Genomic DNA, 144,179 nt, shown 5'->3' on the forward strand with positions numbered 1-144,179 from the left:
CTAGTTTGAAGACAAACTGGAAACAGAATTTCCATTTCACCAGGGACCTCTGCCTTATTTTTCTTAAAGTTTTAACTGATTGGATAAAGTTCACCCACAGTATGCAGGGTGATCCACTTTACTCAAATTCTACTCATTTAAATGTTAATTTCATCTAAAAAAATACCTTCACAGTAACATTTAGAATAGTATTTGACCAAATATCTAGGTACCATGACTGTTAGGTTGGCATATAAAATTAGCCATTACGCTTTACTAACTACAACACAAGAGAAGGATGAAGCTACTTGTTTTTTATAAAACAGAATTGCATTCTCTTACTAGCAAATTCAACTTCTTGGTTACTTATGTATTCTAACTGGTCAAAGTAAAGAACTTAAAAAGAAAAAAAAAAAAAAAAAACAAGGTTTCCTTTATTTATAGACCAATGCCTCTTTCTTTATATTTTGCTTCCTTTAGGAGATGTTGTATTAAGAGAATCCTCTCAATCCAAGGTATCTGTTATTAAAGAACTTACTTTTTTTCTTTTCCTCTTCATTTTTTCATTTACTAAATTAACATTCACCTTAAAATGATGAACTTACTTTCTCAAAGGGGCTCAGAAATTCAAAACAACTTAAAGAACTATAGTACTAGAAGGTATAAGATTTGGAAGTTTGTTTATACAAATGTGACAGTTTTAAAAAAATAGTTACAATTTTTTTGAAACTCTTCCTATCCAAAGGTAAAATCTATGTCCTCTTTCCTTGAATCTGGGAAACCTTGTGACTGCTTGAGAAAACAGAGTAATGCTATGTAACTTCTAAGACTAGGTCATAAAAGGCCTTGCAATTTTTGCCAGGATTTCTTGGGATGATCACCCTGGGAGAGGCCAGCCTTCATGCAAGAGATCTACTGTGCTCTTCTGAAATTGTCATGCTAGAGACAAAGGCATTAATCCAGACAGTCCCAACTGAGGCCAACAGTTCCAGCTATCACTGCCATGGTGCCAAATAAGTGAATGAAGTCATCTTACACTCTATGGACCATTCTATTGGCTGGACATTATTAAGTGACTTTATTTGATACCATACGGAGCTAAAGAGTTGAGTTCTGCCTGAATTCCTCACTCACAGAATCCACATGATAAAACAGCAATTGTTTTAAGCTACTTAGTTTTGTGACAGTTACACAAATATATTGGGACAGCTAGTAATTGAGATAAAGGACTATAATTAAGAGTTGAGACATTTATCTTTTCTCTTAAGTTAAATGTAAGAGCAAACTTAAATGGAGCTGTTTAATACACACTATAGGTTTTCAAAAAGCTAAATATTATTTGGATAAGTCAGCACCGGGGTGAGGATAACACCAATGTGTTCTGCTGGCTACTTGCATCTGTTTTGCTAAAAGAGAGGCACTTCAGAAATACATGTTAAAGGCCATTTGATCTTCTGTCCATCTAACTTACTTCCAATCATCCCATATCCACCCAGTTATGCAAGAAATTCAGAGTAACCCTAGGCCTCCCCCCTCTCTTCTATCAGCACAGTAAAACCTGTTGTATCTGCCTCTAAAATATTCTTTCAACCCATTAACGTCTCTGCATCTCTGCCATCATCCCCCAGGCCACCATCATTTCTTGTTTGGTTTATGGCCATAGCCTTCTAACTGGTAACTTCACTTACTCTCAGTTCTTTTTCACTGCTATGTTTAAAACTCTCATTTTATTTTCATTATCTTTAGAATGAAATTCAACATCCTAAACTTACAATGAATAAATAAGCCATCGATACCTAATGTACAGCATAACTAATAGAGATAATATTGTATTATAATCATCAAACTAGCTAAGAGACTAGAACTTATTATTCCCCAAACTAAAAAGGTTAATTATGTAACGTCATAGAGGCACTAATTATCACTTCAGTGGCAATCATATTATAATATGGAAATATATCAAATTAACATGTCGTATTCCTTGAATTTACACAATGTTATATGTCAGATATATTCAATAACCCACACGTACACTCAAGAAATAAAAAAATCTCAATATCTTCATTATGACCCATAAGGTGTGGTTTGATTTGCTCCTATCGACATTGGGAACCTTATATCAAGCAGCACCACCGTTTATATACCACGTTCCAGCCATGCCAGCCTTTTCCAAGCTCCTTGAACTTCCCAAACTTTTTCCTGCCAATGTTTTTGTGCTTGTTCTTCCCTTTGACTACAACACTCTTACCATGTATGATTTCTCACTTTTACATTCCTTGATCTTCTCTATTAAAAGGCCCTTTTTATTTCTCTCATAATACTAATTTCAACATTTATGATCTCACTTATTAATTTTTATGCTATTTTCCCTACTAGCAAATAAGCACCAGGCAAAGCCAGAGATCTTATTTGTGTTAATCATCCATGTTATCACCTGTGCCTAGTACTGTGCCATAGGCAGAAAAGATGCTCAGTGAATATTTCTGAATACCTGGGTGATTGAATGAGTACTTCAAGCACTTGACACTTCACTCCAACTATAAGTAATAGAGTAACTTGAATGCCTAGAATTAATTACAAGTATAGATTCTATTACAGAGTGCTGATCTACTTAACTAGAGCATTTTCAATAAATGTTTTCAGTTATCAACACAGCTCTCATACATCTTTTGATTCACACATTTGCTGAATGTCTGTTTTGTGCCCATTGTATTATGCTATTCTATAGGATATATCCTATAGGATATATATACCTCGCCAATCTGTGGCACATCTTAGATCACATTAATATTACTACTCAAATATTGTTATTTCCAGCTTTCCATCCGCTCATTCAGGGACTCAAATGCCTTGACCCTTTTCCCCACTTCAGCAAAGAGGGTTTTCTATGCACTGGAACATCAGCTAAACCGTGGATCCCTACTCTGCTACTCTAAGCTCTACCTTTAACAATCACTGCTGGTCTGGTTATCTCATACCAGCTTCTGAATCCATTAAAGTGCTTATACTTACCTTTTCATCTGCAACATTAATGCTCTCAGCCCTAGTAGTACTGCAATATGTCAGTAACGTTTGCAATGTTTCATCCCACTATATTAGAAGAGGAGAGGGTTCCATAGATGGATGAGTTGGGCATCTGTACCAATAAGAGTAGTTTCACAATTATACCAAGTAGATTCAAAACTATAAAAACTCAAAACAATAAAGGTGCATTTCTTGATCATGTGATTGTACTAGGTGGAAGAACAGGTTGATGGGGCAGTTCATCAAGGTTCTATCATCTTTTGCAAGTGGCTTCCAAGGTTCCTTGGGGGAGGTTTCTGTTATAGGTAGAAAGAAGAGGAAAGGAGCATGGAGGAACACCATATAAGATTTTTATAAGCCAGTCCTGAAAGTAGCACTATCACTTCCTATCATACTCCATGGGATAGAACTCAATCATGGTAATAATACATAATGACAAGAATAGCTGGGAAATGTGGTATCAACATGGGAAATCACTTTCCAATAATAATTCAGAAACTTTTCAAGGGCACTAGGCTATGCCTGCCGCAGCCTAGTGTTTTAGAATATAGTAGACAGCTTTTCATTCTTCACAAAGAACACTTCATGTCCCCAGGATCTGCATATGCTTCTGGATAGATTTGAATTGGTTTCAGGATTGGGCACCACATCATCCTCAGACCTACCATTTCACTAGGATCTTTAACCTTTAATTCATGTGGCTAAACCTAAGAACGCCTGCAATGGCTCAAGGTCCTCCTTGTACCTTGGCTTTTGGAGCCCTCTATTAAGCCATAAGTTATATTTGTGGGATTAATATTTTGGGCAAAATATAGTTTTCCACTTCCAAGAAACTCATCAATGCTCAAAAGAAAATCACTAGGAGCAAATATACACTTTCTGATAATCATGTTCTTTAAAACTATCTACAGGTCATATCTCATACCTCAAACCCAACCCTTCCAGGATCTTTGTCAGGAATTTGAGATAAGCCTAAATATTGGTAGGAATTTATATAGGAATAGGGACTAAAGAAAGAATTCTAAATGAAATGTAAAATTTGAGCAAAGACTGGTAAGAATTTATTCATTCACTCATTCATTCAGAGACCTAGACATATGAAGTTTCTGCCATCTTGCACAAGTAGATTCCAAAGTTCCCGTTTATAAGGCAGAAATAATATTCTTTACATGGACTATAAACTACCTTATGGTAGGTGCTATTTTTTAGTCTTTTCATAATTTTCATAGAATTTACTACAAAACCTATCTCACTAAAAATTTAAAAGTATAGCTCAGAGTTAAAAAATAATACCTGGAGGCTTTACACTATGATTTCATTGATGATCCTCTCTTAAGATTAGAAAATTTGGACAAATGCAAATAGATTATAGACATTTTCAAGACAATTTTAGGGAACAAACAACCAAAACTAAGGCTGAAAATAAGGATAATATATTTTAGAATTATAACCAGAGGCAAGAATCCACGTTCATGAAGCTCAGTCTTCAGAACACTGGTTAAACAAAGACATTTGGGAAAATCAGTAAGTGGCAGCTCTCCAATCCTCCTCTCTAAAGGAAATCCTGCACAGGCCTGGCCTAGCTGGCTGGAATTTGAGGGGCCACCTCAGAAGGTAGCAAAACTCTTGCCTGCATCTGTGGTACATGGCGCCAGAATCCAAATACCACTTGTGTTCCAAGAAGAGATGCCAAGGGTCAATTTGTAGAAATGTGTCCAAATGTGTTGTCAAACCAAAGAAGCCTGAGAGTCAAAGTTAAGACAGCCAAGAATCCAGGCAAAGCTATACCCAGAAACAATGGGTCAGAATTGGAAACTGAGAGATAATGACCAGGATCTACTAATTTGGGCCATCCTTCTTCTAGGTAGGGTATAAATTGGGACACATCAGTATATTTAAATAGGACAGAGCAAACAGTAAGCTGGCTTTTAAAATTTTTAAAAATTAAAAATTAAAATTTAAAATTAAAATTTTTAAAAATTAAAATTAAAATTTAAAATTTTAAACTGGCTTTTAAAAATTAGGATAAAAACTAATTCTACCAGAGAAGACTTCCAGGAATGTGAAATAAATGGTAAGAAATGGGCAGCCCCAGTGGCCCAGGAGTTTAGTGCCACCTTTGGCTCAGGGCATGATCCTGGAGATCCCGGATCGAGTCCCACGGCAGGCTCCCTGCGTGGAGCCTGCTTCTCCCTCTCCCTCTGCCTGTGTCTCTATGTTTCTCATGAGTAAATAAATAAAACCTTAAAAAAAAGTGGTAACAAATGTAACTTGATTTGAAAAAAGTCCATAGATCTTGGCTTTTCCTAAACATATTCTTTATTGACCCAATTTTCAAAGAGACTTTTGAAATTTAACCACTAAAGTCATTGGTGGAGAATAATCAATTACTAAGAGTAGACTTACATAAAATCTGGGAATCCTAGCAAAGCACTAAGTCACATATCCTCTTTTGAAACTGTTTAATTAGTTGTCACTTAACAAAGCAGAGACCTAAAGAGTAAAGTTTTGATTATGACAGGGAGAGAATTTAAGAGCAGTATTTTTTTGAGTGTAACTTTCCTAGATTGGATTTCCCTGAAATAGACCCAGCTACAAGAATTCATGTACAAGTGATTTATGAAGAAAGCGCTCTCAGGAAAAGCCAGTAAGGAGTGGGAAAAGGAGGGCACCAGGGAGGGGGAAAGCCAAACAAGAATGCAGTTTCAGTAAAGTCCCCTGCCCCTGCAGGATAGGGGCAATTGATCCCACCAGAGATCTCTGAAGTGTAGACTGTACCTCAGAGTTATCTTGTTCCAGAGCAACTGCCTTTCACATCCCTATGTTGTGCCAGACCAGAATTTGGAAGGAGTCACCGTGAGCAGACATCAACATGAGGTACTTCTAGCTCTCTTCACAGGCAAGCAAAGGCAGTCTTCTTTTGGACAGTCACAGGTATAGTCTGTTGGAAGCCAAAGTGCTAGGGTTGGAAATCCGTGAAGGAGTAAAAGGTATTTGGGGGGAATCCGAGCAGAAGATTGATAATTGTGGTGGTGTTACAGATGATTTTAATTTATATATGTCAACTTTATTCCATTAGCAATATTTTTAGCACGATAACATGATTAAATACCCATTTCTAAGAAAAAGTAGTGTTTCTTATAATATCTGGAACAACACAATGATTTAAAAAGGGGAGAAAAATTGTATTCCTTCAAGTAACCAATGTTAAAATTGTTATTTGTTTATTCTTAACATTTTTTCCATGTTTATGTAAACATATGGACATATAAGGTTTTTATTAAAAATGATAACAGCATATACAACACTTTCTCCTTGCCTATTTAAAAATATTACACAACCATCCTTTCAGATAAATACACAAACATGCACAATTCATTTTCAAAGAAGAGAAAACAATCGATATGGATAACCCAAAATGTATTAAATTATTTCCCTCTGAATGATGAACATTAAAGATGATTCTTTTTCTATGACATTGTAAATAATACTAAACTAAAAACTTGTATATTTATGTCCTTATATGCCAGTGTTTTATTTCTATAGGATAGATACTAAATACTAAAATTTCTGGGTCAAAGAGTATGTAGGGGTCTGGTATTAAAAGGTAAAGAAAAATTTAGTTGAGGACCTTGCTTCCTATTTCACTGAGAAAGTAGAAGCAATCAGAGGAGAATCTTCACAAACTGCCTCAAACACATTCCCTATTGGTCAGGATCTGCATCATATCCCATGTCTTCCTTCCCATCATAAACGATCCATCCATTCCCCTTTCTAAATCCAATGTCTCTACCCATATACTACCTCATTCCCTCCTTGCCTACTCAAGGACATTGTTATTCTAGCAATGTTCCCCTCTTTCTTTCTCCCACACTAACTCAATTTGTCCATTTACTTTTATTATATATTTAGGATAGAACCACTTAATCACCACCTTTAATGTCACAACCTTTGGTCCAAGCTATCATTCTTTCCTGGATCATGGCCCTACATGCCAAAATGGCCTGTTTCGTTTTTTTTTTTTTTTCTTTCAAGATTTTATTATTTATTTATTTATTTATTTATTATTTATTTATTTATTCATTTATGAGACACAGAAAGAGAGAGAGGCAAAGACATAGGCATAGGGAGAAGCAGGCCCCATGGGGATCCTGATGCAGGACTTGATCCCAGGATCCTGGATCATGACCTGAGCTGAAGGCAGATGCTCAACTACTGAGCCACCCAGGAGCCCGGCCTCTCTATTTCTACTTTTGTTCCTTACAATCTATTCTCAAAACAGTAGTCAGAATCATTCTTAAGACAGATCAGATATCCAGAGTGAAGGTTTTTCTAGCAACCCTATTAGAAATTTGGGGTTTCAACCAAAATGTCCTCTAATCACCTCTAATGGCCCAATTCTATATTGTTCCCTGCTTTCTTTTATAGCATTTACCACATATAAATAAAATCTATAATTTACATACTCTAGATTACTTTAATACCTTATAAGTTAATGCAAATCATGTTCAATTCTCCTCATTTAATTTTTCTCTTTATATTTTTCAAGATTATGAAAAATGTGTAAAAAGTAGAAGAGATTTTTGCAACATCTACTCTCATCACCTACATTTGACCAGTAATTTTTTACTGTACTTATGGTATCATGTTTCCTTTTCTTTCTTCATTCCGTCTAGCCACACAGCCATCTTATTTTTGATACATTTCATAGAAAATTGCAGAAATCAGGTTTAATTTTTATCTCACTGATGCCTGATGATGCTGAACACTTTTTCATGTGCTTATTGTCCTTTCATATATCTTGTTTTATAAAATGTCTATTTAAATACTTTACCCACTTTTAACTGAGTTGTTATTTGCTTATTCAATTACAGGATTTCCTTCTATATCCTAGATACCACTTCTTTGTCAGATGTATGCTTTGTGTATATTTTCTCCCCATCTGTGGTTTGCCTATTCATTTCCTTAATTGTATATTTTGACAAACATAAGTTTTAACTTTTGATAAAGTGTAATTTATCAATTTGTATAGTTACTGCTTTCTGTAACCTTAGAAACTTTTGCTTATACACACACGATGAGAAAATTCTCCTATGCTTTGCTTCTTTTCCCTGAAAGTTTGAAGATTTAAGCTTTTGCATTTTGGTTAATAATTCATCTTGAATTAATTTTTGTGTGTAATGAGGTAATGAGGTAGGAGTTAAGCTACTTATTTTTATTAATTGGTACACTTTATTTTTAGAGCGATTTGACATTCACGACAAAACTGAGCATAAAGTATAGAGAGCTCCTGTCAGTCAGAATATTGTTCATTACCAGTTACCAATCTCAGGGGAAGACTACACATATTTCTGTCCACTGAATCTTAGTGTCAGAGTCACCAAGGAAAACACAACACAGTCAAGCACTGGGATGGAATAAACTTTACTTACATAGAGAAGAGACAGAATAAGATCAACTCCAATATTGGGTGTGGCACATGGCCAACAAGTCTCTCCCCACAGCCAACGCAGGACAATTTGCATATTTACATCCTTCTCTAGCTATGGTAAAATGACTCTCTTGAGGAGTTTGAAATACTTGTAGCTGGAGGAATGCCTGAGAGCCAGTGACTTCCATGCTGAAGCAGAACAAAGGAACCCTCACTGCTCCTGAAACAGGAGAAGATATTCCAGACAAGGTGGTAAATCCTGTACAGGCTGTGTGGTTCTTTATCTGTTGGTAAGTTAATGTTGCTAGCCCAAGGCTCATTGTTTTACAGAAGCGTAGGGATCAAAAGATTGAATGCGTGAGACTGCATTGCTCAATAGTTCCCATATACTGCCTGTCTCCACACATGCTTAAACTACCCCCACTATCAACATCCTGCACCAGAGAAGTATTTTGGTCATAATTGACTCATTATTATCAGCCATAGTTCATTGTTTACATTAGGATTCACTCTCAGGGCTGTACATTCTACAGGGTCTAACAAATGTATGACGACATGTTTCTGTTACAGTATTGCACAGTAGTTTCACTATCACAAAAATCCTCTGTGCTCTATTCAACACTCCCTCCCACTCAAGACTGGTGACCACTATTTATTTTTACTGCTGCCATAGGATTGCCTTTTCTAGCATGTCATATAGTTGGAATCCTACATTACATATGAATCCATTTTGAATTGGCATCATTCAATTGGTAAAATACATTTAAGTTTTCTCCATGTCTTTTATGGGTTGATATAGCTCATTTCTTTTTAATACTGAGTAATATTCCATTTTCTGGATGTACTACAGTTTATTCACCCTCTCACTAGTGAAGTGTGTCTTGGTTGCCCCACAGTATTGGCAGTTATGAATAAAGCTGCTATAAACGTCTGTGTGCAGGTTTTTGTGTGAACATAGTTTTTAAATTCATTTGAGTAAATACCAGAAATATGATTGCTGGATCATATGGTAAGCATGTGTTTAGTTTCATAAGAAACTGCCTGTCTTCTGAAGTGGCTATACTATTTTGCACTTCCACCAGCAATGAATGAGAGTTCCTGTTGTTCCACATCCTAGACAGTATTTGGTGCTATCAGTATCTTGGATTTTGGCCATTCTAATAGGTGTGTAGAGGAATCTTTTTCATGGTTTTAATTTGGATTTCTCTAGTAACGTGATGTTGACCAACTCTTCATATACTTACTTGCCCTCTGTATATCTTCTTTAGTGAGGTGTCAAAGTCACTTGCCCATTTTTAAATTCGATTATTCATTTTCCTATTGTTGAGTTTTAAAAATTCTTTGTATATTTCGGATAACAGTTCTTAATCAGACGTGACTTTTGAAAATATTTTCTCACAGTTTGTACTTCCCACCTTTTCTCTTAAGACTGTCTTTGCAGAGCTCAAGTATGTAACTTTCATGAAACTCAGCTTATCTTTCTTTCTTACATGGATCATGCCTTTGGTGTTGTTTCTAAAAAGTCATTACCATATACAAAGTCATCTAAGTATTCTCCAGTGTTGTCTTCTAGGAGTTTTACAGTTTCATGTGTTGTATTTAGGTCTATGATACATTTTTTTTTGTTTTTTTTATTTTTTTTCTATGATTCATTTTGAGTAAATTTTTGTGACAGTGTACATTCTGTGTCAGGATTAATATTTTGCATGTAGATGTCCAGTTGCTCCAGGGCCATTTGTTGAAAAGACTATCTCCATGTATTTTCTTTGCTCCTTTGTCGAAGATCAGTTGACAGTGTTTATGTGGGTCTAGCTTTGGGCTCTCTACTCAGTTCCATTGATCTATTTGTGTATCTTTTATCAATACCACATGTCTTCATTACTGGTAGCTTTGTTTGTAAATCTTGAAATCAGGTAGTGTCAATACTCCAACTGTTCTTCTCTTTCATTACTGTATTGGCTATTCTGGGACTTTTGCCTCTTTATATAAACTTTAGAACAAGCTTAATATCCACAAAATAATTGAGATTTTAATTGGCATTGCAGGGAATCTACAGATCGGCTAATATCATAGCAATATTTAGCCTTCTTATCCATGAACATGGATTATTTCTCCATTTATTAAGTTCTTTGATTTTATTTATCAGAATTTTGTAGATTACCTCATACAGATCTTGTGCTTAGTTTATTAGTTTTATAGCTAAATATTTCATTTGGGGCATGCTAATGTAAATGTGGTTTTTTGTTGTTTATTCTTTTAAAGATTTTATTTATTTATTTATTTATTTATTTATTTATTTATTTATGAAAGAGAGAGATAGAAAGTAGGACTGGGGGGCAGAGGCAGAGGGAGAGGGAGAAGCAGACTCCTTCCTTAGCATGGGCTTGATCCCAGGACACTGAGATCATGACCTGAGCCGAAGGCAGACACTTAACTGACTGAGCCACCCAGGTGCTTCTGTAAATGTGTTTTTAATTTCAAATTCCTCTTGTTTATTACTGGCATATTGAATAGTTAACTTGTGTATGTTAATTTTGTATCCTGCAATCTTATTTGAAATGCTTATGCTCTATGAGGTATTTTTTGTTGTTTTTAAATTTTTTTTCTACCTAGACCATCATGTTATCTGCTAAGAGGTTTAATTCTTTCTTCTTATTCTGTATACATTTTCTTTTCCTATATTATTGTATTACTGAGGACTGATAGTACGATGTTGAAAAGCAGTGGGTAAGAGACATCATTGCCTTGTTCCTGGTCCTAATGGGAACGTTTTGAGTTTCTCACAAGTATGATGTTAACTAAAGGTGTTTTTGTAGATGTTCTTTGTCAAGTTTTAGAAGTTTCCTTTCTGTTCCTAGTTTGCTAAGACTTTTTACCATGAAAGGATGTTGAAGTTAGTAAAATGCTTTTTCTACATCTATCTTTATGACCATATGATTTTTCTTTTATAGCCTGTTGATGTGATGGATTATATGAATTGATTTCTGAATGTTCAACTAGCCTCGCATATTGGAGATAAATTTCACTTGCTCGTGGTATATAATTGTTTTTATATATTGCTGGATTTGATTTGCTAATATTTTGTTAAATGCATTTGTACAAATGTTCATGGCAAATATTCTTTTCTTGTGATGTCTTTGTCTAGTTTGGTATTAAGGTATGCTGGCCTCATAATATGTCTTAAGGAATATCCCCTCTGCTTCTAGCCTCTGAAACAGATTGTAGAATATGTATAATTTATTGTTTTGATGTTTGGTAGAATTCACCAGTGAATCCATTTGGGCCTGTTGCCTTTTGTTTTGGGAGGTTATTAATTATTGACTCAACTTATTTAATAGATATAGGCCTATTCAAATTGTCTGTTTATTCCAGTGTGGGTTCTGGAAGATTATGTCTTTCAAGAAATTGATCCATTTCATCTAGGTTACCAAATTTAGGGGCAGAGAGTTATAAATAGTATTCTTTTATTATTTCTTTATCATACATCAGATCTGTAGTAATGACTCCTCTTTTTTTTTCCTCTTTTATTTCTGATAAAATAATTCAGTACTTCGTGTTTGCTCTCATTTTTTTGTTAGTGTGGCTAGTGGCTTATCACTTTCATGGATCTTATCAAAGAACTAGCTCTGGTTTTATTCATTTTCTCCATTGATTTCCCATTTTCAATTTCATTGATTTTTGCAGTATATTTATTATTTTCCTTCTTTAAATTTAGTCTGATTTTTTTTTGGCTTCCTAGAGTGGAAACTTAGATTAATTTAAAGTTTTTCTTCTTTTCTAATATATGCATTCATGCTATAAATTTCCCTCTAAGCACTGCTTCCACTATATCCCACGAATTTTGATAAGTTGTATTTTCAATCAATTCAAAATATTTTTAAATTTCTCTTGATATTTCTTTTTTGAACCATGTTTTATGTAGAAGTGTGTTGCTTAATCTCCAAGTATTTGGGGATTTTTACACATATTTTTTACAACTATCTTATTTGTTAATATTTTCTAGTTTAATTTCACTTTAGCCTAAAAGCAGACATTTCATGATTTCTACTCTTTTAAATTTGTTAAAATGTGTTTTATTACCCAGAATGTAATTTATTTTGGTGAATGTTCCATATGAGCTTGAGATGAGTATTTAGTCTGCAAGTGTTGCATGAAATAGCTATAAAAAAAATAGATGTCGATTATATCTAGTCAAATGATAGTGCTGTTGAGTTCACCTATGTCCTTACTGATTTGTCTAATGGATCTGCCATTTCTGATAGAGTGTTTTTAAAATCTTCCAAATATAATAGTGGATTCATCTATTTCTCCTTATAGTTCTTTCAGTTTTTCCCTCAAGTAGTTTGATGTTCTATTATTAGGTGCATATACATTCAGGATTATTACACCTTCTTGGAGTACTGACCCTTTTATCATTATGTAATGCCTCTCTTTATCCCTGATAACTTTCCTTGCTCTGAAGTCTGCTCTGTCAAAAATTAATATAGCTATTCCAGCTTTCTTTTGGTTAGTGTTACCATGGTAGAATTTCCTCCATTAATTTACTTTTAGTCTATATGTATTTTTATGTTTAAAGTGGGTGTCTTGGGATCCCTGGGGGCTCAGCAGTTTAGTGCCTGCCTTTGGCCCAGGGCGTGATCCTGGAGACCCAGGATGGAGTTCCACGTCAGGCTCCCTGCATGGAGCCTGCTTCTCCCTCTGCCTGTGTCTCTGCCTCTCTCTCTCTGTCTCTCTCTCTCTGTGTGTGTGTGTGTCTCATGAATAAATAAATAAAATCTTTAAAAAAAATTAAAAACAAATAAAGTGGGTGTCTTCTAGACAACATATTGTTCGGGTGATAGTTCTTAGGCAGCCAATAGTGTCTGCTACATAAACCTCTGCATTGCAAAATACCAGAGACATTTTACACATAGACTAACACAGGAACGATAGGCCCCAGAATAGTGCAATGTGGTACTGTCAAAATTAATTACTGGTAATTTTGTGAAAATAGTATTGGGGAATTTATAAAGTAAAAATTGATTTATTTTCATCCAATTGCATAGCCACTTAAATGAGAGTGAGATTAGTGTTGGTAAAGAATTCAAGGAATGAGCACTCTAAGCACAGACACACAATGAAAAGGGAGAACATTCTAGCTGGGGAAGTATATGGAGTGATATCTAATTATATTGAGAAAATATATGGATAAAGTGACATCATTAGATTAAGATTTTCTAAAAAGTCTCTGGTAAGTTTTCACATGCACACAAAAGTAGAGAAAGCATACTAAAAATAAGAAATGCTTGATAATAATAAAAGCAATCTTCTCTGTTTAAAGAAGTACCCTAGAGGAGACATGACCAAAATAGTTAGAGATGAAGTCTAGTTAGTTCAAGAGTAAGGATCCCTGGGTGGCGCAGCGGTTTGGCGCCTGCCTTTGGCCCAGGGCGCGATCCTGGAGACCCGGGATCGAATCCCACATCGGGCTCCCGGTGCTTGGAGCCTGCTTCTCCCTCTGCCTGTGTCTCTCTGCCTCTCTCTCTCTCTCCGTGTGACTATCATAAATAAATTTAAAAAAAAAAAATAAAAATAAAAAAAAAATAAAAATTAAGCCATCTTTCCACACAGATGAAAGGGAAGGCCAAGGATTATTTCCTTGGGATAAATTCCTAGAAATTACCTGATGAAAGATTATATCATTGTTTGCTCATTCATGCAGTTTTTGACAATTTCTTTTCAAAATTTCCAACTGAACCAGAACTTTCAACTGCTGATCATTCCAGTGTCTTTGGGGACTCTAAAATATTAAAAATATAAATAATCAAACACAGCAGTCTCATCATGGATGCCTATGGTTACTCTTGACTTTTTTTTTTTTTATTGATTTATTTGAGACAGAGAGCACAAGCAGGGGGATGGGGTGGAAGGGGCAGAAGGAGAAGCAGACTCCCCACTGAGCAGAGAGCCCAACATGGGGCTCGATCCCAGGACCCTGATGATCATGATCAGAGCCAAGGTCAGATGCCTAACCAACTGAACCACCCAGGCACCCCTATTCTTGATTTCTTATCTTTAATCAAGTAACAGGGACTTGACTTCTAACCCCTTCCCATCCGAAGGGGAAAGACTGGAATTTTGCTAGTATTTTTACATAATTTACGTAAAAGCACCTGGATTTTTGCCAGTCTTTTTACATAATTTACATAAAAATCTAAATAGATTTAAAAAAAAAAAACTAAAGTTCCCTTTAATCCATGTTTGTATTTACTCACTAGATCTCTCACTCTATTACTCTTTCTTAAAAAAATATTTTATATTGTTTTTGCTGCCAAAGATGGATACAATGAGTATAATGGGAAGTAGGGGTGCACAGCTTCTAAACGTTCTGTCACTAATTAGCTGGATAGTGTTGGGCAAGTAATTTTTCCTTCATGGACCATAGCTGCCTCATGTGCAACTATAGGACAAAATGAAAAGACAGCTTGGTATTAGATGGGCATTTCTGTTCCATTATTCCATGATTCTAGAAAATAACTTGAGTGACAAGATCCTACTTTCAATGTTAAGTATCATCCATTTTTCTACTGCCCTAGTGTAGTACTGGTAAAATAACAATTTTCATTATACTGGGTCTCATATGTTAGAGAATTTTAAAGCCAAAGTTATTCATCCCTTTGCCTAAATATTAGTTGTAGGCCTCACAATTCTTTGTATTAGATTCAGAAATATAATCTAGACATCCTAACTTCCAGGTCTCATGCACTTCCCTCTTTTTTCACCTGAAAATGTAATAATTACACACTATGTGAGCCTGACAATTATGCTGAATTGTCCTTTCCTCCCCATATGAACACTGTGGATGATATTATCAGTGGACATAATTAAAACATTTGTCATTCCACATCTTAATTGTATCTGGACAGACTCAGCATCCAACAGTATGGAAGTCTCAAAAGTAAAAGCTGAGAAATTGTATATTTTCCTATAAGAAATAGCTCCAGGAAATACACCTTTGTCAGAAAATTAACCCAGAATAACATTCAGCAACACATAGCATACACACCTGCTGAGGAAAACATTGATTTGAGGTTCTAAATATTGCTCAATTTAAAACATATTACCTTCCCTTTCTATAAACTTTAAGGCCTTTTTAAATGAAAAAATATTAAAAATCTACTGGTTAAAGATTACCTCCCTCTCAAATAAAAACATGTTACTTTTTATTAGCTTTAATAGTATTCACACAGTAGTGCTGAAAAAAAATCATAAGAAAATAGTGATGATTTATGTAAGGGGCCTTAAAATGGTGTCTCTTTTACAAAATGTGCAGCAGGGGGGGCAAACGCTCGCATAAGTCATGCTCCTATCTAATCTTCCAGCCCTTCCACAGGAACCTCACACTCTTAGAATTGAGGACAGTGCCTCAGCCACTTCACTGCACCAAAGTCAAAAGTTTCCAAGCCCTTGCTGTCAGTCATACAGCTGCTTTGATGAAAGACAGGGATCCAGATGAAGCTCCTCCATATCTGCATGCCACCCTCCCTTCACTGGGCCCCTCTAAGGAACAGACTCTATGACAAAATATCTCACCTTAACCCTTCTCAACTGTAATTTATGTTCAGTTTCTGCTCTTTCCTGGTGGGAGTTAAGGGATACATAGCTTTCTCTTTATCCTCTACATAAGGAGACATATAATGCCAACCACAAATTTCCAATTTTCCCTAATAGTCACTTAGTAGGATGTCTTTGAAGAATTTACTTGGTAATAAAGACAAGTGATGTAGGAAGAAAAAATAAAAGATTCCCTCCAAATGACAGAAGCAAATATTTTTAAGACAAAAAAAAATATGTAAATGCAACTGGCTCCCAAAACTTTACACAATTAATTTCTTCCTAAAACATTTGTCTGCTGTCATGTGGATACAGCCTTGTGTATTTTTCAGTAGGCCTAAAAGGGTAATGTTTATCAATAAAATGTTCCTAAGTACCAAAACTAATTATACTTTATATTGCTAAATCTGGAAGTTGCTTTATTTAAAAAAAAAATCTGAGGTTTCTATCTTTACCAAATATGTGGCTTCCTTGCTGTCTGTATTTCATTTCCCTTGCTTATTTACCAAGAGATAAACTAGTCACATTTTCCCCCTGGCTTTGCTTAGTTATAATTTTTTTAACCTCACGGACAATTTTATTTTGGACTTTGAGAATGGGCTATCCTGTTCTTAGGTTTACTCTGTTTGTTCTAATTTAAATTTTATTCAATTTAAAAATGCATTAGCAGAAATTCAATTCACAAATTCAAAATACAAAAACAGAGTTGAAAACAGCAGCAGAGTTTGTTACCCGAATTCTAACTCTTAAACCAATAGGGATTTTTTTTTTTTTCCGTCACAATGCCCTTTGTTCTCTAAAAACTGATTTGGCATCATCCCCCAGGTCTTTAGTGCTCAGATTGGGATCTGCCATTAAGAATCCTCACCTAGGGATCCCTGGGTGGCGCAGCGGTTTAGCGCCTGCCTTTGGCCCAGGGCGCGATCCTGGAGACCCGGGATCGAATCCCACGTCGGGCTCCCGGTGCATGGAGCCTGCTTCTCCCTCTGCCTGTGTCTCTGCCTCTCTCTCTCTCTCTCTGTGTGTGACTATCATAAATAAATAAAAATAAAAAAAAAATGAAATCTTTAAAAAAAAAAAAAAAAGAATCCTCACCTAAGGAAGTTCCAAATGCTCACTGAGAATGTCCTCAAGTAGCTCAAAAGGGTTTGTTCTCCACTCATTATGTAGGACCTATGTGCAGCCATCCAGCCTTAGGTTTCTATGCAAAATAACCAAATCATGTTTTATCTTTGCACAAAGCTAGCTCAGGAGTCAAGTCTCTGGCCCAAGTGAAATAAGAGGAAGAGTAACTTGACACATAGAGCGCAGGCCCCAAGTTAGGGGAAACAGCTCTCTTTACTGTTACTGTGGTCGTATCAATAGGAAAAGGCAGTTGTGCAGAAAAAGTGTCTGCAGTTAGGAAAGGAATAAAGAAGCAGAGGACATGCTTTTGAGCATGTATTCAGAACCCAGAACTTTCTGGAAGAATAAAATCAGGGACCTGAAAGAGAAAAAAACAACAAAAACATCTACGTAAAGAACCATTGTCTTTATACCTTAGATCCTTCTAACACAGATATTCCCAAACTGTGACACTGACATTTCTGAAGTGCAAAGTACTCCACTGGGTACCCAGCACTTTTGTATTCACAGGATAGTGTCTGAAGATGAGTCCTGGCTCTGCCATTTGAGCAGGTTACTTCCCCTTCCTGAACTTCAACATATATGTCTAAGGTCAATACTCCTCTCTGCTTCCCTTGCTTATTTGTCACTGACAACTCACATGTCTACTATTACGGCACTGAAGTTTCTTTGACAAATCAAATAGTAAAAGTTGCCTTTAATTACAATGGCCTACTTTCCCTATATTACTAAGCAATTATTTTTCTGGGGTTATTTCTGTCAATCTAGAAGCTGGCCTCTAAAACAGATAGAATCCAGCACCAATTCATATAAATAACGTTAATCTGTTATAAGTAAATTCTGAACTAGAGCAAACGCTGTTTATATATTTGGAGAAAGCTAGTCAAAAGGTACAAATTTCCTGTTATAAATAGGCACTAGGGATATAATGAACAACATGATGACTAAAGTTAATGCTGCTATATGATAATATAGGAAAGTTGTTATGAGAACAGATTCTAAGAGTTCTCTCACAAGGAGAAATTTATTTTTTCTTTTCTCTTTTTGTATCTATATGAGATGATGGATGTTAACTAAATTAATTGTGGTGAGCATTCCACTGTATATGTAAGTCAAACCATCATACTACATACTTTAAACTTACACAGTGATGCATGTTAATTATTTTTCAATAAAACTGGAAAAAAGAAAAGAATGAAAATGGGCCACTTTAGCTCTTGATCATCTTCCTAATTCATGCTTTGGAATTAAAAATATTTTTCAGTCAATCCCAAATAATCTGACAGGCCTTGTTTTTCCAAATTCAGGTGTCTAACAAGAGGTATTAGAAGATGTGTGTGTGTGTGTGTGTGTGTGTGTGTGTGTGTGTGTTTAATAAATGGGAAAGATCACTTTCACAGTTACATTTCTAACTGCAGAAAATACAAAATTAAACCACTTCTCATAAACACCTCCCTATATTTAACCACAGCAAATATAGGTAAAATCATAAAAACACTGGCTACATAAATAAATCCAGAAAACATTGCTATCTAGTGCTATTAAGTAGAAAGAATATACCCTCATCCACCCAGAAATGAGCATGACTTTGGTTAAAGGCAAAATTGTATTTCTTTCTCACAAGTTAGCCAAAAAAAATTTTCCAAGTCCTATCTCCTTCTGTCCATAAAACATAAATATATCAAACCAAAATATCCAAACTCACACTGACAACTGAAAGAAGAATGTGAAAGCCAGAATGGTATAGACAAGGAGGAGCCATTATAGATGCTGGAGCAGAAAATGAATTTTAAAATCACATATTTTTAGGGCTATTATTCTGAGGGCAGTCTCTTCGTCCCTTAGCTAGGATTCAAGCAACTTATCCAAATGCTCCCCTAATTTAGGGATAGTCTCATATGTTCTCAACCACAAGGACATGCTCTTTTGAAGGCACAAGTTCGAATAAACTGATAATTTTCCAAACAACATGTTAAGTGCCCTAGAGACTATGAAATGTTCTCCCTCCCTGTCCCACAGCTTCAGCAGGGGCCACTGTTGTTCTTGCAAGTGTATTACATCTTCTAAGTATGTGAAGCTTTCCTGCAATTTGCTAGTTTAGTGAAGGCACAGTAACTCATCACTACTAGCCCTGTTATCCTGGGCAGCTTGCTTCCTCTTCCCAGGCCACCGCCTCTGCTTCTCCTCCTGCTCCTCTTGTTCCTATTGCTCCTCTTGTCCTCCTGCTCCTCCTCCTGTTCCTCCTATTCCTCTGGCTCTTGTTCCTGCTCTTCATCCTCTTCTTTCCCCCCACTACCCCTAGCCTGTGAAGTAAGGGCAGCAGGACTAAGGAAGTTAAAGTCTTTTCCAAGCATAAAGGTTCACTATTTTATCACCGTTCAGGCTGATAAGGGGACAGGATAAAAGACAAAGGTTTGATCTGCACTCCATAAATTCTGGGTAATATTGATTTCTGTAAGGAGTTATTTGTCTGTGAAATTCATGGAATTGTCTGGACAGTGACCAATCCACAAATTATCTGCATATATAGTTTGTCCTGGGAATCTTTGTACTGTACCCAGATTTTATGCCTAACTAACAATTCATGGTTAGTTCATCTCCAGTTTTAGAGAATTATCTTTAGATCAAAGTTAAGCAGGCTAAAAAATAATACTATTTATCTCCCTCCTTCCTAACTAAAGAATAAGTAAAGCTCAATGTAACAAATTCATTCACAAAAAATTAATGATTTTAAAGATTAGGAAACATTTAAATTTTTCATAGTAATTTAAAAAGAAGGTAATTTTAATATAGAGTTTTTACTACAGCTTTCTACAAGTGCATGTTATTTATAAACAAATTTCTACTTTACTGAATTCATTTTCGAAAGCTATTTGTGTGAAAATATTTTATTGAACACTTAGCAATCAAAATGTCTTATTTATTCTTTGGTTAGGGACCTCAAAGTCATTCCCTATAATCAATCAATAATAATCAAAATAATCAATAATCAATCAAAACTTAATATTAAATTATGTATTTCTTGAGGACAAATGCCATGTGTCATTGTCTTTTGTATAGTTCAAAGAATATAGCATATCAAGCAAGCACTAGATATTCTACAATGCACTTTGTATTAAATTACACTCCTCTGCTTCCTTGTACACATACAAAACATATTATTAAACACTGGTTACTCACTGCAGATATGTGTTCTAGTTACTGTCCTGACGATGACATAGAATTTGTCTCAATTGATTTAGATGAAGAAACCTGAACAAAGTTACCAGTTATAGGGGTATGGGTCTGGTAAATAAACAAACAAGAAATGATGATGATAAACCAGCAATAGAGAAGAACTGTTAGCACTCCTTGAGCTTAAAGGGCAAGGGGAGGAATTCATATTGCAGGGATTCCAGTGAAAGTTGGAACCCTGGAGGAAAGGTTATCCAGTAGGAAATGGAATCTGGAAGGACATGGCCACTGCCAGAAAAGTTACAGTCAATCAAATAGAAAAAGAGGAAGAAATACCCAGAGCTCTCTCTCCTGGGCTCTGAACTTCCGCAGATTCCATTCTCCCACCAACAAAACTGATGGTAAGTCATTGTCCAAGGGGCACTGGTGATATACAGGTATCAGCACAGAGCTGAGGACAGAACGGCAGGAAATGGATCTGGGGACCAATCCAAGAAAAATCCAGCAGCATGAATATTGCATTCTCCCAACACAATAATATTTCTAATAGTAATTACTGGATAATTTATCTTCTTTGTTGAAGTCTAACAGAGGCAAAATTTGTCAAATAGGGAGAATGGGTTTCAGGTCAAATTATATTTGATAATATGTATGTTTTAATAGGAGGCGCAAAGGACAGCATATAGATTAGGAGACTCTTACTGGGAAGTAATTTAAATAATAAGCTGGAAAGCATAAAACATACATCCAGAAAGCCTGAGAACAGAAGGTAAGGAAAGCAAGTCAGGTGGAGTTCGCAGAAAGGATGCAGCTCAAATGCCTAGCCGGCAGGAGAAACTGTAAGGGATTATGTCAGGGACATGTAACAGGAAAATATCGAACCCTGATCCTTGTGAAACTAGAAGATAGAAGTCACAGTTCCTTCAGCTCTTTTTGTAGACAGTAGGACAAACAGAAAAAAATTTCAGGGCCTCTTTTTTCTCCTCCTAAATCTCTCCATTTACTTTCTGAGTCCTAAGATTATTTTGTTCGTCATTAGTAATAAGGTACCTAAAATCATTCAGTCATTCATGCTTTTTACAAGGGATGTAGTTCTGTCTTATTCATTTATAAAATCCTGCACCATGCACAATGCTACACTGGCACTTAACAGGTATCAATAAATATTAGTTAAATAAAAACTAGTTAAGTGAATAGACGAAGGAAGAAATTTACTATAAATGTCTGTTGTTGTAAGACATTGCTACTTTAAAGAAAACACGATGACCTGCCAATTGAATCACAAAGATGACATCACAAAAACGACTGATATTGGAGTGTTTAAACTTCTGATCAAGGATACAAGACTAGGAAACCTAGAGGGCTTGAAGTGGAAGGAGGCACAGCTCTACAAAGGGACAGCTGGAAACATAGAAAACAAACAGAACTCTTCATACTTCACAGCTTTGTCAAGGGAAGGTTCTGTTTACCATCAGCTGGGAGGAGACAAATAGCAGCTTTGTGGAAATATGTTTGGTGTGTTTGGTGCCAATAGGCAGAGTTGAGTTTCCAAGAATTTTTGTGATTTATTGTATAATTTAAACATTCTAATATAGTTTTTTTTTTTTTCCTTCAAAACATCCGTGTCACTACCTTGGCCAATTTTCATTCTCAACAGTAGATCGTTACGTCTGTTTGAAAGCTTGGGAACAGAAACTTTAATTCCGTTTCAAGCTTTGAAAAAAAATTATTGAAGCCAATACCTATGCTTTGAAATATCACACTGCTTTATGGAAATTTAATCTTGATATGGAGAAAGCAGAATCAAACTATAAATCTACTCTTCTAAAAGATGCCATGAATTTCCTGAAGAAGAACTTAAAATTTTCAATTATATAGAAAAAAATGCTTGATTATTCTGACAATACGTGGCATGCATGGCTTTCTAATTGTGTTCATTTCACAAGTTTTGATAACATAGCCCCCTTTGCCAAATATAGACATCAATATTTAGTTGGCTAATCAACTGGTACCCAATAATTCAACACCAAGCTATTCTATTACTTTTCTTTGGCTATTGCAGCAAAGATATATTGGTTTTGCATAAGGAAAGCCTCCTAACCGCTTATCATTTCCACCCTGGCACCTGAGACATTAGAGTGATGAGTGGTCAGTGATAAGGAGAAGAGGAGCTGGCTGGGGGAAAAGAGAAAACAGACAAGGCAGGTGTTACCAAAAATATTAGGACAGCGGCCTATGGTTGTTAAAATTAGGACTCAGCACCTGAGTTCTAAACTCTGTTCTCCCACTGAGTGACTTGGGCATCAGTTCATTCAGCTACAAAGTGAATGAGTTGAGTTCAACTATTGCTAAGTTGGCTGTCAAGAACTGCACTGCTCTCTGTGGCTTAAGACCTTTTCCTTTTGAAACCCCCTCTTAGAAAAATAAGATACCACTATTTAATTTGTCCCAAATGTCGCAGACCATAAGCATCATCTCTAGCTACATCCTGCAAAGACCAGAAGCCCCAACAATGCCTTAAAACTGGCATCTTCCATATCCGAAAGGGAACAAGGGCTGGAACACACAGTCATGAGGACTACCACTGCAGACTTCAAAAAATGAGGCCTGCACATGTCTACTTTGTAGAACAGCCTGGCTGACTTTTGACCTGACTTCTTATTATTTGAAGCAGCTTACTGACACTGCCAATTACATCACACATAATAGAACACACATCTTGTAATTGAACCACAGATAGTGCCAAGCAACATAAAGAATCCAGGAAATACATACTTAAAATGTAAACTGTTCAAACAGAACAGCTACTGAAGGATCTGGAAGTACATATGTAAACTGCTTCTCTGAGGTTAAAGAGCCACATTTTAGGATTCTTCAGTGGCTGCTGCCATGGACCTGCTTTTAAAAGCCTCAGTAACTTCTCAAGACATCACGTTAAACAAAAGGCCACATCTATTTCCTCCAGTAAAGACTCAGCCTAATAATACTGGATATGTTTAGGACAGAGAAATAAAGCATGCCTTCCAGAAGTTGAAAAAAAAAAAAAAAAAAAAAGAAAGAAAGAAAAACAGCCTTTTAGAATTAGTAGGTACCACTCTAATCTGAAGCTTGTACTGTCCTTTTCAATCGTTGCAGAGAAACAATTAATAAAGGAACCCATTAAGACCTGATTATTGCTGCTAAAAAAAGGAAGGTAGAATTTCAGTCCTTTGAAGTAACTGAGAATGATTCAGGCCTCATTACAGAGATATAATCTACATTCATACATTTATGTTAGTGATTCAAATCTATTGGGAGAGATTGAATTCCGTTAAATAGTGCATCTTTCCTGTGGAACTTTTCTCAGGCTTTCTCAGGCTAACCTAAGAGGTGACCTAACAATGCAAAGCAGTGGAGTATTTAGGGATTCAACTGTGCTATAAAAGAAAGGCTGTGCAGAAAAGAAAAAGAAGAATGAGATATAATCTAAAAAGCTATGTCAGCTTTTCCTTTGGGCTGTTTTGTAAATGCCCTTCCTGTCATCACGCTGTACAGAAGAACGGCAAAAGGACTCTAGAAGTTTTAAACACTGCACCTGCTGCAACCACATTTTAATATGGAAGTTTGACGATGTGTTTTCTCCCCCTCCCCCCATTTCAAACAGAATAAAAACACAAAACTTCTCACAAAGATCTGAATAGCTTTCTCTGCTGGAGCAGAAAGTCGGTAGATGTGGGGGTTAGGGTGGGAGTGGGGGGACTGCCTTCAGTGTAGGAGGGGGTGTCTTTTGTGAGTTTTTTAAAAAATTAAAAGGATCTCAAGTTGGCCTCAATAGTGTTGATGCCCAGTGTAGAGAAACCTCAAAATTATAACTTCTCATATTTTGTAACTTTTCACAGAAGAATCTTTACTGTATGGTTTCATCAAACATAAAAAAAAATGTAGTTTTAATTAGCTGTCAATTCAAACATTTGGATTCTACTGAACAATTTGACTGAAACTCAAGTCCCTTAGAAACACTACACTTTCTTTCAGGCACTTGTTAGCTCAGGTATAAAACTGTGAACTAGAAAAATTAGCACATGATTTCATTTCTAAACGACCATGCTTTAATGAAAGAACAAAACTTTGAGCAGACAAATGACGTAGCTCTTTAAGTTTCCAATTAATGGCTACAGAAATCAGAACTAACTATATTAAATTTAAAAACCTACTGTGCTGTTCACCACATTGTCAAAATCTTTTCAGTAAGCATTGCAACTGGATATAAACAATGCAATTAAAACCCTAATTCTAGCATTACGTGGCTCTATTTCAAAGGCTCTGAATGTGTAGGAAAATATAAGCACATTCATGTAAAGTCATTTTTTCAGGTCACTAAACAACATAATTGGGCAATCATTCCTAATGCCCATCTCTAAAGCTAGATTTTTTTTTTTTTTAATTTCTCTGTATTTTCTCCTGTTCACAATGAAGACTGAGGTCAAACGCGTATTATAGGGATCCTGGCTTGTGGCATATACACAAGTTCTTCTGATTAGCTCCCCTCGAATTAGTTACAGAGGTCAAACTCCCAAGTTCACCTTGAAGTGACTCTCCATCTTAGAACAGCAGTCTCTAAATATTAAGCTGAACCATATGAAATTGCCACTTTGGAAGGTCAAAAAAATATGAGATAGTGGCAATTTCACATGCTTCAACATAACACTAACATCCAACTGCCTTACAGGAGACCATAAATATTTTACACCTTTACATCTTCAGTTACCCCCCCCCCCAGTCAAGCCCTCCCGAGTTGAGAGTAATCCTCGTAGTGATTCTCTAGGAACTATCTCCTCCTCGGATCGGAACCGATGACCACAGTTACTTGCCTCTCGTGCCTCTTGGTTCTTGGCAAGTCTTCCTGGAGGGGGATTTGGTTCTGTCTACACCCGGGCTGCCAGCATCGCTAGCAAACGAGGGTGTTGGGACGTGGTGCGTGTGAGAAAGAGGGAGACCTGGTAGTGCAATTGCATTTGTAAAAGAGAGCTCTCTTCACATTAAATGTAAAGGTAGGAAAAAGACGCCCCTTTTTATGGCAAAGCGCAGAGGAAATCGCGTAGAAGACAGCAGAACGTGCGGGGCAAATGGTGCGGGTAAATCTTCCCAATCTCAGTATTAAGTGCGTTCGCTTTGAAGTGCACGCGTGATTCGGTGGACGACTCACGCCAGCAATTAGAAATCGCTCTTTTCGGTCCCCCACTTCATCTGCGCCAAGAGAGAGGCGACTTTTAAGGGTGACGATAAATCTCCCTGAGCTTAAAAGGCAGAGAGGGCCAAAGTGTGAACTTTTTACTTCGGCAACGGAAGCGAGAAATCAGTGATTCATTAAAGCGGAGACCTCCTTGGAAGCTGGCAAAAGAGGAGGAAAAGCAGCTAATTACGTCTCCCCTTTTCTGGGCTCGCTGCGACCAGTTTATAATGTGCTGCTTTAGAGGGTTTTGTCCACAGCATCCTCTGCTGTCCTCCCCAGCCTCTCTCCTTCTTCTGGGAGCCAGAGAGGGTGGGTGGGGGCCGGGCTGGGGGTGCGGTGGGGGTGGGTGGGGGGACAACCGGTCAGCCGAGCACCGAGCTCCAGGTGGCTCTCAAGTACTTCACTGCCAAAAGCCCGGGGGTGGGGGTGGGGGTGGGGGGGAATCCTGCGCTGGAAAACAAGTGAGAAAGGGGCTCCCCAGAGGGGACTGGCTCCGGCTGGAAGACAGCAAACCTCGGGAAGCCCGAGGACCCAGCTCGCGCCGCTGGCCAGCGCCGCCGGCGCACGGGCGCTCCCAGGCAGCTCGCGGGGGCTGCAGGCGCGGGGCGGGGGCGGCGGCCGCGGGGCCCCGGGGAGCGGACCCGGCCGCCCCCAGCTCCGCGCGCGCAGGCACCGCGCTCTCTGCCCCCGGCTCCCCTGCTCCCCCCCCGCCCCTCCCCCTCCCCCTCCCCGGAGTTCCCAGCAGCCGAGGGTTTCAGATGTCCCACCGCCGGTTGACCCCCTCCCCCCCGCTTCTCCACCCCTGCAAAGGAGGTTTGACCAGCAGAGGCTGAGCCCACCTCTGGCTTAGAATCACTGACATTTCGACTCCGGGCTTCAACCTGTTTACAAGCGGGCTTCCCAAAGGAAGGGGGTGGCGGGGAGGGGGGCGGGAGGGAAATAGGGCCAAACCAAACACCGACCGCCATCTCCCCCAAACAAGAAGTGACTTTCTGGAGGCTTCGCATCCGCAGGCACCACCAAAAAGAGAAAGCAAGAGGGGGAAGGAAACAACGGCGACGGGCAGCTGCCTCCAGTCCTGACAACCCCAAAGGGACGCGCTTTGCGAGCGGGCTCGCAGGCTGGGGCTCCGCGGAGAGGGGCCGGAGGGCGCCCACCCCGGGGCGGCGCAGCGGGCTCCCGGCCTCCCGCCGCGGCCAACGCGGGGTTTGTTCACCGTGCTGTCATCTGTTTTTCAGACCTTTTTTTTGTTTTGTTTTTTTGTTTTTTTGTTTTTGTTTTTGTTTTTTGTATCTAACATGGTGAAGAAAGGAGTGAAGAAGCGAACAAAGTAACTCCCGAGGGGAGTGGAGCTCGCTGGTGACCCAGAGCCCCGCCGCCGCCGCCGCCAGCTCCCGCTCCCGCGGCCACCCACGTCCACGTTCACCCGGAGACTCGCGCGGCCGCGGATCCCAGGACGGAGCGAGGAGAGGCGGCCGGCCCTTCCGAGGAGTTATGGATGTTGGTGCACTCACTTCTGGCCAGATCCGCGCCCCGGGGGAGCTAACCAGCGGCCGCCACCTCCAGCTGTCTCCTTGCCTCGCACCAGGTCTTACCCTTCCAGTATGTTCCTTCTGATGAGACAATTTCCAGTGCCGAGAGTTTCAGTACAATGTGGAAATGGATACTGACACATTGTGCCTCAGCCTCTCCCCACCTGCCTGGCTGCTGCTGCTGCTTCTTGTTGCTGTTCTTGGTGTCTTCCATCCCTGTCACCTGCCAAGCCCTTGGTCAGGACATGGTGTCACCAGAGGCCACCAACTCCTCTTCCTCCTCCTCCTCCTCGTCCTCCTCCTCCTCCTCCTCCTCGTCCTCTTCCTCCTTCTCCCCTCCTTCCAGTGCGGGGAGGCATGTGCGGAGCTACAATCACCTCCAGGGAGATGTCCGCTGGAGAAAGCTCTTCTCTTTTACCAAGTACTTTCTCAAGATTGAGAAGAACGGGAAGGTCAGCGGTACCAAGAAGGAGAACTGCCCGTACAGTAAGTAACAAATGCGCGCTCCCCTCCTTCCAATTATCCACCCCCCACCCCACAAGGGGGGAAAATCTGTTCCAGATGTGGCCAGCTAAATATTTACGTCCCCAACCCCTGTAAAATGATTAAGTGGAATACTTTCACACTAAATCACTCCCCCCCCATACATTGAGCTGCCGCCCCCTCCCCTTGGCGCGGCTCCCTCCACCCCCCCCCCCCCCGCCACCCCGTCCGCCCCGTCCGCCCCGTCTCCCCGGCTTGTCATCCGCGGGACCACGCCGGGCGCCGAGAGTCGTTGCGGTGCCCGATGCCCCCTCTCCGTCTCCGTCAACCCCGCCGCACCTCATCCCCAGGTCCCCCTTTCCCTCCCTTCTGGAAATGGCTCCGGGTAAACACATTTTGTTTCTTTTCGCTGGCAATCTTATTAAGAGGTTTGGGACGGTTTCCTCAAGCTGAAAATAATTATCCGCTGTCAATTACAGGGGCTTTATGGGAGCTTTATTTAAGGAAGAAAAGTCAATTCCTCGGGCTCCCCACCCCCCACCTCTTTACCCTACTACCTATCTGGACAGGAGTGCAAACATTTTTCTGGTTTTGATTTTTTTTTTTTTTCTTGACCCCTCATGTTGGTTTGAGTGATCGCAGCCCATGAAGTTAGCTTTTCAGGCACCAGCGCTGCTATTTGTCTTCTGCCTGCCTTCTCTCTTGGTAACATGATGCTCATGTCTGCATTGTCAATGGCATATGCGCTGCTTTGTGGTGTCCCGTTGTACTCCTCTCTTCTGAAACCTCTCATATTGCAGAGCCACACTACTACAGCATTGTAAACATCTGGGACTGGATTCACACAGACCTCACACAAATTTCATTGTCATTCTTTTATTTTCAAAGTAAGAGTCATAAGTCTGTTTCCATGGCTATAAGTTTGTCCCCATTGGATGAAGTTTTCTGCTCAGGATAAATTATGCTGCCTCCCCCCCTCCACCTCCCCCCCCCCCCCCAAGCCCCATCCCTAGATTTCTTTCCATTTTCCTTTCTCTCTTTCCTTCTTTAGCTCTTTCTCTTCTTTCTTTCTTGCAGGGGTGTGGGCTGGGTAGGGGGAGGGAGAACTAGAAGAGGAGGGGTGGATATTGTGTCTCTTGAATCAGTCCAGCAAAGCCAGATTACTCTGTTGGTTTCCTTTCCTAGTTACTTTTCAAGTGGTGAGACTTATTCACCCTCTATTGATGGCTTTTTGAAAGGATCCCGAGGCTATGTAATGGCACACTGAAGACAGTAGACAATGACATTTAAACATCTTTAATGACCATTTAGCATTATCTCAATGGTCTTTCCTAAATTACCTTTTAAAGGGACCTTTATGTGTCAGTTGTTTGGGAATTTCTTGCCAACTAACTTAAATATGTGGGTCGGACATTCCCAGATACCTTGGCCCAGAAGAGTATTTGGTACGAATGGGAAAGACAGCTAATCAGAATTTAGGATTTTCTTTTTTAAATAAAGATTTATAAGAATTAAGACTTAGATTCCTTATTTGGGGATCCACATGTATTCAACATTAACTTCTGTTCCTCTTCAGCTACTGCTTCCATTTACTAAAATTAGCGATATGTTTATAAGTAATAAAAATATTGTGAAAGTATTTAAAAATATTCCACCTTGCGTTTAATATAGAGATGTTAAAAAACCCATTACCTCTTTTTTTCCATTCTGATTCATAGAAAATGCCTGAAATAATGTCATTTATGTGGGGTTTTTTTTGTTTGAAAGTCATTCATTCCCTGAATTCATTAGATACTATGTAGAGATGTTATAGTTGTTGATTAAAACTTAATACCTTTGTTCACTTCTAAAACAAAATTAGTTGTGGTGTCATCCAGGAAGGTCGATGTAGACAGGGAAGAAGTAAGCCAAACACTTGCTAAAGAGTGAGCTGGGAGTTAACAAAACCAAACAAAACAAACCCCATTGACTGAAACTCTTCTTTGTATTTTTAGTTTATTTTCAAAGTGTTAACCTTGAGCAAATTGTTTGTTTGTTGTTTTTCGACACTAATTTGATTTTGCTATATTTTAAGTGTCTTTACAATGTGACACAAAGACCAATCTATACTAGTTTGTTTATGCAACTGAAATTACTATTTTCTAAAATAATAATCATATGTGCTTATTTAATAAAATGATTGCCAGGGGTATAAATTGAATTACATTTTTACAGTAAGAATTATCTGCAAAAGAGAAAGGTATACAATTTTTATTGATAAAAACTATTGTGGAAAATTTCTATCCCAACCATCCAAAATATAATATCTCTTCCATAGGAAAAGTATACCAGTAGTCCCTGTTAAAATATCCTATCTTATATAGTAATGCAATTGTAATCAATGGTTGAAAATCAAAGGGGTGGGGGCTTACTCTGGCAAATAATGTCAAACTATAAACAATTTAGGCTTTCCAAGAACATCTGTATCAAGACATGGCAAGTGAAAAGTAGAGGTTGAAAAAGCCTTAATTTCACATGTGGCTGGGTAATCAGAACACTGCTACAATTTCCAGCTGGACTGATTCAGCTGAACTACATGGTATCATTAAGATATTGTCTAAATGTTGCATAATTACATGTGAACAAACTTTTGCCATGCCTACAGGGTAACCAGCCAGCCAGCCCACCAAATGGTAGCCTGTTAAATATTAGGGTTTCTGAAGAGTGTCAGTTCCTTGTCCAAAAACCACTTTTCAGTAACATTTTCCTAAACAAGTTATTAATTATTCTCAATACACAAAGCTGTTCTTTTGAGGTTTGCTTATTTGAAGCTTAATTTTCTTTGTTACTTTGACCTTAGTATTATTGCTGCTAAAATACAGTAACAGCTTATCTAAGAGGTTACATGTTTGGGATGTCCTGGGTAATTAAACAACTGCTTTCCTGGCTTTTTGCCAGCAAAATACTAACAAAGGGGAAGTAAGGAAATCACCCATAAGCATTGCAAAATCATTTTTAACTTCTACCTCCAAAGCTGGTTCCCAGAAATTGAATGGTTCTAAAAATATTACATGTGTTAAAGAAACTCTTCTCAATTTGGGTGATTATAATTTTTTTTTTTTTTTTTTTTTTTTTAGTGGAGGGGGTGGTTTTTGGTTTGCTTCTATGCCATTATATGAAAATAGAATAAAAGGAGCAGAGATGAATTATGTTTCTTCTTCTACAAGTCTAAGAAAGCTTGAATAATTTAGAATAGCTGCAGTGTATCTGTCACTAGATATGCTTAGACTCATTTAAGTTTGTTTTATCATTCTTTACATCTAGAGCTTTGCCCTTGAAACATTACCACTCAGCTCCAGTTCTGGCCTCCTGGAAAGGCTGGATACAGCTGTTAGGTACCCTTGCAACTGGAAATGGTAGACTTATTTCTGGATGTGAGTGCACTGTGGGCTTCTCCCATGGTTGTCATTTGTAGAAAAAGGGAGTCTAGTGAAAAAATAAAATGTATCCCTAAACTTGAGAGAGCCAAGAATGGCTATTCTCAAAATGGAAAGCCACAGTGCCTAGGAGTCTCTGTGGGAAAGGAATTTGGGAAACAATGGAGAAATCGGTATGTACTGTGTAGCATGTGCTCTATTTCTTCAAATATATATATCATTGAACACATAGTGGTCCTATAATTTAGCTATAACTATCCACATTTTTTCAAAGATGAAGCTGAAAAAAGTAAATTACCCAAGGTCATTCAACTGGCAATTGACAGAGTTAGGTCAAGACTAAATCTATTTGGTTATATTATTTCTTTTACCTCTGCTACTGGCAACATTGATGCCAATATATTTGAATTGGACATCCCAAAACTCTAAAAAACAATTTATCCAAAATCTTAATCGCTTCTTGATATGAACACCAATAGTTCTTCAGGTTCAAACTGAGACGGTAGTAAATTGAGAGAGGAACAGAAATGAAACATGTTCAAGGTATCATCACTGCAGGTGGCTACATGGTATCAGACAATGGTAATGCATTATCTAAGTGAAATATCCCTTTTGATATTTTGTTTGAGAATATATATGCTTTTGGAAACACAAACTACATGTACATAGATCTCAACTTTTTAACAGAGGGCATTAGAAATACATGACCATTTAAGAAAAATACATGAATGTTATTGTATATAGTAATTGTTTACAGCTGAGGGCAAAATGTTTAATTGTTCCCACATGTAATAAAAATAATTTGATTGTAAATACCAGTGTGAAATTGGGCTATTGCAGAAACTTCTGATATATGACTCTAAAAAGGGCAAAATCTTAGAGACCTAAAGCTCTATATTTGTTAAGAAAGCTTTAAAATGACTCTGCATATCAAAAAGGTACTTCACCACATACAAATGACAAATTACTGTCTAGGATTAAAGGCTTGCATTATTACTTTTACATCAGGACTAGGGCGTATTGTAAGTAGTTAAATAACATGAGAAAGTAACTGTTGAGGAAAATAGGGACTTGAATATCATCTCCTAATAAATATACAATGTGTTTTGGAAAGAAAACCTATATACAGCTTAAAGCTTCCTCTAGTGTCTTACTTAAACTGTAGTCATTTCTAGAGTTTGGTTGTATAATTTATAACTGGCAGCATTTAATCATGCACACTGAGGATTTATGAAGGTGGAAGACACTGTTTTTAATGTTTACATGACACTGTCCTGTTACCTTTACTGCATTTCTACCATATGGACTCTCCACTCCGATGGCTTTATCATAAATCTATTAAAAATGCACAATTACAGAGTTTCCTCTTTACAAACCTGATTTATAAGCTACAAGATGAAACCCAAGAAAACAGTTGGCAGAAATCACATGCCAATACTAAAGTATGAGAACTCAGAAACCCCAATCTCTAGGTAGGTCTTGGGTATTTTAGGGATCTATTAGGCGAAGGTATGGACCACTCTTTAAAAACAGGTGTTTTCAAAATGATGTTTAAGCACAGACTTTAAAAGAAAAATTGTGCCTTATTGAATGACCCATCGCATGCATATTTTCTTCTGCATTTTTACTGTCTGGTTCAGAGCAAAAAGGCATATTCCAGTTCATTTTTTTCAGTGTTCAATGAACTTATAGCAGAATATGAAGGAGCACTTTAAATTTCTGCACTGTTACCTTAATGTGCAGAGGCGAACGCCATTTATTGTTCAAACGTCCAACTTTCCACAAGCCAAAATGCTGGAAAAAAGTTGACAGCTCATTTGAAATGGAGCTAATGTTCCTCACATTTATGAGCTGCCTGTGAATATCTACATCTTTCCTAAGCCTTAAATGTCTGTATGCTTATCCAAAATTGTGGTACAAATGTTATGTCTTTATTATGCTTCAGAAGGAAGAATAATACATGCGTATTAGTTCAAAGTGATTTTAATCTATCTTAACGTTAATTCTGTGAACTTTGCAATGAAGAGTAATTCAGATGACATTTTTAGTATTACTGTTCCAACATTTGTTAGCATTAATAGTTGATACTTACTTAATATAAGTAAAATATTAGCATTTCCCTCCCAGAAATTAGAGTTCTCTTTTAATTTTCCAGTATGATGGACATAAGATTTATGTTTGTCATCTTAATACAGCTTTGTCACAGTCTAGAAAATAACAAACCTCGTTTTGTCTCAAGTCCTTTATGCAGAAATATCTTTATTTTTCATGGCATATTGATATGATTTAAGATCATTTACATTTACCATTTGACTAGTGGTGTCTGTTATTTGGTTTTGCCAATTAAAAATACTTACTTTTCATCATTGGCACTCTTATTTTTCAGTGCCTGTTACCTTTACCTGTGCCAGTCAGTCAATATAACAAGTGACAACCTAGGAAGAGGCCTTTAAAGTTAGTGAAAGAAATTGTACCTGATCTTGGGAAACCATCAGTGACATTCTGATCAAGAATTAATGAATATACAATGTCATGCTTTATAGGATCATTTAAAAACCAAATACTTAATAAGTACAGCATTTACACAAATAGAAAGTTTCAAGATATCTAAAAGGGAGCCAGGTCATCTACCAAATAATGGCCTTAAAGGCCCCCTTGCCTTTAAATCAGGTCAGTTGTGTTCTTTCTTTGAACACTGTGTTCTAATTGGAACAATAAATCAAAGAAGACACTCAGAGTAGATTCCCATGTAAGGTGGACAACTGGACAGTGACTTTTTACTGCTGCTAACACGTGCATCCAATTACCATCTGAAAGATTCATAGTGCTGGCAGTAAAGCATTGCCTCATTGTATAGTTCACCTAATAATTCTTCAGCCTAAATCTGTCCACCTTTACCTATATCTAATCTGTCAGTATGTGTGTTATCATTAATGAGGAATTTTCAAATGTTTGGCATGCTTCCTACAGTGAATGATGACATTGAGAGATTAATGAACCATTTAATTAACCATAACAGAAGAGGCAAAGTATTGATTAAGTTGATGTATCCCCAACTTGAAGTAAATGTCAACAAAACATAACCTAATAATTGTACCACAACTATAACTTAATTATGAGTAATGTGGATTAGTGCAACTTAATTCTAAGTAGCAGTGGTTAATTGCAAAATTGAGAACTTTTTAAAAGGCATTTTTCTATAATCCTATTTTCTTTCAAGAACCTGGTGTTAACATGTTTTTTTACTAAACAAACTAAACTAAAACATGATTTACTGATAAACATGCGTGTTAGTTCATCCTTAACCTTTTTTTGACACATTGTCCCTGTTTGAGGATAACCTGGCATATTCATAGAGTCTAATTCAAGGCTCATCAACTTCCAATAGTTCTGTCTTGAGGCATTTATTCACCTGAAATATTAGACATTTGTGATAGCCCCAACTCTGAGGCAATGTGAATCCATGATACTTTTTCAGTCCTTTAACCCCTTCATTACTTTTTCCTCTTTTCCTTGTTTTCTCCCACCACCCCACCTTCTCTGGTTTCCAAACCCTTTAAATACCATGTAAGCCAGGGAAAGGTGTCCATTATCACTGCTCAGCATGCCAGACTATATAGTTAGAGCCAGCAGCCTCAACGTTTTTGGATGTGCAACATCCAAGACAGATAGCTTATATTCTATGCATAAAAATCTTTAGCAATGTAAATTCCACATACTCCACAGGGGTCTTTTCTCATTTTGAATCTTAAGTGCATTTTCTCTTATCCCAGCACTCGGGTCAATTTCTTAGAGATCTGCCTTTAATGAAGTAGGCAAACCACAGATAAGTACCTTCTGTGAATGAATGTTGATTGTCTGGTTACTAAATCACCATCTTGCTGCATTTTTCCTCCGGATTAAATATTCTGTTTCCAATAACTCTCTGTGCAGGTTCACTTTACCTTTCTTTTAAATTGTTTTAATACATGTAATACTTAACAGCTACTTTATCAATTTCCATACTTCTTTTGTCATTAAAGTGAAGATGATTTAGGAAATCAGATAACTATTTCTCTTCCATTTTAGTCATCATTTATTTCAAAGAAGATGAATGCTAATCATAAAGATCTTTACTATTTCCAACTTCCATGATTTCTCTTAAATTACAAAGCTTCTCTATACATCCCTGCCAAATGTAGCATTTTTTTAAAGATTTTATTTATTTATTTATTCTTGAGAAACACAGAGAGAGGCAGAGACACAGGCAGAGGGAGAAGCAGGCTCCATGCAGGGAGCCCGACGTGGGACTTGATCCCTGGTCTCCAGGATCACTCCCTGTGAAGTGAGTGGACTGAAGGTGACGCTAAACCGTTGAGCCACCGGGCTGCCCCAAATGTAGCATTTAAAAACAAAACCCAGGGACCCCTGGGTGGTTCAGCGGTTGAGTGTCTACCTTTGGCTCAGGGCGTGATCCCGCGTCCTGGGATCAACTCTCACATTGGCTTCCCTTCATGGAGACTGTTTATCTCTCTGTCTCTGTCTCTGCCTCTCTCTGTGTGTCTCTCATGAATAAATAAATAAAATCTTAAAAAAAATAAATAAAAACAAAACCCATTTACTCATTCATAATAGTTGTCAAAGGGGAAAAATGTAAAATACACATGAATATATACTCCAGAATGACCAAATATAGAAATGCACATATCTTTGTTAGAAAGATAGTAAGACACTAATGGGAGTTAGAATTTGAATTAATAGCATACATGTATATTCACTTGTTTCTTCCCCTTTTTGTACTGATTGCTGAATTAAATTTATTTTTATTATATACAGAATGTGACTATATAAGTTAGATTGCTCTCTTACCATAATAATTAAAAGTCAAGCTTCTTTTTACAATTGGTTTCAAATTATATAGATATATAAATGTAGATATATTTCCAAAGCCTGAGTTGCTTTGATTTATTGATAGAATTATTAAAAGAAAAATTAATATTTTATAACATGGGGAAAATGGCGACACATGATATTAATATGCAAACTATTTCTCATCTAAAGTGAGACATATTTATGATGATATTAATAATGCTAATTACCAATGTAGTAAGCCGGATTTCTAGGGCATATTTTGGAACATCTCTGTAGAAGGGTGTGATTCTACAAGTATGAAAAAAAGAGTATATTGATCATATTATGGTACAAAAGCATGATAAATGAAACTACAGAAGTGCTTTAAAGCTGAAACAAGAAAAAAAATAAAGCTGAAGCAAGGGAGATAGTAAAGAACATATAATTAGAATGTTAGAAACCAGAGGAAAAGCAGAAGACAGAGTATTTAGATACAGATTATGGAAAGAGGAAGACATGCTTTGCTAGAATGATGGAGACTAGGGTTTGGAACTCCCAGGAAAGAGATCAAGCTAATGAGTAGCACTGCAAAAGGGCTGACATGACAAGAAAGGTGTGAGGGAAATATAACCCAAGCCCTGGCATTTGAGTTAAATTAACTGAAATGAGAACCTGTGATCTAAAAGGAATCCTACAGAAGTAATCGCAGCCGCAATATCAAAGTAAGAAAGGCTAAGTCCAGAGTTCCTGCTAAAGAGGCAGTAGGATAGAGGGATTAAAAGTGTGGGCTTTGATTAAAAGTGATTACAAGCATGGCCCTGGATTGAAAATGAGTTTTGAAGACACAGAAGTAGTGTAGTTGAGGCTCTGAGCTGCCAGACAATAGTGTATGGCTTCAGCAAGTTGTTATCAGTAAAACAACAATATTAACAATACCTTCCTCTTTCCTATATGGTAAAGATTAAGTGAGATTATTCATTCAACAGAAATCAAGTGCCTGCTTTGTGTCAGATACTGTACGACACTACATATAGTGCTGAAAAAAGATGCTGGCTTTGCTCTGACAGAGATTCACTCTAAAGACAGTGACCAAAAAAAGAAAAACAAACCAAATAAACAAAGAGCTGTGTGATGAAAAATTAGGGTAAATGCTATGGAAGAAGCAAGTAGTATACTCTAAAAGAACACAATTAGTAACTATTCTAAACCTCCTAGTTAATTAGAGGCATTTGAAGGTGGTAAGAAGAGCATGAGGAGTGTTTGGTGCCTCCTCCAAGAAGTACAGAATTGGCATACTGAGCCTGGGGCTTGGTGAGAAGTTTGGAGAAGTCAGACTTAATACATGGACTAGCTTAATGGTGTTTGGTGCCAAATTAAGGCCTCATTAAATGGGTATTATGTAAAGAAAATGTACATATGATGCTTCCCTTTGTTTTAAGGGAAAAGATTAGGAAAGCAACTAGCAGATGATTCGCTGAAGTGGGAAGTAAAAATATTGGAGCTAAAGAAAGAGACAGGAATGAGGAATACACCTGGTATTTTTAGAAAAGGGACATATTAAAACACCTGAAATTATTTAGGATTTGCAAATTGTAGTGTTTGTAATGTTCTAAAGTTTGGAGGGGGAAAGAGTAAAGGTCTGATTTATTAAAAGACTAGTAGCAGATATTTGAAAATTGAAGATAATTTGAGGAGACAGCAAAGAGTTGAAAATAAAGACGATAACAAATATTTTCAAGGACATATTGTAAAAGAACAAAGGAAGACAAACAGGGATGAAACAGGTAACTGTAGAGAATGGAGGAAAGCAGATTATTGCAGAAAAGGCAAAAAGACAAAAGTGACTCTAGGCTAAATACTTTGAGACAAACTATGCTTCAAGTTATGATATAGTTTTGAACCAGGATTATCACAGATGCTCAGCTCTTAGTAAATTCTGTAAAGTTCTTATTTCTCATTCCATGACTGTGACCTCTTTGGCCCATAGCCTAAAGTGCTCACAATCTAAAGATAGACAGAAGACTTTCACAAGGAGTTGGAAGATAATGTAAGACATTTATACTAACCACCAAAGAAGCAGGACAGAAATTAAGTGAACAGCCACCATGAATGACATGGACAGAGTCACACTAAGGATAAGAACTTCAACTAGACACACAGAGAAAGGAGTAAGAATGTCCTAAAAGAGGGCACAGAACCTTACATGAAGTGTCCAGGCAATAATGGACAGGTGAAGGGGGTGGAGCAGAGTATCTAGGCTAGCACTACCTTAAGAAAAACAAAGGAAAATACACTAGAATATGTTGTCATGTGAGAGTGGGGTATGTAAATACCATGGTATTTGAGGACTTTTCTGCTAAAATATTACATTAACATAGTTTTCTTTTTTTTAAGATTTTATTTATTTATTCATAAGAGACACAGAGAGAGAGGTCGAGACATACGCAGAGGGAGAAGCAGGCTCCCTGAGGGGAGCTGAATGCAGGACTCGATCCCAGGACCCTGGGATCACAATCTGAGCCAAAGGCAGATGAGGCCACCAAGGTGTCCCATTAACACGTTTTCATTTAAAATTGGCCTTTCTTATTTTTTTATTTTTTGAAGTAAAGGAAAAACAAGCAGAAACCAGAGAAATACTTTAAAAGAGTATATAAATTATAGTAGAATAGACATAACTGAAACATCGAAATTCTAGCTTGGTCAGCAAAGCAGAAAAAACCCAAAACTAATTTTATACTAGGGACATGAAAAAGTAGTTAGGATCTCCACCAAATGACACCATCTTTAGCACTCATCATTACTTAAAAATTTAAAATAGTCCCTAGTGCTGAAGTTCTTAAAATATACATAACATTTGGAAGGGTTTTGTCATTTCTCAGCAGATTCCCAAAGGCAACTACTGAGGACTCAATATTACTTGCTCCTGTTGCATATTTTTCCTTGTCTTTCCTGTTCTAAAGTATCTCAGATTTACCTGGTTTAGGTTTTTAGGAAAAGAAACAAAGTAAATACAGCTCCTTTTCTTGCAAAAAAAAAAAAAAAAAATTTACATATTTTTAAAACAAACTAGGCATGGGACACACCAAATGCAACTGCACCCACAACGAAGACCATGAGCTTTGGAGATGAACTTCTTGATATAGAATCAGGGCTCTAAAACTTTGGAGCTTTGTGGCCTTGGACAAATTACTGGGTCATGATCTTTGCAACTCTAAGTGAAGATAATAACATCACCCACCTCGTCACTGTTGGATGAGTTTGTAAACTTAGAACTGGGACTATAAATGTGAAATCCTCGATTATAGGACTTGGCACCTTTGAAGAGCTCAAAGTGTTAGCTCTCATTACTATTTTATGCAATGACTACTGTGTTGTTTTTAATTATCTCCTTTTCTGAAAAGATCCCTAAGTTATGGGCTAACATAAGATTAGACAGAAAATTGATTATCATACTACTTTACTTCATTTATAATGCATTTTTAGGTTTTCATGGGTTAATTCTCAGAAAAATTTTATAAAATGGGTAATTGTTACTCTCATACTATATTTAGATGAGAAAACTGAATCTAGAAGTTTTGGGTGCCATGCTCAAGTTAGCATGAGTGAGTCAGGATTCAAACCTAGGCCAGTCTAGGGTGACTTCTGCCTTGGTGTGCTCAGACAGTCTCAGTATGCGCCTCTTGCTCTGGCATATTATTAATAGCACCCTATTTACTCTCGAAGGCAAAATCACCCTAAGCTAGTTTGGTCTATGTATGGCACAAATCTACACAAGCCAGTTCCCCATTAAATACTTTAATTTCTTCACAATGTCCTCAGAACAAGATCTATATTCCTTAACATGTAAGGCCCTCATGATTTGTTTCCTACTAAGCCCCTACCCCATTTCTTACTATACCCCCCATTGTAGACATACTGAGTTGATGTTAGTTCCAGGACATGCCTTGTCCCCTCATGTCCAGACCTTGCAAACACTACTAGGTCTGGCTGGAGTGATGTTTCTGTCCTTGTCCCTAGCACTCTTCTTTTCAACATCCTGTTAGATGTCATCTCTAGAAAGCCTTCCCGAACATTCCCCAAACACTTTGTCTCTAGTGTTTTAACACATTATCATGCTTGATTAGTTTGCCCATCTAGTTTCCTCAAACACAGAAAACCTGTTGGGGGTAAGGACGGTACATATCACATTGACCTTCACATGCAAACCCTCAATACGGAGTCTGGTATATAATGGGTCCTTCCTATTTATTTACTAGGTAAAGATGGTTGTTTTTAACTGCGTGTCCTTGGTCCAAGTCACTTAGACTCTTGGGTTCGGTCACTTGGTCTGAAAAGTATGATTAATACACCTAACCCCAAAAATGTGGTTGAAGTAAATTTATCTTTTAAAATTACATCAGGTCTAAATTCTACAGTTCTGAGAAATTAGAAAATGTTAGACCCATCATTATTTAATTGAATGTTAAGTCATTAAATTCATACAAACTTCTAAATTGAAATATTATGTAACCCTTGAAATGGATCCTTTTTCATATTTTTCCCATTTTCCTTAAGTTACTATTGCCTATGATCAATGGATATAAATGATGACTTTATTCTGTTTTAAAATTGGTGCTGGCTGTGAGATACTTTTTGTTTCAGAGTTATACTTGGATACTGGAGTAATTTGGTAACAATTAAGAAATGAACAACTCTTGGTAATTCACTTAGAGAAGGAGAATGTACTGCAAAGAATAGGAGTAAAAGCATGTGGTTCATAGTCTTGGTTGTGTTAGAACATCTGCTGCGCAATCTTAGGCATGCCATTTACTTTAACTTGACTTTAGATACCTAATCTATGAAATGCGTGCATTGAGCTAAATTATTATTAAAATATTTCTATATCAATACGCTCATTCCCTAGATTAAGGACCAGATTCTGCAAGCATACTGATATTAAGAGATAACAACTATGATACGCTGAATAATAGCCACCCAAAGATGGTAAGTCCTAATCCCTGGAAGGATCACCAGGATCACCAGGAGGAGCCTTAGGCACAGAAGGCTGAACCATACATATAGAGGTAGAGACCCTAAACATAGGCCCAGAGGCAAGACCCTCAAGCTATGGAGAACTATTCTAAGGTGCTGAATTCTAGAGGAATTTGCCCTACTAGATTTCAAAATGGTTGAGACTGGTGACACTTTTCTTCCTTCCACTTTTCCTTTTTTGTAATGAAAATGTCTATAACAGCTGTACTATGCCTGTGCCACCACTGTATTTTGGGAAGAGATGCTTTATTTTCTAGTTTTACAGATTCATAGATAAAGAGGAATTTTGCTTCAGGATGGATCATACCCAGAGTCTTACCCACATCTGATTTAGATTACGTAGGTGATAAGACTTGGGATTTCTTAACTATGATATTTAAATGAGATTTTTTTTAAAGATTTTATTTATTCATGAGGGACACAGAGAGAGAGAGAGAGAGAGAGAGAGAGAGACAGGCAGAGGGAGAAGTAGGCCCCATGCAAGGAGCCCAACATGGGACTCAATCCCAGGTCTCCAGGATCACACCCTAGGCTGAAGGCAGCGCTAAACCGCTGAGCCACCCAGGCTGCCCCATTAAATGATAATTTAGAGGGGAGTTTATGCTGTGTGTAAACCCTGAGGGATGTCCAGATAGAGTTTACTTATGCAATGGATGTGAATTTTGCAGGTCCAGAGGTGGTATAGTATTCTGAATAATGGTCATTAACGGTCATCCAAAGATACTGGGACCTAACCCCTGGAACCTCTGGATGTTATTATAGTGTTTTTGCAGCTGTGATTAAGAATTTTGAGATGAGGACATTACCCTGAATTATCCAAGTAGGCTCTAACTACCATCAGAAATGTCTATAAAATAAAGGCAGAGGGAGATTGGACATACACACAGAAGGCAGAGGGTAATTTGATGATAGAAGCAGAGAGAAGATTTGAAGATGCTATACTATTGGCTTTGAAGATGAAGGAAGGGCCATGAGCCAAGGAATGTGGCTCAAGAATCTGGAAGAGGCAATGAATAATTTCTCCCCTAGAGAGCCTTCAGAAGGAATATGACCCCGCCAACATTTTTTTCAAAAGATGTTATTTATTTATTGATGAGAGACACACACAGAGAGAGGGGCACAGACACAGGCAGAGGGAGAAGCAGGCTCCATGCAGGGAGCCTGACATGAGACTCGATCCCAGGTCTCCAGGATCATGCCCTGGGCTGAAGGCAGCGCTAAACCGCTGAGCTACCAGGGCTGCCTCCTGCCAACATTTTAATTTCAACCCAGTGAAACTGATATTGGACTTCTGGTCCCCAAAACTGTTAGGAAATAAATTTCTATTGCTTTAAGCACCAACATTGTGGTAATTTGTTACAGCAACCCTAAGAAACTAATACAGTCAACCATGACCATTTTATGTGGCCCAAATTAAGGATAATTTGGCAAAAGCAGTATCTTTTTTTTTTTTAAAGATTTATTTATTTATTATTTTAGAGATTGAAGAAGGACAGAGGGAGAGAGAAAATCTTAAGCAGGCTCCAGGCCCAGTGCAGAGCTTGATGTGGGGCTTGATCTTAAGACCCTGAGATCATGACCTGAGCTGAAATCAAGAGTCAGACCCTTAACCGATTGAGCCAACCAGGTGCCCCCCCAAAACAGTATCTTATCATGAAAAGTACTAAGCATTAATTTAGATGTAAGTGCAAACACTTTATCCACCTGTTGAGTGTCTGAGATAGGTGACTAGATTCTTCATCTGATCAATGAAGATTAAAAGAACTTCTGTAAAAATATCCAACCATTAAGCTTATAATAGAAGCTCAAATTTTAGTTGAATCTAAATTGATGATGAGTTTAAATGACTCTGTATCTGTAAAACATTGTTTAAAAAATATAGTTTAGTTCTTTGATTGCTGGGCCCTGCAAGAGCAGAAGAAGGGCTTTGATTGATGCAGAACTGTGGTCTGATTTTTCACTTGGTTATATATTCAATAAAGAGTATCTGTTCTCTTCCTCATTGGCCCAAGAGCCGCACTCCTGAAGGTACATACTAAATCCAGGGGAACTGTTCCAACTTAAAAAGGCCCTCTTAGAGCTAAAGGTGATAGAAGAGCTATTTAATAAATGGATAATTAATATAATTAAGTAAGTGGTACTCTGCAAAATATTTCAATGTCTCAATATGTTGAAGCCATATTTGCTCTCTTTGAAACTATACTCTGCATCCTCTTTCCTCTGTTGCTGTGGATAAAATTCACATAACATCTTAGTTTCAGCTTTTCACATCACAAGATGTTTCCATAATGGGGCAACTCTCCTAAAATGTATTATCATGACTGTTTATATCACTTAAAGTTTTAAAGCCTGGAAAAAAGCATGATTCTAAAGCTGGCATTTCCTCTTATAGAAAATTAGTCCTGCATCAGGCTCCCTGCAGGAAGCCTGCTTTTCCCTCTACCTATGTCTCTGCCCCTCTCTGTGTGTCTCTCATGCGTAAGTAAATAAAACCTCAAAAAAAAAAAAAAAAAAGAAAATTAGTTTCTCTCCCAGCAATAGGGGTATGAAATTGCAGACAGTAGATAAATGTTTTTGTTATTATGTCTTAAAGCAATGGGGCTTTTTTTCCAAGCTGAGGCTGACAGTGACATCTCCTAAGTTGGAGTGTGATAAAGCTCACTCCTTTTTCTCCTTCACACTCACTGTTAACTGAGTGCTGGGGCTAAAGTAATTTGAGGAGAGGTTATGGTGGTGATATTGGGAAATGTGGTTGCAAATATGAATAGGGCTCTCATGCAAGGGAACTGGGTAAAGGATCCGATCCACAATTATCTTGAGCAGAATGAGTTTGCTAGCGGTGAGGATCAATCTTACCATCCCTGGAAGCATTCAGAAATGTTTACTTGTAGTCTCTGAGACCAGGCAAATAGCAGAGGTCCATACAAATCTACAGAAGGCTCCTGAAACATTCTTAGCAATAGAATGGCTGATTGTGAGTTCCGGTTTGAGAGGTAGCACGTAATATAAATAAGATTCCTTCTAATAAGTACACAGAAAAGATATTTGGAGCAAAAAGAGTAAGAAAGGCCAAATTTGAAAGAGCTAGTAGTAATAGGCAATGTTAAGTATTTCTCAGAGTTGGACCTATGAACCACGTGATCAGAACGTACTAGGGTGCTTGCTTAAAATGCGAATGATAAGAGTCCTATTCTGGAAGGACTGGTCAGTGGTACACACACAGGAATCTGAACATCAATAAGCACCTCAAGTGATTAATGCCAACAAACCTCTAAGGAATAATCAAATTAAGGACACACTAAGTTTGGTGTGGAGGTGATAAGACAAAAGGCCAAAGGTGTTTGAGCTTGGAGTAATGGAAAAAACTTGGCAGAATGAATTTCATACACATACTGTGTGTTTGCATATTTTCCATTTTTTGCACATATTCTGGGAATGGGGAATGTGCCAGTATATTTTGTAAAGAGGAAGTAATTTTAAAAGTGAGTTAAAACATATGCTGAAGTGTAAATACTCTTTGGTTGGTGAAAGTTATTGATAAATCTGAGATTAGGTCAGTCTTTAGCTCATGGTTGTCAAGGCATGAGTCATGTGTGCCAAATCTGTGGTGACGGGAGAGAGGCTCGACACCTGTCTGAAGCTGGCTGTTTCGTCCCCAAGTCATAGTGCCCTGCCACTGCTATTTATGAGGAAGAGTTGGGCGGGTGCTATATCAAATGACAATTGTGTAAACAAACTTTTAGAGATTCAGGGCTCCTCCCCACTTGTTCTGTTATTGTTGTTGTTATTTTGAAGCCACAGGAATCTGTGTACAAGCACCCCTAATCCCAAGAGTGTTAGCAGGAACGGAAACCTCAAAGTGATCACTTGAGTTTGCTGCACAGCTTCCAAAGCTAGAATCACGAAAAAGGAATACTGATGAGATTCTAGAGTTTCCTGGAAATGATCTTCCAAACTCCAGCAGCTCTTTAATGGCTTAGGCATTGTTGAGGGGGATTCCTCTTTGTTGTAAGGCTTTCTTTCAGCTGTGGAAATTGTTTGAGCATCAGTTCCCTATATGACCCTTTTTTTCAGGTGATTCAGACTGTCAGGCACTACAGCAAAGACTGTGTGATATGGCCACCCTGGCTATTCCATGAGTATGCAAATGATAGACTCCTTTCTGGTTAAGTGACATTTATTTATACCTACAAAAGACGTCTCAGACAGATTTACAGCCCAAATAATTTACAGAATGTCTCCTGCAAAGTCACAGGAAATATGAATATGGAAATGTGAATACAAAATCAACAATTAGCACACCCTCTGATGCAACTTTTTTTCCCATGCTTATTTCTTCTTATACATTTTTCTTTGTACTGAAAGCTTCAAATTCACTTGATAAGATGAGCCAAAATCTATTCATCTGAGTTGAGCTGTACATAATCACTGACACTGGCCATAATTTATTAATCTGAGATAGTTATCGTACTGACCAGCCTTAAGGAGTATAGTTGGGTTTTTCACATTCCAAAAAGACTTCATGGGTTTTAAATTATTTGTTATATCCTGCTGTGCTCTATGAGGTACTTGGCCAAAGGTGTTTTTGCCCGATGTTTTGTGCTTCAAAGAAGGCCTCAACTTTTTTCAACTTTTAAAAAAATCTCAAATTGAACACTGCTGATTTTATTCACCAGAAAAATGCCATAAATTGTCATGCTATTATCCCTTTTGATCACAAGGATTATGGAATAAAAGCACCCTGTTCTGAAACTTCCTATCATCCCATGGCCTTATTCGGAGACTGACACTTTAATTGAATTAAAGTTTTCAACTAGTAATGGTGACATTTTGTCATATAGTAAAGCTAGAAAGATACTAGAAAAAGAAAAATAACTTAGAAAAAATGGTATTCTTAAATTCATTCTTATTTTACCTTAAACATAATAAACATTCAGTAATGCTTCTACAATCTCTTAGATTAACTGCACAGAAAAAAATTTTTTCCTCTATGTTGATCATTAGAAATGTTTGGAGGCATTTCTGTTTTAATCAACATATGGGTTCTTCATGTCCTATTGGTTATTTATCATTTTGGATATCAGTAGAATACATCAAATACACAGGAAAAGTGGCATTTAAAAACAATATAACAAAGATTTTATTAGGCAACATAGAATGATTGATGTAAATTGGGGGAATAGTCTTAACAGCTGATACCTAGCTCTATAGTTGTAAATATTGTTTCAGTTCTGTGTTTAGAATGGGATAAAAGAAAAACAGCTAGTGGCGTTAAATGCTTAGTGAGTCCTAAATACTTCACATATGTACTCATTTAATCTTCAAACAACCCTAGGGTATAGATACTAGTGTCATCCTAACTTGCAGATGGGGAAATGTAAAGATGATAGGAGACTGAGTAATTTCACTGCAGTCTTACAGTTAATAAGAGGTGACGCTGGGACTTGAATCAGGTAAAGCAACCCCACTGCACAGGCACTTAGTATGATATTGCACTTTTCCTTAGGATGCAACCTACAACTGGTCTGATTTGAAATCATTTAATCAAACAGAGGCAAGCTGACAGTACGGGACATTAGGAGATTAAATTTTATAGCTGGGGGAGCTTTATGCAGTGATCTATGCTTTCCTGACTCAACTTTGCCTACTAAAGACCAAAGAATCCTTCTTCTTGCTATCTACAAATTTGTACCCACAGCTTCAAAAGGTTGGCTCCTGAGCAATCTTTGATGCTGTCTTGATACTCACGATGACTAAAATAGAAACAGGACAATAAAATATATGTACTTTTCCAGTAGTAAACTTTTAAAAGAATGATAAACTGGAAATGTTTTAAAGTTTTATAGTATGAATTTATTTTTCTATCAGTTCTTTCAGCTCGAAATTCTTTATGTCATTTACTTAAAATCAAAGATGATACTTTTGACCTAATCGCATATGAGGAGAAAATACTTTATTTTCATGCAGTTTGGGAAATATTTGTCTGGAAGCCAAACTGCCCAAAGATATATTCTTTCACTAAGAAAGCAAAATTTTAAGAGTTTACTTTTCCCTTTTATTTAATGTCCCCATAGTTTCCAAGTTCAAGACTTGAAGTATTCTCTTTATTAAAGAAAGTCATTCATATTAAACCCCTACATCCACATGTAGCCATTTTTAAATCCAAAGGAGAACTTAAAAATGATCCAGATATTGAGTCAAATAAAAGATTTATTCCCCTATCTTAGCAAATGTCTTTTCTAATGAATTTCAACCAAAGTAACCTAGACTCAGCTTTTGGCATACTTCATGCTAATGGTAGATTTGCTTTCTGCTTTTGAAGGCGAATTGATATTCACAAATCATATGTCACAAGCCACTAAAAGTGTCAGAATCCCACAGCAGGCCCTTGGTGGCTTGTTAATCTCTCCTGTTTAAAGGAAACAGACTAATTCACTTAAATATAATGAAAGCCATGCCTGCTCCAGCCCGGTCCCTCAGAGTGTCAGCCCATGCAAGTCCTGCCTTCTTTCTTCACCTCCTTCTTTCCTGGCTCTGACAATTAAACATGAAACTAAGAAGCAGTGATTTCCTTAATGCTGCCACGTCTGAGTTATTTCAGATGTCACATATGTACAAAATACTGAATGCTTTTTTTTTTTTGCATTGAAAATACATAGAAGAAGGTATCCCTGCACACCTTTCACCATTGTTCTCAACAAAGCATAAAAGATAAGCCAGGATGGTAAATGGAAGGACCAGATGTATATATAACCTTTTGCCCTCATTATTCTAGTTGGCTTCCATTAGGGAGAGGGAGGAAAAAAATAAAATAGTACAAAATAGGAAATAATTGATACAGAGGTATGAGAATGAACTTTTACAGTGGATTGGCTAAAATCTGGAAATATGATCAGAAAGATGGAGGAGTGGGTTTTCCAAGGTACCAAACCATAGGTGATTGGTATAAAGTTGGTGGAAGGGAGAGAAAGAATTTCTCTTAATTCTGTGCATCCAGAAATTGTCCAACTGTAGTCAATCATGCCCAAGCTATGTTATTTTCAACATTTCTCAGTTTTTATCTTTTTTTACACTTTGAAAGAAAAGCCAAATGTTCTCTGACTCTTTTTGCCCAAATACACAAAACCCTCACTCTTTTGGCTAATTATACCTGTACTTAGCTTCCCCCTACCCAAACTTGGGTATTTTCCTCTTTTAATAGCATTGTCTATTTGTGGTTCTCCATGCTGAAACTAACTGCAACACATGGTGAGGTGAGATTTTTCTATCAAGTACCTTAGCGACAAAGGAAAGGACCTGGGGCTGGGATGAAAACAGATCTTTACTTTTAACATATGTCCCAATCAAGCTTAAAGTCATAAGAGTGAAAATCTGGAGTTAGGACACTTAAAGGGAAAAACAATTTTCATTGCAAGCATACTGTACATGTTAGTCATGGCTCAGTGGAGTAGAAATTTTATGGAGCAAGAAGGGGGAGGTGCAAGAAGAAGGTTTTGAGTTTCCTTCCAAATGTATTTTTAAAAAAGCATTACAGAATCAGTATTTATGAAAAAAGGAAGACAATGACAAAAAGGAAGTTTTTTCTTTGGCAAATTATCTACGAACTGAATTGACCACCAGTAAAGGGACACGAAGAGACCAAAAGAAGACAATTAATAGTAGAGCTCCCAAATGTGGCAATGTCTGGAATCCCACAAGACAACCTGCCAGAGCCTGTTGACGCTAATCTTGGGGTATAAAGTCTGAGTGAAGGTTGTAGGAAGGGAAGGAGCTTTCAGAGGTCACTTAGGTCACCCCCTCCCTCTCTTCACAAACCACATTCTTTGTCATTTTAGATATCTCACACCCACACTGATATTTAAGAATCATTATAATTGGAGAATCTACAGTTTTCATTAATTGCCACTTCTAGTTTTGAATATACTATCTGGATATGTATACTAAAATTTTTAATGTAAGCCTCTGATTCTCTCATCTTATTTTGTCTTAGTTTCTTCTGAGAAATAACTGAGTCTAAGTAACCTATTTAAAATCTTTACATTTTCCATTTATTTCTGTCTTCTTCAATTCTTTTGTTAAGCCTTAACAGTTTTCATTGTACAGGTCATTCATTTCCTTGGTTAAATGTATTCCTAAGTATTTTATTGGTTTTGATGTTATTGTTAATGGGATTGTTCTCTTTATTTCTTTTTCAAATAATTGGTTGTGAGTGTGTAGAAACATAACCACTTCTATATGTTGATTTTGTATCCTGCAACATTACATTGTCACATAAAAACCACCTGTAGAAAACCATCCACAGAGATTATATTATTATATTTCTCCCTTGATTTCCTTAAATCAAAAGATGATCCTGGGATCTTGGGATGGAGTCCTGCATCAGGTTCCCCGCAGGGGCCTACTTCCCCCTTTGCCTATGTCTCTGTCTCTCTGTGTGTGTGTGTCTCTCATGAATAAATAAAATCTTAAAAAAATTAATTTTTAAAAGGAAAAAAAAGAAAAAGAACATTTCTTACTGTGATTCTTTCTAAAGGAAAGATGGAAAATTGCCTTATGATGGGAAACTAAAGGCCTTAGAAGGATGAAGGGAAGGTAGTAGATATTTGAATCACATTGTAAATAAATAATTATTTATTTTGTTTTATTTTTGAAGTTTTCTTTTTTTTCATAGTATTCTCTGAAGCTGAGAGCTTTTGAAATATGTGATTCAAATATAAAGAAATCATGTTTATTACTAGTCAAGTTGTTGCCTCATCATCATGGAACCCAGGGCTATCTTATTCATGTAGTCAGGGGTACATGAAAGAGCTAGAGAGACAAATTATGAAGGAAAAGTTTATGTGGGGAAACTAGGAAATAACTAATGAGAACAAAAGAATGAATAAGACCGAAAGTGTATGCAAAATTATGGGTGATTGCAAGTAGATGTAGATAGTGACATTCTACTTTCTAACGTAATAAATTACCTAATGACACAGAACATATACCAAGTTGCTAAAAATTACTTTCTTCATATTGTAAAGAGGGTCTCATTAATCAGCGAAGAAAGTCTCTGTGAAATATTTTGGGGATAAAAATTTAGTCATTGCTGTCTCCCACACGGAGCTCACAGTCTCAAACCAGAGACAGACATATGCACAATTATATGCATATTAACGGCAAAGAAACAGTGTAGTGGAGGCACAAGAAGAAAAGAGAGGTAAGCCTGCCTCAGTCTAAGTGTCTTGGGTAGGAACATGACAGATACATGTGATGGCAATTCATGTTTCTCCAGGAAAGAACCTCTTCAGCAAAGAAGATAGGATACATAGAATATCTCCAAGAGTTTAGGAGCATTGTAAATAGAGGGAGAGTAGTACATATAAGGCAAAGAGGAATATAATGCAGATTTATTCTCTAGCACATAGTATCCATTTTTACTCTAGGACATCTCTAAATGGGATAGTGAATATGACAAAATGGATATAGGACCAGCTGCTGTGAGTGTTAAAGTTGTCAAACATGAAGAAATATTAGAATAGCTGCTATAGGAGCTTTACATATGTGTTGGTTGATTCTATCAAAAATAGTATGGAACAGATGGTTGGTTTTTTCAAATTCATTTTTCAGAAGCATTAAGGGATAATTGATCGAAGTTGATGAGGACAGTAAATAGCAAAGCCCTGATGCCAAGTTAGGTTTGCTTGGATTCAATCATGAAATACTGTCCTTCTATGTGTGTTATCTGGCTTAGTAAGATGTTATAGAGAGCATACTCTCTTCAGATGGCTTTCAGAAATGGAAGCAGAAAGCATAAAGGTACAGAAGTTGGACAAAATAAACATAGACCACCTTTCTGGTAAAGGGAGCAATTGAGAGAGCAAAAGGAGGTAGTTTTGTGTGTGTGTATTTGAGAGGAAGACTTTTTTTTTTTTTTTTTTTTTTTTTTTTTTGAGAGGAAGACTTTTTGCAAACGCATGTAAGTGAGTGAAAAGTGACATCTAGGTGCTCAGGAGATGGAAATTACAAAACTGCTGAGCAGACAAACTGAAATCAGTGAAAATTTTCAAGTAAACTTACAGAAAATATCAAATGCAGATTTATTAAGTGCAATATAAAAATGAGTTTGTAAGGCACAAAGAATCTGTAGAAGCCCAATATTTCTAAGTTTTGCCAGACTATGCAAGACAGACTTCTCTCTCCTCCCTGGCTCAGATCCTAAACAGAGCTATTATCTGGAGAGATAATTCCAGATGCTCTGACCTCTTCCAAATTCTTATTTGATGATCAGTCATCTGGAGTGGAACTCTTACTCTCCAATGGGTTTTCAGAGCGATGCACCAAGCTTTGCTCTCCTAATTAACACTATGGGTCATCTCCATGCACCCAGTAGTTCTTGGAGACTGTCAGAATTCTCAAATCTATGACACTGCCCCTGGGAAGGAGTAGGATGGGTGGACCCCTTGAGTGGCCTTCAAATGCCTCAGCATTAAAATAGAAGTCTCTCATGAGTGTCTGAAAAATCTCAGCTGTTATTCCTCCAACTTAAAAAATTTTTGAACTCAGAAAGCAATAAACTACAAACTAAGAAGGCCCAGAGAGCTTCTGTGGGACAGCAGAAGCCATTTTTAGCTGAACTAGCAAACTCTGATTGTCATCATTCCAGTCAAGATTTCAACACTGAAGAATAATCTTGACACAGTTGCCTCTGCAAGGCAACTCTTTCCATTTAAAAATTTGTATTATTGCTTATAAGTGTACTACTTTTTAATGTAGACATTTCAGGGCACTTTGGTTTGTATTCTATATTGGGTCAATGAGATTAGCTAGGACAACATTCATTCAAAAAAGAAGTTTTGGTTTGGAAAATTAGGAATTTGCCCATGTTTTCATCAGCATCAGACCTCCTTAGAAGATCCAAATTTTGAAATATCATTAAGACAGAATATTTTCTAGATAAAGTCATGCCCTTAATATTCTTTGACAATCAGTCAACTAGTGATGGGACTGCTAGAGGTATCTTGCTTAACTTTTAGTGGTAGTGATAATGACTGTCATCATGTGCTGCAAACATTAAGTACCTGCAGGCATAACACAAAGTAACATAAGATTCTAGGCCCCAAGCTTAAGAGTCTTACAATCTAATTTAGGAGACAAGGCTGGTAGTATAATTATAAGAATGTATAAAATTTCCTAATTATTAAATACAAATAGAATGAATGGTATGTAAAGTCAATACAGAGGCAGGCATAAAGAAGCCATAGGGCTAAACATTTGAGAGATGCTCTTTAAAGGAAGAATATAATCTAGAAAAGTGGCTGAGATGGCAAGGAATTCGAGGTGGTGGCCATGGCTTAAAATAGAACTGTGACTAGTATGTTCAGGGATCTAGGCCCAGATGCTTGTAGCAGAATGAATGGCTGCCATAGAGAAAAGAATATGAGATATTAGCAAGAAAAGCTATACTGACATATCAAAAGCCATCAGAATATCTTAAATGTCAGTCCCAGGAGGAAAGTCCAATTAATACATTAAATACCTTACCTTTCAAAACTACTTTTCTTGATGAAGTATATTTTAAACAATGAAATCTGTTTTAATTAAAGATGAGTCTTATGTGGTTAAGATAATGTCATTTTATAGTGGAATAATGAATTGTAACATTTGGACTTCAAAATCCTCCAAATGTGACTTGGCAAATGTCATCCCATGAAATCATGATATGTCATAGTGAGCCAAAATGTTGAATGAACACTGGTCAATAGAAAGCCTGTTTGTGGTTCCTAGGACTATGAGGATATGCGATGACTTCAAGGCCAACTCAAACGGTTCATAAAAGGATACAGGTATTCCAAAAAGATAATTTATCCCCGGGAAGTATCATTTTCTAAACAATCACAAGGCGAAATATAGATCCCATATTTTCAAGTTGGAATTAGGTTTTCCAGTCCAGTGGGATTAGACCCGTTAACCACCCAGCACAAGCTACCTTAACTAAGGAACAAAGTAATCAGCCATTAAAGAGTACCTACCATATGCAAATGATTTATATGTGCTCTTGTATAGGTTCCCTACTGAAATGTCCAATGAACAACTCCCTCCCTCTGATGCAGTCTGCACAATTGGCCCAAAGAAGGTGTATCTAATCCGTACTTCTCCTCTCCCCAGCAAGGTGGAAGGTTTTATGATTTCCCTGGGAAGCTGTATGACAAATGCCAGGTAGGATAATTAAGGATTATTTTCCCTAGGAGATCCAAAATGTCATGTCAGTGTCTTTGAATACGCATCTGATTTTTGGCATAAATACATCCAAGGTGTGTTAATATAATTTTCCTTACAAAATCCATGATGTAAAAATGTGCAAATTCAGAGCATACCTAATAGTAGGAAGAAAACCCTGAACATTTCACTAGTACAAAACTAAATATAAGCACTCTGCAATGCACTGTGCACAGTTCAAAAGAAGTACAAGATGGTACCCTGCATTTACAAGACTTCGAATCTTGCTAGAAACCTCTCTTTGGGGTATAAGACTACACATAATCAGCTGTTGAAAGGCTTGAGCTTTTGTGCATAATGAGATTTGGAGGCTTGGGCCCATGTACATTGCATCACACAAAAAGAAAAAAATGTACCACAGAGTCTTTTGCGGTGAATATCATTCTGAAATTTTCTATTTTGGGAAACTAATCCTATTAATTATATAATTTCCATTTTTTCTTGGCTTTTAAAATAGATATATCAATTTAAGATACAATGTACTAGCTTTCAGTGTTCTCAAGGGTAGAGCATGTACCATTAAAACTGATGTGTGGAGATAATATGCACCACATGGTTTCTTACTGTCTATATGTCTGGCTTTAATCATAGATTCTTCATGAAATGTTGCAATCCTGGGGTGAGCTAGATGTGAGATTCTTCTGGGGTACAGGCTGAGCTGTGGATTATAGGTGAAACTGCATTACGAGGCTACTGAGGTTAATTATGTCTGAAAGTTTCCTGTACAATCCACATCAGTTGACAGTCTCTGCACACTACATAAACAATCTGGAGAGAGTCCTTTATTAGCAGAGCAAGAAAGCAGCTAGCTGTCTGTGTTCTATAATGTCCTTTAGGTTTTTAGAGATTTTGACTCAAATGGCCCTCTGCTTGCTTAATGTATGTTTTTTCAAATCTGTACTTATTAAGCCAAACAATGAAGAGCCAAGAGGATCAAAAAATTGGATATAAATTCTCAGTCTCAAATAATGTCCTGGGGATTATGTGCCCCAGGACAGTAGTCCAATGCACCACAGGGAAAAGCATCCTAGTGTTTACCCAGAACTCCGCATCTCTGCTGGAGCGCTGGGAGCCTTCCTAACCTGCAGAAGTTTTATTTAAAAAGTGAGCCAACAAGCAGAGGTTAAAGCTTTCATCCCCTGGGTATGTTGTGTCTTATCTATTGGAGCTTCTGCCATGTAGAAGTCTCCTAACTCTCAATGAGTCACAATCCTCTTATCTGTGACACTCTTTCAGTTGTTAAACAACAACAAAAGAACAGAAACACACTGGGGGCCCCATAGTCTAGTCTGGCCTGGAAACACTTTTGTCTTCCATCAAGTCTTCTGACTTTGAAGGCAATTAGCCTTTGGAGTACACCAGGTCCACATTTCCTCACATGGGCTCTGCTTCATCATCTTATCATTTGGTGGGTATAGCACATTCTGGAAGAGACAGAGGGGGATGTAGAATTCCCACAGGTCTTCTGAATTACTTCCATAGCAGAAAAGATTAGGAAGTTTGCGGATCCTGAAGACCCTGTAAGTACAAAGGTACTGTGCTCATAAAGAAAACCTGATATTCACCAAGATGTTGAGAAAGTAGGAGAATTTTGCCCCAAATTGGCATCTTTGTCATTACACTGCTTAAGCATCTTACAAAGAGGCACAAGAGCACAGTGGCTAGGATCAAGGACATGGAATCCATCCTGCTTGAATCCTGGCTTCGAAGACCACTTATCACGAGACCTCAGGCAAATTAACTAAATTTTAGTTATCTCTCAGCCAAATAGGATACTAATAGTCTATTAGATACTAATAGACTAATAGGACTATTAGATGGTTAAATAATTTGATACGTGTCACCTGGTAAGCATTCAAACTTCAACTGGAAATGATCAGTCCCATCCATTTCTCTGACACCAAGTTCATTGTTAGCAATTTGCATATAAATTTTTAGATCTGTAAACTGGGAAAAGAAATACACATGACTTACAAGATATCTAAGTTTTATATTCACGTACTTGTGAACCACATGACTGTGTGACTCCTTGATCTTTTTTGGGCTCAGGTTTCCTCAGCTGTAACATGAGGAGGTTGAAGTAGATTACTTCTATGACCCCTTTCAGGTCTAATGACTAATTACTCCAACCCTAGAGTTTTGTTGTTGCCAAGCCAAAATAACTCATCATGTTTCCAAATTGCATTAGAGTGTTTGTTTTTCACCATATCTTAGGAAATTACAGGTAGTGTTAGTGATCTAAATGGCATCCCTCACCTACATGCACACACATATATTTTTTCCTTGTAACAATCCTTCTAAAAGTTTTGGCAGTTGAAACAGGAAGAAGTGAAACATTAGATTTTTGAAAGCAAAGTATATTGCAGGGAAAGGGTTATAAGGTCACCTGGTTAGTCTGAAGTGTGTAATTCTTTTCTCTCTCACCTCATTCTTGGTTCTTCAGAGTAGCAGTTGAGTAATATCGTATCAGTTTGATAAGGCTCCCTTGCCCTTCCTAACAACTAAAACCATCCTGGACACCTTTTCATGGACACTCCCTCCATTAAAACATCAGAGAACTTTAGAACTGCTTTTAAAAATAGATAAATTAATGATTTTCTTGAGAAATATTTTTCATGAGAAGAATCTGACGGAGAGTTGATAATGCTGCATAATATGATCCTTACACTGAGTAAAGACATGGAGCATTTTGGCCTCCAGAAACACGTTCAGGAAATATCCCTGGACATTGATATTAGAAAAGGAACAGACGCAAACTCTACTACATTTGGCTGCCAGTAAAGAGCTCGTTTTGTTTACATTATTACTCTCCAAAGAAGACAAGATGAGATTGTCATTATCCAAATGTTGTCCAGTGTTTTCCAGCTCAGTTCCTGAGCTAAAGTAAGAGATTGCCAAAAATCATGTTTACAACATTGAATGCATTGTGTAATAAAGTGTTAGGTAGATCAGCTAATAAAATTAGTTACTTTAGACTTAAATCTAAGTTGAATTTGGGTCTAATTCTCTTCCCCAAAGGGAACAGAGAGTTGATTTTCTTATAAACTGAAACATACCCAACTTTTTGTTGATAATAAGGGGTGAGATCTCTTATCTAGATATTGCCCATGGGAACCACTCTTTTTCAGTGGGAGAAGTTGGCCAATCTCAACTGAATTGCTAATGGTCATCTTTCTAATTGATTCTGATTCTCAAATTTGTTAAAACAAAGTTGGCAAAGAATATTTTTTATTGTCCCTCTTGGCTGACCTATGGACTCTGAGCTGGAATGGAGTTGGTAAAAGTTTAGGAATGGAACTGAAATTACATCCTTAGATTCCCATCATTAATTTCCTAGGGGAGATTGTAACAACTTCACCTCCCACCCTTTCCTGACACTGAGAGTTGTATGATCAGCATTCCCTTGTTAAGGCATTAGTGGATCAGGCCTCTTGGGAAAAGCACTGATGTGCTTTGAATATTTGACCCAAAGTACCACTCAGGATAATTCATCTCAATTTATTCTACTTATAAAATGCAGATCAGGAAAACCGAATCACGATGCTTTAAAATAAATGCACCCTGTTCTTAAAATAGCCATGAGGAGTCATACATAAGAAGTCTCCTCTTCTATGCTATGTTGTACTTACTGTTATTTTAGTGTTGCTGGAATATTGCAGAAAAACTTGGGCCATTGGAATCTCCTTGTTTTTATGATACCTTTGTAAACTAACAATTAGTCATCTTCCGTTTGAAACTCAGAAGCCTGAGACGTTGATTAGTTCTCTACTTTCTGAGGTAAAGGATACCATTTTAACGTAGAATGTAAATATATAGCAGGATATGTTCACACTTATGAGTCCTCAGCAAGCTTCCTTGTGCTACTCATAACTATTCACATCAAAGCCTTATAAGCTGTTTTCTCTTTCTGTTCATTCGTTTAACATGTCCACAACAAAAACATTATTCCATGTAGAAAGGGAATATACTTTGACTTTTCTATAAGTACTCCCTTAAGAAGATCATTTGTAATATTAGGTAGGGGCTACATACATTAGACTATTTTGGTAGATGCCGAAGAATCCAGGAGACAATGATTACACTTCTTGAATCAGTTGTCTTCTTCCCTACCCCATTTTCCCAATGCTAAATTCAAGTGAACTAAATGTTCTTGTAAACCCTACTTTCCTTTTCATCCCATTCAGACTGTAGTTCTGCAACATATGGACATATGTTAGAGACTGGGCAGATGCAAAAAGGATAAAGTCACAGCCTTTTCAGGATCTGAGTTTACATCAACACTGCCTAGCCAGAGAGAAAGCCTAATGAAGGAAAAGGGAACTGGTATTACAACGGTAGTGAATCATAAAACCTAATAAAACTAAGATCCAACCAAAGCCGCATCTGGGAGTGAGGTTTTAAGGAGCAGGCAGGAATGTGCACTAATTATCGGATTGTTAATATGTTACATGTGTTTTGGAGAAGAGATAGTGTGACTCAGGGCAGGCAGTAGCTGAACCAGTAGCCCTGGGTTTTATCCATCACAGATTTAGTACTAAAACGCCAGCTGCATTATAACTTTTCTAATGGAACAAATTCCCATATGTCACCTGGTGCAACAAGCAAACATCCTACCACTCTCAGAGACTTTTAACATTTATATGAAGACTAGGATCTGTTTGGACACCTTCTCAACAGGATAGAAAGTTTAGATATATATGCTAGGGGATGTTTAAGTTTTGCCATGACAAGGAACAAAACTCAAGTTCTTCATGACCAAGTAGATATGAGTCAGGTGGTTATTTGACTTAAAGCCAGTGTAATCGCTCTTTAGTATGAGGTAGCTAGAGAGTCAAGGAAGACATCTTAAATACAATATACTACATATTACATATTTAATAAGCCCTTCTCATTACTATACCTTACTCTAAATCAATATGAGAAATGACATCAATTACAATACCAAGGCAACATATATGCTAGGCAAAAACATTTTAATAAGAACTGGGAACATCAACATTTAACATGTTGCCCACTCTCTATTTTCCATTTAAGGGTTTAACTTGACAAAGAGATTTAAATGTTACGAAAGCTGCAATATAGGAATCTTCTATATTCTTTGCTAAGCAATATGTTTGTATTCTCCTAAAAAGTGGGGAGGGGACTTTCTAACACTCAAAAGGTAAGGTGGATCTAACAAACCCTAATTCACCTAAACTAAGAAAAGAATCCCTGCAAGTTGTAGCTTCTTATTCACCACCTTACTCTGTGCTTTGCTTTATTACTTAGTTGTATTACTACCAGCATAAGAGACAAAAACAGAGAAAATCTTCAAATAACTTAGGAAATAAGTGCATTCGTTACAAATTCATTTCAAAAATGGAAATATATGAGCTAGCTGGTTAAATTAGAAGTACTCTTACAAGCATAGCTGCTTCCTAGCAATGAAAATAAGAGCTGTTTTTTCATGATAAATGACTGAGTTTTCTCTCCCTAATGATGGCTTAGTAGACAGTTCACTTACTCTTAAAGCTAATAGGAAGAGACTGTAAAGCCTCCACATATTTCCTTATTTCCCAGCTTCTTTTGCTGAAGAAAAATTTTCCAGATACATCCAACTTTACTAACAGAATCTTCCTATTTAGAAATTATCTAAGAAGCTCTTGTGACATTGGAAAGCACCCTCAGAATTTCTTTTCTGTTTATTTCTACGTAATTGCCAAAGGATTTGAGGCAATTAAAAAAAGACAAATGCACCACACCACCTCTAAAATAAGGAAATAAGAATAGGAATTATGTAATAAGGGTTTTTGTTGGAATAGTTTTATTAGAAACTATGCTAGAGGTGGCTATTAAGCATAATGTTTGGTTCTAAGCTTATTGAATGTAAAGAGAAAAATAGAACAATGAAAGAGTTCTCAACAATAACCACAATAAAGTAAAATAAACAACAAAGTGAGATCATCTGGACAGTCAAAAATATATCTTGGCATTGGACTCTTTTGTGGATACTAAAGAAAGAATGACTTACAGAAATGGAAACTAATATTAACTAAGAAGAGAGCATTGAGCAGACACTGTTTTAGGTATCTATATGATTTAATTCACAAACATTTCAAGATTTCTGTGAAATGAACAGTATTAGCTTTGCAGGGAAGATAAGCATGCTGAAGCTATGTGATTTAATTCTACCTGCATATGGTACTATGTCACATTAAGGGAATTTTTTAAAATTCCAAAATGTGTTTTCTAAGTATCTCACCCATTCTTGCAACCAACCTAGGATATAATAATAAGAAGCCTGAAAGTTTATTTTTAATAATAACAAAACAACTTCTGTTAGTGTTTATTGAGCACACACTACATCAACTCATTTAAACCTCAGAAAATCCCTTGTGTTAGGTACTCTTAATATCTTTATTTTACTGATGAGGAAAAAGAGCCATAGAGAGATCAACTTTCCCAGGTCCCCATAATTACAGAACCTAGAATTTTCCCAGGGTAATGTCTAAATCATGTACTCTTGGTAACCTAAATTAACACAGTTTGTGCATCTTAGAATATTTTGACATTCTCGGTCTTTCAACTGCCAATCTCAAAACTTGGTTATCTCAAAGTTCTGACAAGAGCTGGGAAGGAGTCAGGCAAAGCTTATGAAATGCACAGTTGATATTTTGTTCCCAAAGGTAAGATCCTGGCTCATACCCTGGCCCAGGTAAGGGTCATGCCAATTCTGCATCAATGTTGCCTTTTGGATGCACGGAAGGTCAGGCATGAGTTCCCTCTGCAGCAGCTTTTGCACTGTGTACAAGCAGCTTTTTTACTGAACCCATGAGTTCTGACAATGGATTTCAATACACCCTGGACTTGTGCATCGAAAGTTTCAGTCCCTCAGAGCCAAAGCCCTCACCCCGTTAACTAGCTCAGTGGTGTGGCATTGTAGTTGTGCATCAGCCCCAATGCTGTGACCAGTACTGAATGACACCTACTCACATGTCACTGTATCTCCGAATGTGCTCCTCTTTCAAGGGATATGATTCTGATTATTTTTGGCCCTTTTTAGCCTGAGATAGAATCACTAAGAATGATTGACTGACTCTACAAATATCCACTAGCTTTTAAAACTTTTACCATTAAAGTCAAATTAAAACACAGTTCTCAGTTGTCAGAAAATTTTACAACTTAGGAGTACAAAATAATAAGCTAAACATAAATCAATAAATATTTAACTCTAGACTGTGTATCTTTATGTGTGCGTGTATTTAATTTGAAGAAAGGAACATGTTGATTGTACATCTTTTAGCACAAATTACTAGGTTGAAACATGTACTTTTAACTACGCTCCTCCAAATCTTATCTCTAAGTTTAAATTTACATGGTTCAATCTAGTACCTCCAAATAACAAATTATTAGTAATAGCAAAGTAGCAATAGAAATGTTAGCATAGAAAATAGACAGTGGTAATCTGGCTATCTTCCTTCCTTAAAAAGGATTCCAGGAGTGCCTGGGTGGCACAGTGTGGGTGAAGTAACTGACTGTTGGTTTTGGCTCAGGTCATGATCTCAGGGTCATAAGATAGGGCCCTATGCTCAGTGGGGAGTCTGTTTGAGATTCTCTCTCCCTCTCCCATTCTCCCTCTGCCCCTCCAGCTCATGTGCTCACTCTCTCTCTCTCTCTCTCAAAGAAAGAAAGAAAAAGGGCAATTCTAATAATGAGCTATATGGGAAAATACCTACTTGTGGTTTTCAGAAGGAAAGAACACATTGTAGCATGTTTCTCTGTTTAATTAATCAAACACAGTGTTTGTGATCATCTGACTCAAGTTTTACTTATAGTTCTCAAATCTTCAGATATTTTCTGTTGTTAAATATTTGGAAAACCACATAACTTCAAAAACAACGTAGATTATATTAAATAAGATAAATCAGAGAGCATGACCTGTCTTTAATCATGCATAGTCCTGAAGCATAAATAATATGAGAATGAATCACTGACTCATTTTATCTATTATCTATCTGTTCAATTATCTGTTATTGAATGATGAAGTACTTTTTTTGGGTAAGAAAATTGGAAAACAATGTCATGTCTTTAAAGCATGCCTCATGTAGATGATTAGCATATTTTTAAAAAGATAAATAAGAAACTCATATTATGGATATTATCTTCTCTCAAAAGAGAAAAAATAAGAGTATTTAAAACCCAAGAGAAGTTAAATTTTAACATGGGCTAAACTGGATTAGCTTATGTTTATCATTTTAACAATGCCAGAAAAAGCAATCTACCTGACCTTAGAAGATTAATTTTAACCAATGGATATCTACCTATTTTAAATATTTTCTAAATTCTTAGCTGCAATATAATACATGTAGGTTTTCATTGGTCATTACTTTCTAAGCTATCTAATGACACAAATATAAATAATTTTCTCAACATAGAAGTTACTAAAAATCAACATTCCTCTGAAAAAATAACTGCACTGCCATCTAAAGCATGAATCAAAACCAAGAATGACCATAGTGATTTTATAAGCTCTTTGCGAAACACAGATACTCATTTTTTAAAAATTTTTTTTAATTTTTATTTATTTATGATAGTCACAGAGAGAGAGAGAGAGAGAGAGGGGCAGAGACACAGGCAGAGGGAGAAGCAGGCTCCATGCACCGGGAGCCCGACGTGGGATTCGATCCCGGGTCTCCAGGACCGCGCCCTGGGCCAAAGGCAGGCGCTAAACCGCTGCGCCACCCAGGGATCCCCAGATACTCATTTTTTTCCCACAGAATGAACCATGAATATAATAAAAGTATTCTTCATTTTAAAAACTCTTACTGATCATTTTAAACAATATATTTCTTAAATTACATTATATATATTTTAAGAGCACATATATATGTCCACTTATGCATTACATATATGTATATGTTATCCATCTATGTTTATGTACATATAATTTTCTCATTGCTAATATATGTTCATTGTTAGAAAGAAAAAGAGATATTAAAATAATAATTATTCAAAATTTCACTACCCAGAGGTGACTGCTGTTCTATGGTCAATTTTCTTTCATTCTTCTCTCTGTATCTATGATTACATAATTCTATATTATGTTGATATTCCTAGTGGATATCATGCTGCATATAGTACATTTTATCTTGGTTATAGTTTTATTTTTCCCATGGATATTTTTTCATATTGTTAAAAATATTTATAGATAGTAGTTTAAGACTCCTGTAAGATACTGACTTGTAGCTATATCATAATTTACTTAACCACTTACCTATAATATATATTTATTATACATAATTAGGAAATACATATATGTCTCTACTTAAACTAATCATATTATTTTAATATTCTTATTCCAATCTTTCAGATAAATAAATGAGACTTAGGTTTCCCACAGCTGATAAAACTAGGGTTGCTTGTATGATTCCAAACACTATGCTCTTAGCCACTCAACTTGACTATCTTCAAATGATCTAGAAGCCAACTTTTTAGGTCAAAGAGTACTCAATTTTTTAAAGTTACTGACACATAATTCCCAAATAGCCTTTCAATGTTTTCTAAAGATATTTAATCAGAGCAAACTTAGAATACCAAACTACTTTCAAAACCAAGTGTGAATCAAAATGGTATGACATATACACCTAGACCAAGTCTAACTTGATTTCAAAATAGAGGCTCCATTCCAGCAAGGGAAATAACAGGACTTCATCAAAGCTAGTGAGATACAGATACATATAAGCATGCGCATGCACACACACACACACACACACACGTATGATTTTTCTTAGGGAAGAATTGCCATTGTTACAAAATTAAGGCCGTGAAGACACGGTCTGTAAAACAATGTTATGTTGGCAAATTGAAAACCAATAAAAAATAAATTTATTATTAATAAATAAATAAATAAATAAATAAAAGCTACAGGGGAATAAAAAAAAAAGATGAGATAGCTAAACTGCTTTGCATGTGAACTTAATAGAAATCTGGCTGCTGGGGCAAATAGATAAGCAAGAAGCTTGAAGAAATGAAGAAGAGGTGAAACAAAACAGGAGACAAAAGATTACAGAGATAAGTGGATAGTGAGAAATTTGCTCATAGTGTAAAGTGGGAGGAGGACAGCGTCAGATCGAAGTACCCTGGAAAATAAGCACATCTTTATTTCATCTTAAATTATTTACACTATATCCCCTCCCTAGTGGCAAATGCTAAGGGAAGCCCACTACATACAAGACACCTTGAATGAGTTTAGGGGACAACATTATAGAAAAGGAGCCCAACTTCACAAAGCAATCAGTGTAGAACATAAGGAAGAGAACGTTCATGGAATGTTGAGATTGAAACTGGCACATAAGATTGAGGGTTGAGTAAAAGCAAGAATTTAGAGCCAGAGGTGATGAAGAGAAGCAAAACTCACCACTTTCCAGAACCCTCCACAAGCAGAGTTGACAGATAAATACAGGTCTTCCAGTTAAATATGAATTTTTTTTATACCTCAAAGGACAGGGCAAACACTAATATGTACAGTGTCAGAATGATTATAAAATCCAAATCCTATGTTAAGTACGTGTTATAGTCTGAATTTTTGTGTCCTGTCAAGATTCAGATGTTGAAATCTTAAATTCCAAAGTTGATGGTATTAGCAGGTGGGACCTTTTAGGAGGTGATTAGCTCATGGAGGTGGAGCCCTCAGGAATATTATTAATGCTCTAGAGATTCACAGAGCTCCCTTCCACCATGTGAGAACACAAGAAGTCTGTAACCGAGAAAAGGGCTCTCACCCTCATTCCAGCACACTAATCTTAGACTTCCAGCCTCCAGAACCACAAGCAACAAATTTCTGTTTATAAGCCACCTGGTCTGGTATTTGGTTATAGCAGCTGAGCAGGTCAAGACAGGACCCCATTTCTGTCCTCTAGTTCTGCTTCCAGTATGACAGGACTCTTCCATTAGCAAGTTTTCTTAATATCAGCTTTAATATCGATATTTCATCCTACTATTGCCATCATACTATTGGTTTCATAAAAAAAATAGCTTTTAATAACTCACTGCTTGCTCACCTCTAAATGAACAAACAACTCTTTAGAATAGCTAAGACATTACCTTAAAGAAATTCTGTGATCCTAACAGTGCCTTGGTAGCTATCTCACCTGTGGTTCAGCCAGAAGGTAAGTAGAATCCTTGGGATCTTCTGTTAACTATCCTTATATTTATGAAATATTTCTACTCGGACACATTCTCTTTACATTTTATACCCAATTATGACAGCCCTAAAAAATCCCCAACATACTGCAGAATCGTTATATGGAAGATTCCTATATTTATGTTCTAAATTTAATAAAAATATGGCCCCAATGTAAATAAAACCAGAAATTAAACGTTAATTGTTCTTTGGAAGAAAAATGGAAGAAAAGAATTGTTCTTCCAGGAAAACAATAAAAGTCTTGAACCAGAGGTACTAGGTTCTATCCATCAGTACAATGGGATTCTGCTATAAGGTCATGAGTGGAGTTTAATTAACAATTATTGATGGAGCATTTACTATGTGCTAAAGCTAGAACTCTTGCTCTGGCATAAGGTTACAAAGTAAGTCACAGTCCCTAAAACCAAGTACCCGATATTCATATAGTAACCAAGGTAGGGATAAGATCTAAAAGGTACACAAAAAAAGGAGTGATTCTCAGCAAAAGAAGGAAGATTTCCCATGAGTGAATCATCATATGGAGCATACCTTCAGGTTTTTGAAGGATACGTAAGAGTTAACCAAACATGAAAGGAAGTATTATTCAAACCAACATGAGATGTGTGAAAACTTCAAGCACTTTAGTATTGCTTGAGTGTAAGATAGAAGGTAAGGAAGGCCAGTGAGGCAGAAGTCACCATATCATTAAGAGATTCTCATGACATACACCAATGTGTTTTAAGCAGTAGTGTGTGACATATGTAACTCAAACTGATCTCTGAGTAACATGAATGAGAGACTTAATTGAGGCAGAAGTAGTCCAAGGGTGTCTAGGGAGATAAATCAGACACATTATGATGCAGACCTAACCTCCAGCAAGAAGCAGAGGGGATGGATTCATCTACTTACCCATTTTTTTCGTCAAACGCTTATCGTATCTGTGTTTGACTCCAAAGTCAACACAATATCTCTTTATTGAGTAGATCAAAAGGAGAAATTACAAGAATGATTATGCATATTACAAAGAGTGCCCCCCAAAATAGGAGCAAAAGCCACAGAGTGTGGTATCTCAGAAGACAAGTGAGAAAACTGAAGTATGAAAGAATAGTTACTTCAAATGCCACTGACAAAAGACTTAAACAAGAAGAGACCCTTGGAATTTGGCAAGGTGGGAATGTTGGTGTCTAATGAAAAGGTGCCAAGTGGAAGCCCAGTCTTATTGAGCTGAGGAAGAGAATAAAAAGTGAGAAAATGGAATTATATAGACAATGTATGACTTGGTGAGACAGGGAAGAAAAAAATAGAGAGAAGCTTGGGAAAAACCTGAGGTCAGATGTAGGTTGTTTTTCTCACACCTGTCAGAGTGACTAAAATAAAAAAGATAAGAAATAAAAAGTGTTGGTAAGGATGTGGAGAAAAAGGAACTCTTGTGCACGATTGGTAGGAATGCAAACTGGTACAGCCACTCTGGAAAACAGTATGGAGATTCCCCAAAAAGTTAAAAATAGAACTACCCCATGATCCAGTAATCACACTACAGGGTATTTACCCAAAGAATACAAAAACACTATTTTGAAAGGATATATGCACCCTTATGTTTATTGCAGCATTATTTACAACAGCCAAATTATGGAAGCGGCCCAAGTGTCCATTAATAGATGAATGAATAAAGAAGTGGTATATATATATATATATCATACATATGAGAGATATATATATACACACATATGAGATACATATATATAATGGATTTTTTTTTTATGATAGTCACACAGAGAGAGAGAGAGGCAGAGACACAAGCAGAGGGAGAAGCAGGCTCCATGCACCGGGAGCCTGACGTGGGATTCGATCCCGGGTCTCCAGGATCGCGCCCTGAGCCAAAGACAGGCACCAAACCGCTGCGCCACCCAGGGATCCCTATATAATGGATATTATTCAGACATAAAAAGGAATGAAATCTTGCCATTTGCAACAACATAGATGGAGCTAGAGAGTGTAATGCTAAGAGAAATAACTCAGAGAAGGACAAACAACATATGATTGCACTCATAGGTGGAATTTAAGAAACAAAAAACAACCAAAGGAAACTATCTTAACTATAGAGGACAAACTGATGGTTATCAGAGGGGAGGTGGATGGGCAAATGGGGTAAAGAGGTGATGAGATTAAAGAATATACTTACCACATGAGCACTGAGCAATGTATAGAATTGTTCAATCACTATGTTGTACATCTGAAACGAATATAATATTGGAATTAAAATTAAAAACTTAATAAAAGTTAAAAAAATATTTGAAGTTCAGAAAACAAAAGGTAGATTGTTTTTAAGATGAGAGCTACCCAAACATATTGCAGAGAATGATCCTGTATTTGGGTTGAAATTGATGATGGTAATGGTCAATTTGCTTGAGAGCTAATATGAACAGAATTCCAATAATAATGGGAGTTTTAATGTATTAATATTCTTACAAACAGAAGAATAAAAAATATGGTTGAAATCTGTCTTGGGAAATACAATCTTAGTTCAGTTTTATTTTACTTAAATTTTTCCCAATATATCTTCAAATCGAATCTTCTCATTTTCTCATTCTGTCATTCATTATTTACCAATAAAATAATATACTCTCAGTAATTCCCAATCTTTTGGCACTTGAAGACCATTTTTCAGACTCTACATGGAATCATCATAATTATATAATGGTAAAAAGCTAGTATGAATGCTTTAAAATAAATTTGATCATTTTATCACTACAAAATATTCACATACTTGGGAAATGACACTTATTCAGGTTATAGGCAATGTGTAATGTGACCATTGATCCAATAACTGAAATCCTTAAAGCACCCAAGGCCACAGATTGAAGATCCACATATAATATGAAAAGAAGGGAACCAGCAAGTAATTGTAATTACTACTCTAGCCTGAATCAGGGATGTTGCTAGGAGTATACAAATGCTTTTATCCAAATTCAAAAAGTTATTTTTCAAATGAAATCCTTTGAAAGTCCGAACACTTCCTTCCCTTTACTGACCCCTAGAAACCACTGACCCAGTACATACCAAAATCAGAACAATGCTGAAACTGTTATTATTAGCAAATGTTTCACAGAAAATCATCTTGAAGGAAAACTTGTACTCTCTCAATACTGTATTGAAAATACAAAATATTTTTATTCCTGGAAGCAGAAGTGGGTCAGGGTGTTGGTTAAATTTTTTTTTTTTTAGGAAAACCCTATTTTGGTGAAAAGAAAAATTATTGCCCAATTATAACTCTGCTTTAATCTGGCATTTTTACTGTGTTTGATTTAAATGTAGGGAGCAAAAACATTCACTGAATGTTTTTAAATTTTTCAAATGATGTATCTTGTGGTTTTATAGTAACTTCATGAAAAGTACAATTGCTCCAAATGCTCTTTTGTTAACAGTTTGTCTTAAATTGAACACGGTACTGTCATCTGCCTGAATGTATCCCCACACAGGAACAAAGGTTGTGTAAATCTCAAAACTGGATTGTGATGATGGACTGCACTGACATACTTGGGCTAGGAAAGGAGCTTGCCTCTGCTTTGGAGCAGATACCCTTACTGTGTTGTCATGCATATCCTCATTGTTCCCGACAGATGTCCTTCTATTCACTTTCTGCCCAGATTTTTTTAAATAAATTTATTTTTTATTGGTGTTCAATTTGTCAACATACAGAATAACACCCAGTGCTCATCCTGTCAAGTGCCCACCTCAGTGCCCGCCACCCAGTCACCCCCACCCCCCGCCCACCTCCCCTTCCCACCCCTAGTTCGTTTCCCAGAGTTAGGAGTCTTTCATGTTCTGTCTCCCTTTCTGATATTTCCCACTTATTTTTTCTCCTTTCCCCTTTATTCCCTTTCACTATTATTTATATTCCCCAAATGAATGAGAACATATAATGTTTGTCCTTCTCTGACTGACTTACTTCACTCAGCATAATACCCTCCAGTTCCATCCACGTCGAAGCAAATGGTGGGTATTTGTCATTTCTAATGGCTGAGGAATATTCCATTGTATACATAGACCACAGCTTCTTTATCCATTCATCTTTCGATGGACACTGAGGCTCCTTCCACAGTTTGGCTATTGTGGACATTGCTGCTATAAACATCGGGGTGCAGGTGTCCCGTCTGCCCAGATTTCTAAGAGAAATCTTGTCCTATTGGTTTGTCCACTCCATTCCTATGCCTGGATTTACATCTGTCCATGTTAACTATATTGGCATTAAAATTAAAAACTTAATAAAAGTTAAAAAAATATTTAAAATCCAGAAAAAAAAAGGTAGATTGTTTTTAAGATGAGAGCTACCCAAACATATTGCAGAGAATGATCCTGTATTTGGGTTGATATTGATGATGGTAATGGTCAATTTGCTTGAGAGCTAATATGAACAGAATTCCAATAATAATGGGAGTTTTAATGTATTAATATTCTTACAAATAGAAGAATAAAAAATATGGTTGAAATGTTCCTTAATCATAGCTTTTCCCTAAACTGTCTGCATGCAGGATTTTTTACTCTTCCAGAGTAAAAAGTGACACCTTTAAGTTTGCAGACAACACTGAAGTCTAAGGAGAAACTCCTCAGCCTAAATTACTGAAATATCTCAAAGTGTGCAACTGATTTTTTTCTAAATGGAGATGAACTCTAATGTGGGCGGCGTTACAAAGAATTTTCATTTTCTTTATTCTAAGGGTCCCTTGGCTCCCTCCTCCTACCTGTGTTTTACTAGACTGCTTGACCTAGAGCTAGCAATCTGTAAATATTCTGAATAATGGATTCTGCTTTCTTCATAAAGCCTCCCACAATTTTCCTAATCCCAAATCCTTGTTCCTTTGAACTTCTGTTGAAGTTATTGTTTGTACTATTCATTTGGCAACATACATATTCAGAGATGGATTTGTGACATCTATATATCGAACATTTATTAACTCTTCACAAATTGTTTTGTCCCTTGACAGTATGTGCCTAATACAGCATTCAGGGAACTTAATGGCTGAATTAGGAGCAAGGTCTAGATGCTGGAGTGTGACTGCAACTTCCTGCAGTAAAAAATACATATGGTACTTGACAAGTGGTCATTGACATGTTCGTGATGCTTGTGAAGATCAAATTTAAAACTAAAAGAATATAATTTTATACAAGAGACAACTAAGGAATAGATAGCAATAGATGGTATAGACTGAAAATACTTCTACTAGTATCTACTTGCTTCCATATAGGATTAAATTCACACATATCAAAGGAACAATGGAGTTATTAAGAGATACATAGTTTTTAAAGCTTATGTTAGAAAAGACAGGGCTGCTTTCCCAGCTCTGCCTCTGTCATCACTAAATGGTATTTCTGCAAAGTCTACTGGGTTAGAGTAAATAAATTAAAATGACCATTATTCTTTAAACATTTTCCATGCATTAAATTTATTTATTTATTTATTTATTCCTTATATGAACCTTATGAAAAGTAGGGCTGTTCAGTATCACCTAAAATAATAAAAGGTAGAACTGGGTTGAGGTCTGTCTGATTTTAAATTCTATGATCAATCCACTGTCTGATGATTTCTTCCCCATCACTTTGGATCATATGCCGTCACATTTCTGTTGTTACAACTGCACCCTATAATAGCAGTGCTTAGCAACACTGATAGTTCTCTGGTTTAGGTCTTCAAATGATGGTGTGAAATATCTTTTAAGACAATCCCCTAATCATGGGAGTGGTCTCTAATGCGGGCATTAAAGAGCTTTTTTTTTTTTTTTATTGGTGTTCAATTTACTAACATACAGAATAACCCCCAGTGCCCGTCACCCATTCACTCCCACCCCCCGCCCTCCTCCCCTTCCAACACCCCTAGTTCGTTTCCCAGAGTTAGCAGTCTTTACGTTCTGTCTCCCTTTCTGATATTTCCCACACATTTCTTCTCCCTTCCCTTATATTCCCTTTCACTATTATTTATATTCCCCAAATGAAAGAGAACATATAATGTTTGTCCTTCTCCGACTGGCTTACTTCACTCAGCATAATACCCTCCAGTTCCATCCACGTTGAAGCAAATGGTGGGTATTTGTCATTTCTAATAGCTGAGTAATATTCCATTGTATACATAAACCACATCTTCTTTATCCATTCATCTTTATTGTTTTCCCCTAAGTCTTGAGTTGCAAAATACCTTACCTACTTAAAAACTCATTTTGTGTCCTTGTTTTCTTTCTCTTTCCTTCTATTCTTCTCTCCCTCCCTTTCCCTCTCACTCTTTCTCATCTATCTACATAAATATGTAAAATAATGAACCATATTATGTTGGTCTTTCACTATAATCAGTAAATCAGATCTATGACTTAACGAGGTAGAACCAAGTGATAGTATTTTTTGTTCCTTTTTAAAGAATTCCTTAAAAAGCGAAATCTAATCAATTTTTATTTAGCTCAGTATTTATCATATACATCAAATTCCAAGAAGACATGTTCAATGATTCTGCATTATATAAATAAGCAAGAAGCAAATTCCATTATAAAACATTACACTATATTTATTAGACTAATAAACATTTATTGTCATTTATTTTACCAAGAACTCATGTGCAAGCTTTCATTCTAGAACCTAGACATCAAACAGCCCCCAGAGATGGTGAAAAATAGGAACAGAGAATTGATTAGAAGAATTTTTTCTCTTATTAGATAGTGATATAAATCAGATCATCACATAAATCCATCCTAATTTAGTCTGCTTCTCATGTTAATTTCTAGGATATTTTTAGGAAAGTGAATTTTTTTTCTTCCTGGCTGATTCTACCTTTGACTTCATCTTTCTTTTTCTTTGGGGTAAAGGAAAATACATAAAATCCTAATTTTCTTTTCTACTGTTTTTAAATTTACCCAAAGTGGTAGATTTTAAATCTTAGAAAGAGGACTAGCTGTGTATCAAAAACAGCTAGTCCATTGGAATCTAAATTTTCAAAAGGCATTCTCTTTCAGAATTTAATGTTTGCTAACACTTTTCAGGTACAAAGTGAAAAATATGGGCTAGCAATCATTTATGTTAATATCTTTAGAATAATGAAAAGTAAAACTATCACATTGGCAAAAGATAATACCTAATGCCATCATTATACAGAAATAATTAACTCTGTCCTGATATTAACTGTGTCTTAAAGCCTGCACAAGCCATGTTCTTAAACTTTCAAACTTTTATTATGTCTCATAATATTTTTGTTATTAGGTCAGTGCTGGATGTTTTTTAAAGAGTTAAAGGAAAGTATCAAGAAGCTGAAAAGAGAGGCACTTTATGGGCATAAGGGTAGATTTCAAAGGTTTATGACTCTCACTCAAGTTTATAGCTCTTGGGCAATTCTTGAAGGGATTGGGAAAGAAGCAAGCCCAAGGAATGGTATTCCTGTTCTTAGGGCCACTTTCATGTCACCTCCCAAATTCTGTGTTGATGCATACTCTTGCTTTTTCCCATTCATCCACTATTTCAGCTGCATCTGCTTTCATTATTTTTATACATTCCTCTCCGCTTTATTGCTACTCTTGCTTAACTATCTATAATAGTAAATGCATGTGAAGTAGAAAAAAAACATGGTCACTTTGGCAGTATGGGCAATTGGTAAGCGGGAAAAGATCATGACTATATTCTAAAATTCTTCATTCCTAGTCTTTAATAAATTCAAATTTCTTACCATTTTCTATCCTATTAACCTAATCGTGATGAAACAAATTTAAAGTTATGGGAAATGAACAAGGTTGCACATACTTTAAAGAGGTATGTAATAATGGAGACCTAAGTCTTCAGAGGCAAGAGATGGGTGTTGATAGCGTAAAAAGATTGGGGGCAGATGGCATGAAGTGGTTGGCAGTCTTTTGTTCAAGATAATAAAAAAAAAAAAAACCCAAAGAAGGGGAGAGAATTCAGTCAAAAGTGAGAAGGTGAGAAGCTGAAGAGCAAAGAGCAGAAAGCAAGATGTTAAAGATAGGAGTCAAATGGCAAGAGGAAAACTTTAAGATAAGAGGACACTGTTCAAAGAACCTCAAAGTGGAAAAAGAGGATATAAGTGGAAATTTCTCAGAATGGGCCTAACAGGTCTGTTACACATTCAGTGTGTTGATGGGAGGTTATCATGGCGTTACAGGTAATTAGCAAATACACAATATGAAAAATTCTCTTGCTAGCCCATTCATATAAAGAAGGATAATTTCTCTTACAGGATGCCTTATACTAAGCTTGTGTGTGTGTGTGTGTGTGTGTGTGTGTGTGTGTGTGTGTGTGTATAGTGTGTGTTGTTTTTTATTTTCCTAAATCCCACATTTCTTTAACATACTGGAAGAACAGAAATATCATTTCTACATTTAAAAGCTAAACACCAATTAGATTATAGTATGTGTAATATTTTTGAGGTGGGAGTTAATTTACACTTGCTTGCATTACTGAATTCTAAAATGATCTAACTATTCTGATCCTCACGTTGCAGCATTTAGAACCTAAGATGTACAGACTTCAGATAAAAAAATAAGTAATACAATTTTTATATGTTCTTTGTGCTTGGATTTTAATCTCTGTTTTGAGTCAGATTCAATATTTTAGAAATTTTCAAAAACTACCCTACCCTACTAGTTTTTTTTCAAAAACTATCATATTCATTGTTATGATCTCTTTTAGAAAGGAAAATGGTAAAAGGAAAAGGACTTTTTAAAATTAAATATACTTGGTGCTAAATGACAAAAAATTAGATTCATTGATCTGGCTGTACATGAACACACCCTTTAAATTCATTATTAAGTAGCTGGTTAGATCATCTCAATCTAAGTATGTTTTGCCATTCTAAATTAATTTTCTACCTTATTTTATAATCTTCCTCACGGAAAGACAATAAAATGTCTATTATTTGCCCTTGATACTTGAAATCACAAAAGGCTAATAAAATTAATAGAGTAAATAGAGTACTTTAACTCAGCTGTTAGGGTATTTCTGATAAAGTTACAGATAAACTTTACATTGTAATTCAAAGCTAGGAGAGGGTTTTGTTACAATTTAGCCTCTTCAGAATAAATGTTTCTTTGAACTTGTGCTTCAATGAGGGAGGGCAAGGGGAAAGCTCTGCTGATCTTTTAAACACATCAAAGCTTAGGAAGCTAACATGCTGGACAGGTGCTTTTGTCAATCTGAATGGTATCTGCACCCCATCTTCCTAGGGAGACATGGCATTTGTCTCCTCTCAATGGCAAACAGGAGCTCCCATCACTTCAGGAACTCTAGGAGGTCTACCCGGAGCTTCATAATTTCTACGTCTTTCAGTATCTCTCCAGTTTGATTATCATCAAATCATTTTTTCTGACAATTTTGTACTCAGAAAAAAAAATGTTCAAAGTACTGGCTGTGGAAAATATAGGAGATTAAAAAGAAAAAGGAAAATCATCAATAAAGCTATCACTCAGAAGTAATCACAGTTATTTTAGATAATCTGCCTCTTTTCTGATAATTATATGTAATATATAAGATACATGCTAAATAGACTTTCAGAGAATAGCAATCATACAGTATCCTATTTAGAGCTTACATTATTAGCAAATCCTATCACTAAATGATGTTATTTCTAACATTTTTCTAACATATTTTCTATGATTGCCAATGGAAATATAACAATTATATGATAGAATAATTTAACACTTATGTTTAATTGAACATTTAAATCATTTTCTGTTGTTATTACACATAATGGTTTCAGTGTACTTTTTAATACATCATCTGTTTTTGCCATTCCTTTTTTTCCCAGAGATTTCTAAACTCTTTGGTTAAAAGGTTTAACACTTTTAAGGTTATTCCAGCAAGTTGCTTAATTGCTTTAAAATGTTCTAATTTACACATCTCTCACCAATTCACCAAACCCCTACCAACACTGGCTATCGTTGATTCTTTTTATCTTAGCTACTTTGATATGCAAAATATTTTTTTTATTTGAATTTCTTTTACTAAGGGGCTAAATATTTTGTATGCCTAAAAACCTGTATTTTCCTTTTGAGTTGTATTTTTACGTCACTTGCCCAATTTTCTGCTGAATTTTAGTTCTTTTTCATTGATTTATGTGAGCTTTTAATGGACTGGGTTTAGTTTCCTTGTCAAATTTGTAGTTGAAATGTTCTCTTTTTAAATATTTTTGTTTATTATATATGATGTATAAAATCATTAGTTTTTAATATTCAAATCTATCATTTTCACTTTGAGAGTTTGTCCTTGCATTTGTTTTCTGATGCCCCAAGATAAGATTATTTCTCTATATTTTTATATCTGAGTACATGATGGTACTGTTTTTCAAAGTTAATGCTTTCATTAATTCAGAGTGTAACATCAATTTGAGGACAGGATCCAATCACTCCCTATTACCTAAGTATTTAAATAATTGCCCAGCATCCTATAATTAATCTTCTGATTTTTCATGAATCATAAACTATATTTGACATACTATTTATTTTTTTTACACTATGTCTAATTCCAATTTATTTAAGAAAACATGTAAAGACAAAAGATAAAATAGGGACACCTGGGTGGCTCAGCAGTTAAGCATCTGCCTTTGGCTCAGGGCGTGATCCTGGAGTCCCCTAATCGAGTCCTGCATTGGGCTCCCTGCATGGAGTTTCCTTCTCCCTCTGCCTGTGTCTCTGCCTCTCTATCTCTGTGTCTCTCATGAATAAATAAATAAGATCTTAAAAAAAAAAAAGATAAAATAAAGGTAAAATGAAGCAAAAAAAAAATAAGAGTTAAAATTGTAGATGGAGTTAAGAAGAAGTTAAGACAAATTTTTACCTTCAAACATAATTATGCGAGGAATGGACTGTAAATAATGTCCCTAGTGAGTATAAACAAGTTTAGTATGTTACAGGATTCAGGACTCACAAGTATAAGAAACTAATGCTCCTAAAAATTACAAATTATCTGTTTGATGAAACCATAATGAAAGACACTGTTATATGGTAAAATATATTCTTTATGATATTTTTGTAACAGATGGAGCAATACTAAAAAAGAAATGTTTTTTTTTACTAACACGTTCTTTTCAAGCCCATAGCTTTAGTTTTCTGATGAATTTAACTATAGTTTAAAGCTTATAAGAATGGATCCCATGTCCCTCAAAATTTTTGGTACTGCTACAATTTTTTAAAGATATTGAATAGCCATAAATTCAAAAATATTTAACCTGAAAAGTCCTTGCACTGCCTCTAATGGATGCAAACAGTTGAGGGCAGAGAAAGGATTAACAATCTGAAGACTTAGGATAAAAATGACATTTTCATGAGTACATTGAGAAGTGATAAAAGGTCATGTCATATTTCTAATAGAAGTCCATACTCCCTCGGCTTGATGGAAATGTTAATATGTAGGATAACTAGTGTCCCAGCTGTCACTCCATTCATGAATCTTTAGGTGCCACTGTCACATTGTTGAAATTATTGTATCTATATATAATGTATTTTATTATCTAATAGAAAATGCTTTCCTCAAAGTCACATATTTTTAAAGGTGAAATTTTGCTATTCTCAACTATTTATTCTTCTCAAAGAAATATAAGACCCCCTTACCAAGTTGTAACATTGAAATTGTATCAAGTACATAATAAATGAAAAACTGAACATTTCTAACATTCATAACTCTTTATACTCATCTTTTATCTTTCAACATTTTGTAAGTTTCTTCCTATAAGTCCTGCATATTTTGCTCATGATTGTTTCTTATTTTATATCTTAGGATTTACAAAGGTATTATTTTCAAATAGTGGATGGCATAGAGAAAAACTACTAATTTTAAATATCTTGTATGGAATCAACTTAAAGAATTAAAGTTTTCAGTAGATTATTTTGGTGTTGTAATTAGGTAATCCTATTACCCAAAGGTAATGATAGTCTGTCTTCCTCTTTTCAATACTTTTCCTTCTAATTTCTTTTAATGTTCATTGACCTGAACTTCTTGGTTCAGTTTTTAAAATTTTTTTCATTTATTTTTTTCTGTTTTTAACTACTCTCCACACCCAGTGTGGAGCTCGAATGCATTACCCCAAGATCAAGAGTCACACATTCCATGGACTGAGCCAGCAAGGCATCCCTTTGGTTAATATTAAATACTAGTTGTATCAGAGGGCATAGTTACCTAATATTAAACTATGTTTGAATTTCTGGAAAAAATCTCATTTAATCATAATGGCATCTTCCTATAGTGTATTATTGAATTTGATTTACTAGTATTTTTTATGATGCAATAGTAGCTTTTTCTCTTTGTGTTATCTTTATCACAAGATAAAGGGCCAGGGCCAGTGATAATGTTTTTTTTTCCCCAAAATAAAATAGGATCATTAATATAGCATGAGTTTATCTGGTTTAGAAAATTAAATAACATTCACAATTATAATCATTAGATCTTAGACCCATTGTTAGGACTGGAGAGATTGTTTACAATAGTAGTGGTAGTAAAGGTGGCATTCTATCTTATCTAAAGTAGATTCTTTTCTCTCTTTGACTCAGGTGATGAAGAACATAGGTTCTAATGATATTTGAGCCTCTGGTGTTGAAGTCATTATCATTACTAAAATTCACTAATTTTATCCTGATATGTTTAATATTCAAGAATATAAATAAGTTATATGATTTATTAAAGTGGGTATGCATATATAATATAGTATATTCTATAGTTTACTTACAGAATTATTCTTTTCCATTTCCTCAATCTATACTTTTACATCATACAGTCAATAGGGAGGAAAACTGAATTAAAGCTTGACATGTAGGCAATGTCTAAGCGTATAGCTTAACTACTACATGAATTTGTACAAAGGACTTGTTTTCCATGGTTAACTTCCATGTATTAAACAATAAATTAATACCAAATATAGAACTACATCATTGTCTGTTAATGATGCTCAAGTTGTAAATTAACAAATAAATTTACATGCCAAGTTATATTTGGCTTGTCACTTTGGTATCATAAAATCTGAATGTTTCCTCCCAGGAGAATTCCCAAGAAGAGTTTATTTAAAATTTCTTATGATAAGGTATATTTAATATGAAAGATTTTTTATTTATATACCAAGATATATACTAAGTAGAATACTAGCTGTGAACAGGACTAAAGGTACAGCCAAAATTGAAGATTTTCAATCATCAAAATTACCAAAGTTCTTGATACAAAAAAGAAATTAGGAGACCTTTCCAATCTAACAGTGCTTGCTGCAGAAAAGGTGGAGTAGGTCATTTCTTCTCATGAGGATGCAGTAGTGTCTCTTGGTGAGTGACCATTGTGGATGATCATTGTTTTGTTGTGACCCAACTATTCCCACCTGTTAAGCAGTTAGAAAAAGACAAGCTGTTCTGATCTTTAACTTCTTCTTTTGTTATTCACCCTTTCTTATCTTGAAGTTAAATTCTGAGTCTGGCACTATGTGAAATCAATATTTGATTTAATATTGTGAAAGAGATTTCACAATATTAGATCTTTAAAAATCCTGTAACATTAGTAGGGGAAAGCATTCAAGTAAGAATGAGTAGGAAGAGAGAGAAAAGTTCTGTGATATAGAAATTTTCTTATGCTCAGGTATTTCCTCTCAGTATTTATGATTAATTTCCACTGAGCCTTCCTGAGGTTTGTTTACAACCAGAATATTTATTTGCCAGCTGATTGAACATCATCAGGCGTCAGCTTTCTTGTTCTCCTGTCATTACTAACTCAGGTAGAAGCTACTTTGCATAGCATCATTTTTCTAGAGCTAGGAAAAAGAACATTAGGCTGGGGTTGGAAAAACTTGGCTAACCACTGCCATATAAAGTGAGGTAATTCATTTAACTATTGTATACATCCAGTCTGTCCAATCCAAAATACTGACATTCTTTAATATAACCTATAAAGACACTTCTATTGATAAGCATGTAAGGCATTTCCGAATATAGTTTTTGTGTGAAGTGACTATATATTTCCCTTCGTAGTTGGAATGATAATGTGGCATGCATTTCTTTTCAGTGAATTGGGAGAAAACTTGCTTTTGTATTTGGATTTCAAGAAATCTTTGTAGATGATGCCTAGGAATATTCAAAATGTGCTTGAGGAAAGGGCCAGAAGCAGTATTTTTTCAAAGGGATTCTCACTCTAGAGTGCAGGGATAATATGGCAAAATGAGAAGATGGGAGCCTAAAGTTATAGACATAACAAGAGGACACTTATATCCTCAATCAGAAATGTGATATGGGGCATCTCAAAGTTTTCAGACAGCTGAGGCTTACTGGAAGCAGAATGCGAGGAAGATAAATGTAGAGTAACACTTATCATTTGTATAGGGAAGTAGTGCCCTTCCTAGCTGTAGGGGCAAAAGAAATGATAATCACCTTTTTTGTACCATATGACCATTTGCTTCTGAAAAATAAGTGAGGCCCAGAAGACTTAGTGTAAGAGAATGAAAGCTCTGATGAAGGAATAGGAAGTCAGATCTAAAAACAGACAAGAGGGTCAGGCTCTGCCTTCTTTCCTCCTGCCAGCTCCTCCCTCTTCCTACAGTCAACTCCCCACACATAAAATACAAATGTAGAGATAGTAGGATCCAGACACACATCATTTATCATTCAAACTGGCAGCCTCAGTTCCAATGCACTATGGAGGTGCCTGTTGAGAATATGGAAATCAAATCATACAGAGGGAAAGGACTCACTTCATCTGTTAGTCAACTGGAGTTAACATTTTGAAATCCAATAAAATGCAACATAATCTAGCGGGTATAGCGGGTAAGACCCTACACATTTGATGTCTCATTAGAGTTTGTACCTTGACTCTGTCCTTTTCAATTTCAGCATATATATATATACACACACACACATATATACACACACACACATATATATATATATATATATATATATATATATATATATATATATATATATATAATGGGGCCATCAAGGTAAGGACCACAGTGTGCTTAGCACAGGGTCAAGTACAAGTGCTTGAAATATAATTTTTTGCTGCTAAACTTAGACTACTCTTTTGTCTGGAAAGAAGTCCCACTCTGCAAGAGTTCAGTGCATCTGGACATATGTACTCATTGTTCCATCAACACAGCTTCCTTCTGTAATAAATTACACCAATATGGTGAATATTTTCTGTCTAGACTGCTTTTAATGTGTTTTTACATAATTGTAGAATTGTCTCTCAAATTAGGTTCAGTTACTTCTACTTTTTGGTAGGCCTGTTAATTAAAATTTACTAAAATATAGTAAAATACTAGAGGGACCTTAAGTGTTCATGTATATACTGTCATATTAACCCTGGATGTCCAGTGATCAAGAACAATGTGGCTTTGCCAAATGAGTCCCTTCAATCTGGTGGACTTCTTTCCTTCTCCTCCTTTTTCTTATCCTTCTGTCCCTCTCCCCCTCTCTTTTTTTCCTTCATTTTCATCTTTAACTAACTAGAAACTTCTCAGCACATGCCGAATGTGTTTCCTTCCTTGCTTGAACCAATTATGTGCCAAAGAGTACTAATCATTTAAACTCTTGTCCAAGTGTTCTAGGACAAGCAGCAATGAAATCACCTGGCACTTTGTAATGCAGAAACTGAGGACCGGCCCCCCTCCCCCCATGTGATTAGTTTGAGGAGCGCTATTTTAATCTATTCTGCAGGTGATGTAGGGAAGATATGGTTTCACCCACTAGAGGGCAGTAGGACACGTACACCACTAAACCCTACCTTTCCCAAGTAGGATTAAAAGTTCTTTTAAGGATCACCTATAGTTGCCAAAGGGATAGTATACTTAGTTCCTTTAAAGGAAAAACCACAAAGTCAAACCAGGTTACACAGAGAAACTCAACATGTGAGATTAATGAAAGAAGCAGTTCCATGGCACTAGCATAGTATAAAATCAGGTGCCAGATCCTAAATTGTATTTTTGGCTCTTGTTTGTAGATTATAGAATTATAAAGCTGGAAAAGACTTTGATGATCACCTCTGGGGCAACCTCCTTATTTTACAGATGAGGAAGGAAACTCTGAGGGGTTAACGGGCTCTTCCAAATTCATATAGCTCGCAATCTGCCAAGCCAAACCTGGAATTACTATCAACAGACTCCCTACCAAGAGTAAAAAGTTTTTAACAAAATGCTAAACATATCTCTGCAGTATTCCATGGTAAAATGGAGCTCACACTTGTGCTTTACACTTATGGTGGGTTAACACTGTTAGTCGTTGTCTGTTAAGAGGGAAGACAGAAAGGGAAGCATTTGTATATTTTTCCCTTCAGTTATTTATATTCAACAGCACTACCATCAGAAACAAAACCTAGATGTCTTCAGCTCTAGCCCCAAAGTGTCCACATGTAAATATCAACCAATCACCAAGTATTGAGTAACCATAATATTCATGGCAGTGTTTTACATTCCTTTTAGCATGATGCTAACATGATTTCTGTTCTTGGTGGTCTTTGGTTATGTGTGTTACAATAGCTTGGCCGGTAACTGTTTTTTAATTCTCAGTCCCATATGGTTTTTTGCATGCAAAACAGGATCAACAACATTGTGTCAGACCCAAAGATACAGAAGGTGATGAAAACTGAGCTGATAGATCTTCATTCATCTAAGAAGCTGGCAAGGCTTTACAGAGAAAGGAACCCTAATTGCACATACAACACCCTCAGTACAACTTGCTCACATGTCTTCAAAATGACCTTTTAAAGAATGTTTTAAATGTCAGTGCTTTTTTGGAAAACATTGAACCAAACATGGAAACCGCATGAGAACAATTTCTGAGTCTGTAATTAAAGGCTCAAAGCTACATTTTCAATTTCCTCTCCCTTTTTCTCTTATCAATGCAATTATATAATAAAAACTAAAATCACGTAAAGTTAGTACACATAAGCATTTGGATGTTGATGGATATAATGCAAGCAGTTTCTTCAAGTCTCAGTTACTGGGCAAAGCTCCAAGATAAAAAAAAATGTGGTGAAACAAAGTCCTAGTGGGGAGATCCCAGCAACAAAGAAGCTCCAAAATAACTGCATACATTTTTAAAAAGAAATATCTTATCTTGCTTAATTTTTACTTTGACAAAAAAATGTAAATCTAGTTCCCAAATAAATTTTTCAGTCACTTCCCATTTACCCATTTCTCTACCTTTAGCTATCCTGTATAAATGTCATAACTGATGTTAAAATTTTCCCAGTCATAACTATTTATAGTGTTATCCACATGATCATTTTTAATTATTAGACTATAAATGCAAAATATAACTTCAGGGATCAAATCAGTCTGAATAAAAGATACAAGTAGGATTTTTTTTTCTATTTTTAACCAAACAGACAATAATCTTAGCAAAAAATGGCAATGTCTAATCAACTGAGCTAATAATCCCTAACCTATAAGCAATTTAAATCATAATTTTGATATTTTCCTGAGGCATAGACAGAATATATACTATTTATACAGAGTATGTGTTTTCCCTACCATAACAACAGTATAACAACTGTAAAGAAAAACAGTAGCATTTAATAAACCTGATTTTTAGTATTCATTATGTGAATGTATATACAGTTATTTTACCATTTGGACTTATGCTACCTATTTCATCTGAGAATAGTCTTTCTTTTTTCTCATTATAATAAAAGAACAGCTCTCAATTATTACCGGTAATATTAGTGGCATACTCATGTTTATATATCAAATATGCTTTTAATTTTCTGAAGCAGAGGCAAATTGCTGGTGATATCTTAATGTTTAGAGGTAGTTAATGCCAAAAGGCTTGGACCTGATCTTAAACTGAATATTTCCCAGATGTGTAGTAGGGTGAAAGGTGGAATAACTAACAGAAACCAACTTCCTATTCATGTTAGACTTACTTAGGTGAATTTTAACTAAGGATTAATTAGACAATGAGACTTTATAAGCAGTCAACCTCAGCTCCCAGAGATAAAAGCTGAGGACCTGTTCAGTTGTAACATAACCCATATGTTGAGAAAGAGAAGTTATCAACTACCACTGTCTCCTTGCACCTTGTTTATAATGCCTTTTTAGTCAACTCTCTTTTGAAAATCCAATACTTTTGGAAATGTTGAAAAGCTATTTACTAAAGGATTAAAGAACCTGTAGTTTTTTAGTAAGTATCAGCTATTGAAGTAGCAAAAATATATGCAAAATATTTAACTCATGCGGATGAACTCATAAATATAAAAGGACAGCTTAAGAATGACAAGAGGAAACTGCTATTAATGTGGCTTATCCTAGACCAGCTTTGTACTAGCAGATACCCTGGGGACACTAAGGCTTTAAAAATTCTATGTCACCGTGGGAAGCCAGGCTGCCTATTTCAGGAAGAGGAATTTGGCACAAATTCACAGTTGTTTGTCCAGATTCAGTAGAGACTAAAGATGAATTGGAACAAAATCTTGCCAGTTACCCATTCTGAAGGGTTGGGTTCTTTAGCTTGACAAGATTTTGCCACCTAAAACAGCTGTTTTGTGTTGAAGACTAGATGGTGATTTTGCCAGGACTACTTAGAAGATCTCAGCCATAGATGCCAAAACAAATGTTTCTGATATTGAGTGTATGCTCATTTTGTGGTGTTTTTCATTTAAGTTATCATGTGAATATGGAGGCTGGTTGAGGCTGGAGGTGTTGATGAAGAAGACAGTGATGTCAGGTTAAAATATGCCAAACAATTAGGAAGAGATCTGTTTCAACAAACATAATAAAATCTAGACTTGGTAAAGTCAAAAGAAATCAATGAGATGTACCTCTTTGCTAAAAGTAAGAGCAAAATCTTCATCTGCAATATCAATTCTTCAAATATTTCAACAAGTTATTCTGGATAGGAATCTACTTGAAATGATTTTCCTTATATGGTTTTCGTCTCCTTAAACCTTTTTTTAAAAAAGATTTTATTTGACAGAGAGAGAGCACAAGCAGGGGGAACAGCACGGGGAGAGGGAGAAGCAGACACCCTGCTAAGCAAGGAGCCCAATGTGGGGCTCTATCCCAGGACCCTGAGAATAGGACCTGAGCCAAAGGCAGACACTTAACTGACTGAGCCACCCAGGCATCCCTCTTTAAACTTTTTGAGAGTATTTATTAACATAGGTAAGATAGTCAGGCTATAGTTAGAATTAAAGTAAATATACAGAATCTGCCTGTGAAAGTGTCTTGCAAAAAAGAATAACTATATAATTTTCCTGTCCCTAATAAATGTGTCAAAAAAAACCCCACCATGTCTATTTAAAGACTCAGTGTGTCAATACTTTGCTTCAATTTAAAAGTCAAAAATAACTCTGACTTTCCAAGGTGATTACCTTACATAGTAGCTAGCTAGCAAGGGCAACTGAAAAAAAACTATCAGATTCCTATAAGTAGTACACTCCTCTCTACAGGGATGCCAGTATTTTTGGAAGAGTTGAATGAAGGTGAAAGAAAATACAACATTAAAATGAGAGTCAGGTACAGGCATTTAACAGGATCGTGTGCACATCCCTTGAAGTTTGTGAGTGGGAAGACAGCTAAGCAATTGTCTCTGAAGCTCTCTTTTTGGAAATCAAGTTTGTTTAACTGGACAAGACATGTGGCACAAGTCTGTGCAATTAGATCACATAGCCTCGTACCACAAACATAATTATTAGCGGCTGTTTTTGTTGAATGGCAGGTTAGAGAAACAATAAAAAGAGGAGTTGATGATGATGAAAGAGGAAGGGCGTGAAATTGTTGTACTCTTCTAGCAGCTTTTAAGTCTCAACATAAAGAAAAGACTCTGTCATCTTCTCTGGACTTAAAGTGTTGACTGAGAAAGCAAAGAGGGATGAGAAGGCTGTTTGTAGGTAGGAAGAATAAAGATAGGATCTCCCACCATGTCAGAAAGCTGTTAAGCACTCAAGGTGAAAACACCCAGCAGGGGTTTAGAGTCAACAAGTAACTGTATATATTTGGACATTTGCAGCAGACCTCATTACCTTAACATCCTCGACCAAGTTTCCAAGGCAAAGGACATCCAGGGTGGTGACTGAGAAAACTAGACTTTATGCTTTGGCAACTTTTTTTTAAGCTTTTCAAATAGTTTCTTATGACTCCACACCTATGTAAGGAGAGGGAGGAAAGTGGTCCTTTTGTTGTGGTTGAAAAAGTGGAATTTAGTAGGAAATGACTGAGCAGAATAATTCTGTACTTAGGCTTGGGACTTCATTTCATCCTTCCTCTTCCTATACCACGCAAGTCAAAGTGACTCTTTTTATGCTCAGTAGGTGGCTTTACACAGTAAACATTGAATATTTTTTGATATTTTCATATGGTTATATTTGGTAATCAGTCCCTTGAGGCAATAATGCATTACTTAGAGTTGAATATATATACACAAGACTAATGAGAGGGATCAGACTCTGGGTCAATCAGAGACTGTGCTGAGAATGGAAGATAAACTGGGGCAGTATTGGGGGGACAATGTCATCCTCCTCTATATTCCTGTCTGCTCTGAAAGGTGAAACAATTTTGAATTGGCTTCTGATTTCACCTGAATATCCAGGGTTGCATTGGCACCCTCAAATTAAGAAGGATTACCTGCCAATAACATTTGCTCTTTTCCTCTTTCCAGAGAAAAGTGCCACCATTGAAACAGGTACTTTGCACATGGATTTATTAATTTGTTCCATGATTATATATTGGGCATCTGCTGTGGGCAAGGTCCTGCTAGCACAGATGTGGCCCATATGGAGAAGCAGAAGAGCTGTGCTTCCAACAAACTAAGGGCAAACTGAGACTCTTCCTATCTCTAGCTATATTCACTCTTCTAGTTTCTCACCATGGTTCTCACTTCTGCCAAATGATCCAAGATCAGAGTTTTGAAAGAATCTGAAATCTGCATACTGAACATTTCTCCTTGATAAGAAAATAGGTCTAGTTTTTTTATCAATGCATCAAGAATTAAGTTCAGTGACAGAGTAGCTGTAATCTATCCATAAATAAAAATTGCTTAATAGAGTTCCATTCCTGAGCGCCATTTCCATGGTCTGCCATAGTTTAATTGAGCTTTGTGAGCTTTCTCAGGGCATGTCTATTTTTATTTATTTGATTTTTAAAAAAATTTTACAATTACATTGTAACCAGTTTGTATAAGACAGATGTGCATATTTCTACTCATCTATCTATTTAATAACACTGACCAAGAAATGTATAGCGTATTATGGGTCCTGAATTTCTGGGCCTGTTTTGATAAAGTATGGAGACTTTAAATATATCTCCTTCTAAAATTAAATTATGACACTAGATTTGACATCTCTCTGGACATCATTTTTTAAGATTCTTATATGAAAACAAACGGGGTTTACTTTGAATCTTACCCAAGAATAATCTACACTGAAATATTTCAATGTTTGTACTAAATTAAATTATATTACAATCAGAGTTTTCTTTCGGTCATCTAGAATTACTAGGAGAAGAGGAAATATTTGCAATAGAAATCGAATAAAACTACTGAATGTTACTTGTTTTTTTATATATGTTTCAATTAATTACTAAATTGACTTGCTAAAAAGCCAACCACTTTACCTAGAATTATATTTTGCCTTTAATGGCAATTTGACAAATTATTTTCAAATTTCTTCCATTTTTCCTTATACCATATTATGCACCAACATTTTAATCATTGTAAATTATCTTATTTCAGTTGAATTTAAGAATTATCTGGCAATACTGTAAACTAGTCTGAATTGAGTAAGTCAATTAAAATTCCTTCTTGCAATTGATTATGTGAATTAAATAATATTAACTGAGTCTTCTGGAGGGAATGTTTTCAGATTTTCATAAATAAACAAATGGAAACATTTCTTCAAAACATAATTTTGTGAAGTTTTGTCCAGCATAACTAAAGTATGCTACAAAGAAGTTTAAGATAACTTTTCTTTGAATGTTATTCTTTTCCCAAAAATTTTAAAGGTGTTAACAATTTGGAATAAAATTTGAATTAAGTAAAGTGAAACATTTGCAGTTTGCAAGGTTTGGATCAAGTCAGTCTAATCATTTCATATCAGTGTTTCTCCTGTTTTAGGTTTTAATTTTCACTTTATTTTTTTCTATAATCTGGATCCCAGAAATAATATGTATTTAAGGACTCAAGTACATAGTAATTATAATCTATCCTCTAGTCTTTTTTAAAGATTTATTTATTTATTCATGAAAGACAAAGAGAGAGAGAGGCAGAGTCACAGGTAGAGGGAGAATCAGGCTCCCTGCAGGGAGGCCGATGTAGGTCCCCATCCCGGGACCCTGGGATCATACCCTGAGCTGAAGGCAGACACTCAACCACTGAGCCACCCAGGCGTCCCTATCCTCTAGACTTAAATGCTAAACTTTCAGCATGTTTTATTTCGAAAAGTTTACTAAGACTTGCACGAAGCTGAGTACAAAATAGTACTTGACAAAGAGCAATAGAGGATATGTGTTGGATTCTAATGTCAATCCTTAGTTGCATCTCACTAAAGAAGGAATAATGTCACTCCCACTCCCAATCTCCCACCCCACATGTAATTAAGGTAACAGTATCTCTTCTTAAAACATCTCCTCCTCTCCCAGGTTGTTCTTCTGGTGTTGTCTATGCTAGAATGTCAGGCTCTTACAAGGAGTTTTAATCTTTGTTTTTATGCTCTCTCCAAATACCAATGTTACGTACCAGGAAAACCCTTTACATTAATTTCTGTGAAAGTATCCTTTACAGCGTGCTCTGCAAAATACTGGCTATGTGCTTTACTTTGTGATCCAAAATGAATGTATGATGCTGTCTTCTATTTCCAGGCTAAGAGATCTGTTTTCTTTGCCAGTTGTGTGATGTGGCAAGGGCAGGGCAGTTCCATGAATCTTGGGGATAAAGAATCACTTCAACCTTGGTGTATGGCCAAAAAGGGGCAATCTTCAATCGAGAGGGCCATGAGCTTTCTATCTTGATTAAACCTTTTCAGCAGAAGCCAGAATTCCTCATTGCCAATATCATGAGTTACAGAAGTATAGATTTTCACATATGGTAAATGTTTTGGTTTGGCCAGTATATATAAACAGGTGAGTTGTCTTTCCACACAATTAAAAAAAAACATATAAACCAATAGTAGTATTTATATTTCTTAGCAAGTGTTATAATTACCCACTGTCTAAGTAACGATGGAAAGAATCTATGAAAGAGTTAAGAAGCTAATTATAAATTATTTTACACCATGTTGAAAGCTTGGCAAATTTACAATATATGTGTTCAAAGTGAGCCTGGGTTTGAATCCTAAAACTTGTTCTACATTAAGTATTTTAAACTACTTAGGGCTGTTCATGTTTGCTAATTTGTGAACACTTCAATGCATCAAGTAAGATTTTTTTCTTGCCAGAAACCCAATATCAAGATGTGTTCCACTGACCCACTTTATTCTTTTCATCAAATTGAGGAGTGAAGATAGTGTATATTATATTTAATTGTATCAAATAATTTCTTAAAAACTTTAGCAAATGCGGTTAGACATTTTATATGAATGTCTTTAGGGTAAGCATCTAAACTGACTTGGTGCTCAATTAGTGAAATATGCCATGAAGTAATTTCTCCAACTCTTTCTGTTGGCTTTTAAATTTTTCTTCCTTTATAAATAAAATGCAGTGGTCAAGCTCAACAAGAATGAATTATTATTTCTGGGTAATGAACAAGATAAATTAATCTATAAATCATTAAATAGATAAAACATTTTTGCCTTGTTGCCAACAGTTTGTAAATGTTTATAGGAGCCTCATGGTGTAGTAGAAAGAACATGGACTATTTCAGTCCTGAGTAATCTAGAAGTGCTTGATAAGTCTCTTGTTGTCCCTGGGTCTTCTAGTGTCATCTACTACAAAAGAGAATCAGAGATGAACCAGACACTTGTTAGATTTTGTCAAGCTCTTCTCTGACTCTACAATTTGCTAAAAACTAGTTTTTTCTTAAGCCTTAAATAATCTAAATTTTACCACTAAAGAGAGAGCCCAAGAGGAGAGAGAGAGAGAGAGAGAGAGAGAGAGAGAGAGAGAGAGAGACTGGTTTTCTTATTTAGTAATTTTAATTGATTTTGAGGCTTTGAAATCTGTGCTTTAAATTAGATTGATCAGAAGCTTTGATTAACAGAACATTTCTCGAAATAATCTCCAATGATTTAGTGGTTTTTTTTGGTGGGGGGTGAGGAAGTATAACTGACAATCCTGCTGACACCTCCTTATATTAGATCTAATTTAGAAAGTTAGTGGATTTTTACTAGAACACAACACATTTCTAGTATATTTTGCATTCTCTATAGATTTTTCCAACAGCAAAAACATTGCAGTGATTTCCCTTACTTTTGCCAGGTTAATATTTAAAACCCTTCCTATAACAGAATGGCAGATTTTCCTTCTCCCCAAGGCTCAAGGGACGAGACATAAGACACAGGAGGATGCTGTCAGGTTCTTTCCCGAAACGTGAAGTGTAGGAGGCATATTAAGTTTGAGCCAAAGTTGGGTGTGGCTAGATGCCCTGGCAAGAAACTAGGATTTCTGATTTTCTAAAATTATTCCTGAAGAATTGGTTTTACAAAAATAAAGGACGAAAAAAGGCAAAACTATAAATAGCTGTATGACTTTATGTACAAATATATTTGCTGGTACAGAAATAAGTTTACTTTTCAGGAAGAAATATTTTCAGTAACTACTCTTAGCCTTACCCATGGCTTTATTACCATTCAAATGAATTGTACTGGGCTTTTCTGAGGGTATCTCAAGACTCCTTTTCTAAACTCTTCTGTTTTATATCTTATGTCATACTTCCTACCATTTCTCCCACTGTACATAGGATCCACTGTCAGTTATCCTGGGTCACAGCAAATGACTCAAACATGTAAGCATTCTAGTTTGTTTGTTTTCAGATTGCTGGTGTTTGGAAGTAGGGGGTTTGATTCCCATTATTAGGGGCACATAAGCTTTTCTAAGTTTTTATTTCATGCAAAGTTAGCCAGACAATCTTTTCTCACTTTGCAAGTTAATTAATTTTATATCAACATTTACTGTGGACAATTCTCAAAAATTCCAAATAAAGTATCATCCTCACAAACATTTAATGTTTCTCATTATGAATATATCTCAAGAACACAAAAGGTAATATTTGAAAATATGGCACTATTACAATGTTGATAACTATTTCCTGAAATAATTCAATAAAGTCAAGTGGACAAAAGACAATCTCTGGAGAGGGAAAAAAAATAGAAATTGTCACATTTACTAAATCTATTGATCTAGCACAGTGCCATGAAGAAACACATTAAATAACTATCTGCAAATATTTGTTGACTAATGATCAACATGGAAGACTCCAGAGTCACATCTCATTTGCAATTAAAAATGCAGTAGAAAATTAATCTTTAACATATTTTAAATAATTAATTTACATCAGACACTATTGTCCCTAAAACTGTGTTTTTAGTTTCTGATACTTTTCATGGTAGGTCACTGACAATGGTTCGATTGCAATACTGATCAATTAAATATAGCCTTAAATTGAGAAATGTTTTAGAATTTGCCACTATATTCCTCAAAAAGGCCACACTAATGACTGCATTTAAAGCATCAGTTGAAAATGTAAAAGGTCACTCTGGCCTTTAGCAAATTGAGAAAAATACATATCTTCTTATATAGAGAGGGTAAGAATTTTCTGCTAACGTAGGTCCTGTTTCTGTCTGCAATTCTAAATGAATGTCAAGGGTATCTGAAAGAACTGTGGATGATAGAGAAACTAAATCGCTGTGTTGCATTCTGCTGAAAGGGCATCCAGAGTCTAAAATAGTACAAGGTAGACCAGAACTAGATTAATGATTAGCACACTCTGGTATCCTCTTTTAAAGGTGGTGAGATCATTCTAGAACAAGTATATGCCTTTAACTCTGGGTAGAGGATAAGGGGTCAAGTGAATCGCCACTGATCTGTAGCAATTTCTTGGCTATCAGTATAATTTTAAAGGGGCCACATGGCCCCTTAGAGTGTTGACATAATTAGCCCAAGAGAATGAATGTAAAATACTCAGGGAGTAACTGAAGGCATTTAAGTTTCAACCAACATTTCCACATTCTTAGTGAGGGGAAGAAAATAAAGGCTATGATAATCTTATTGCAAATCTTTAAAAAAAAAAAAACTGCCTATAGACAGAAATGAGGTATATTTGTAGACAAGTTCCAAATCCACATAATTATAGTTAGGCAGATGCTGAGTTCCACACCTATCAAAAATACACAAAAGAAAAACCTTGCACTTCCTTCCACATTCTTTAAAGTGTTTTCATTGATGTTAAGCTGCTACCATTATTTGTGTCTATTCCTGTTTGTGGTTCTACTTTCCTGCACGTTTCTGTTGATGCCTTTTCATATCAAAGGCCTGCTCTGACTCTGAATCATAGAGTATAGAACATGTGTGGTCCTTGGACCAGCAGAATTGCCATTTCCTAAGAAATGGCTAGAAATTCAAATTCTCTGGCCCCACCCCAGATCTTTTAAATAAAAAATCCCAGCAATTTGTGTTTAAATAAATCCTCCAGATGATTGTGATGCATGCTCAAGTTTGAGAACCACTGGTATGAAAACCTGGCTAACTCCCCACATCCTGATTCAGTGGACAGTAAATACCTATTGAATACCAACTGCTGCAGAGTCAACACAGTCCTGTGAGCTGTAGGCAATTAGCCCCAATTTGCAAATGGAAAGAGGAGGAAACCAAGACTCAGGAATTATAAATGACCTACTCAAGGTCATATAGCTGGTTAAGTAACAGAACTGAGATGTTAAGCCAAGTTCTTCTGCTCTTTTGGAGCTAGTTCCTTCTCATTTACACTTAAACTCCTCTATTAATTTCATCATATAAAATATAACTTTGATGTTCCCTTTAAAAATCTGTGTGTGTGTGCCTGTGAAGTTATTAGCTTCTGTATGTGTGTGTGTATGTGTGTGTGCACAATTGAGAGACAGACAGATGGTGGGAGGGCAGGATGGAGAGAAATGAAATGGGAAAATAAGTAGGTAACCAAAAAATAAAATTAGTATCACAAATGTTGCTGTCCAGTCACTCACAATATAAACAGTATATATTTGGACATTCTTCCAAGACAGTTAACTTGAAGTCTAGATGCACTTCTTGAAATTGTTGAGTCAAGCACATAGGCAATCCTAAAACAAGTCTGCTTAAGCTAAGAGATATGAACACAGTTCTGTTAGACCCTCAACTGTGTGCTCTCCTTTCCCAGTCAGGCTTTAAAAACCCATTCTCTTCCTGCATTCTTTGCATCCACCACTCATGGACTCTTTTTTGGGACATGCACTACTTATGAATTTGGTGACAGTTTTCTACTTCATTACCTCTGTGAAATTTTTTGAGCTCATGTAATTTGTCAAGCAGACAAATACCACCAGAAGCTTGTTAAAGGTGATAAGGGAGGGAGACTACTAGACGAATCAAGCTCAACTCCAACTCAGACAAAGGTGATTGAGGTTTTTAAGGGAGAACAAAGAAGGATTACAGGAAAGCAGAAAAGGTGAGAAAAAAAGAGATGAGAGTCTATGTGGAAGTGGAAAATTACAGAAGGAAGGAAGTAGGGAATTACTGAAAATAGCATGGGAAGGTGGGTTGGGACAATGTATAATTTGCAATTGGGCAACATTGTATTTTCCTAAGTAAAGACTCAGCGTGGGACCTGGGGTCACCTTTAGGGACACAACCTAGTGCAGGTGGAAGTCAGGCTTACCTTTGGTCAGGGCTCTTAGCAGACTGTTCAGGAAGATCCTTTGTGCTGTGTGAGAGTTCAGCAGTTCACATAATATGATGAGGATTCAATCAACTCTGTTTCACATTAAAGAGAAATGAAAACATTATTTGAAATATTTTTAATTACTGTGATGGAAATTTAGATATTGAAAACTGCTATGTTTTTTCTGGACATGATCTTATAAACCTGCAATCTATTCGACTTCCTAGTTGCAAAGTAGCATTTCACTGTCAAAAATCATGAGTGGAATCACGTTTTCAACAAATTCAAGGGTATCAATGAACTACTAGCTGAAATAATAATTGCTGTGTAATTTTTTCCACACCAGTGTCTATGAAGCAAAATTATACCCCATTAGATTGTTTGCAAATTATCACAATTTTTACAACATAGGAAATTTATTACATGTTTTATCATAGATAAAAAAGATAAAACTAATGTAGTTTGTTCTAGACATAAACCTAAATATTTTTGTTGCCCCAGAATTTTGCACCTCATTTGTGTAGAACATCACTCTCTGAAATGTAATGGAGAACCTATCAAAAAGAGATACTAGGATTTCTACACAAAACCTGTACTCAGAAAAAAACACCACCAAGCCTTGCCCATAATTTTGACTCAATTCTAACCAGATTTCATATTAATTCATCAGCTTATTTTAATGGAGGTATTCAGAAGTTCTTTAGGGCATTCTACTTTCATAGCAGAGAAAGTCATTAGTGATAATATTGATGTCCCCGAGTCATCAAGAAAAACATTACTTTTTTATTAGTAATCTCCATATATGAACAAGGAAGTAAATGAACCTGGAGATGAAGGTGCCAAATTACTTTTTAGATAAATAACATCCAAGAAGCTGTAAAACTTTCATTACCTAGAAAATTAATCTATATGGTAATTAATCGCTTTGAGTTGACTAATCAGTATGCTTGTCTAAAATACTTTTGAAATCTAAAACTCAAGTGTTTGCTATAGTATGGAGTATTCAAAATAGGTAAAATGGTCTTTATCATTGCCTTTTTTATTTTGCTATATTCAACTTTAGTCAACAAAGCCTTATTTAATGGAAAGAGAATGGGCCTTGGATCCAAATACCAAATCTGCCATACTCCAGGTGAATGTATGTTCTCCAATTTATTTAATTTCTCCAAGGCCCAATTTCAACATGTACAGAATATAATGCTTACTTGATATATTTTGTGAGACTCAGATATGAATATTAAATATATGATACATGATAGTCACTCTGTACCATTCTTGATTTTTGTGCTATTACTGTCTTTCAATTCAACTTACCCCAATTGGTGCTTTCTTAACCAAGAATGTTGTCTTGAGAACTCACACTCTAGATAGCCTTTCTGATCCAGGTTTTATTTTATTTATTTTTTATTTTTTATTTTTTTGATCCAGGTTTTAGATCCCTTTTCTCACAATTTTAATAATGAATAGTTGAAGATATATACACATATTATTTAGAAAATTTAAAACAGCTTCAGATTTCTATTGATTACTTATAAATAACAAATATTTATATTTTGTAATTCACTGACTTTTCTTTGAAGTATATTCATTTGGGCATTTCTTTCTCTTTTTTTATCTTTAAAATCTTTTTTTAAAGATTTTATTTATTTATTCATGAGAGGCACAGAGAGAGAGAGGCAGAGACATAGGCAGAGGGAGAAGCAGGCTCTCCCCGGGAACCCTGATGTGGGACTCGATCCTGGGACCCTGGGACCATGACCTGAGCCAAAGGCAAATGCTCAATGACTGAGCCACCCAGGTGCCCCCTCATTTGGGCATTTAGTTTTACTTTCATTTTCATTTTATTTGGACATAGAGTTATTATCTCAAGGTTTTACTAATTTGACCTTACTATCAAAAGAAAAAAGATTCTGTATTTAATGAGTCCTGAGTTTCTTTTTCTCAGCCATTTGCTGGACTGATCATTCAGTAATTCATTCAATATAATAATTCATTCAGTAAAAATATATTGAGCACATATCATGAAATATGTATGTATACCCTGTTCTAATAAAAAAAGAAAAAGACCACTGCAATTACTATGGTTCTTTTAGAAAGATACATGCTTAAGGGAGTATGACCTATGTGATTCTCAAGACTACATTTGGAGCCATGTAGGCCCACACTTTAGAGTATGGCCACATAATCTCTGAGGTGTATAGTGTAGATGTGATAAAAACTCTGGGGGGTTTCATAGGCTTCTTTATATTAGGATATAATATAATATAATTTATTTGAGACACTTGACAATTCATGAGAAAGAGATTTAGCTTAGAGAAGTTAGGATTTGTGTATTACATTATACTAATCATATGTATATGTTTCAGGACATTAACTAAAACTATCAAACTATATAGCATAATTTTGAGGTAAATGTTTAGAGCAAAATAACAGATATGACTAATTCTGAATTCATGAGGCTCTGACACCTATTGAACTGCTTCCAAATTTCACAACAAAGTTTTTGGAAAGTACATTCCTCACCGAGGAGAGCACCACTGCTACTCAATGAAGTATGATCTATACTTTTACTGAATAGTCCCCACAAAGTACAATTGGTGGGGAAAGCCAACCATAGCTCAAATACACACTAAATCTTTTTGCTTCCCCCAGGCCTTTCTTTCCTCACTCATTTATCTCTGAATAGACTATTCCTCTCAACTTCCCAAATTCTCACCTACTAAAATCCTACCCCTAAAAGGTTCACTTCCAACATCAATCATCTTCATCAAGACAACTTTACTATTTAAAATGAAGACAATGTATTTTCTCTCTCATGTACCTCTAAAATATTTTTTTAAAGATTTTATTTATTTATTCATAAGAGACATAGAGAGAGAGAGAGAGAGAGGCAGAGACACAAGCAGAGGGAGAAGCAGGCTCCATGCAGGGAGCCAGATGTGGGACTTGATCCCAGGTGTCCAGGATCACACCCTGGGCTGAAGGCAGCACTAAACTGCTGAGCCACCCGGGCTGCCCCTAGAATATTTTCTTTGTATTGTAATTACTTTCATTATATGTGTCCTTATTTTACCCAGTCTTAAAACTCCTTGAAGGTAACGACTGTGTTTTGTTTGTCTTTGCATCCTCCATAGTAAGAGCTAATACAAATCCTACACCATGGCACTTACTACATATTAGTCAAATGAATTTACTCAGAGAATCTCTAGTGTGTGCGTGTATATAGAGAGAATATACATATATACAAATACAGAGAAAAAAAATACAGAGAATACATATGTACATATATATACGTATACAGAGAACCTCTAGTGTGTCTGTATATCGATCGATAGATAGATAGATAGATAGATAGATAGATAGATAGATAGATAATAGATTCTGTTTATTTAGGAGAGGAGGATGGGATTTTGCATTTGTTTTTTACATCTAGCTTTCCCCACCTATATCCTTTGTATTAAGGTTTTACTTGCCTTTTACTTTCTCCTGTTATGTCCATAAAAATATATTTAAGGAGAAAGTTACCATGCTGGCCAACAGTTTGTTTATTCTAATAAGCCCAAAAGAGAAGTATTCTTGGTGCAGAGTGATTGCTGGGGAGAAAATGGGTCAGATGCTTTTCTTCTGGAGAAGGATAAGAAGTATAAACTGAGAAAGAAACTTGTGAATGGCCCTCCTCAGATTAACTACTCAGTGATTCATCAAAACATAACTCATGCCTTGGCAAGTTAAAAGAAAAGATGATTTACATGAAAATTGTGATTTCTAGGTTATTAACATTTGAAGTTTATCAGTTTGCAAAATCCTCCCCACTACTATGGTGATGATGCATTTGTAGGTAGAATGTACCCATTAATATGAGCTGATTTATGTCACAATCACTTGTAATTTTGATAATCAATCTTTATTATTTAGGATGTCAAATATAATTCAAAATAAACTTTATAGATTGCTATTATATACTTAAATGAATTCACAAAATATTGGCTTTTTCTAATGTTTTTTAAAGTTATATGTTTTTAGGTAAAATACCTCCTTTCTCCAAAATTGTCCATACAAGATGGTTGATACCTTGAGTGTTTCTTAACTTCCTAACCTCCCATCTCATGAATTCCTTCCTTGTTCCTTGTTCTCTAGTTGGTAAATCAAACATGATTTTTCTAAAAATATCATGCTATTTCACCTTAATGCTTTTGTTCATGTCTTCTCACCTTTCCCCTGGATGCTTCTTATTCAACCTTCAAAACTCAAGTTAAGTCTCCTCTCCAAATCATAAGTCTGCCTTAGAGTCCCAGCCAATATTAACTACTTTTATTTTCTCTTCTTTTGCGTTTCATCTTAGCTCTTACTATCACTTAATTTGTTTTATTGCAATTCTCTGTGTATTTGTCTTTTACTCTCAATACAGCATAGATTTTGCTTAAGGAAAGCCATAACTTACTTGACTTTATGTTCCCATTCCCCAAAAGAATGCCCTTCTCCTCAGAGGTCTTCCTATGTGTTTGAATTAAACTGTTCAAAAGCTCCTAAATAGATTTAGAATACCACCTGGCATATTCATCTTTTAAGAGACATCAAAACTGATGTGGTTAAAACTTAATGTAAGTAATAGAATTTCACTACAAGAGTATGGGTTTAAAGTTAGAAAATATCTGACTTATATGAATGGGAAATATAACTTATGTTCCTTTCATTAATGACACAATTTTCAGGTGTTAGTTTCTTTGAGCAACAAAACCTTATAACTTTTGAGATAATTGTAGATTCACATAGGTTGTAAAAAAATATAGAGAAATCTGTATGTCTTTCACTTACTTTCCGATAGGATGTCAATCCTTTAATTGGCACTTAAATTTGGATCAAAGTATACAATACTAAGTTATTAGCCCAACAACATTGAGTAAAATTCTGGTTCTCCTTTTCAAAAATACTTTTATAGGCAAACTTGATCATCCTTACCAAAGAACAGAGAATACTGGATAGATTACTTATGAAAAATGTGCAAACCCACTACACTTAAGCCCCTCAGAAAGAGTTACTTTCACATTAATAGATGCTTATAATAAAGACAGTCATTGTTCATTAGGGAAAAGTTATCAGATTATAATTTACTGACATACCCAAAAATTCTTTGCAGAATTTGAAAAAACCTTAAGTCGTCTAGGTCTTCCCACTTTCTATTTCGAAGCATAGTGAACCTTTTCACACTAGTCTTAACTGGTTGCAGAGTGGGAAAATGGTTGATCAATTGATGAATTCTTTGAATATTGAGTTCCTATTTGTGCAAAGCAGAAAAAACGAGAGGTTTCTAAGCTAAATATGATAGATCATGTGCAGTGCACTCTCAGGAATAACTGGTCAAGGATTTAGTAACATTTGTATCACGTTTTTCCTTTTGTCAGCTCAGTCTCTTATCATCTAGCTTAATCCCATTACTTTTTATTCATCTTCAAAAATCCTGCTTTTATTCTTTGCTAAAATCATCCTTCAATCTTTTCATTCTAACAATTTCCAGTTACAAAAGCATACATAGGGAACACCTTGCAATTTACTGACAGTGTTTGTTTCTTAGGGAAAGTAAACACCAACCTAAATATTTTGCCCCAGGATTCAACCTCCTGCTTTGCTCTACTATATCTTCTGTTTGTCACATAAAGTATATGAGACTCCTTTCCCTGATACTTAGACATTTTACTTTGTAGCATGCCTATTAAAGGCTCTTCTCTTTGATGAGTCATTTTGTCAGATAGTTTTCCAACAGGATTCCACGTTGGAGAATGGGAAAGGGTGGGGAGATGATGGAGAGGCAAATAGACACAGAGAGCAAAACAGTCTAAAAGCCAGAAGCTTTGGTGTTGAATCCATCACTTTATCATCTTGTATATATGAGCTATATGATCTCATATCCTCCACTTTTTTCATCTGTAATTAAGAATAGCAATACCATCTTAGAGGACTGTTGTAAGAATTAAGGAAATAAACTACAAGAAAGTGTTTTAAAATATGCATATAAGGGATCCCTGGGTGGATGCTCAGCGGTTGAGTGCCTGCCTTCAGCCCAGGGCATAATCCTGGAGTCCCAGGGTCGAGTCCCACATCAGGCTCCCTGTATGGATCCAACTTCTCCCTCTGCTTGTGTCTCTGCCTCTCTCTCTCTCTGTGTCTCTCATGAAGAAATAAATAAAATATTGAACAACAAATAAATATGCATATAAATGGATCTATTTGTTTGTGCCTTGAGGGCAAGGGAGATATTGAATGCTCTCCCTAGAGTTACCTACAGTTTTCAGAGAAAAATACCTTTGGATGCACCAACCAAAATGTGTGTATTGGGGGAAAAGGGCTCCTGTCTATCAGTTACAATTTCCCTCAGTTTTCCATTCTTTCTAGGGGAAAAAAAAAGCCTTTAAAAATGCTGATGCATACTGGATATTCTCCCAAACCAGAGTTACGATTTTGCTATTTTAAAGACAATGTGGATGTTGGGATTAGTCTTTCTGTATCACAGAATGTCAACACATTTTCCAAAACTGAATTTATCAGTTAAATGTAGCCAAGAGATTTAGTTTATCTAAGTGCCCTACAAAGGAGAAATAGTTTACCACTGTTTTTACAGATTGAGGCAAATCTGACATATTATTGACATATGCTATGGATTTAATTTAATACCATAGTACAGATGTGTGCTCTGATAAGTTTTTGTGAAATCTAGGCTAAGATAGAGTTGTTTCAATATTTATGGGGTTGAAAATGCAGAGTTAGCAAAGGAAGCATTTTAATTAAAACAATATTTTGCCTTATATGCTCACAGTAAAATATAGGCCAATTCTTTTAAAGACCAACTACTTGTTTAAATATAGTTGTTGGGTTTTTTAGGCACATTGAAATAGATTTGGGTTTTTTTCCAATTTTAAAATTTTTTAGTTATTGTTTTTCAAAGATTTATTTATTTATTTGAGAAAGAGAGGGGAGGGGAGAGGCAGAGGAAGAGGATAAAAGAGAATCTCAAGCAGACTCCCTGCTGAGTGCAGAGCCTGACACCAGGCTCCATCTCACAACCCTGAGATCATGACCTGAGCTGAAACTAAGAGTTGTTTGCTTACCTGACAAGCCACCCAGCTACCCCCAGTTTTTTAAATCTACTGATTTTAGAACTATCAGAAATTCAAACTCAATAGTTCTGAATTTTCTTTCTTTCACTTAAATGTATATAACTCTTCAAGTTTAGCTTTTTTTTATTGTATGTTTTAGGCATCCTGGAGATAACTTCAGTGGAAATCGGAGTCGTTGCCGTCAAAGCCATTAACAGCAACTATTATTTAGCCATGAACAAGAAGGGGAAACTCTATGGCTCAGTAAGTATTCTGCTTTAATTTTCCAAGTCCACTGCAGTAAATCATTACCACAGTTTTGGAATGTTTCCCCCAGACACTGAAGAGCTTTGTTATCATTCTATTGCTAGTAAATAGAGCCACAGTAGGCTGGTCACCAGAATTTCAAGGGCTGGCAAAGCAGCTCTCGCAATTCTGTAATTTCCTCTGTTGTTCACCCATCAGTCTACCACACACGCTGTTGCTGGCTTTCGTCCGTCAATGCTCTGAACTGTTAACGGGTCATACTCTCACGGAAGCATCTGGTCAAATTGGCACGGGTGCTGCAGACAACTTGTAGAAGAATCATTGAAAACAAAGATCTTAAATTGAGTAGGAAACCATACACTGTGTGTATTTTAGAGATTAAGATAAAACAGGAGCTTCAAATTTTGTATTCTATTAAAATATGAGATGGGGAGACAGAGTAAGAAATTCACCATTTGTGTGCCTTCAATCAACTCCATAATTTTATTTATGTAGACAATAGTCACTAATTCATTGATGTAGTTGGTATCCAGCTGACTCTTTTGAGTACATACATCTCTGTGTTTTATAGCAAATATTAAGGAATATCACTTCAAAATGTGTAAAAAACCTTATTTTGTTGATTAGCATAAGAACAATTGCACTGCCTGCCTAGAGCCAGCAGCTCCCAAACTTGATCACAATCACTGAAAAGATTAATACACACTTCTAGATTTTCTGATACATTAAAGCTGTGATAAGACCTAAGAATGTGCATTTCTAACGAGGTCCCAGGAATTCCTGATGCAACACTTGGATAACCCAAACTGAGAACCACTGGTCTGATTATAGAATAGTCATGTATTTCTTTTGTATCAGGTCCACTTATAAGTGGGGAGCTAGGCACCCACACTGTGGGCCTGTCCCTCTGTCTAGCATAACTGCATTTTGCATGGCAGGGGAGGAAGGTGGTTAAAGGAATTTCAGTTAAATTTTTCCATTATATGCAGCTCTGCTCATGAGCCCAGAAATGTAATGGGCCATTTTAAAAAGTGGTGTCAGTCAGGGTTCACATTATAATCACTTCTGAAGTATTTTTAATTTATTTTCTTGAATGTACATGCTTGAATCCCTCCTTAATCTACTATTATCAGAATTACTGGGCAAGAGAACTCAGTTTATATTCTTTGCAGAGATACTAATATACTTAGTCAAAACCAAAGCTTTAAAGTAAAGCCAGATCACACCATCTAGATCAAGAGAAAAAGGGTAAATAACTTTAATTGCGATAAAAGATTGAAATAACTTTTAATTGATAAAGTGTATGTTTTTTAAAAGGTGACATCAAAGAGAAATGGAGAATTCTTAAATGAACTGTGTCAGAAAAATATTTAATACTTCTCTTACTTCCCCACCTTTTTCTTCTATCCCAGCATAGCTCGCATACTGTGCCTATGCTTCTTACTGAACTCTAAGATGTGTGAATTCTTTCATCCCATTTCTATATCTAAATAGATACCTACTGCTTTCTATCATAGCATTCCCTTTTAGTTATCTGCAATGGGTTTTATCAGAAATTCTCTCATTAATGTGTCTGTTGTTAACTCTCTTCCCCTAATATATTGTGAACTTAAATTGGGCAGAGGCTTCCTTGTCCCACACTATACCCTCAGCACTCAGATCCATCCAGAGCACAGGGCCCCAAGACTTTTTTTTAACTTTAATACTTATGATTCACCTAAATGCTATAAAACACATAGATTTCTAGATCCCTCCTCCAGAGATTCTGATACATTTGAGGTAAGGTATAAATATTTTTAAAAAACACCTGAGAATCGGAATCTGCTACAGGTGTACCTCACCTTAAGAGACAGTATTTTAGGGCCACCAGGGTGCTTCAGTCAGCTGATCAAACCACTCTTGGTTTCAGCTCAGGTCATGATCTCAAGGTCATGAGATGGAGCCTGGTGTCAGGCTGCACACTCAGCTGGGAGTCTGCTAAAGATTCTCCTTCTCCTTCTGCCCCTCATCTACCCACTCACTCTCTCTCTCCTTTTCTCTCTAAAATAAATAAACCTAGAGACATTGCTCTAAAAATTTATTTGGGGGAGGAAAAATGAGTATTTACTGCTACTTTTCAATACACAGCTTGTTGCAAATATAAAATCATCTCAAATAACCTTAATCCTTCTAGTTTCTAAACTGCACCACCCCCTTTATTAGAATGAATGTAATTATTCATGCAAAAAGCTATCTCTGCTTTGAAGCCATTTAGTTTTATTTATTTATTCTTTTTGAAGCCATATAGTTTTAGACAAACTAAGATGAATAAATGGAAAAAAATAGTAAGGATTTAAATTCCTTTCTAATGCAGAATTCTTTGTTGCATTATAATCCCTTTTTTTTTACATTATAATCCTTATTTAAGTAACTTACCTTTTCATCTTATTTTCAACCAAATAAATCATTTGACTTTTTTTTTAATCATTTTACTGTTACACTTAAATGTTAATTTGCAGAAGATAGGCACATTGGATAAATAAATTCCAGGAAACAAAGCTTAAACCCGTAACATTAACATAAATATACCCGTTTGTGATGGTTCTGATAATGTTCAAAATGATGATCTAGCTCATAGAAACACAGATATTTAAATATATACATATTCAGGAACTGAGAATTTAGTAAAAAAAAAAAATTTAAATACCAAGTTGAGAAAAGCTGTCCTAACTGCCCAGTAGAGGCCAGCTAAAATATGTCTACAATGACCTTTGTTTGGATTGGAAAAGGTGGAACCAGAAGAGCAAAGACCCCAATTCCTTAGCTGCCAATTTGCTTTAGTGTGGATATGAGGGAAGAGGTACATTTCTAAAGCTAGAGTTTTGAGATTAGTGATTACTCTTCATCAATAACTCCAGGGTGAAATACTAGATTTGTGGAATGAAGGAAACATCAATTCTTGTCCCAAAGATCCCCTTAAAAACACATGGCTACTTGAAACAATGCCAAAGGACTATGGCTATAGAGTGGAATTTCCCAGGATCAAAGTCTCAGGTTTATACAATAAAGGCAGTGATAGTCACCATGCTTGTAATTTCTTTGATATGGTAATTCACAAAGCAAGGCATTCTGTGTCATAGTTTTCAATTATTTCTAGACCTCAGAGTAAACCTATTAAAATTCCAACTTATGGAAAACTGTAAATAATCTACAAAATGGGGAAATCTAGTATTTGTAAGAAACAATGACAGCTCCCCACCCTTCCCTGGCCTCTTGTTTAGTTATCTAGAACTATCATGAGCTTGCTATAAGATCTGCTTTCTTACCAGTGTGGGCATATTTATTATGGACTTATACCTAGATAAAGTTTGAAAACTTGATAAGCTTAAGTTTTTTTCTGTCATTCTATTTTCCTCATGAGACCCCTGGTCATTACTTTGAAAAAAAGGATTATACATAATGCTATTCTTTATCATTGGCATATCACAAATACTGTTCATGGAATGTTTGCTTCTTGACAGTCATTCTAGTCACTTAAACCATGTCATCTTCAAAACACACCAGCTTTTTTAAAGGGCCCTAACATGTGGTTATGATGATCAATTAAAATGAATCATGAGACTTCAGACACAGATTCTGTTTATGATTATGAGTTGTACTCTTCTGTTGCTGACAGTGCACATTAAGTGCACAACTTACCTACAAATGGCAACAGCAAACAAAACTCTTGAACTGGCATTCTCTGGATGGTTTGTGTCAAATGGAATTCAGTGTCATCATCACAGGAATAAAAGATTTTATTTTTCCCTTGCAGAAAGAATTTAACAATGACTGTAAGCTGAAGGAGAGGATAGAGGAAAATGGATACAATACATATGCATCCTTTAACTGGCAGCACAATGGGAGGCAAATGTACGTGGCATTGAATGGGAAAGGAGCTCCCAGGAGAGGGCAGAAAACACGAAGGAAAAACACCTCGGCTCATTTTCTTCCAATGGTGGTCCACTCCTAGAGGAAGGTGATGCTTGTGGATACAGTGAAACCAAAGGTTCTTTTGCCTCTGGTATTCTTCATAAAGACAGGAGCTCAGAAGGCAAAGATACATTGCAGATGTCTGCTTGCTTGAAAAAAAGGAAGTCTTTAAAGGTGTTGTACTCACTGCTGACATACGATGTTCTTTTGATTAGTTCTGTGTCATGCCTTATAATCGAGATATAAGCAGATTAAATGGGATGGAAGTTATTCCTAAGCGAACAACATTGTGGCTGGGTTTTTTTTTGGTGAAGTTTTTGTTTCTGTGCTTGTTTTTTAACCTCTAAGATAGAACTCAAAGGACATGGGACAATCTGTTGAATGATCTTCGGGAAAGTTATTTATGGAATACGAACTCATATCAAAGACTTTCATTGCTCATTCATTCAAGCCTAATGATTTAATGAGCAGTAAGACACGCAAGCATTTCCTGGAAAGCACTTGGGTCACATCGTATGCACAACCAAAGGAGCTTTGGGCGTGGCATCATGGAAGAGTCAGATAAGATTTTAAAAAATGTAAACATGTTAGTGTAAAACTGTTCTAACAAAACAAATAGTATGGTATGCTTGTGCATTCTGCCTTCATCCCTTTCTATTTCGTTCTAAGTTATTTATTTAATAGGATGTTAAATATCTTTTGGGGTTTTAAAGAGTATCCTCAGCAGCTGCCCTCTGATTTACCTTTTCTTTTTCTTCAGCACACCACATGCATGTTCATGACAAAGTGTTCTTAAAACTTGGCAAACACTTCAAGGATTGGAGAGGAGATAGGGAAGCAGGGTGAGAGCCCCATGTGCTATCTGTTAACTTAATATCACTTCTGCAATAAGAACCATCAACAATAAATATGACACTGCTGTGGCATGGCTTGATGAGAGATATCTGCCATCATTTAAAAACATCTATCACTCCTAAGGCTTCCTTTCAGAAGAAATAGACCCAAAGGCCAAATTCTTCTCTTTTAATACACCAATGGGGCTCCAAGAATATGCTAAAAGAAGGAAAATTGTTAAATAAATTTTAGTACCTAGCCTCATTATTTACTGATTTTCTGCCATGCGTCTCAATGGTAAGTGATGAAGAGGCTGTCTGCATATATAAGAGCCTTTTATGAGTCCCACAATAGTGCATCTCCTCCAAAGGAATTATTGAGGAATCTGAAGTATAACACTCCCAGGGGCTTAAACTGAGCAAATATATCCTGGTATATGTGTAGCCATATACTGAAATCTGTTCAAGCTGTATCATCTAGTCTTTACAAAACCGAATAAAAGTTATTTTCTATAAATTTAAAGAGCTTTGGAAGATTCCATCATGTAACCATATCAAAATTCATTTTGTTAGAGCAGGTATAGGAAACAATACATAAGAGTATACCAGTCATCATCACATTGTATTCCACTAAATAAATACATAAGCCTTATTTGCAGTGTCTGTAGTGATTTTTTTTAAAGTGTAGAAAAATACTATTTGTTTTAAATACTTTGATAACTATAAGATTATATTGATGCTGCAGTTTTATCTTCATATTTCTTGTTTTGAAAAGGTCTGTTTATTTTTACTGTTTGGATACAGTATATTGGTACAAGGGAAAGACTCACTAAATGTGTCTTTTTACTAAAGTTTAACTTCTAGAAAGGCTGGTGTTTTGTGATCCTCTCTTATAACTTAATTGTGTCAATGCTTAACCAGTGCTTCCAGTTAATCTGTTATTTAAGAATTAGTTTTATTAGGAAACTTTCCCATAAGGTAATCCCATAAAAGTTCTTATTTTTTCATTCCTTAAAAAAGTTGGGATTTCAAAAGATATGCATTTGAGGCAGAGAGTTTTGGCTTATGGCTAAAGTTGCGTTTTGTGGCATTTGGCTTCCAACTTGCTTCTTAACAAATCAGATTCTAAAAATGTTTAATTTTTGTGGTTGGAATCTGTATGTGAAAATATAATTGGTAACTGAATCTGAAAGCCATATGTAATGTATTGCTATCAGAACTAGATTACCTTTGTTCTTTCATTTTAAAATAATAATTGCACCTGACACATGAATACAGACCACCCAAAACCAAAATTAAATGCTTGGTGAGACAAATATAGGATTAGATGACTGCACGAACAGCAAACAGGGCACAAACTGGATTCGTATTTCATGTAGCCATTTAGATTGCTAAGGAGACTATGTGTAAACAGGCATCAATATCAGACTCCAAACACTAAAACAGCTTCTAGCAAAATGTATCAAAGCTTGCAGAAGCCAAAAATAGAAAACATCTCCCTCACCTCCCCCTCCCAACACACACACATGTGTGCAAGTGTGCTCGCACTTGGGTGTGCACATACACACACACACACACACAGAGATAGAGACAGAAACAGAAAGGAGATTCTCCTGAATTTAAAAACGGCATCTTTGCTTGATATTGAGATAGAATTCTGGTCACCTTTGTAGTTGGATTGTGCTACTGAAGAAAAGGCAGTTCCAGCCCTGAATATTGTATATTAAAAAAAAATCATCATGATTTTGGGAGCTCAGTCTCTGCGGGAAGTGCGGCCCCTAGCCATGATGTCAGGGTGAGTTGGCCATAAATGTATGTCCATCTAAGTGCTGGTACTAAGGAGACTCCTCATAAAGATATAAAATCCCTCCCTCTTCCTACCTCCCAAAAGGCTGAACAGTGTATAGTATGTTACATTTCAATAAATCAATAAAAATGCTGGGAAAAGAAAATACAAATATTGTCCTTGTTTGTTTTATTAGCCTATACCTAACTATACCTGGTAATACAAAGAGAAGCTCAAGTGTTCTACGCATGGCAGGAGGTGGTTAAATGCCCCACAGTCCCAAACAACAACAAAAAGAAAAAGAAATCACTGAAACATTTGTAAGTTTTCTTTAATGTTTCACATGTGTGAGTCAGCTATCCTTCCTCTAATAACAACCAAATGCTTTAGATTTTTCCTAAGGATTCAGGTCCACCTAGTTTACACAGTGGATAAAGAAGGATGAATTGAAAACAAGGATGGCTTGTGAAACAATGAAAGACGTTTGGAGGAAAGCCAGTAGGCTGCAAACTCTGATTTCAAGAGAGTGTAGGCCAGTGGATTTGATTTCAAAAGTAGAGAGAGAAAAGGATAAAGTTGGGTCCAGGGCTCAAGCAAGGTTATAGACACCATCTAAATTCATCAGCATTAATGCTGCACAGTTCCAATAATTTGGATGTCATTAATTCAGGATTTATGATTATTCAGCCAAAATGAAATTTTACCTTTTCCTTATCAGTGAAAGCCTTAGCTGTTCCAAACTTTGTTTAAGCAAAGATATCTATAGGAAACTCAAATACTTATGATGCTTAGTGCATTAGAAGTAACCCAGTTAATACAAACAAATGCCAGGCTGATGAAGAATTCTTGTCTATTCACTCCATAGGACTTTGGCAACTTAAACAAAACAGTAAGAAAAAAAAAACAAAACAAAACAAAAAAAAAAACAAGAGTAGTTTTGAAGGATACTGGAAAGAAATGGGCAGGTCTGAATTCCACCGGAAATGGGACATGAAACAACTAAACTCTGCCTCCCTCAGCACTTTTTTCCTCTTACCCCTGACTGGCTTTATTTGCTCGCCTACTGCTTGCCACCAATTTATGTCTTTCCAACTCTACAACCCAAAACCTCTTTTTCTCAAGATCCCCAGGTGGAAACATCCTAGGTGTGAATGTTATTGGTCAGTTTGGGATAGCATCCCAACCTCTAGAGAGAACAATATAACAAAGCACAGGAGCATTGGGATTGGCAAGTTTCGATCACATGACCACAGAGCTACAGGGTGCAGGTTTTGGCAGCCCACACAATTGGAAGGAATGAAGAGTGTACCAAGCGAAGAGCAGTGCTGGGCTGATCTAAAAACAAATATGGTTCTTCATTATATCTATTTAAATGAGACCACTGACTTAAACATACACCTTTTTTCAAAACATGTTTTAATCTTATATTTTTCACTAATTCTGATTAGCCTTCCCCTAATTTGTTCAAATCAGAGACATTTCAAGATGTTTTTCTTTTATGCATTTTTTATAAGGGAAAGATTGTATTTGTTTTGTTTTAGAGCCAAGAGAAGGGCCCTGAATGTAGCCAGGATCAGTAAAATTCTGCAAACTTCATGGAATAATAATTGAGAGGAATACAAGTTTTCACTAAATCAAAAGGTAATCCTCCTATTAAGTATCAACCTATGCCATAACATTAAAATTATTTCTTTAAAGTTAACTCAAAATTATGTACCAGTATTTTCGAGTGTATCAACATGTAGAAAATATCTGCAAGTCAAATGCCATTCATTTTTTTAAAATGTAGAATAAAAAAGAAAAAAAACGGCTTTATGTCTTTTACTATGTCTTGTATACATTCACTATGAGGCAAAAGAAAACTTTATAACACATTTCTGTGTTTTGCTGAGTACAATAAAGCACAGAATGCTCCTGCAAGTTTACTGAAAACAACCTTTAACAAACACCATGTATTAGTAAAATGGAATAAACATGATCAAACTAATGAGATCAAAGGAATTGGTCTCATTCCTAGGTGGCTAATAGTGAATATTTCCATGTGGCTGCTCCATGATATCAGCTAAGGGCAACAATTCCATATTCAAAGAGAAAAGCCATATGTCAGCCATATATGCATGTGGCATGTATTAACTTACACATTTTTATTATCCTCCACAAAAGAGCCTATGTTCATTTTTTAATATAGGCAATTGCATCCTCTAGAGATGAGCACAGCAAATGAAGAATCAAAACATCCCATGTTCCTCATTACAACTGTAAATTGAACATATGCCTTCATACAACTTAGGCAGTGACCCCAACTGTAGAATAACCAACTACAGTAAGGTCTTAACCCTCCTAAAGTTTGTTTTTAATTACCGTATACACATCTTAAATGACTAAATAATCTTACAATTTTCTAAATTAGTTATCATTTCTGTGCTCAATTTAAGCTGCTGACAATGCAAATATTCCCAGATCTTTCAAGGAGCAATAAATTAGAATCAGTGTTTCACCAGTATTATAGATCAAAAAAAGACTGCTTTTTTTATGATTATGAGAGGCATTCAGGGTAAAGGTTGTTTATCAATTCAACATTGAAAATATTTTAATATCGGGTATTTAAACACGAGACTTTTCAATATCCATTTTTTTCAGTGACATGATCCATACATTCGGATATTAATAGTATTTAAGCCAATGTCTGTAAAACTGATAAGAAAAAAATCTGTTTTCAGAGAGCTAACTCTAACAAAAGAAAACTAAAAGAAAAGCACTGAGAAATGACATTGCAAATAAGATACAAAGAGTATCTTGTTTTCCTGATAAATTGATGTTAAATGTAAAATGCATTTTATAATGCAAGCTTACTCTCATGCAGGAAACAAATGAAATTTAATAATATTTTTAATAGTATTTTTTAAGTCAGATCGCACGATTTTCTTTCTTATCTTACCCCAGGAAAGTTCTGCTTTTGGCCTCTAAAATCTCCCAAGAAAGAGTCAACTCACCACATTTCAACTACAACATTTTCTCTTTTTCTTCATTCTTAAGTCCAGGTGATACTAAATAGCTACATGAAATCTATTTCCTTACTAGACTCACAAGAAAAGATAAACTTTATTTAGACTCCTTTCTACCCTCAGCTGCTTCAAACGAGTGAAACTCCACAGTAATGTACTTAAAAGAGATTGTTGAATGCCTAGAATTGTTACTTTCACCTCTCTGGTTTTATTTTTTTTTATTTCTATTTCTCTCTCTGGTTATATTTCCTAGTGATAAAATTAGTGTTTCCTAATCATTGAAATTATTCACTCCTGCTTTTGAGAAGAAAAGAAAAACAAAGTTTAAACATAGGACCTTGTCAGGGACTGTAGTCCTAACACCCAGTATCTTAGAAGGTAGTCTTCTTAGGAAATATGGTCCATGGAGATATAATTAGTTAAGATGAACTCAAACTAGAGTGGACCCCTAATCCTAGTATTACTTGTGATCTGATAAAAATAGGAAACCTGGGGACGCCTCGGTGGCTCAGCGGTTGAGCGTCTGCCTTTGACTCAGGGTATGGTCCTGGTCCCAGGATCGGGTCCCCCGTTGGGCTCCCTGCGAGGAGCCTGCTTCTCTCTGCCTGTGTCTTTACCTCTCTCTGTGTGTCTCTCATGAATAAATAAATAAAATCTTTAAAATAAATAAATAAATAGATAGATAGATAGATAGATAGATAGATAGATAGATAGATAGATGATAGATAGGAAACTTGGAGATAGACATGCACAGAGGGAGAACACTGTATACACAAAGACAGAGATTAGGATGAGTCTACAAGCTAAGCAACTCCAATGATCACCAGCAAGCCACCAGAAAGCTCTTCACTCTCACAGCCCTCAACCTGCCAATACCTTAATTTTAGACTTCTGGACTTCAGTACAGTGAGACAATGAAATTCTGTTGTTTAATCCACTCAGTTTATGGTACTTTGTTATGGTAGCCCTAGGAAACTCATATAGTCTATAACCCAAGATCCACAGAACTCAGGAGAATGTCTGACATATCTGGAGTCATAATGCTTTCATGTAAATACATAGAATTGTTTAACACTAACCTTCATATCAAACCACCTTAACCAACTCCTAAGCTATGTCGCTGCAAAGTCTAATGTATCATTTTGCTCAATAAATCTTTACTTAACCCATAGATTTTTGTAGTATCCCTATAATCATGTCATATTTTCCCCTCAAATTTTGTAGTTTGGTCAATGACCCCAAATATGATAGATTCAAAAAACTACACTTGACCAAAGTATCAAAATGCTAGTTAGATGAATTTGATGTAAGCCAGAACATTTAGTGAGGAACAGACATACTTTCGAGAGTTCTGATATTTCTAAATTTTGACCTTTCTTGTTTACTAGAGGAACAACAAAAAACAATCACATTAGTACATACAAATATAAATCTACATATGGTATGCCCATTAATTCCTGATAATTTATGACAATTTTATAAATTAACATCTCAATTATTTTATGTGAAATATTTACAATTAGACTATGAAAGAGATATGACTGTAAAGTCATGACTATAAAGTAATGGAATTGGCTAATACACTAAAATTTATACATCTAATGGGTATTGGCCATTTCAGAGAGCATTAGGAGACCATATTTATATTAATAATATTCTTCATCTCAGAAATCAAATGCTCCTACCTCCTTTCAAGGACATGATTTGATGCAAGTGACTTTCTGTTCCATCCCATCCATAGCAGTTTACATCAGAGATAGGTACCTGTGCTCACACTCATTTACAATCCTAGCTTCCATCTTTTTAGTCTTAATTTTCCCAGAATTACAAAATTAGCTTTTGACTCCAAATATGTTACTGAATCAGTTCCTATTATCCTACTGTTGTGCAACCATAAAATGGGTAGCTAATAAGGGTCTCCTTCCCCAAAAACTTTAGTAAATCTATCTAGAACCGACAGTGTATAAAACAAGGAAATGTTTGTGCTTTGCACCCAAAAACTACATAGATCTTCTGTAAATACAGTCACATTTGTCAAACCATTTCTCCTAATTTGTTTACTCCTCCTCTTTTGATCATCTACCATCTGAACCTCCATCTTCTTATGTGCAACTAGTAATCAAATAAGCAAGAAGCTAGCAGGCCTTCAACAAAATAGACGTCTGCTACAGAAATAAAATGACCCCAGGATAACCCAATCCTAAGTCAGTGGCTGCATATAACCACAGGAGCATTCAACAGTCAAACTGTCACAGTTTGGTTCTGGGACACAACATAGCCCTATCACTGAAAAACTTGTTCAAGATTTGTCTCCTAAATCAAATGTAGAAAATGAATCGAAAGGTTGAGCTCTATCATTCTGCTTTTATACCCTAATTTTATAAATGATAAGACTGAGGTTCAGTTTCTTTACCAGAGCTCAGCTAGGTAATGAATGCAGGTCTCCGGATTCTAAAATCGCTCTTCCTTCCATTATATGGACACTTTGCCAATAAATAAATAAATAAATGAGAACCACAACATTTACAGTCCAATGTTTTGTTTTGTTTCAATGTACTTCTAAGGATAATGAAGGTGTTTCCTTTAGTGACACATAAGAGGAGAGGAATGCTTTTTTAGGAGGAATAGCATATACTTTTAAATCAGAGAGAGAGAGATCATTTTTAACCCTAGCTCTTCCATTCTCTGACAGTGAAAACTTAAAAAAGTTATCCCTTTTAGGATAAAAATGAATGGACAAAATAATTGAATAATGATTCCTAACATTTGGGACAGTAGTAAGGATTGGGCATTTCATATTACTTCACTGTTTTGACTGGCAACCAATAAGTACCTCAATACATGTTAACATACTGCCCCCTCATTGGTCGATTGTTAATATTTACAAAACATTTCCTAATGTGCTAAAATAATGACTGGGTCACTTTCAAAGTCTCCACATTTGCTCAAGAAGATTACTTCATTACACATATTTTAGGTTTGAGTCATGTATTATTTTTTCTTCTCCAGAAAATCTTCTTTTGACCATTGCCTAGATCATCCCTATATGTTAAAATCATGCTTCTTCAGCACGGTGGATTACTGAGCTCTGGACCAGCTCATGGGGAGGTACTTTGGTTTTGAAGTACAATTTTCTCCCCTTAAGAAAAAATGAATGGGCTTTCTGAGGCATCAGAATGAAGGAGGCACAGATAATATAAACATGGACATAGCTTTCTTATTCTAGATATGGAGGTGACATCATCTATGGAAAGTTTGGTTTGATAACCAAGAGCAATTGATGCTCTAAAATATTCACTTGGAAGAAGGAACACCAGGAGCACAAGAGTTTCTAGTAAACTTATAGATGTTTTAGCAATATTTCAGCTTTTCTTTTACCTCACTTTCCTAGAAAATGAAAGTGATAACTATCTAACCCATAGTGAATAGGGGGGTACAAAAAACAACATAAAAATATTTTTTTCATATTCTCCACTGTATAGCCACCTACTTTCTGTTACATTTTTAATCCTTTTGCAAATAAATTGGGAAATGAGGGAAACCATCCCTATCCATCCTCTTTGTTTCCAAGCAAACAGCTTAACTTTTAGAATCCTGCATACTTAATGGCTGTCCAAATCCCCTTTTCAGGACCCAGGCACTCATTCCCTAGGTGGTAAAGGCAAGTTGCATGCTTTCCCTTCTTGCCTGCCTTGGCAGTCACATCCAAAGACAGCTGTCAGGTATAAAAGCCTTGACCCCTTGCTCTGTTGAGAATAAGAGTCATCCCTTATTTGATGGGTCATCCCTGCGGGATCAGCTGAGACATCTATTGTGACTTCATTCAGATCAACCTCTTTCCCTCTGCCTAGAGCTGTTTACTTCACCTCTCACAGGTGTTTGTTCTAAGAGCACGCCCCCATCAACTTCCTACATGCAAATCTCCACCACAGAGTCTGTTTCCTTTGGAACTAGTTCTAAGGCTTCATGTTAGGTGTAGTTTGTTTGTTTTTAAGGTAGGGACTAATTGATAAAACTGTCGCAAAACAACTACTCCTTCTTCTGAATGATGGTTGCCTCAGTTTTTACTTAAATGACATGTGAGTTTAATAAGTCCACTAGAGAAACCTAGGGACACACACACCAATTCCTAGAAACAAATTGATGAGGAAAGCAGCAATTTTTCGGACTAGCTTGGAGACAGCCAACAGCATAAGCGACTAAGAATGGATTTACCAATCTAGCTCCAGGATATGAACTAGAGGCCCTGGGCACTAAGCTAAGTGCCAAAATCATGCAGAGGCAAAATGGCAATTGTCTAAAAATCTTTCCCTTTTCTTCATCTTATGAAAGAATCAGCAGAGAACCTATGATAGATGCAATTCTATTGTGGAAAACCTAAAGGTTAGAAAAGCATACTCAGACATTTTAAAAGAAATATTGCTGAATGTTTCTTTACAGGAAAGAAAAAAGTCAGTATGAGAGATATGTAGTATATGAACTTCACTGTAAAAGAGTTCATTTCAGTTTACCATGAATCCAGACAGCAAAGGATACTATTTTCAAAACTAAGAAAAGTTCCAGGGCAGCCCCTCCAAACAGTTTCTAAGTATTTGTATTTTTGTAAAGAAAATCACTGATAACAATTTGCTATTATTTTTTCCCCAATGTGCTATGTTGAAATTCCATTACTGAGAGCCTCAAACATCATTATCCAGGACAATTCCCTATTATTATGTTGGAAATGGAACTTAATTTTAGGTTTTCAATTCCAAGTCCTAAGTGGGAACTAAATGTCACAGAACAAAATGTCACGCAATGAGATCGGATGCTAAAATATGTGACAGTAACCAGATGTTTCCCTAACAATTACCACACAGCAAAAGCCAGTCAAAGAAATGAGGTACAGTGCTTCTCACAAGCCAGAGAACTTCCACATTGTTATGTGGTGTGCTCGTATTTGCCAGTTTATATTCTGATGAGCACACTCTGGATGCCTCTGAAGAAATACAGAATATAAAATATGGTTATTTCTATGAAAGACTTCTTAAAAGAAAGTACTCAAAGAAGTCTCAAATAGGACAACTCATAGTATCAACAATAAATCCAGGTTCTCATCAAAATATGAAGTAGACAGAAATAGGTCTCTAATCATTCCACTAAAATCCTTATCACCATCATCCCTGCTCTAATGCTCTCTCATTAATTACTTTGCCATTTGTGAGGCATGCAAACAGGCAAAAAGAAATGGGATTTAGGAGATGTATTCAGCTCAGAGACGAAGGAGCAAAATCAGAGCCCCCACCTTGGATACTATCTATGACTAGCTCCTGAGTCTCGGTTCTTGGACTGGCCTCAACATCGACATAAAATTGCAAGTTTCAGGGAAGTGATTTGTTTTAGGACTGATATTCCTTTAGCCTCTTGATACACAGTTTTAACAGTTTTCATCAACCAAAGATGAAAAGCAGAAATTCTTCAAGTCCAATGGAGATGAGTACCCAAACCTCCATGAGATAAGGGTAAATATTAGCTTAAGGGATTTATTAGCTTAGAGGATTCAAGAAAATACGTCAATAACCTAAGTCAGAAATAGGATATAGGAAATACACAGCCTTTTGATGTAAAAACAAACTTAGATTAAGACAAATCTTAGAGATGGTCTTATGGTATAACAATTTGACCCAAGAAAACATAAAATACATTTAATTCACCTTATCTGTATAGTATTTCTTTTGGGGAGGCTCTAAAGTATTATATAAACTGGTATATTTGTATTAATATATGTGAGTTTAACATAGGATAGGATAACAATTTTGGAAGTGTTCAAGTTCTAAAATGTATCCTTAAACAACTTCATTATATTAAGATATCCCTTGGCAGCTAAAACACTATATACTATATGTTGGGTGTTTTTTTTTTTTAATTCGGAGTTTGCTAATAAGCCTTAAAATATAAAAGTATATAGTGGCCCTCTTTTTCCACACTCACAAAAATAATCTTTGATGAATTTTGCATTTCTCTTCAGCAGCCTTGGTATGCAAAATGCAAGAAACAGGTGACTCTATAAATTTTGAGAGAAAAAGGTCAAAATTTTTCTATTTAGTGCAAATTTTAACTTCATACATTCAGTTTAATTGCTGCATGGCATTCCATTTTATGAAAATAACATTATTCACTTATTCACCAATCCTCAAACTGATGCACATGTAGGTTTTTATAATCACTGATGTAGTGAGATATCTCATACAAGCCCCTTGGTGTACAAGGTCAAAAGGCCTCTTCAGTGTGTAATTAGAGATGGACTCTAGGGTTTTATCACCTTTGAACTTTCCCACATATTGTCAAGTTGCTCTCCAAAAGAAAAACTTTTCATTTTAATACCGTTTGTGTTTTCATGTCAAAGAGATTCTTCACCATCTTAATGTTGTAAGCTTTTCTTATAATTTTTTCCAAAAGTTGTGAAAGTTTCTTTCATATTTAGGTTTTCAACTGATGTGAAATCTATTTTTGCTGTAGTGTAGAATATGGATAAAACCTTATCCTTTTTAATATGGGCAGCAATTGGGATCCCTATTTACTATCAGGTCCACACTTATGATATACATATATGTAGGGTGACCATATATATTTTGCATCCAAACCAAAAAGCTTTCAGAATTAAAGGCAAATTGTTACTAATTATGCTCAGACAACAAGCAGAAGCAAAAATGTCCCAGGCAAACTGAGACATAGAGTCATTTTACTCATAAACCAAATTCAAATATGTGTCTGAGTCTATTTTTACTACTGGGTCTCCTCTGTTAAAGCTTGTCTATTCCTACAGCTGCAACACACAATTTTAGTGATGAGTTTATAATGTCAGATAATTTCAGGCTATTTTTAGCAAAAGGTTAAGAAAGACATGATCTTACAGTATAAAATTAGTTCATAAAAAGTACAGATTGGGGGGGGCGCCTGGGTGGCTCAGTTGGTTAAGTGTCTGCCATCAGCTCAGGTCGTGATCCTGGGGTCCTGGGATCGAGTCCCGCATCGGGCTCTCTGCTCAGTAGAGAGTCTGCTTCTCCCTGTTCCTCTGCCCCTCTGCCCTGCTTGTGCATGCATGCTCTCTCTATCTCAAATAAATAAATAAAATTTTTAAAAAATCAGATTAGGAACTGATATTTGCAGCAAATAACACTGGAAAGATTAATGGGAAGAATATACCAAGAATTCCTACAAATTTCTAAAAAAAAAAAAACACTCATATCCATCAAATTAGGGAAAATTGGAGATTTTGGTAACACTAAGTGTTGGAGAAGATTTGTTGAAATGGATAATCTTACGTACTGCTGGTGTCTTGTCAAGCAGAGAGGGAAAAAAGGAGAACAATCTACTTACCTTCTTCACGACAAATGTTCCAAAATGCTTCATGGCCCTTTTTATTTTACATGAGCTTTCAAATCAAGTTATCTTGTTCCTCTAAAAACTGTTTTTGCTTCATCTGAGTAGTTTTTCTGCTCTCAGCTGGCCACATCACAGCTGGCTTGCCTAGGAGAGTACCAGTGAATTTAAATTATTCATAATATTGCTTTATTGCACTAAGGGATACATGTGCTTTAACTACACTAAGGGATAAACATGCTGGAGAATATATGGTGCATGACAGCTGTAGTAGAAAGATGCCGGGGCAACTGTGATACGAGTGAGGGAGTTCAATTCTCTTGAGTTATCCTCTAGCATCATGGTGGTCACTATTTTTTAAACTCTTAAACTTATAATTTTGAGATACTATTTATTTCACATGTAGTTGTTAAAAAATAATAGAACAAGAGCCTGTGAACCCTTGAGCTAATTTCCCTCAATGGTAACATGGTGCAAAACTGTAATACAATATCACAACCAGGATCCTGGGATGAAGAGAGGCACCATATAGGACATTCTCATTACTACAAGCATCCCTTATATTGCTGTTTATAGCCACACCCACTTCCTTCTCACCCCCTGCCCTTAACATCTGGCAACCATTTATCTGTTTTCTATTTCTATGGTTTTGTCATTTCAAGAATGTGATATAATGAAATCATATCGCATGTAACCTTTTGGAAGCAAGTAAAAGCAAGGGGGTGGAGATAGGGAAGGAGAAGAGAAATAGGAAGCATCATTTTGGGATTTTGACTGAATTGTTAAAAATGCATAGCCTAATTAGGGGAAATTTTTTCTCCATTGTCTCATTCTCTCGTTTCAACAGGCTTTCTACCTCTTCTTGTACATTTAGGTTTCCTCCTTTGTGATTGCATCCCTGCCAACTATTCTGACCAATTTGGTGAAGGGAACAGTCTGACATTCTAAACTTATGTAGCAGAGCCCTTTCAGGTATATTCCTAAGTCATGGTGGAATAACAACTATTTCAATGAATGTGCTGGTTACTATTTCTTTCACATATAAGCCTGTGATCTAGATTCAGTAATTGAGAATTTCTTTCTTACTAATACTCTGAACATGCCTTTTACCATGTCCTCCCTGCTCACTCATCTCCACCACATTGTTCTCACCGCTTCTCAAATACACAGGCATCAGGGCACTTCAGGACTTTTGTGCTTGCTGGTTCTCCTTTGTGGGACTCTTCCCCCAGGGTAACTATATGGCTTATTCGTCGTTCATTTCAATCAGGTCTCTGCAGAAAGGCCATTCTTAACTGTTCCACATAAAATATGTTTGTAAATGGGTTTATTCTGATGCATGGCACTTAATAAAATCTGACATACTGTATATTTGTTTGTTTATTCTCCACTGGCATTTAAGGCCCCAAAGAACAGATTCCTTTTGTTCACCATTATATCCCCCAAATTGGACTGGCTCCTGGCATGGAGTTGGCAAATATTTGTTGGGCAAATGAACAAATAAATGATAAAAGGAACTTTCACCCCCTTTGAATGCTTGTATATTCCTAGTGATTGGGCACAGGGAGATCTTACTGCTGCATATCCTTAAGGTAGGAATACAGAGGGAAAGTTTGGAGAAAATCATAGAATTAATGGCAAAATGAGAAAGAGAACCCAAGCTTCAGGATCAAAAGTTTAAACTCACACTCTCCCATGAACTTTGACAATTCTCTACTTTTACATTATTGTCTAAATTTTATTATCTGAAATTATTTCATCTGTTCAGCCCACTAGAAATTTCACAGACAGAACTTTTTCAACATAAAATTTATAGCAGGATTGGCTTCCTCAAATCAGATCTAAATTACCCCAAGAACAAGCCTTTCCCCATAGTATTTTGGCATTTCCCCTCCTGGCTCCAGTCAGATCCCAGAAGCCAAAAGGTGTTCCAAAGTGAAAAGTAACAGGAAAGAAAAATTAACCAAACTCTTGAAGCTCCAAAACTATTGGTTTCAAGTTGCATTTGCATTTTGGTGTGGATCCGTCATGAGAGATGAAGGGGAAGGGTTATTATTCAGTCTGAGCATTTATGTTTGAGATAATTTTTTTTAGTTGTTAAGTTTTACTTGGAGTTTCTTTGTTTAATTATCTCCTATTTCTTGCTGACAATTCATTTTTAACAAAGTTCTCCTTCATGTATATTTAGATAATTTTCTTATCGGGAGCTAGAACACATTTAACATAATCAGGATGGATCTAATTAAACAGAGGACAGATGTCGATCTTTCCATAATATATAGAAAAGGTGTAAGATTTCTTTTTAATTGAGCATTAAATATGCAACAGATTTTTGCCACCTCTGTAAAATTACAGCTTCAATAAATATATATATGATAGTGTATATGTACATATACAATAGTTTTCAAAGATACAGGAAAATAAAAGATAAATACGTGTAGAAAATATTTTACACATAGTTATTATGCAGGTTAGCCTAAAACCGAACTTGCCAAGTTTGAGAAGAAACTACCTTCCATTCCGTCCAGTAATATAAAAGTATATTCAGTGTACAGTGATGAAAATCGTTATCCTTTCTTGCCTCTTCTCGTTACTGACCCCCTCCACGCCCAAGGTAAAGTAACAACACATTTTTTTCATAAACTATTTCATAGGTTTTTTAAAGAAATGGCCTGAACAATCTCAGTGTAGTCGAGACAATATGAATATTGGAGACTGACATAACCTGCACTCAAACTTTGGCTTAGTCATTTAGCTGAATTTAAAGGAAGTTTACTTATGGTAAAATAGAGATTATATTTCTCCCCTCAAAGGTTATTATAGAGATCTGAAACAATGCACACAAAGATCCTAGCACAGTTTCTGGATTACAGAAAATGCTCAATAAGTGCAAAACCAAGTGAATTCTGAGAAGAAAATCTTACAGGTCCTTACTGATATTTGTTTCAAATAAAAAACTGACTTGCCCCCTAAATTTTTCAGATACCTGATATAACATTAATATTGGAAGGGACCTTAGATTAAGGAGTTAAACCCATTTGTTTCAGAGATGATGAAACAGAGGCCCTGAGTAATTAAGTGATGGAAGAAACAAGACTTCAGGTAGTCTGGGTTCAAAGTAATGACAAAAATTCATTTAAAAAAATGAGATTCACAATTCTACAACTAATCACTTTAATTTTTCTAGGGTTTTCCTCCCACCTCTTTTCATATGGATATTTCTTCTCATGTGTTAGAATTACAGCCTAAATATAATTTTATAGTTTTTTTAAAGCCTGTGATTTAAGAAGTTGGAGAAGAAAAAAATGAAGAAACATAGGAAAACAATATCCCATTTGGGGAATTATGGTCGTTTGATGGCCTCAAATTCTGGTTGGCCAATTATTGTCCACATTTCTACTGACTCAGTTGGAATTTTCTTTTTCTAAGTAAATGACCCCTGTGATCTAATACCATAGTCCCCAACCAGGGACAGTAGAGAGGAAAATCATATGTCTGTACCAACTGTGAAAAAATTTCTTTCTTAATCTTTCAACCCTTCTTGCTGCATTTAAATCACTAGATTTATAGGATCTCAAAAGTGGAATGCATAAAATTATCCATATGATGCGTGAAAAACTGTTACATATTTTCAGTTAAAAGGAAAACAGAAACTAAACTTTCTTAAAATCCAACAAACACAGGGACACTGTTCACCTCTGTAGTCCTTTTATCTGATAGCCATGATCACTCACTAGGTGAGACACCCTAAGGGAAGAGCAAGGTAAACAGTTGAGACTCTCAAGACTTGTCTGCTTTCAGCATGTTAGCATTTAGTGGACTTTACATGTGTCCAATTATGCAGATTTATTAGGTTATATTAGCCAGTTTTAATTCAACTAGCCCTGACAAGATGAGATGGATAACTGACTTTAAAAGATTTCCATAAATATTCAGAATGAAGATAACATGAATAGAAGCACAAGCAAACAATAACAGAAGTACTTCTATTCCTAGACCAAGCTTTAGCTTCATTACAAGGTTCAAAATGGTAACTTTGCAACCCAATTTGACATGGTAAGATTGCATGCAGTTGTTGAAAATATAAAAGGTCCATTTCTCAAAAGTAAAATTTTATCAATGAGTTTAAAAACAAAGCTTTGTTTAAAACATACACTCATTGTGTGGTAAGAGGAATTTGAAAACAGAAGCTTGGAAATGTTTCTACTGTCACATGATTTTATATTGAAAATTATATACATTAACTATTTCAAAAACCTCAAGTATCTGTGCTGTGCACACACAATGTGCAAACATGTGAGCACATGCACACACACACACATATCATGAATCTTTTTTCCTAATTCCATTTTCATAGCTTTGCCCCAAAACAATCCTCCTCTTTATACTTTGTTTAAAATTTGAAAATACAAAGTGTTCTTCCTTCCTATAACCTCATTATAAGGCTTTAAAGAGTTTTTATAATAAAAGTGAATTTTAGTCAAAATATACAATTCCATAAAAATGTACATATTCTAGGTGCTTTACTAAAGGCTGTGTGGTTGTAAAAAATTAAAGACTTATAATCTCTGAGATGGTAGCAATATAAAAGGATTTGTGGACCAGTAGATAAATAATCTTGCACAAAATATAATATGATAACAGTAATATATTACAGAAAAAACTGGGTAAATTCTGAATTATGGAGAAAAGGTATTCGAATTTGGCTATTCAAAGCAGGGTACAATTTGAACAGGTGATATTAGGTAACGAGAAAGAGGAGAAGCAGAAAGCCAAATAAATCCAAATAAATGATACCATCAAAGGGAGGAGAAGGATACTACGGGAAGAGAATGTTGGGATAATCAATGCCTGGTTTTTCAGTAATAGTTTTAACACATATGGATGTACTTCTACGCAACTTAGTGTTTAGTTTAACTTACTTTTGAGCTTTATATGAAAGAAATGAAACTGTATGTATTTTGTAACTTTTTTTCCCCAAATGTGGGTTTGAGACTCATCCATGTTGAGAAATTGGCTGCAAAGTAATTCATATTTAACTTGTAGTTTTATAAAGATATCACTAATTAATTATTCTAGTATTAAAGAATCTAGGTTTTGCTTGCTTTCTTTTGTTTTTTAGTTTTTGCTGTTAAAACATATCTTCCAGTATACACACACACCTACCTAGGAGCAGAATAGATGGTATGTGTGCATTTATTACCTTATCAGCTAATATGAAATGGTTTTTCACGGTAATGGTAATCATTACACTTCCACAATGTTCCCATTCCAACAAATCCTCACCAATACACTGTATTTTTAGAAGTTAAAAAAAATATTTTAGCGACCTTGTTGTGTGAAATGGTAACTGTTACCCTTAATACTCATGAAAGTAAAAGTTACTTAATAAAGATGAGTATTTCGGGACCCCTGGGTGGCGCAGCGGTTTGGCGCCTGCCTTTGGCCCAGGGCGTGATCCTGGAGACCCGGGATCGAGTCCCACATCGGGCTCCCGGTGCATGGAGCCTGCTTCTCCCTCTGCCTGTGTCTCTGCCTCTCTCTCTCTCTGTGTGACTATCATAAATAAATAAAAATTTAAAAAAAAATAAATAAAGATGAGTATTTCATATTTTTGTGGGTCATTCTTGGTATAAGGTATGTCCTCAGTAACTATTTCTTAAATTGGTGAGTAAAGAATAATCAAATAGCATTATGTGCATTCTATCAAATCATGAATAGTTTTACAGTAAGATTCTACTATTTTTCTGAAGGTATCAAGAATTTGAAAAACCAGGATGCCAGGGGGGCTAGTGGTTGAGTGTCTGCCTTCAGCTCCTGGTGTGATCCCAGGGTCCTGGGATTGATCCCGCAACAGGCTCCCCACAGGGAGCCTTTTTCTCCCTCTGCCTGTGTCTCTGCCTCTCTCTGTGTGTCTCATGAATAAATAAAATCTTTAAAAAAAGGAATTTTGAAAACCAAACCCATGTTATTTGGAAAGTGTTGCTATATATCTTTCAGGGTTGTAGCTATTCTGTAAAAACAAAGTAGAATGGTATGTTTCTTATTTAACTCCAATTTTTCTTATCATTTGAGCTCGATCTGTAAGAATATTTGCTTCTAATTAGAGTAATGCTCAGATAACATTAGCTTGCCCTTAAATTTCTCAAATTGTTTGATAGGCAATTTAAAACTAGATTTGCTAATCATTATTTAACAGATCTGTAGTAACAGATCACAGGAATATTTAAAAATCATGACCACAGATCAGTTGTAATTGCCTGCTCTACATCCACTATTGAAGCATCCCTAATGTTTTGTTACATTAAACATTGGTTCCAGCCATGGTGACCTTATTTCAGGTTTCTGAATGTGCCATGACCTTTGTGCCTCTAGGTCTTTAAATATGCAGTCCTACTATTAATTCCCCCACCAGTTTCTGGGTCCAAGATTTCATTAGACTCCACATATCAAAAAAATCATCTTTATTATGCTTACAATCATTTCCTCCTTCCCTTTTTCACACAGTCATATTCTACTTTTTCACTCCTCATTATTCTTTGAACTGATAAAAGTCATGTAGAAAGCTATTATTTAACAGTAATATTTTTCAAATAATCTTTATATGTTTAACAATATCTACGGAGTTCAAGAAGCCAATGGATATTTTTCATAGAGACATGTTAAAATAAAATTAATGGTGCAGTCAGCAGAGCCTTTTGTTTGTTCTTTACACCTTTAACATTTGTGAGCAGTTATACTTTTGCCATTATAAATTTTATATATATTTTAAGGATATTTTCATAAATATATATTAACTATTTGAGATAATCCCAGTTGGGTTTTTCTACTATACTTAATACAATAGTTTAAATAAAGAAGAAAATATATTTAATTCACCATTCCAATAAAGGTACTAAAAATAAAAATTTCCTGAAAAGAATCAATTCAATAGAATTATGTAGACACCAAATTAAGTATTTTTACTTATCTAAGTATGATCCTATCTTTCTGTATAAGAAAATGAATCTTCTATCCTGAAGCCAAAGCAACATTTTTGGAGAGCCCTTCCCCTCCATAAAATGCAGAGTGTAAGATTATTTCTTAGAACTTCTCATTTTGTTTTGGTTTTCTATTTGCTTCCCCTTGAAACAGTGTGCCATTTCCCAGGTTTCAGACATGCTTATTCATCTATGCATACAGAGTTTAATATTAGAAACATACTATTTTTGGAAGTGTATCTATAGAGTATTTTCTTTTTTTTTTTTGGAAAAGTATTTGACTTTATTTGACTTATCTCACTTAGCATAATGTCCCTATGTTCTTTCCATGTTGTTACAAATGGCAGGATTTCTTTCTTTTATTTTTTTATTTATTTATATTTATTTATTTATTTATTTATTTATTTATTTATTTATTTATTTTTATTGGAGTTCAATTTGCCAACATATAACACCCAGTGCCCATCCCGTCAAGTGCCCCGCTCAGTGCCCGTCAGCCAGTCATCCCAACTCCCCACCCACCTCCCTTTCCACCACCCCTTGTTAGTTTCCCAGAGTTAGGAGCCTCTCATGTTCTGGATATTTTCCACTCAATTTCTCTCCTTTCCCCTTTATTCCCTTTCACTATTATTTATATTCACCGAATGAATGAGACCATATAATGTTTGTCCTTCTCTGATTGACTTGCTTCACTCAGCATAATACCCTCCAGTTCCATCCACATTGAAGCAAATGGTAGGTATTCAACATTTCTAATGGCTGAGTAATAGTCCATTGTGTATATAGACCACATCTTCTTTATCCATTCATCTTTCGATGAACACCAAGGCTCCTTCCACAGTTTAGCTCTTGTGGACGTTATTGCTATAAACATTGGGGTGCAGGTGTCTCAGTCTTTCACTGCATCTGTATCTTTGGGGTAAATCCCCAGCAGTGCAATTGCTGGGTCGTAGGGAGGACCCTCCACACAGTTTTCCAGAGTGGCTGCCCCAGTTCCCATTCCCACCAACAGTGCAAGAGGGTTCCCCTTTCTCCATATCTCCCCCAACATTTGTTGTTTCCTGTCTTGTTAATTTTCACCATTCTCACTGGTGTGAGATGGTTTTGATTTGCATTTCCCTGATGGCAAATGATGAGGAGCATTTTCTCATGGCTTGTTGGCATGTCTTCTTGGGTGATATTTCTGTTCATGTCTTTTGCCCACATCATGATTGGATTATTTGTTTCTTGGTGTTGAGTTTAATAAGTTCTTTATAGATCTTGGGTACTAGCCCTTTATCTGATATGTCATTTGCAAATATATTCTCCCATTCTGTAGGTTGTCTTTTAGTTTTGTTGACTATTTCTTTTGCTGTGCAGAAGCTTTTTTATCTTGATTAAGTCCCAATAATTCAATTTGCTTTTGTTTCCCTTGCCTTCATAGATGTATCTTCCAAGAAGTTGCTACGGCCAAGTTCAAAAAGGTATTGCCTGTGTTCTCCTCTAGGATTTTGATGGATTCTTGTCTCACATTTAGATCTTTCATCTATTTTGACTTTATCTTTGTGTATAGTGTAAGAGAAACGTCTAGTTTCATTCTTCTGCACGTGGCTGTCAATTTTCCCAGCACCGTTTATTGAAGGGCCTGTCCTTTTTCCAGGAGATGGTCTTCCAGCTTTGTCGAATATTAGTTGACCGTAGAGTTGAGGGCCCATTTCTGGATTCTCTACTCTGTTCCATTGATCTATGTGTCTGTTTTTGTGCCAGTACCACAGTCCTAATGATCACAGCTTTGTAGTACAACCTGAAATCCGGCATTGTGATGGCCCTGGCTCTGGTTTTCTTTTTCAACATTCCCCTGGCTATTCGGGGTCTTTTATGATTCCACACATTCTTAAGATTACCTGTTCCAACTCTCTGAAGAAAGTCCAAGGTATTTATTTTATTTTATTTTATTTTTATTTTTTTAAAGATTTTATTTATGTATATCAGAGAGAGAAAGAGAGGCAGAGACACAGGCAGAGGGAGAAGCAAGCTCCATGCTGGGAGCCTGATGTGGAACTCGATCCTGGGACTCCAGGATCACATCCTGGGCCAAAGGCAGGTGCCAGACCACTAAGTCACCCAAGGATCCCCAAGTCCAAGGTATTTTGATAGGGATTACATTAAATGTGTAAATTGCCCGGGGTAGCATTGACATTTTCACAATATTAATTCTTCTAATCCAGGAGCATGGAATATTTTTACATCTCTTTGTGTCTTCTTCAACTTCTTTCAGAAGTGTTCTGTAGTTTTTAGGGTATAGGTCCTTTACCTCTTTGGTTAGTTTTATTCCTAGGTATCTTATGCTTTTGGGTGCAATTGTAAATGGGATTGACTCCTTAATTTCTCTTTCTTCAGTTTCATTGTTAGTGTATAGAAATGCCACTGATTTCTGGGCATTGATTTTGTATCCTGCCACACTGCCGAATTGCTGTATGAGTTCTAGCAATCTTGGGGTGGAGTCTTTTGGGTTTTCTAAGTACAATATCATGTCATCTGCAAAGAGGGAGAGTTTGACTTCTTCTTTGCCAATTTGAATGCTTTTTATTTCTTTTTGTTGCCTTGATTGCTGAGGCTGGGACTTCTAGTACCATGTTGAATAGCAGTGGTGAGAGTGGACATCCCTGTCTTGTTCCTGATCTTAGGGGAAAGGCTCCCAGTGTTTCCCCATTGAGAATGATATTTGCTGTGGGCTTTTTGTAGATGGCTTTTAAGATGCTGAGGAATGTTCCCTCTATCCCTACACTCTGAAGAGTTTTGATCAGGAATGGATGCTGTATATTGTCAAATGCTTTCTCTGCATCTGTTGAGAGGATCATATGGTTCTTGTTTTTTCTCTTGTTGATATGACCTATCATGTTGATTGCTTTATGAGTGTTGAACCAGCCTTGCATCCCGGGTATAAATCCCACTTGGTCATGGTAAATAATCTTCTTAATGTATTGTTGGATCCTATTGGCTAGTATCTTGTTGAGAATTTTTGCATCTGTGTTCATCAGGGATATTGGTCTATAATTCTCCTTTTTTTGGTGGGGTCTTTGTCCAGTTTTGGGATTAAGGTGATGCTGGCCTCATAGAACGAGTTTGGAAGTATTCCATCCCTTTCTATCTTTCAGAACAGCTTTAGTAGAATAGTTATTGTTTCTTCTTTAAACGTTTGATAGAATTGCCCTGGGAAGCCATCTGGCCCTGGACTTTTGTGTCTTGGGAGGCTTTCGATGACTGCTTGAATTTTTTCCCTGGTTATTGGCCTGTTCATGTTTTCTATTTCTTCCTGTTCTAGTTCTGGTAGTTTGTGGTTTCCCAGAAATGCATCCATTTCTTTTAGATTGCCTAATTTATTGGCGTATAGCTGCTCATAACATGTTTTTAAAATAATTTGTATTTCCTTGGTATTGGTGGTGATCTCTCCTTTTTCATACGTGATTTTATTAATTTGACTCTTTTCTCTTTTGTTTTTAATAAGGCTGGCTAATGGTTTATCTATCTTATTAATTCTTTCAAAGAACTAACTCCTGGTTTTGTTGATCTGTTCTCCAGTTCTTCTGGTCTCTATTTCATTGAGTTCTGCTCAAATCTTTATCAACTCTCTTCTTCTGCTGGGTGTAGGTTTTTATTGCTGTTCTTTCTCCAGTTCTTTTAGGTGCAAGGTTAGCTTGTGTATTTGAGTTTTTTTCCAATTTTTTGAGGGATGCTTGTATTGCAATGTATTTCCCTCTCAGGTTACTTTTGCTGTATCCCAAAGATTTTGAACAGTTGTGTCTTCATTCTCATTAATTTCCATGAATCTTTTTAATTCTTCTCTAATTTTCTGGTTGACCCTTTCATCTTTTTAGCAGGATGGTCTTTAACCTCCACGTGTTTAAATTTCTTCTTGTGATTGAGTTCAAGTTTCAGAGCATTATAGTCTGAAAATATGCAGGGGACAATCCCAATCTTTTGGTATTGGTTAAGACCTGATTTGTGACCTAGTATGTGGTCTATTCTGGAGAAAGTTCCATGTGCACTTGAGAAGAATGTGTATTCAGTTGTGTTTGGATGTAAAGTTCTGTAAATATCTGTAAAATCCATCTGGTCCAGTGTATCATTTAAAGGTCTTGTTTCTTTGGAAATGTTGTGCATGGAAAATATGTCTTTTGCAGAAAGTGTCATATTGAAGTCTCCCAGTATTAATGTATTATTATTTAAGTATGTCTTAACTTTGGTTATTAATTGATATACTTGGCAGCTCCCACATTAGGGGCATAAATATTCATGATTGTTAGGTCCTCTTGTTGGGTAGAACCTTTAAATATGATATAGTGTCCCTCTTCATCTCCTACTACAGTCTTTGGGGTTAAGTTTAATTTATTTGATATGAACATTGCTACCCCTTCTTTCTTTCAAGGACCATTTGCATGGTAAATGGTTCTCCAACCTTTCATTTTCAGGCTGTAAGTGTCCTTATATCTAAAATGAGTCTCTTGTAGACAGCAAATAGATGGGCCTTGCTTTTTTTCTAGTCTGAAACCCTGCATCTTTTGATGGGATCATTAAGCGCATTCACATTTAGAGTTAACTCTTAAAAGATATGAATTTAGTGTCATCATAATACCTATTCAGTCCCTGTCTTTGTGGATTGTTTCTTTGGGCTTCCTTTTTCTTTTAGAGTTCCCCTTAATATTTCTTGCAGAGCTGGTTTGATGGTCACATACTCTTTCAGTTTCTGCCTATCTTGGAAGCTCTTTATCTCTCCTATTCTGAATGACAGCCTTGCTGGATAGAGTATTCTTGGTTGTATGTTCTTCTCATTCAGGACCCTGAATATATCCTGCCATTCCTTTCTGCCCTGCCAGGTCTCTGTGGAGAGGTCTGCTGTTAATCTTATATTTCTCCCCATATAAGTTAAGGATCTCTTGTCTCTTGCTGCTTTAAGGGTTTTCTCTTTATCTTTGGAATTTGCAAGTTTCACTATTAAATGTCAGGGTGTTGAATGGTTTTTATTGATTTTAGTGGGGGATCTATCTCCTGGATCTGAATGCCTGTTTCCCTCACCAGATTAGGGAAGTTCTCAACTATGATCTGTTCAAATATGCTTTCTGGTCCTCTGTCCCTCTCGGTGCCCTCTGGAACCCCAATTAAATGTAGATTTTTCCTTCTGAGGCTGTCATTTATTTCCCTTAACCTTTCCTCATGGTCTTTTAATTATTTTTATCTTTTTTCTTCCACTTCCTTCCTTGCCATCAACGTGTCTTCTACGTCACTCACTCTTTCTTCTACTTCATTAACCCTCGTCGTTAGGACCTCCAGTTTGGATTGCATCTCATTTAATTGATTTTTTATTTCAGCCTGATTAGATCTAAATTCTGCTGTCATTAAGTCTCTTGAATCCTTTATGCTTTTTTCCAGAGCCACCAGTAGCTTTATAATTGTGTTTCTGAACTGGCTTTCTGACATAAAATTTAATCCAAATTCTGTAACTCTGTGGCAGAGAGTACTGTTTCTTATTCTTTCTTTTGTGATGAATTCTTCTTTCTAGTCATTTTGCTCAGTGCAGAGTGGCTTGTTAGAAGCGCAAACTCTTCTCTCTGTAGCATTCCAGCTGTTCTCTCTTTAAATCTCAGGTTGAATTCATAGGTTTTCAGGTTGATTTGAAAGTTATCTAGGTAAGTTGGTGAGGACAGGTGACTTGGGGACCCCACTCCTCCGCCATCTTGCTCCGGTCTCTGTATATATTATTTTCAACTTCATGCTCTACACATCTTTCTAGACATGAAAGATCAGTTCTGAACACCAGAAGCAGAAATGTTTCAACTTCCATCCTCCTACTCTCAACATTCACATTTTTCCCCTAGGCTAAGGAAGGCCAGAAAACCTCCAGGTACTTCATCAACTGCTTCATTTTGCAGAGAATGTTTTCCGTTATTTTGAGGAATCAATTATTGGGATTGCTTTCTCTAAGACACTAGTCATTCTATACAAGGAGTTGAAGTAGCATTTCAATTCTGTTTCAAGAACAAAAGGCTTTGCCCTTATCCTCCAGAGTTCCTTCCATGGTAAATAACTTGGGTGTTTTTAAAACACAGTATGTTATCCCATGAGTAAAGGGACATTATAAGGAAACAGAGACTAGAGATACAGCTCTCCCTTGCCTGAAGCACCTAATTGGTGATGCTGCTGATGTGTTGCATTGGAGGTTTTTCAAATTAGCCATCCTTATATCCTCCTCTCAAAATACTAACCCATTTAATATCTTCCTTATGTTTACCTTAGTGAAACAATCTTTTTAAGTCTGATTCTAGTCATTTTTCTCACATTTTTTAACATTTTATATTTCACTCCAAATTATTAAATACTATCAATTAAAGCTAGATATGGAATTAGTTGATTTTAATATTTGATAATGTGAGTATAAAAGAAAAAAACAATATTCTTTGTGCTTTCTCATATTAATTATGTCAATACATCTTGTTAAAGAAAGTGTTTTGTCACTTCATCATGTGATCTTCGTCAATTAAAGCAATTAATACACAATTTACACACACACACACGCATAAGGAAGCAAATCCTATGAGTTGGACAAAATCTAATGTTCTGCATGTTCTATAATAATTCCCCCAAAGTAATTTAATTAATTTTAAATATTTCTTGGATTTTTAAGATTTTATTTCATAATGCTGGTGTTTTTCCAATTTTGTAAGGAATTTTATGTTTTCAAGTTACCAAATAACTTTAATGGTTAGCAAGTAACTTTGTGTTTTGTGTTTGTATTGGACAATACTCATCCAGAGGTGAGTAGTCTGTAAAATGAATTCAGGAATCTAACTATAAGCCATCCCATCATAACTTGGGCCTGTGAATCCCAGGGCAAAAAATAATTCAGCTGCATCTCAACAGCTTGTAGAATAATTAGGACCCTTAGGTTTGGAATTTCACCAAATCAATTTCACCCACTACTTAGATTTCAAAAATATTATTTTTCTTGTAACCTTTCTCACACTGTGATATGAGGTGGACAATACAGTCCACCTCTGACCAAAATCAAGACACCTCACTATTTGGGGGTGAGTGTCAGTTGAGCACCTACTGTAGATTTGACAGTAAGTATTTTTGTCTGATGATTAATCACTTATCTTTTAAGAATTTCTCCAATCATTTACATTTAGGAATGTGCCTAAGTAAACCATTTCTATTTCCTGAAATTGACCTAAGTGGCACAAAGAGTGGTAGGACTGAAAACAGGCAATTGACAACCTACCGTCTCAACCCAGCCACTAGTTTTGGTTTTGTTTTACTTTTCAGACATTTGTGCCTAACAAGGGGAATGCTGTGAAAGAAGTACATGACAATTTCCTACTTCAATGGGACTTCTGGTCTTGCTGAGAACAAAAGAAATGGAGACAAGATTTATACACGTGAAACAGAAAATCAAAAGTGAATCAGGTCTCTGCCTAATATTGGTACCCCAACTACAATCCAAGTGGCATGGCAACAGACACTTTGGCTGTGGTACTCAACTCTACCCTCAGAACCTAAGACAGTGCCTGGTACACAGTAACAACCAACACTGCAGTCTGGACTGTCACTGACCATCACCTTGATTGTGAATGTGGCATCTGTAGTGACTCGCAAAGGACTCTCCTCAACCATACTCCACTGACTTCCAAATCCTACACCAAATCCTACACCACAAGAAAGAAAACCATTTCTTTTTCTATCAGCACTACTACTACTGTAGTGCTACCAGTAATGTTGAGGTAACTTTTGACATGCTTTTTTTGAAATAGTTCCCCTCATGGGCTTCTTGCACACAAAAATTCTTTTATTTCCATTTAATATTTTTGAACTCCATCATCATCAGGCATGTGATAAGGTGCTGAGAGTATAACTATGAATGAGACATGGTTCATTCCTCAAAGACCTCAAAATCCAGGATTCTTAAAATATATTTCCCACACTGAATAATAAATGCTATAGTAGGAAGCAGAGAAGCCAGATACTATTAGGATCCAACTGTGTTCCAAGCTTAGGATCAAGCAATATTCTATGGCTTTCCATGATCTTGTAAGTTAGGGTCTATAATATCTAAAGTTAGATCTGAGCATTCTGTGTTCACAGAGACAGAATATCTTCCCAAAACAAGAACTTGTACTCATGGGATCCATACTTCATTGTGCTAACTACCCTGTACTACAAATTGTACCTCACTCCCCAGTTCTTATACTCCATCATACTGATTTCCCCATAGTGTGTTGCCTCTTCCACTTTGTCTCTTTGTTACCCCTCCTTCTCTGAACCATTGACCATTGGTTCAACCATTGCATATCCTCTGGCATGAGGTAAAAGAAACATATAATTATATAAACTTAGATAAGATAAGCTTAGGTAAGATTGGGACGCTTGGGTGACTCAGCAGTTGAGTGTCTTCCTTTGGCTCAGGATGTGGTCCCAGAGTCCCGGGATTGAATCTCACATCAGGCTTCCTACATGGAGCTTGCTTCTCCTTCTGCCTATGTCTCTGCCTCTCTTTCTCTCTCTCTCTCTCTCTCTCTGTGTGTGTGTCTCATGAATAAATAAATAAAATCTTTTTAAAAAGAAAGCTTAGCTAAGATGTTTTTGGAGTCCTAAAATTTCTTTTCACTATCAATGACCTCCATATCATTTGATACAGTGACCTCCTATTCTGTATTTTAAGAATGTAAAATTGCTGTTAGGTTATAGGAAATCTAAGCACCATACAAGCTGATTCAAATACTGTTTTACTGAAGATGCAATGAACTCAACAGGAATATGTTCCCACAGCTATTACAAGGCTTCAGGAAGCTTAGATACATCCCTGTTGGCCACACAGGAGTCTTAAGTCTAAAGAAATAATATCAAAGTGCTATTTTCCCTTAAATCTACTAGATGGTTCAAATACTTAAATTCATCCACTAAAAATCCATAAGGACTTACATATATTTCTATTGGCTTTATCTGAATTGAGATCACCAGATTGTAGGTTTTTAATAATGTACTCTGCTAACTAGACCCCCAAACTTAAATTGTGAGTTCAAAACAAGCTTGTAAAAACTAATAGATGCCACTTACGTGCCCTAAGTCTTGCCTCTGAGTTTATAAAATTCTTTTTCCAATGGCATAATTCATATAAAAGAAATATGTTTGTTTTAAGTTTTTCCCCTCTCTTTTCCACATTTGTGGTAACTATTCACTCCTAGTTATTAATATCATAATACAGAAAGTGGACTTCTCTGAACAATAGTGTGGCTACGGTGGCTGGAAAAACATGAGAATTTGCTTACAAAAAATTATCCACCAAAGCAAATAAACTGGTTTTGAACTATACAAGCTGCCCACAAAATATTTCTTGGCTTTTTGACCCTGTTTTTCCTTTGGGTAAACAGAATTCAAGGACATGAATACCAACCATTGCTGACATCAACTTCTTAGACCTCAGTTAGTGAATTCTCACTTTCTCTCATTTCTGAAATGATGCTACCCCTCCAGAGGATAAAAACAATCTTACACAAGCCTTTAAGGACAATTTCACTTTCTTCCAGCTCAAGTACATTTTAAAGTTCTTTTGACAGAACAGCAGGAGGTAACATATCCTTTTATGTTCCTGGCAACATTTCATATTTTAAATGTTTTATATATTTAATTTGGTATTCTTATCTGAAACAACGAAGTAGGAAATAAAATTGTGCTTGACATTCAAAGGCACAGAACAGTGGTATTTTTAGGTCATGTGATGACAACTGTCTTGTATATAGATTCTCAGACAGCAGAATGAAAAGATAACCTTACTTGTATGTAGAGAGAACTAATCTGAGTATTTTATTGCCTTTGTATTTGAAGATTTTGTCTCTTTTGTACTGACTAGTTCTTAGAAATAATTCCATATAATTCTTTTTTACTTTGCTTCCTACATAATTATTTAAGTACCTTGGTTCAGTGTCTGACAATCTACTATCTTCTCCAATATTTGAAGAATGAGACAAATATTGACAAATGAATAATGTATTTAGAAAAATATTTAGCTAAAAATAAAAATCATATCATTATGGAAAATACAATGGTCCTCAAAAATAACTATTTAACCAGAAAATTGGTCTCTTTTGGTGTGTCTACCTTTCTATGATACTAGTTGTAGAAATACAAGGTCCTTCTACTTAGGTCATTGTGGTAACCTAAAAATAGTTATTTCCTCTTTTGAGGGCCATGCAGACATGTGGCAGAGAAAAAATCTTCAATACCTTGTAGTTCTGGTGGAGACACATTATAATGATACATCTATCATCAAGGCAGAAACACCTTGGCAGCTTATGAACATAATAGTGCCATATTATATAATGTGCTTTGTAAAACATAGGTCAAAAAATTCTATTTAGGGAGACAGAAACCCACCATGATCAAGTCAATGTTTTAAAGAAAATTTAACATTTACGTTAAAAGTAAATAAAAGCTGAACCATATCCAGACCATATCTATGCTTCACTTGCAAGTTATTATTAACCTTAAGTTATAGGTTCACCCTATAAGCAACTCAGAAAGACAGACATTTTTTTATGAGATGCACAGTGACATGTTGGGTTTCAAGAGATCTGAAGGTCTTTTCATCTGTCACCTTCAACAGGCTTATTCAGAAAATTATTTATTTTGTCCCTTCCTTATAACTAATTAACCATATGTTTTGGGGTCATGAGATGCCATGATGCAGATCACATGCCTTTTCTGTCCACGGATTATTTTAACTCAACCAAAGCTATTTCAGATCTATTGTTGAAAATAACAGTTCTTGTCAATCTGTATTGCATATAACAGCTGCTGAGTTGTGACTATATTATTGGATATAATTTGAAATAACACCAAGAGTATGTTGAACCATGAGAAATCCAAACCAATGAATAATTTTTTTGAATAAATTCTTTTCTTTGACAGCTCTGACAATCCAAAACAAATCTTGACCAAGCTTTTTAATGACATCCCACACATGGAAAAATAAGTTAATTTTACTAAATAAATAAGTGTCCAGTCATTAACTCCACTCTGGATTTTTGGTTCAATTTCAAATTGTTCATACTAGTATGTAGCAATACAATAGATTTTTACATTTTGACCTAGTATCTTCTGACCTTGCTAAACTCGATTTTTTAAGTCTAATACCTTTTTCTGTAGGTTCTATGTACACTTTTCATAAACAATCATGCCATCTATAAATAGATAGATTTTACTCATTTCTCTCCAATCTGTATAGCATTTATTTATTCACCTATTTTCTTCCCTTGTTGCACTGGTTAGGACCTTCAGCATAATGTAAAATTGAAGTGAGATGAGAATAAGCATTCTCATCTTTCCTCTCCCCTAATCTTAAGGGGAAAGAATTCAGTCTTTCACAATGAAATATTATGTTAATCTATTTGGGGGTTGGGGAGGAGGGGAGAAGATCCCTTTATTGAGTTGAGAAAGTAAGCTTTTATTTCTAGTTTGTCGAGAATTTTATCATGAATGGATGTTGAGTTTTGTGAAATGCTTATTCTGATAAATATGATCATATGGATTTTCTTCTTTAATTATTGATATCCTGATTGCATGGATTTTGAGTACTGAACCAGCCTTGCTTTTCTCAGATAAGTCCCATACAACATTTTCTTAAAATTGTTGATTTTAATTTGATTACATTTCACTGAGGATTTTTTTAAAAGATTTTATTTATTTATTCATGAGAGACACAGAGAGAGAGGGAGGCAGAGACATAGGCAGAGGGAGAAGCAAGCTCCTTGTGGGAAGCTTAATGCAAGACTCAATCTTAGGACCCCAGGATCACGACCTGAGCCAAAGGCAGATGCTCAACCACTGAGCTACCCAAGCATCCCTCACTGTGGATTTTTATATCTGTTTTCATGAGAGATAACAGGCTATGTTTTTTGTTTTTTTGTTTTTTTGTTTGCTTTGCTTTTTACCTATAATGTCTTTATCTGGTTATGTTAAAAGGTTCTGGCTTTATAAGATGAATCTAGAAGTTTTCAGTCCTCTTCTGTGGTCTCAAAGAATTTGTGTAGAATTGATATTTCTTTCTTGAATATTTGGTATATCAAGTGCACTCCACTGAACATACTTTAAAGTCAGCAATTTCATGTAAACCAATACCATTCACACCTTAACTAGGAATCCTTGATGTTTTAAAGAAGTTACTTCTCAAATTGACTTTTGGATTTAATTTAACCTAAATTGTAAGAGTGTTTTACAAGGAATTTGATAAGTTGATTCTAAGTTTATGTGGAAGAACAAAAAATAAAGTATTGCTGAAGGATAAAAAGATGATATAGTAAGCCCCCATGAAACATCAATGCTTATTATAAAGCTATAATAATTAAGACAGTATGGGATGGGCTAGGATAGACAAATTGGCCAACATATTAACTAAACCAAGAGGCCAGAAACAAACCAGTACATATAAGGGTATAAGAATATGAGACAAATGAGAGAAATGTGTTATAACTCCCTGAAGAAAGGTTTAGCCTTTAAAAAACAAACAAAAAAGTAGTCTACCTTTTCCCTTGTTTGCATATACACTCTCTCAAATAAATAAATACAATCTTAAAAAAATGAGAGAGAAAATCCTAAGAGTTCTCACCACAAGGAGAGAGTGTTTTTTCTTTTCCTCTTCCTTTTCTGTTTATTGTATCAATATGAGAAGATGGATATTAGCTGAACCTATTGTGGTAATCATTTCACAATATAAGTAAATAAAACCATCATGCTGTATATCTTAAACTTATGCAGTGATGTATGGTAATTCATTTTCAATGAAACTGGGAAAAAATTTCTGTTAACCAAAAAACATGAAGTAAAAATATAGACTAAACTGAGACAAGTTACTTGCAGCACAAAGCCACCAAAGGAATAGTATAGTTATAATATAAAAGACTGTAAATTGGTATGTAAAAGATAAGCAATAGAAAAATCAGCAAATAGAAGACATTCCACAGAAGAGGGACTATAAACGTAAATAAATAGAAAATAAAATGCACAGCATCAGTAGAATTCACATCATTTCAAACTAAGACAGACAGTGAGATACCATTTTATACCCACTATATTGGAAAAACTAAGAAGTCTTATACTACCAAGCAGTAGAGGGTAATGTGGATCAAGAGAATCTCATATACATTACTTGTGGGGAGGTAAATTGTTATGATCATTTTGAAAAATAATTCACTACCATGTAAGTGAAACATTTTTATGCCATAAACATTTTTATGCCTTTTATGCCATAGTAACTCCACTCCTAGGGAAATGTTTGCATAAGTTTACCAAACGATATGTACAAGAATCTTCAGAGTAGTATTATTTATAATTGCAAAACAACAGAAACCGAAATGTAGTTCAGCATCATCAGAAAAATGAAGAAATTATGTTATGCTCTGTAAAATTCTATTAAATAAACTTACATGCAAAATAATGAATGAACTGTAGAAGTATAATATTGATAAAATAAGCCCCAAAAGACTATGTATAATATGATAACATTTTTATAACGTTCAACTATTTAGGGATCCATACACAGTAGGAAACTTTTTTATAATGAAGTAATGATAAGCAATGTTCAGCACAGTGTTTTTAGGTAAAGCAAGGAATTGTGATAGAGTAGCATATGAACCTTCAGTGATTCTGGTTCCATACCAGAGCATTTTATAATTACAATTTACATTGTTTACATATATATCCTTTGGCTTATATCAATTACGTAATTTAACAGTTTTTAAAGATTAAATAAGGTTGCGTATGTGTGTATGTGTATACTTTTAAACTGCTTAGTTGTTATCACTATACATGATTTAATCCTATGCAAGTGGAACGAGCATATGGCCAGATTTCCTGGATTCCTCCAATTCTATACACTGAGTGATGAGAGAAAGAAGTTTCATCTGGATTAAGGGCTCAAGACCACAATATATTTCACTCTAGTGCTATACCATTTCTGCCTGAAGCCCCTATCCCTCAGCCTGTCACTAGCTTAATAGCCTGGGGAAAGAAAAAGTCAAAGAGAAAGCTTTATCACCACATAATGAGTTCAGTTTTTTTGTCTCTTCAATCTCCTCTTCAAAAAAGAGAAGCAAACAGAAGACCAAATCAGTTACAAATCCTGAACATAAATATGCCAGAGGCCTTCCATAATCCTACAACCTATCCATTATCTTCTTTTGGAAGAAAATAAAATCAAATAAAAGGGAATAAAAGGGGAACAGAAAGAAACAATGCCTGACTGGTTGCTGAAATTATTCTATTTTTGACCCACTGAAGCTCAAGTCACATTTTTAGCTTTCAGATAAACTTGTACAAAAACTGGATCCAGGACTTCTTTCTGTGGTCCAATTAATCTAGCACTATATATGTTGCAGATCATATGTCAAGTAGTGTGAAGCAGCCATTCCCAAGACATATTCTTGCCATGCCCTTGCCAAAACAAGTAGAAGCCTCCCTGAACCTATCAAAATTCATACTTTAAAAACTTCCATCCATATCAACTGTATGATTGTGGAAATCTCAATTAGCATATGATGGTTTCAACAAATTGAAGAAAATCTTATAAGAATCCATGAGAGATGTCTCTACTACTTACTGAAGCCATAAGCCACCTGTTTAGGGTTAGAGCAGAGACAGAACACAGAACAATTAAAGGTAACTCAAGGGGCACCTTAAAAAAAAGATCTTTAAAAAAGAAAGGTAACTCAATTATATGCTTATATCATTCAAACATAATTGGGTGATATATTCCAAAGTAACACTTATTTAAAAACTTCCTTCCTTTGCCCATAAGTTTTCATCATATGCTACCTATAATTTTATTCTGATTTCTCTCTAAAAAATGTGAGAGAAAGAAAACATGTTAAAAATTCTTCTGGGGACCTTGAATCAGCCTTGTTCTCCACCTTCTCTTTCTTTCACTCTCTGTTAGGTAGATGCTCCCAAAGAGAATGGGATGAGGCACTGTTTGTGGTCTGTTAGACTGGCTACAGCTAACAGGCTCCATTCTAGTGCTATAGTAGCTCCAGTGGCACAGGGCTGGATGATTGTGGCTCTCAGTTTCAGGTCCTAGGGATGCAGGACCTGGAAAATTAAAAAAAAAAAAAAAAGACCTTTTTTAAATAAAAATAAATTTTATTTTTTATTTTTTTAAGATTTTATTTATTTATTCATGAGAAACACAGAGAGAGAGGCAGAGACACAGGCAGAGGGAGAAGCAGGCTCCATGCAGGGAGCCTGATGTGGGACTCGATCCCAGGTCTCCAGTCATACCCCGGGCTGCAGGTGGTGCTAAATTGCTGTGCCACCAATAAAAATAAATTTAAAAAAAAATTTTAAGGGAAGGAGAGGGAAAAATCTGGGTTCATAAAGCCAGAATCATCCTTATTGGTTTGTGAAAGAGGAAGGACTGTGGAAAAATTATAAGTTAATAATTTTTTACTAAAACTATATGAATCATTCTATATATCTGTGCAATCTGAGCCACCTTTATCTTAACCAGTGGTTCTCAATTAAAAACACTTAAGGGGCTATGATTTTAAAAATTTAAGGGGCATCTGGGTGGCTCAGTCAGTTAAGCATCTCCCTTTAGCTCAGGTTGTGATCTCAGGATCCTGGGAACCAATCCCATGCTGGGTTCCCTGCTCAGTGGGAAGTCTGCTTCTCCGTCTCCTTCAGCCCCTCCTCTCTGTTCACACATCTGCTCTCTCTCTCTCTCTTAAATATTTTTTTAAAAAACAATAAAAAAATTAAACATTTAAGGAACTTTTATTCTTCCTTTACTACTGAGGGATAATTTTGCTGGATATAGAATTCTAGATTAGTGAGTTTTCTTTTCTTTTAAGATTGTATTTATTTATTCATGAGAGACACAGAGAGGCAGAGACATAGGCAGAGGGAGAAGCAGGCTCCCTGTGGAGAGCCTGATGCAGGACTGGATGTCAGGACCCCGGGATCGTGACCTGAACCAAAGGCAGATGCTCAACCACTGAACCACCCAGGCACCCCATGAGTTTTTCTTTCAACACTTTAAATAATTCATTCCACTTTGTCCTTGCTTGAATGGTTTTTGATGAGAAGTCTGCTGTAATTCTTATCCTGTTTCTCCATAGGTAAAGTGTTTCATTCCCTGTGACTTAACATTTTCTTTCAGCCTTTGATTTTCTGAAGTTTGAATAGGATTTGCCCGTGCGTGTGTGTGTGTGTGTGTGTGTGTGAGAGAGAGAGAGAATGAGAGAGAGAGAGAAAGAGAGAGAGAGATCCTGCTTGGCTGTACTCTCTAGATTCATCAATCTCTCTACATTTAGGGAGAGTGATTTTCCCTATGACTTCAGTTTTCTGATAAGTTCAACAAAAATCATTGATTTTTAGTTTATTCCAATATTTTTCTTATAAGGACAGGAATGATGACTTATAAGCTCTTTACATGTCAAAACTAAAGCCAGAAGTCTTAGGGGGCTTTTAAAATTCAATTGAACTGGGTTGTTGAAAGGAATTTGTGTTTTTTTTACTCTCTGGAATGATTATAATATGTAGCCAGTATTAACAGCCTCTTCCCTTAGATCTTTAGATCTTAAAACATTTCTAAATTATGTCACTATTCAAGTCTCTTAATAAGAGATAATGTGAAATACCCTATTTATAATTTTCTTTCTGACGAATATCACATGGTATATCCATTTAATAGCATTTTTCTATGATGATCATTAAAAATGTGAGAGCACAACTGTGACACTTCTGGGCTTAATCCTGCATGTCAGAACCAAGCTGCCACTTTTACTTAACATGATCATCTATCACTTCCTAAAACTTCACTCACCTGGGACAAATCACTCCTGACCAGTCATTTTTTACATACTTTCCCTTGCTATTACCCTAGAGAACTCTAAAATCCATACCAAAAAACCCCACCAGAATTCCTAGTTTTATAGATCCTGAAGTCCTAAGAACTTTACTTCTACTCCTCTTAAATACTCAACCACATGGTTGCTCTCTATCTTACCTGACCTGAATAATACTGTCATAATACACTTATGGCATCTCTTCTCTTTGACTATTGATTCTTATTCTCCCTCATTAGGTTTTCTTCTTCCATTCTCCCCTAATTGTGTCTTTCAGTGTTGCTTTCTTCCATTCTTCTTTGTTTTCTAAACACTTCCCATAAGTAATTTTATCAAACATTTTGACTTCAATTATCATCCATCAACAAAACCAAAGAACTGTGCCTCCACTTTCCCCAAGAAAACATGTTTAAAAGTAGATATCTATAGTTTGGTTGTATATATTTTATATATTTCATAATTTGAAGGTACATAGTTGGAATCTTTTTCACTTTTCCAATTACATACAATAATTCAAAACATATTCTTTTTGAAAAAGTTTCAAATAGCCATCAAATTTAAAAAGAGCCTACCACAAGAAAAAACTTAGCATCAGTAGTCTAGGCAAATGATATGTCATTTCTAACTGATCGACTGAATTTTAATCATCTACGTGCTGCTCCATGCAAACATAAGAGGTGATATTCATTAACTGAGGAGAATTACAATTGTCATCAATTACTTGCTGCTTTACTTTCTGTGTAAAGGTCTAGTCTCTTGAACTATACAGTAATCTCTTCCCCCTCTGTAGAAAGACTTAGGTGTTTCACTTCTTTAGGAAAATACATCCAGAAAAATGAAACTCAAACAAGGTTAGCAACAAGGTTCTGGGACCTTGTCACCCTCTGAATTTAGAAATCATCCAGATGACTCTGTTACAAATCAGAGTAGCTCCGTCTGGTCCAATGTTGAAGATCTAGTAGTGATTGATAGGTATTTGTTAATTGATTGATGTCTGTCTGATACAGTGAGAAATTTGACTCCACATTTAATATATAGAAAAAGGGAATCCCTGGATGGCTCAGTGGTTTAGCATCTGCCTTTGGCCCAGGGCATGATCCTGGAGACCCGGGATCTAGTCCCATGTCAGGCTCCCTGCATGGAGCCTGCTTCTCCCTCTGCCTGTGTCTCTGCCTCTCTCTCTCTCCCTCCCCCTCTCTCTCTCTGTGTCTTTCATGAATAAATAAATAAAATCTTTAAAATGATAATAATATATAGAAAAAGATGACATTTTTCTAATATGTAAGAAAGTTACCTTGTTGTTTTGTTTTGCTTGTGCTTTTATTTCCTCTTTAGAAATTTGACTTTGGATGCAAACAGGATAACTTTCTTGCATTAATGGAGTTATCATCCCTCAATTTTCTTTGAAACAAGAAGCTAAGAATTATTATATGAACATATGATCACTAAACTCTCCAAAAATTCTCATTAGTTCATAGGATATTTCCCTTTTTATAAAATAAAAATTATTTACTTATGGTTATTCAGCATACATCATGATTATCTGTCATCTATAACCTTCTACTATGACCCCTTTCCATTTTTTCCAAGTAAGCAGTAACATTTCCATCATTAAATATCATTTAAATCATGATTGTATCTAGAGAAAATAATTTCTTTTTTTTTTTAGAAAATAATTTCAAATATGGGACAACATAAAATCTAGATTCCAGCACCAATCATATACCATACTTAACTAGAGGACACACAATTTGAGAAGTGAGATGTAACACAGCATTAAATTAGCTCCTCAGCACAGTAAGATATTTAGTAGGCCATTATTTTCACAGTTCATCACAATGAGTAGCTTTGCCATATTTGCTTTATAGGGAACATTTTATCCACCCCATAAAAATCTTTTTTCCCCCATCTCCTCTTCTTTAAGCAAGGGTTGATAATCAGACATTGAATTTTAATAAGTGTAAGAATATCCTAGTTCACTGAGATTAGAAGCTTTCCTTTGCAAGATTCCATTCTTGCTTCAGGAAAACTTCTCTAACACTCTCCAGCATAATATATTGTTACTGCTTTGACTTTCATTCCCAAATAACTCCATTAATTACCAACAACCAGACTTCACTTCCTTACGATGTTTTGTGCACCTGGTTTGCAGACAGGATGTAGTAACAGAAGCCGACACAGCACACCCAGACCGCAGTACAGGCCAGAATGTTGGCTACTCTCAACTAATTTTATGTGTCTGTGGAAAACAGAGCTTTGGATTTCAACCAGCTGAAATTACTGTTTGCTATTTTTCTATTCAACACCAACATTTTCTGTACAAAATCAGAACAAGGAAAGTGAATTTTCAAGATGGTGATCAAGTCATCTTTTACTTGCAGACCTATTCAAATAAGTATGGATTCACATGTTGAAATAGAAACCTTGTGAATCAAAGCCTTCCAATAATTTGGGTCTTTGTCATTGACTTTGCATATTACAGCATGATATCTTTCTAGTAACAATTACACAATAAAGGCTGAGGGCTCCTCTGGAAAAACAAACCAAAAAAAGCCTTAATATACTGCATTCTTATTTACCATTTACATCTATATTAGTTCAGGGAGTTGAATGTCTATTTAAAATAAGTCTTAAAATGCCTTCTCTGCATGTGGCATGAGCTCCATGCCTGTAGTATGCCCAACAAATATTTTGGGGAAAGAAAAATGCTTTGTTTTTATTTTGAAACCAGGCTTTTTTCCCTCCTATTTCTCTCACATTAACTTGTTTTGTAATATTCAGGGTAAGTTTTCTGATAAGAAACTAGCCACAGGAGCTGTCTTTGGATCTTGCCTCCCTGGGATCTAATAAAACCTCCAAATAAAAGTGTCAATGAAGTTGATAGTGAACTGTCCCAAGACCAGCCATGTAGGATGTAAGAAGCAAGCTGTCTATGAGAATGTAAGAAAAGTACATTCCGCACTTTGACTAGGAGGTTATATTGAGCTAAAGATACAGATGAGGAAAAGACCATAGTATAATTCCTCAAAGATCTCCAGCACAACTGAATTAAAGTTTATAACTACAGACACTTTAAGGTACATTACAAAAATCCTTACACTAACTTCAGCATTCTAAAATAAAATGCAGAAAGATATTCTCTGGGCTTTATATGCTCTCTCTGGACCCCATGGACCTTGATTTAGGGAGATCTAGGATCACAAAAACCAACTCAGGACTGCCTTCAGGGCCACTGCATGGTACCCCAGGAAAGAACCAGAATCTTTTCATAATAACAACATACTGTTTGGACCAAATTTATTTTACTTCCCATAATATTATCAAGAAAAATGGAATGAGGTGATTGATTTTGTGGGAGGACTGGGGTAAGGGCCAAGCATGACAGAAATATTTAGAGCTACAGAAAACTGGAAATTTAAATTTTTTTCTTTCTTAAGGATAAGACTACTTCATTTTAAAATTAAGTGGAACTTTGCTCCCAAAAGATTTAATATTCTAAATTTTTTCTAAAGTAAGAACAGATAGGAAGGTAGAAAAGTCACTGGACTATACAACAAAATGAAATCTGCAACAGCATTTTCTCTAATATTGATTTCATCATTGAAGAAATAATTGGAATTTTTCTTCTAGAGTACAGACTTTGATAGAAATGTCGAAAGATTTTTGCTAACGTTATCTTTTAATCTTAGTCCTTGTGGCAATTATTCCCAGACCTTATTGTGGTTTCCTGCACAAAATTATACCCTTAAGCAAAGCAGCCTTGCATTTACTACAGCCCAGGACAATAAAAAGTCAACAGCAGGAGAAAATATGTTTTATATGTTCAGTTAACTTTACACAGAACTGGAAAATATTGGCAAGTGGCACTTAATTATATGTTATTCTAGTTTCTTTAATATATATAAAAATTGCCAACTTGAAGAGAGATTATTAATTTCTGGTTATTTAGAGAAACAATAACTATTTCTATTATTAAAGCCTTCAAAAAATAGCCTTTGTATTTATGACTTTTAAATT

General features: G+C 35.9%; 1 protein-coding gene, 1 long non-coding RNA gene and 1 other non-coding gene across 3 annotated transcripts in view; 2 read left to right on the forward strand and 1 right to left on the reverse strand.

Moving 5' to 3' along the window:
• Positions 1 to 26,463: 26,463 nt before the first annotated feature.
• FGF10 (fibroblast growth factor 10) lies at positions 26,464 to 104,810 on the forward strand. Its single transcript, XM_025434704.3, has 3 exons — positions 26,464 to 27,556; positions 99,268 to 99,371; positions 103,168 to 104,810. Exons 1-3 carry the CDS (start codon positions 27,190 to 27,192, stop codon positions 103,363 to 103,365), a joined length of 669 nt encoding a protein of 222 aa, XP_025290489.1. The 5' UTR covers positions 26,464 to 27,189; the 3' UTR covers positions 103,366 to 104,810.
• Positions 104,811 to 138,016: 33,206 nt separating this feature from the next.
• Positions 138,017 to 144,179, reverse strand: part of LOC112651447 (uncharacterized) — a 9,426-nt gene continuing 3,263 nt past the window's right edge. Inside the window, exons 2-3 of the long non-coding RNA XR_003130797.2 lie at positions 141,457 to 141,563; positions 138,017 to 138,405 (exon numbers count right to left, since the gene is read on the reverse strand). This is a non-coding gene — a long non-coding RNA (uncharacterized LOC112651447). The remainder of the gene's footprint in view (positions 138,406 to 141,456; positions 141,564 to 144,179) is intronic.
• Positions 138,281 to 138,402, forward strand: LOC112652045 (small nucleolar RNA SNORA54). Its single transcript, XR_003131212.1, has one exon. It is a non-coding gene; the product is annotated as a small nucleolar RNA SNORA54 (small nucleolar RNA).

The sequence above is a fragment of the Canis lupus genome, chromosome 4, assembly GCF_003254725.2.
Source record: "Canis lupus dingo isolate Sandy chromosome 4, ASM325472v2, whole genome shotgun sequence".
Classification (NCBI taxonomy): Eukaryota; Metazoa; Chordata; class Mammalia; order Carnivora; family Canidae; genus Canis; species Canis lupus.

Bases quoted from the DNA above. Each gene is read 5' to 3' on its own strand.
- FGF10 (XM_025434704.3), top strand. From the start codon at position 27,190: ATGTGGAAATGGATACTGACACATTGTGCCTCAGCCTCTCCCCACCTG. The intron at 27,557-99,267 runs GTAAGTAACAAA...TGTATGTTTTAG, and splicing joins GAAGGAGAACTGCCCGTACA to GCATCCTGGAGATAACTTCA. The intron at 99,372-103,167 runs GTAAGTATTCTG...TTTCCCTTGCAG, and splicing joins AGGGGAAACTCTATGGCTCA to AAAGAATTTAACAATGACTG.